At 42.2% G+C, this 142,335-nt stretch overlaps 6 protein-coding genes and 1 long non-coding RNA gene across 13 annotated transcripts in view; 3 read left to right on the top strand and 4 right to left on the bottom strand.

The window, feature by feature from the left end:
- Positions 1-19,682, top strand: part of LOC121332819 (C-type lectin domain family 2 member B-like) — a 27,171-nt gene extending 7,489 nt beyond the window's left edge. The window contains exon 6 of one of the 2 annotated variants that reach the window (XM_041398638.1): positions 19,578-19,682. The gene's annotated coding sequence lies outside the window, so the exon portion shown is untranslated. Of the gene's footprint in view, positions 1-2,920; positions 3,190-19,577 lie in introns of those variants that run through there. The other variant, XM_041398637.1, reaches the window with a different exon arrangement.
- Positions 172-8,200, bottom strand: LOC121332818 (killer cell lectin-like receptor subfamily F member 1). Its single transcript, XM_041398635.1, has 7 exons — positions 8,119-8,200; positions 4,319-4,396; positions 2,984-3,082; positions 2,233-2,373; positions 1,734-1,885; positions 1,192-1,304; positions 172-570 (listed from the first exon to the last, which is right to left on the bottom strand). Exons 1-7 carry the CDS (start codon positions 8,198-8,200, stop codon positions 438-440), a joined length of 798 nt encoding a protein of 265 aa, XP_041254569.1. The 3' UTR covers positions 172-437.
- A 14,096-nt stretch (positions 19,683-33,778) lies between the features above and the next one.
- Positions 33,779-60,716, top strand: ARFGAP3 (ADP ribosylation factor GTPase activating protein 3). Of its 2 annotated transcripts, none has more exons than XM_041398837.1 (16): positions 33,779-33,951; positions 39,536-39,654; positions 40,119-40,191; positions 42,672-42,803; positions 44,246-44,332; positions 45,074-45,155; positions 45,756-45,812; positions 46,974-47,017; positions 48,016-48,158; positions 50,223-50,348; positions 50,782-50,904; positions 53,395-53,532; positions 54,235-54,358; positions 55,313-55,403; positions 58,663-58,784; positions 59,440-60,716. In XM_041398837.1, the coding sequence occupies exons 1-16, from the start codon at positions 33,883-33,885 to the stop codon at positions 59,455-59,457; spliced, it is 1,548 nt and encodes a 515-aa protein (XP_041254771.1). In that variant the 5' UTR covers positions 33,779-33,882; the 3' UTR covers positions 59,458-60,716. The 2 variants fall into 2 exon arrangements, with proteins under 2 accessions (XP_041254771.1, XP_041254772.1); XM_041398838.1 differs by lacking the exon at positions 33,779-33,951 and adding an exon at positions 34,276-34,382.
- Positions 60,717-61,718: 1,002 nt separating this feature from the next.
- Positions 61,719-70,670, bottom strand: LOC121332810. Its single transcript, XR_005952199.1, has 3 exons — positions 70,630-70,670; positions 63,190-63,274; positions 61,719-62,331 (listed from the first exon to the last, which is right to left on the bottom strand). It is a non-coding gene; the product is annotated as an uncharacterized LOC121332810 (long non-coding RNA).
- A 5,655-nt stretch (positions 70,671-76,325) lies between these two features.
- DNAI7 (dynein axonemal intermediate chain 7) lies at positions 76,326-94,185 on the bottom strand. The gene is given in 17 exon segments (XM_041398621.1): positions 76,326-76,762; positions 77,346-77,405; positions 77,408-77,464; positions 77,645-77,812; positions 78,494-78,708; positions 78,793-78,937; positions 79,633-79,790; positions 82,124-82,229; positions 83,759-84,038; positions 85,134-85,237; positions 86,328-86,474; positions 87,138-87,275; positions 89,527-89,628; positions 90,569-90,660; positions 91,663-91,699; positions 93,636-93,656; positions 94,106-94,185. Coding segments are annotated over 17 exon segments (2,109 nt in total). The 5' UTR covers positions 94,109-94,185; the 3' UTR covers positions 76,326-76,486.
- A 52-nt stretch (positions 94,186-94,237) lies between these two features.
- On the top strand, positions 94,238-96,073 carry ETFRF1 (electron transfer flavoprotein regulatory factor 1). Of its 2 annotated transcripts, none has more exons than XM_041398543.1 (3): positions 94,238-94,297; positions 95,271-95,376; positions 95,480-96,073. In XM_041398543.1, the coding sequence occupies exons 2-3, from the start codon at positions 95,332-95,334 to the stop codon at positions 95,693-95,695; spliced, it is 261 nt and encodes an 86-aa protein (XP_041254477.1). In that variant the 5' UTR covers positions 94,238-94,297; positions 95,271-95,331; the 3' UTR covers positions 95,696-96,073. The 2 variants fall into 2 exon arrangements, with proteins under 2 accessions (XP_041254477.1, XP_041254478.1); XM_041398544.1 differs by having other exon boundaries at positions 94,281-94,416.
- A 2,383-nt stretch (positions 96,074-98,456) lies between these two features.
- On the bottom strand, positions 98,457-123,833 carry KRAS (KRAS proto-oncogene, GTPase). Of its 4 annotated transcripts, XM_041398540.1 has the most exons (6): positions 123,696-123,814; positions 122,803-122,820; positions 122,582-122,704; positions 116,962-117,140; positions 115,116-115,275; positions 98,457-102,608 (listed from the first exon to the last, which is right to left on the bottom strand). In XM_041398540.1, exons 3-6 carry the CDS (start codon positions 122,690-122,692, stop codon positions 102,492-102,494), a joined length of 567 nt encoding a protein of 188 aa, XP_041254474.1. In that variant the 5' UTR covers positions 122,693-122,704; positions 122,803-122,820; positions 123,696-123,814; the 3' UTR covers positions 98,457-102,491. The 4 variants fall into 4 exon arrangements, with proteins under 4 accessions (XP_041254474.1, XP_041254473.1, XP_041254475.1 ...); XM_041398539.1 differs by having other exon boundaries at positions 122,582-122,820; positions 123,754-123,833; XM_041398541.1 differs by lacking the exon at positions 122,803-122,820 and having other exon boundaries at positions 123,696-123,818.
- Between the last annotated feature and the right edge of the window lie 18,502 nt (positions 123,834-142,335).

The following is a 142,335-nucleotide window of genomic DNA, read 5'->3' as shown; positions in this document are numbered from 1 at the left end:
GAAAAAAATCACAAAACCCCAAGCCCACAAACTTCAGCAAACACTAAAATCCTGAAACCCAAATAAGAAGTCCTCAGCTCAGCAGCTGCCTGCAGGCAGGGGTGACAGCACACCTTCATCTCCCACAGGGGCCTTAATTCCTCTACATCACACTGTTTATGTGCACAGTGCTCCTCCTCACAAGTATCTCTTCTCCTCTGACCCTTCCTGAGGCAGCTGCTGCCAAAATCTGTCTGTGTGAAGGCTCAACACCCCAAAATCCCTGTGTGCCAGCTTGCAGGCCTGTTGCAGGACCTGTCTTCTGACTTTAGGGAGAACAGCCCAGCAAAGTGCAAGTTTCCCTGCCAGTCTGATGAAAATTATTTACATCACAAGTTGGTTTGTCTGTAAAATGGGTCTTCTGACAAGAAGCTCTGCCTGCTGTCTGGAAATTTCGCTCAGAGCAACAGCAAAGTTGCATTCTTCTTACAGATCCACTCCTTTAAGGTCTGGCAGTTATCTGCCTGGATCACGTTTTTTCTTCTGTAAACAGCACAGTTCTTGTCAGCCTCGATGCTTTTTAAAGCTGTCCTGCTGAGAGACCAAAAGGAATGCAATGAGTTGCTGAGTCTAAACTTAGCACTGCTTAAAAATCCTGATGGTTCTCTGGGTTAGGGAGGGTGGATGATGCCCACTTGACCACCCCCTTGAAGCACAGCAGCTGTACAGAGGTGGGTTGGGCACCCCCAGCAGGGACTGCTGGCTTCTGAGGAATGGATGCTTGGCATTATTAATGTTACAAGGATAAGGATCCTCCCCATGCAGCCACAATGCTGAAAAAAGCTGCACAGATCCCAGCCAATGCTATGTGGTGACAGGCATCACCTTCAACAGAGGCAGGCAACACATGGTTTGTAAAGTGAGAGAGTTTCTTGGCAGGGATTTCAGGAGAAGTGTGTAATAATATCTCTGCATTAATAAATATATGAGCTGTGGCTGTGGTTAGTCCTGGAGCCAGAAATCAGTTTCTAAAAGTGCCAAGCAGGAACCTGTTGGCCTGGGACTGGCATGAAATAGACTCTGAATAGGTACCTGAGGCTGCAGGCTTACATCTGTGCTTTGGGTAATTAGCTCAGATTCAGAATTGTATTTCCAAACAGGGATACCACACTTTGCTTTTCCCAAAGATATCCTCCCCGCAAAAATCGTCACCTCTTTTCTTTTACTCTGTGATCTTCCACTGAACTCCATGCTTTCTCCATGCCTTTGATGTCCAAGCCAATCCAGATATATTTGGTATCTTTGTCTTTGTTGTCTATAAATTCCTGTGGAATTATTAGAAGGATGTTATCTGACAGAACAGCTTTCCTGCTGTGCCCAGGTCATGCTCCTGCCTCATGCACAGCTTTTATTTCCTCTTGAAGAGCAAGGGCAGGGATGCAGCCATGGCACAGCAGCCCCTTACATCAGCCCACACACATGACCAGACTCCTCTCTTCTCAGAGCCAAGCAGTGGAAAGTCCCCAGCATTTCCTCTTCCCAGTCAAAACTACTCTGGCTTCCACACTTGGCACCTCTTGTGCTTCTCCTCTTCAGCTCTGTTCTGCTAACATTCCCAAACCCAGCTCCTGTGCAGGGAGACTCAGATCCTTTCCCTCAGGAGGTTCTTACTTGTCTATGTGTACTCTTAATATCCAGGCCATTTTCTCTTGGAGAAATGTTTGCCTGAGACCTGTCACTGCTGCGAGACTCACCATCTCAACATCATCCTCAATGACAAGCAGCTGGGACTTCCTGGCCAAGCAGTTTTTCCGGCTGTCCTCCCAGCTCCTGGCCTCCTCAGAGAAGAAGTAACATCTGCCCCTGTGCAGCTGCCAGCCGGGGGGACACAGCTCACATGTTGCCCCTGTGGGTGGACAGGGGGAATATTTAGCTCCTGCAATGCATGGAATTCCTCCCCCTGTTTATGAACCATTGTCTGGAAAGTGTTCTCCAGGACAAGAGGAGGATATATGGCATTTCTGGCAGCAGCTCCTGGCAGATAGAAATTTAATCAAAATACTGGAAACTTTATATTAACAGAGGAGCAACACTATCATGATTAAAATGTTAGTTTAGATTTTGTTATCACTGCTCTGCAGGAGCACCATGCTTTCTGAGTTCCCATAAACTGCAGGGTGTCAGAGAAATGGGAAGAGAGTCAACTGTGCACATCACACATCCTCTATGCTGGAAAGGAGTAACGTGCCTCACCCTGTCCATCTTCACACAGCTCCTCCATGAGCTGTTTCAGGAGCGCTGCTGAGACAGTCCTCTCTGAAGAAATGTCATTGCTGGTGCTGTTCAGACCATAGTGAGGCAAACTTTTTGATTTTCCTGCTCTGCCCTTCAAAACTTGAACAGCCCAAAGTAAAAAAAAAATAGTAAGAGAGAGAGGTCATTGTTAACAACAAGAATAAGGAAATGCAGTCTTTGTACCCAGAGCTGGACTGTGAATGTGAGGATGTCTCTGTGTACATTGCCTGGTATAGACACAGTTATGAGCAAACTAAGTAAAGCTCAGTGGGCAAAGCCCTCCTGAGATGTTCATGGAATAGCCTGGCTTGGAAAGACTTTAGAGATCATTTAATTCCAAAACCCTCCTGCCATGGTCAGGGACACCTCCCACTATCCCAGGTTACTCAGAGCCCTGTCCAGCCTGGCCTTGGACACTGCCAGGGATGGGGCAGCCACAGCTTCTCTGAGGATCCTGTGGCAGGGCCTCACCACCCTCACAGGGAAGAATTTCTTCCTGATATCCAATCTAAACCTCCTCTCTGTCAGTGTGAAGCCATTCCTTCCTGTCCTGTCACTCCAACCCCCTGTCAAGAGTCTCTCATTTCCTGTATTTGTGTACAAGTTGACACCTTTTAGTGCAACACTAAGGGAATTTTTCTCTCAGCTCTTTCAGAGGTTTAACCATGTCTGCAGTGAAGGGGTGAAGCAGGAGGCAGGATCTACTCACACTGCTTGGCTTGTATGGCCACAACTCCCAGCAGGATGAGCACGAGGACTGCCAGGACCAGCGCCACGTAGAACCAGGCTGAGAACCTGTGCTGGCAGCCTGCAGGGAGGCAGGAGGAAGAGCAGCTTAAGGTCCTGGCACTCTTAAACTTAACACTGGGGAAACAGAGAAATCATCTGCCTAAAATCACTCTACTGTCAGGAGGATACAGTGGCATTTTACTTATTAAAAATGTGCATCCATTTTGCACACATGGAAGTGAAATCAAAATGTTTGGTCTCATAGATTAAGTGATTGTCAACCATTAAAAATTTGCCTTTTCTCCTTTGACTTATTTTTCTCAAGTATTGCCTCCTCCCACCTACCCACACACACCCTGCAGGACCTTGCAGAGTAATTCCAGGAGAGTATCAAGAATGGGCTGTGGTGTCAGTCAGGGATGGTTGTGGTGTCAGGGATGGGCTGTGGTGTCTGTAAGGGATGGGCTGTGGTGTCAGGGGTGGTTGTGGTGTCTGTAAGGGATGGGCTGAGGTGTCAGGGATGGGCTGAGGTGTCAGGGATGGCTGTGGTGTCTGTAAGGGATGGACTGAGATGTCAGGGATGGGCTGTGGTATCAGGGATGGTTGCGGTGTCAGGGATGGGCTGTGGGGCGTTCCTCCTCTCTGCTCCCAAGTTACTTTTCCCATTCTGCAGTGCAAAGATAACTTCCCTAAATGCACAGGAAAAAAAGCCCCATACTGACACTCCCTGGCATGGCACAGGGAAGTGCATCAAACCAAGCATCTCTCCAGCTGCTTGGCATTCATCCTGTGACAGAGGGAAACACTCAGGAAGCTGCAGAACCCGAGGAAATTTGGCATTAAGGTACCAGTGCCACGAGACACAGATGTGCACTGTCATAACGTCTGTTTCCCTGACCTTGCCTGCATGAGATAAGAAACTGTTCCATCCTCTGGCTGCCTGACCTATCTGGTATAATGTTCCCACCAGGGCACTAATGGCACATAGAGACCTGGGCATTACCCTGCTTTCAAAGCCAAATGCATCTTCCTCCACAAGAATTCTAAAAAAACCATGGAATTTTATTTTGCTTTACTACATTTCCCATGTAGGGCACAAAGGCATTTTTAGAAATTATTTTGAAAACATCTCTCAGTATTATTTTTAAAAGGAAAATGTAAAATCTGAGAAGCCAGGAGAAAAACCAGCAGATGAAACGACAGATCAGCCCTTCATTGAGAGGGTGTACATAAAGGCTCTTGATAACAGGTTTCACTGGTGGGCAATAGGAAAAACTCCATCTATAATTAGTAACCAAACAAAATTGCACAGTACCAGGAGTGGAAGTCTCTGCTCTGCTGTTCCCTTGGCGTTGGGACTTCACATGCAGCTCAGCATATGTGATCGTGTTTCCTGTAAAGAGAGGGCAACACTGACATTTGTGGCTGTGCCAGTCACCAAGTGGAAGAACAATAAAGGCGGAGCCTGCATGAAAAGGGGTGTGTTTCCAGGGCTGCTTGTTCAGCATTTTCCTTTTCCTAGGCAATGGCAGGCAAGATGATTTACCACTTCCTCCTGCTGTCAGGCAGGAAAAGCCTCCTCCAAAAGCTTTGAACTGTTGGGTGCTGTGTGGCTGGAGCAGGAGCCAGATAAATAGGCTGAAGGATGGGAAGGACCTGGATCCCATCCATGGCAAGCATCCCATCTGTTGCTAAGCCATCTCAGAAGGTACCACAGGGGCTGGAGCGGTGCTAGACCCGCCACTGTTTTAAAGGGCAGAGAGGTGCCAAATGAAAACTAGCACTCAGAGAAATGCTGCTGCAGCAAGGTAATTCCTGGGGACTTTCCTGACTTGTGAGTGTTTATCCCAGGATATTTCAGGTGCTGCCTATAGCGGCAGAGGAACGGACCTGACGGTTGAATACATCCTTTTCCAAAAGCACGTTGCCAAAACAAAACCAAAAATGGCATTAAAATCTCACAGTGTGGGTTCAAGGCACATGGATCTTTCTGAAGATGTTTTCAATATCATTTACTTGGGTATTTTGAAGAGCTACTGATTAGTGTTATGGAAGGTGTTTGGACCTTTGGGACAATGCTTTTGGTTCCATAAATGGAGAGATTTTATCCATCTGTATCAAGAATAAGCTTCTGTGCTACCACCCTGGTTTGTAACCACTGGGGCTTTTAAAAAGAAGTGTTGCATTAAATTTCACTAATCAGGGAAAAGCTCAGCAGAAGAAGAGTCTCATTAGGTTAAAATGAGGCAGCATTTCATATGAGAATTGCTGAAGTATGGAGAGGTTTTACAGTTTAAAAAATCCACTGAGCACCTGATTGTCAAATAAAGGCATTCATATAGGGGAGACAGTCTATGCTTTAGAGAATATGACCTAATACGCTTGGTTGTTTGCTTTATTTCAATTTATTAGTTCAGTGAACTACAGAAAATTTGTAAATGAAATGTAATTGTTCTCAAATCAAATGCCCTAAAAGTTTTTCTTCTTATAATGTAAATAATTTTACAAAACCACTTGGGACTTTTAAACTTTAACATGCACTAGCCCTGTAAATAGAGGTACTTCTAAAATAAGTACATTAGACATTCTGCTATTATTAGTAAATAATGTGTCTCTCAAATGCACGTTTATTCCTTCAAAGAATATCTTTAAGCCTGTTAGAAAAAAAGTCATCCATGCAAGCTGAATAATTAACCAAAATCATTCCTTCCATTACAGTGTGTATGGGCTGGTAAGATTATTTGAATGCTGGAATGATTATTTGAATGTGAAGTCCTCGGAAGTCAGCAGGGGGTTTTAAAACACCACATAACTTTAATTGTGCTGAATGCTTCCACACCCTCACCTAATTCAATAACAAGGTGGAGATCTCTGTCAGCCACTGAAACTGAAATTTTCACTGCTCTTCCCTGTGCCTGTTGTCAGGGGCAGAAAAACATTTCTGTTTATTGGAAGCTTCTGTTTGGTGAATCTGCAGACAGGGAGTGCTCCTGGGGAGGTCCATTAGGAAATGTTGTGTCCAGATGTGGGCCAGCACATCCAGGGGGAAGCTCCAGAGGCTCCAGCTGGACCTGGTCAACACCTGGAGCAGCCCAGGAGGTTAGGGAGGAGAACAAGAAGTTAAGGGCATGACCAATGGCAGGCTACAACTGCTTGTGGGTTAGTTTGGTGGTAGACTTGAACTCTCCTAGGTTTGTCATTCTCCCAAGGAAAGTTCTGTGTAGCCACTCAGAATTCATAAACAGGCAACTCTCAAATTATCTGTGAGGGAACCGGGACAGAAAAACAGCGAGAGTCTTTTGCTGGAAAATGGATTCCCAGGTATGTTTGTCCTTGCTGGGATTTGGGAACATTCTCTACTTTTCAACACCTGGTTTGAAGCGCATGCACAGTGACATCACCTGCACCTAGCAAAGCCTGTGTATAGATAGAGCCATTGCAAAATCCTCCTCAACACACTCTGGCAGAACATCCAAGAATCCCCTCATCCCTGTTGTCCAGAGCACCTGAGTGACAGCTGAAGTCCAACAGTAAGTCCAAGCCCAATCAAACACAATGTATTTGAGTATAATCAGACATAAGAGTGGGGAAGGTGAGACTGGGAGCTATAAACAGTGAAGAAAAGATTAGTTAAGAGCTTTTGTCTCTGTATATTTGAGATAGAATAACTAAGACTTGTAGAAATGCTGGGTGGATCTCTGGTGCCTGTTTTTTAAAGGGGATGGAAGCACTGGAGTATGAACAGAAGAACATTCACAAAAATTATTAGCATTTTTGAGAAGTTAAGTATTTAAAGGGAAAAGGCCATTGAGAAATCACTTAATTACCATGGCCAGTAACTTTATGTGAGAAAATATCAAGAGTTAAAATTAGTTCAACAAAAGTTTACTAAGAGCCATCCACATGTTAATGATAAATTTCATTGGAACTGGCCTGTCCAAAACTGAGCTTTTCCTTTAGGCAGCATGATCAAGAAATATTTTTGGATGTCTTCTAATCAAGATTTGATGTCTGTCTCCCTTCACAAATAAGGTTTATCACTTTGGATACTGGGTAAAATTCCAGGCAAACCCTCTTTCTGTTGCACAGGTTACAGCAGTGCAAACAACATCCATAAGTGCATGAACACAGAGTCTAAGGTAGTATTTCGTGCCATATATATATAATAATGTGAACTAATTTTTATCTTTTGGATACTAGTCTTGTAAAAATATATAAAAGGTATTATTTTCTGTCATTTAAGTGCATGTGTTCAGAGGAGCGCCATCATCACTATTAATCTCCATTGTAGGTAGAACATCTAAAAATGCTCATTACACAATGTTATTTCCTTAAGGGATTAAATACAATAATTACTAATGAAAGCATGAAAATATCCTTATTCTGATGCCACAAGCATTTCCTATTTGCTCATAATAAGCTATCATTCGTGTTAGATGTGATCCAGAATTTTTTCCAAATGCTTTCATGAATGAATTACATTTTTTTCCCAAGTAGTAGAAATGTCACTTCTTCAGAAAATTTAGTTCAAATCATCTCCTTACCATGAATCCTGGCTTAATCCTTTGGGGTTTTTTTACAAAAATATGAAGTGATCACGAATTGATAATTTGGTTCTGGAAAATCACCACTGGAAAATTAAAGAGAAAGAGCAGGAAGGTTTCAGGGGACATTCAGTACTTCCTTCAGTGACAGTGGCTGCACTTTAGACTGCTACTAGTTTCCTGATTTACTGGTTAATTTGCTGCTCCTTTCCATGAATATAAACATTGATCTGATTTGTGGGCTAGGTAGTAATTCGGTGGAGCATTGTCTTGATCATGTTAGTCATTTAAAAAGAAATATTATGCTCATTACTCAACCAAGGAACACTTTTTCTTTCTCATTCTGTTACTTAAAGCCTGGGACCAGACCTGAGCTGCTGCTCCTTGGTGGTTCTGCTTTGGGAGCAGCTTGGCTGATTTGTACTGTGAGGATCTCATCCACTATTCCACCTCCTTGCACTTTCCATGCAGAAACTTATGGCATTCTTCTAGTTTTACCCAATTTAAAATGTGAGAGAGAAAGAGAGAGAGAGCTCAAGACAGCAGAAGGTGTGTGCCCAAGAGGTTTTACCTGGGTTTGATGTCTCTGAAGGAGCGTGTGGCCTTTCCCTCGGCAGCATTGCCACGGCCGCGTAGGTGACATCCCCTGCCATCCGTGAGCCCGTCCCTCAGAGCTATGGAAAGAGCAGCTTTAACTCAGTCATTTGCATCCTGTCTCAATTTGACTGCCTTCAAAACACTCACGTGCTGTGCTATGGCTCTGAGAAAGGCTGAGAAATACAAAAAAAGGAAGTGACTGAGTTACTTCCTTCAGTGCAGCTTCAAAGCCTGTTTTCAGCCCCCATTCTGTCTCTTCTTGCCCTTCAGAATACAGGAGCAAATGAAGATTAAAGCCCATCATTAATAATAATATATGAGAAAAAATCTTGTTGGTCAAAGCAGAGGGAATTCTCTAAGGAATTCCCAAAAATGGACTTACACAGGTATGAAAGGTTTGCTGGTTCTCAGGAGAATAGAGAGTACAATTTCTGTGCTGTGGCTGTTTTGTGCTCCTGTGCATGATCTGACATAGCGTATCCACCTGAAAGAAAGATAAACAAGAAGTACATGCAACAGTGTAAAATGTCTTGGGGTTAATGTACTGCAACCACACAGCTTCAAAAATGTAACTCAAATTCTAACCTGCTCCACCCACGAAGTACTTCAATGGTTTAACAGCCAAATTTAGGTGATATTGATCATGCATTAACATGAATTCAAAATAAAAATTTAAAAAACCATGATCAATGCTTTTTACAAGAATGTTTCCATACTTTACTGTAACAGTAGTTACAAGGAGCTGCTGTTCCTACATTGCTTGGACTCTTTCCTGCTTGAGCCAACAACTCCACAGATGGAAAACCTGAGTTTTCCTGCCTTTATTACCTTAAACTCCTTTTTCATTACCCCCATGTTTGCTGCAGGATATTTTAATTACATTGTTTTTGTCCTCCATTTCAGGTCAGGGGGAAGCCTCACAGATTTTAATTGAAACGTGAACACCTTCTAAAACCTAAAAATACATTTAAAACACTCAGACACTGAGTCCTGTGCATGACATTTCCTGCTCTGGGTTTTGTACCTTATTCCCACTTAGAAAATTCCCTCCAAGTTCAACACAGAAAAGGTCTCCAAACTTACATGGGTCTGTTGAAAATAAGGTTTATACAGGATGTTTGCAGGTTTTTGTTTACATTCAAAGGGACCTGAAAAAACCAAAGTTTGGGGCTGTAAGCTTCTATTACTGATTTTTCCCTTACGGTGTTAAATGCTGGTAACAGTGTTAACTGCACAAACAAAAAGGTGTTGGGGGGAGAAAAAAAAGAAGAACCTTTGATAGTCATGGAACAGATTAGTCAGAAGTGCTGCCTGAGTATGATTTATAAGTGATGTATCTAAATCATGATGGGTTCATTATCTGATAATAAACGATAAATCGATACTGTGAGCTGCGCCTGATAAGGTTTGTTTCACATACACCTACATAGCAGCCATACCAACAGGCCTCACATGGAACAGAACTTTGTCCTCTGAATCAGTTTTCCCCTGAACTTCTCAGCATCTTTTACAGCAGGACAGTTAGGCTCTGAAATGGAAAAAAAAAAAAAAAAACCAAAAAGATAACCAAACCCAGGCCTGAACGAAACACAATTTCCTTATTTGGGGTTTTTCTGAAAGCTTAGTCCATAAAGGAGAGTTAGAAGGTAAGTTGTTTGAATTCTCAGTCTCTTTCCATCACTGCACACACACTTCAGCAGTCTCTTCTTACATGATTTCCTCCTAAACCTGTCACAACCATCCAGAGGTAACCATGTACAGTCTTGAGGCCGTTCCCTCTTGTCCTGTCCATTGTTCCCTGGGAGCAGAGTCTGACATCCCCTGGCTGCCCCCTCCTGTCAGTGACCTGTGCAGACCCAGAAGGTCCCTCCTGAGCCCCTTTTCCTCCAGGCTGAGCCCCCCCAGCTCCCTCAGCTGCCTCTTCACAAGCTGTAATCTGGGTTGAGTTTAATTTATTGCATGATCCACCTTCACTGTGTGTCTTTTGGGTTCTCCAGGTAGAGCCTTGCCTCAGCCTCTTCTTTCCTCCCAGGAAATGAATCTGAATTAATATGCAGACCTTACAGAACCCTGTGAGGCCCCTAAAATACCAGGGGCTGTGTATGAAACATCCATGTGTCTGGGGAGGGGGGAGTGGTGTTTTAGCCTTGAATTTTCAGACTTTTTGGCAGAACATGGAAATATCTGAGGGTCTAGACTCTCTTGTAGCACCTGCAGGGAAAGATAGTGGGATTTTTGTGGGGGATTTCTCTGCACATCATGTGGAGCTTGACAGCCTGGAGCTTCAGAGGCTCTGTGGGGAGAGGCAAAGGGATGCAAGCTCATGTCATTCCCCATTCTGACGTGTTCCTGGGTGCACACAGACTCCCCCATGCCAACTGCCAACCCTGAGTGATGTCACTGAGTAATGTTCTGGTGGCAGCACAGTTACCAGCTCCATCTATGCACAGAACAAACATGGTGACAACTGCAGATGCCACCTCTTCTTGTGGGTGTGACAGCATCACCTTCACTGCACGTGGAGGCAAAGGCAGACTGAAAACAGTGACATGGGCTGCAAAGCAGAAGCCAGCAAAGCAGAATCCAGCCCCTCCTGCCACAGAACAGGCAGTTCAGCCCAGGACTCCAGCTGCCTCATAATGCACCTTTGAAAGAATTTGAACTGCCAGTCTGACAATAAAATGCAGTTCCCAAAGGCTGAGCTGCAACACAGAGGCTTCCAGGCTAAACGGAGGGAGTCCCATGAGTAAATGTCCAGTTTAGGTTTCAATTCTAAGCCTCTGCTGTGTGACAGCAGAGCCTGTTTGTATGGCAAGGTGCAAAAGCAGCACCCAGAAGGTATGATCAGAGCTAGGGCTGAAACCAGTTGCCATAAAGGAATGTCTGTACATGGTTATCCCACACTGCAGCAGGAAAAAAGATGTAATTTAAACTTTTAAACTCACAGGCTGAAATTTATTTATCTATTTTGTTAGTCCTTCCCTGCTGTGCTCTGTTCTGCCATATAGACATGGCCTGCCTTGCTTCAGGTCTAGCAGAGCTCCTGTCTCTTACCCTCATGGCTGAGAAATCTGGGTTTTCGGTATCACTTTAACCTGTGTGTTTCAGAGCACTTAGCAAAGGGCATCAATTCCAGGATGTAGTTGGAAGAGCAAAAATAGAAGGACTTGCCTGAGCCCATCAGCAGGCCAGGGGCAGGGGCCAGAAGGCTGCCCAGCACTTCTGTCCCTCAGCACAGCACCCTTTTCTGAAGGTGTGCTGGGTTGGGCTGGGACAGAGCTTGTTTCATTCATAGGAGCCACCATGGATTTGTGCTGGGAGCAGTGTGGGTAACAGCTTTCAGTAACACAGGGCTGTTTTAGCTATTGCTGAGCACTGATTGCACAGCATCGTCTCTGCTTCTCACCCCCCTCCCTCCCTCCATCAGCTAGGAGGCTGCACAGGAGTTGGGAGGGGACACAGCTAGGATAGCTGCCCCCAGCTGACCAAAGGGATTTCCCACATGGCATCAGGATCATTATTTAAAGCTGGGGGAAGAGGGCACAGGGGATTTTTTGAGTGCTGGTGTTCCCCAAGTCACAGTTATGTGTGCTAGAGCCCTGCTCTCCTTGAGGTGGCTGAGCACCTGCTGCCCATGGAAAGCTGTGAGTTAAATCCTTCTTTTGGCTTTTCCTTGTGTGGGAAGTTTTTGCTTTATCTATTAGAGTGTTATCTCAGCCCAAAAGCTTTCTGACTTTTACTCTTCTGGTTCTCCTCCCTATCCCCCAGGTGTGAGGGATAGAGTGTTTCTGTGGGGCTGAGCTGCTGATGGGGTTAACCATGGCAGCAGGCCAGGCTGATTGCTGATACCTCATGCATTTGTGGGTTGTTGCTTCAAAAACTGCAAAGCCTGAATCCAGATTCATCAGTTCCTTTCTTTCTATGTGTTCCAGAGCTCTTTCTGGAAATACATATCCATGTAGAGTTAGAAATTCCTTAGCCATTAATGCATTTATTTCATGTCAAAATGCTTTTGGGTAAAAAAATTCTGTCTGCTTGTGAAATTGGAGGCAAAGCTGCTGTAAAAGCAAGACTGTCTATAAATTCTGTAGATTGAATGGACAAATGGTGCTTGTAAGCACACACAGCTTACAATTCTTCCAGAAGTTATTGGAATTAATACCCAGTGGGAGGAATGAAGAACAAAGAGCACTCCCTTCCACAAAATTTCCAGTGCTCTCTAGCCTTATTTCTTTACAAGTATGTGACACCTTTAAATTTTTCCCCAGGAGGCAGAAATACAACTATGAATGAATTTTTCTTGATAATTTCAAGATTCAAAAACTCTTATCACACTGGCCTCAGAACAGATTAGTATAACAATGAAGATGATACAGCTTTAAATTATGATGTTTGCATTGGAGGCGGGGGTCAAACTTAAGGGAAGTTTGATGTATAAGAATCCATCTTGAACAACAAAGAGTGAGCAGTAAGATTATGTATTGCTTGGATGGACACATTAGAATTAGTCCAGCCTGTAATATTTGCTACCAGGGAACTGCAGCAGTGGAACTGGAGAAGGAGGCTAAGTGTGAAGCAGGGTGTTAACAGGAGTGCCCAGCATTGTGTGGATCTTGGATGTGGAAAAACAAGGAAGTAGAAAGAAGAGCAGTACAGAAGAACAGGAAATCCTTTTCACTACTAAGTTTATCACCACTGAGAGGTTTCAGTAAAGAATCCTGGGATGGGTCAGGCTGAAAGGGACCACAGTGGGTCAGCTGCTCCCACCTCCCTGCTCCAGCAGGGTCATTCTAGGGCACAGGATTGTGTCCAGACTGGAATATCTCCTGTGAGGGAGGCTCCACAATCTCTCTGGTCTCTGTTTCAGGGCTAAGGCACTGCCCAGGGAAGAAGTTCTGCCTCCTGTGTAAGTGGAACCTCCTGGGATCAGTCCCTGCCCGTTCCTCTGGTGCCATTGCTGGGCCCTTGGAGCAGAGCCTGGGCCCTGCTCAGAGCCCTCCCTGCACACAGGGACACCCAGGGCTGAGGGCCCCTCTCAGCTGGGGCTCCTCTGGAGGCTGGACAGCCCCAGCTCCCTCAACCTTTCCATGCCAGAGATGCTCCAGGCCCTAAATCATCTCTGCATCCTCCACTGGCCACAATCCAGGAGCTCTCAGTGCAGTTGTAATAATGGACAAACTGGAACAATTCACATCACTAACACTGCACACAATTTATCCTGCTATGCTGAGTAATTGATGCTGGCTCTTGATTTCTCTTCTGTTAAAAATTGTTCTTATATAAACGTTCAGTTAGTATTGCTCATGAACTGCACATCAGAGCTAATTAACTGTTTGGAAACTGGATGTCTAAGTTCTCTGAGGTCTGGGATTTTATGATTTGAGAGGATCTTCCCTGGGACATTTCAAAGAATACAGTTTAGCAAGAGAAGCTTGAAAGCCTTCCACCACAAATCTTTGTACTTTGTTCCTTGCTGCACCTGATGCTTTTGACAAAATCCCCAAAAGTTGTTGAAAAGAGCTTAGGAGACAGTAAGTTACTGTCTTACAGTGTTAATTTCAGTTATTCCTCAATATTCCTTAGATGTTGTTCCTGTAAACGAACCAAAGTGAAACAAACCAACCAAACAAAAAGCAAAACCAAACACACACACACACAGACAGACACAGAGAAAATCCCCCAAAACCTATAAAAACCACCAAAACCGAGATGACCTCTAAGTGTGATTCTACATGTGTGCTGAAGGAGAAGGGAGCAGCAGGTGCCCATTGTGCTTTGAACTGAAGCCAGGCAGTAGCAGGACTAGGAAAGAAACTGCGCAGTGTAAATTACACAGACACGTGAACTCTTTCTCTGTCTTTTTTCTCTTCCTCTGTCCTCTGACAAACTCCAGACCCTTCTAGCAGGTAGTTCTAAGACTGCACTTTCAACTTCACAGTCCTCAAAACCCCTCTTCCAATGCACACACACTCCTTCCTGCAGGGAGAACAGATTTGAGTCCCTCAGGCCCCTTTTACTGGGTTGATGGATTTAATTTCATTTACCTTACATTAAAATCAGCTGTCTTAACTTCTGGGTTTTTTTTCAAATGCTGGAAATTGCTTCTTACTTTACCAAAAGAAGATGGTGTGCATAGGTCTCATTAAATAGCTGGAAAGGACATTTAAATATATGTATTGGTCCTTAGTTCTGCTTTGTTCTGTCCACTTGAAGAACTTTAGGTACATTTGAACAGCTTAATGCCAATATTTAAATGGAGACTTGCGAGGCCTGGAGCTACAGAAGCAGCTCAGTTGAAACCTTACAGTTTGCAGCATTTCTGTTTCACTTCAAAAGGACAAGCCTGAGCTTTTTATAACAGCAAAGATTTGTTAACGTTGAAATTCACGGGCAAGGCCTTTTCCACAAAAGTGAAGTGGGCATTCTAACAAGCCCTTGGTGATGTTTTAAGTGCTTTGTCTGGAATATTTCTTTCTGGAAATTGAGGGTTCAGTGGCAAGTTTGGGGTTTTTTCCCTTCTGAAATAGTTATAATGATTTCTGTCTGCTGTCAGATTCAGCAAGGTTTAACCAGGTTTTTTTGGGGTCAGGATTACATCCTGGCTTTACCTTTAATGTGTCAACATAGTGTCTAATTGTGATAAATCATGGGAGTGCAGTCCAGGGAGGATCAGCCCGGGAGTGGGGGAACAGTGTGGGGTGAAGGAGAAGCAGAGAGGAGCTGTTGTGGACTGACCCCATTGCCCCATCCCCCTGTGCCTCTGGGGTGCTGGGTGAGGAGGGGAGTGAAGCCAGGAATCAAGCAGTGAAATTGAGGGGAGGAGGAGCAGGAACAAGGTGTTGCTTGAATTTTTTGTCTGCATTTCTCACTATCCAAATCTATTTTAATTTGTAAAAGTAATTCACTTTCCCTAAGTCAAGTCTGTTTTGTGCATGATGGTAATTGATAAGTGATTTATCTGCTTTTATCACGACCCATGACCTTTTTCCTCTTAATTTCTCCCCTGTCCTGTTGAAGAGCAAGAATGAGAGAGAGGTTGGACAGGTGTCTGGCTGCCAGCTAAGGTCAGTCTGTCACAACCATCTTACCAGCCTATACTACTTTACAATTTCCTTTTTTTCTTATATATATTTGCTAAGCTATGTAAAGTTCTAGTAAAACAAAGGCAGTGGATCCTGTGGTTATTTCAAGAAGCTCTTAAAAATATTAGCAAGAGATTACCCATTATTGGCAGAAATCAACTCCCAAGTGAATTATCCTCCTGAACAGTAACAAACCAGTTTTAAAAGTCAGGCACCTGCTAAATGAGCTGTTCAAATATTTTAGTCTTTTGTTTCACTTGCATTAAATCCCCTTTACATTCTCAAATTAGTTTTTGAAAGTTTGGAGTAGAAGTGAAAATATTTTCATGTAATGATACACAAAGATAGCAGAAAGTCCACCCAGGAAAGGAAAACCAGTCTCTTAGTCTGACAAGAGTAACACCCCTCTAATATCCACCCAAGTTAAACTCAAGGCTATTCACAGGTGGGCAGCAGAAATTGATACCAACATTGCAAAGATGAAGATCAGAGACAGTGCCAAGCCTCAAAAATCCAGAGCACTGTCTCAACAGAAGGATGAATGTCCCAAAGGGGAGCAATCCAGGACAGCACAGGCATGTTTACATTTAAACATAATGTTCTTCTGGAATTTTCTGAGTAGGTATGTACCTGCAGATGATGTGCAGTGTTTTTAGAGATTACAAACCTTGTTCCTCTGCTACACATTCAGAGAACTGTCTTTGTTTTTCATCTTGCTTCTTGTTACTCAAACACACTTCACGCTTCCGATTTTATTTCATCAGAAAGAAAACTTCAAAGCCACTCACACATACATATAAAATGCTTTATCACTTCCTTTTCTTTTGTGAAGTCCAGCACATGCTTTAACTGAATAAACAAAGAGCAATTCTGAGAAACGCAAATCCTTTCTTGGCAACATGGTGTTGTGAATGCAAGGCAAAAACATTGGGATTTTTCCTTTATTTCAGAAGGATATTCATACTCCTTTTACTGAGATGATAGAGCCAGGAGTAATGGCAGAGATAAGCAACCAGGCAAGGACAGCAAGAAGCCAGCCTACAAAAAGACAAATGCTGAAAGGAAGCAAAATGAGAGAACTCTAATTTCTATCAGGCTGGCAATGTGTGGGGGTTCCACAGGGCTCCATCCTTGGCCCTGCTCTCTTCCACATCTTTGTAAATTACCTGGACACAGGACTGGAAGGGGTACTAAATAAGTTTGCAGATGATCCTAAATTGGCAACAGTGAGCACAATGTGTAAATGCATTGTTCCTTTTGATATCCTATTTTGTTCTTCTAGCTAGGAAGCATCCAATCCCTAAATGCTGTAATACTGTTGTGTTTGTGATGTTGTCCATAAAATATAAAAATGCTATGAAAATCCTGAACCACAAGAACTCAGAGTTTCTGGTCACACAACTGGTGGAGACTTTTTGTAGTGTTTGGGCTCTATGTCTGAGAAATCTCTTTACATGCCTGAAAGCAACCATAGTTTTAGCAGGTCTCAGTGGTTCATTATCACTCAGATATGTTGATAAAATCAACCTATTTAAGCCTGACATGTACTAACATTTACTTTCAGGAATATCCTTACAGTGCAACATGTAATAAAACCCCACTTCTCAAAATTCCAATTCAAAACATGTTTCATGTAAATGAAGACCAAAATTCCTGTAAGTGGCTTTGGCACCATCCAAAGAAGCAGGAAACTGCCTAGGGGTTTTATGATACAGATCAAAGGACACTAAAGGTGCTTTAATAGAATGTAGATGCTCTCATACAGTCAGAACAAAAATAAGAGGAACTAAATTTTGCAAGGTTTTCACTTTACTAGTGCCCATGGAAGCTCTTATCAGGCTACGGATGTTCACAAATTCAAAACCATTCTTGTCTGGTAGCACTGTGGTCACAAAGCTGGCACCCTCTTTTTCCATTCTGTATTCTGCCTTTGGATTTCTTCTTCAACTTCCATTTTAATTTTGCCTTCTGCAGAGCAGCCTGGAGCAATGTGTTGTGTTGTAGAATCATGGAATACTTTGTCTTGGAAAGGCCCTTCAAGATCATCCAGTTCCAACCCCCTGCCATGGGCAGGGACACCTGCCACTATCCCAGGTTTCTCAGAGCCCCATCCAACCTGGCCTCGGGATCCAGGGGCAGCCACAGCTTCTCTGGGCACCAGGGCCTCCCCACCCTCATAAGGAACAATTTCTTCCCAATATCCAATCTAAATCAATTCCCTTTCAGTTTAAAGCCATTCTCCCTTGTCCTGTCACTAACTTTCCCTCTCCAGCTTTCTTACAGAACTTCTTCAGGCACTGGAAGGTATCCAGCTCTGAGGTCTCCACACCTTCTGTTCTCCAGGCTGAGCAGCCCCAGTTGTCTCAGCCTGTACTTGTAGGAGAGATGCTTCAGTCTTCAGAGCATCTCTGTGACCTCCTCCAGACCCATCTCAACAACTCCTTGTCCTGTACAGACCCCCAGAGCTGCACACAGGCTCATTTCCTAACCACCTCCTTCTAAAGCTTTCTTACTGGGAAATAGGTTCCCATTCTGCAGCCACCTCTTATTTGTGGATGATTTTTAGAAAAAAAAATGCAAATAGAGTGTAAGGAAGCTCTTGGGCAACCTGATTTGAGCCACCAGAAAATAGTACTGTAGTTTCAGCAACCTTTAAGCCTCTAAGTAGTATGAAAATGGTTGCTGCAGGAAGTGGAGGTAACTTCTACACATGGGCAGCTTCTCTTCTCTCCTTGCCAGGGCTGAGGTGAGCCCTGCCTTTCTCATCCATAGCCTTCCAGCTGTATCAAGGCTGGATGGATCCATTGGTAACAAGTCAGAGGTGAAGTCTTGAGAGCGGAGCTGAAAGTGTCTCTAGTCTTGACAAATACCCACCTCTTCTCTGTACTCAGACTTTCCATTTGCAGCACCTTCTGTGCCAGTCAACACAAGTTCTTTAACTTGCCATTTATGTCCAGTTGGTGCTCTGTTTTTTGCAGGAGGAACCCTTACAAATGGGATAGGAAGTTGGAATGTGAGGCCTCAGGCACAGTTCTCACATGTATTTGATCCTGCACTAAATGTTACAGGACCCCCCCCCCACCCCCGCCACCCTGGAGGATTGTCAGAGCAGGCATCCTCCAGGAATCCTCAGGGGTGTTGGGGTTAACAAGGGAAGGAAGGAAGGAAGGAAGGGAGGAAGGAAGTAAGGAAGGAAGTGCAACTAGCCCTGACACAGGGGAAAAAAGCTGCTGCTGCTTTTGTCACAGCCCTGCCCCAGCAGCCACATCAGTGTGTCCTGCCATGGGGCTGCCTGGCTGCTGTCATGATATCCATGAGACAGTTTCTATTTCACCACCTCCCCTTCCTTCCCCTTTGTGAATGAAAGAACAGCCCTGCCCCAGCAGCCACATCAGTGTGTCCTGCCATGGGGCTGCCTGGCTGCTGTCATGATATCCATGAGACAGTTTCTATTTCACCACCTCGCCTTCCTTCCTCTCTGTGAATGAAAGGGGCTGGGAGTCCTAGAGACCTGCCTGGTCAGGAGCGCTGTGAGAGTCACCCTTTTGGGTCTGAGAACATCAAACCTCAGAGGCTGTGGGCAGCATTGATGGACACTACAGTCACTGCAGTTTCTGCACCCTAAAACCTCTGGCCACAGTAGATTCCTATAACCAAGTTTTTAGAGAGTTTTGTGCCAGCAGGAACAGGATTATGTCCACTGACCTCTGAATAGAAATAATTGGCAACTAAAGACTTAATTTGAAAGGCTGTGGGCTTTGAGATTGATATCTTTGAGGAGTGTGTTCTATTTTTTAGGTTTACCTTGCATAGCTGAAATGGGGTGTTTGCTAGAAAGGGATCTATTTGATGAGTTCTTATGCAACTTATAAGAAAAATGACAACTGCTGGACTTCAAGGAATCATGCACGATCAGGCACTTAGACCTTCCCATCTCCCTTCAGAAACATTTCAATCAGTTATTGAAATGTTTGATATTCAATATGGGCTTGTATGAATGTGTTGCTGCTGCTGTATCAGTTCCTCTTGCATAATTCCCTCTCTTGTAGCTTTCTGTGCACACTATTCTGTGTCCTCAGCACCTGATCCTGAACAGCAATTTCAAGCAGAAGGACAGTGTGTGCAAATATCACTGATGGCCAAACAGCTGCTTGTGCTGCCTGAAAGCTGCTGAGCTCAAGTGAAACCTTTATTGTAACAATAACAATGATCACTGAAAAATGCCAGCATGGGGAATGTCTTTGGTAGCAGAAAACAGCTCAGTTTGGCCTAGACAAACACAAACCAAATCTGTAGTTGTACTTAAGTGCAGTTTATTCAAGACAGTTTTTGACAGTCTTTTTTTTCTCAGAATCCTAGAGGGAACATCCAAGGTGCAACAGCTAAAAGCCCCAAATTGCCTTACAACATCTCTCTCAAAGAGCCTCTTCCCAGGAACTCAAGGAGGGAGCTTTCCACACTGTAAGTCTGAGACTTACTGCATTCCTCTTAGAGTTCTCTTTGCATCAAAATGAATTATTTACATAAGTCATAAATCACCTGCACGGCTCCTGAAATGCAGAGCATGAGCTCTGATTTCAGCTGCACCAGAAGAAAGCAGGGATAACCTTAGGGCAGTTGACTGTGAAAATTCCTGGGTGTGAAGCTGGCATCAGTGGGACCTTCAGGACTTGGTCAGCAGGTCCACCTCCAGTGTTTCTTGTCACTAGTGGAACACCCACCACCCTCATCTGAGTGCGTTCCTGTGAGTTATAGGAGCCAGTAAGGCTTTAATCAATTGAAAGATAAAAACTCTGGAAAAAATATGGGACTTCATTCATTGTAGAATTACATTAAATTAGAATTTATATATCTTTTCATTCCTTACTATGCAAATAATACTAGCTCAAAATAATGCAATTATGCAATCAAGAATAAACTTATAAATGAAAGTTTAGGTCAGCTGTGCAAAGAATGGACCAGAATTCAGTAGTTTAGCTTTTAAGCCCATATTCAAACTAGGACACATAGAATAATAATAAAAACAAACTGCTATGATGTTTCCTGCAGTATTAGAACTTCTGGGTAATCTATCCAAAATTTCATTGACCTGTTTTTACAGGAAGTATGCCTGAAGTATCAGTGCTTCCAGTGGGATTTCACACCATTCAGAGTTTATCTTAATGCATCATAAAATCTTTAAGATCAAGGCTTTTTGAACATTGTGCATGAAGTACTGCATTACTGTGGGAAAGACATTCTGTGTTGTCCCTGTGAGCCAGCAGGCCTCCTGAAGATAAGGAGAAGCCCCGTATCTCTCCTAAAGGAATTCCAAGGTCACTACCATGGGGACCAGAAGAAGAAGAGAGAGTTGAGAGATATGGACTCTGGCTGGCTCAAGAGTGACATGGCTCCCAGGGTGTTGACTGAGAACTTTATTTCTCTTTTATGGCCAATGGGCAGGATATTTGTGTCAGATGGGTGTCAATATCTGGAAAGACTATAAAAGTTATGTTGGTTTAATAAAACGCCCCTTTTTTCACCCTTCTGTTGGAGTCGTCTCTTATTATACTGTGTCGCGCTCTATAGTGACATCTGGTGACCCCGACGTGATTACAACGGACTGTAAAGAGAGAAAAAAAAGTTGAAGGGTACCCTACAAAAATATGAGTGAAGGTAGCAGGGACGCTGCGAAGGTCCGGACCTAATTCAGACGTCTGATTAGAGGTGAGCGATTGGGAAAAATAATGGGAAATAATTTATCAAAGGAAGAAATGACTGTTTTGTCCATGTGGAAAACTTTATTGAAAAGACAAAATGTTCAAACTTCTGATTATGCACTTCGAAGTTTGCTGATATGGTGTAAATCACAGGATTTTGAAGCTGATGCCGACACTGCTTTCAGTGTCTGGGCATGGAAAAAAGTTGGGAAGAGACTATGGGAAGCGATATCTAAGGGGGATAAGACCATTGTTGATTTGGCTGCTACTTGGAGGCTGTTGTATGAGGCATTGAAGGAATGGAAAGTAGAGCAAGATAGAGAGGAGCAATTGGAGGAGCAGGAATTGGAGCAAGAAACTGGAGTAGAGGAACAGGAGGAAGATGAGGCTGAGCCTGTCGATGTATCTCCTCCCCCTGAGGAAGTTGCAGCTGCTGCTGCTGTGGAGCTTCCCCCAGGGTTTGCTATCGTGAGAATTAAACGGCAGGCTGGGACTGTTCCTCGGTATTCATCTCCTAAAGACTATGTTAAGCCTGTGTATATTTCGCCTGCTCAACAGTTAGCAGAATTTTGAGTGTTAGACCAAAATACCTTACGCCTGCACAGCAACTAGCAAAAATGAAGTTACAGAAGAAACGAAGTGAAAAACAGGCTGGGGCAACGGCCCTTCTGTCTCCCCCTGGGCTGGCTGCCGCCCCCACAACCTCCCCTGGGCCAGCTGCCCCCCCTTACCCTCCCCTGGGCCGGCTGCTCCCCCCGTATCTCCCCGCGGCTCAGCTGCCCCTCCCGTCCCCGTTCCCAGGTCGGCTGTTCCTCCCCCACTCTCCTGCGGTTCGGCTGCCCCCCCGCGTCCAGAGTCGTGGCACTGGAGGTTTTGGATCTACAGGTTTTAGAACCTGGACCACCTCAGGTTCTCTGGACTCAAAAGGTGACAGATGAGCACCTGGTAATACAATGTTTGGTCACCGCTAAGGGATATCATCCAGAAACTACAACAATATCAGGTCTACTTGACACAGGAGCAGATGTAACTATAGTTTCACAGTTTGCTTGGCCTCCAACATGGCCCCTTACTCAATCAACTTTCGGAGTTGTTGGGTTAGGTGGGTCAACTGCTAGTGCTTTATCTGCAATTGCAATCACTGTAACACATGCAGAAGGCCAACAAGCTAACATTAGACCATATGTTACTAATGCTCAGCCTAATTTATGGGGACGTGATTGTTTAACCCAATGGGGTGTTAAAATTACCACAGATTTTTAGTGGGGGCCACTGGGATGCAGGGCTTTAAACGTCTGGTCGTGACCTTGACATGGCTGACAGATAAGCCGGTCTGGATTGAGCAGTGGCCCCTGCCTACTGAAAAGCTTCTTGCCCTGCAAAGCTTAGTGAAAGAACAATTACTAGCTGGACATATTGAAAATTCATTTAGCCCATGGAATACACCTGTGTTTGTAATAAAGAAGAAATCTGGTAAATGGAGACTTTTGCACGATTTGCGGCGGATAAATGCTGTGATGGCCGCAATGGGTGCTTTACAATCCAGTCTCCCAACACCCACAATGATTCCACAAGGGTGGGAAATAATTATCATTGATTTGAAAGATTGCTTTTATACAATTCCATTGGCTGATCAGGATAAGGAAAAATTCGCCTTTACGGTGCCTTCTTTAAATCATGAGGAACCGGACCAAAGATATCAGTGGACTGTTTTGCTGCAATTTTGGGGAGGATTTTGAGAGTTTTGGGGGGATCTTTGGGATTTTGGGGGGATTTTCAGGGGAAACAACTTTGCTCTTCAGTACCAGTGGAAGGTACAACAGTTTTTACAGATGGATCTGGTAGAACTGGAAAGGCTGCTGTAGCCTGGAAGAAAGATGACCACTGGGAACATGAAGTAATGGTTCAACAAGGGTCTCCTCAGTTAATTGAACTTTGTGCCGTACTTTTGGCATTTACCTTATTTCCTAGCTCCATAAATATAGTTACTGACTCTGTTTATGTTGCTAATTTAGTAAAGCAGTTGGATCAAGCAGTGTTGTACAATGTAAAGGAGAAACCATTATTTGTCCCCTTTTTTCACCCTTCTGTTGGAGTCGTCTCTTATTATACTGTGTCGTGCTCTATAGTGACACATTACTTTTTGGCAGAAGGCAGATGATTATTCATTTCAACCCAGCATCACATCCTTGTTGTCAGTGCCCTTAAGATATACATTGTAGATTGATCTGCTCAGACTCAGGAAGATCTTCAATTATTTGAAATAAGGTTATCAGAGGAAATCTTGAAGGTACAGCATCCATTCTTGAATTTGAAATTTTTTTTCTATACCCATTCTAGGAAAACATATAAGGGAAAAGGTGGTTAATTATGAGATGGGAAATCTTCCCCCTCCTGAAAATACATTATTTATTATCCAGGAATACTAAGTTTGCATCTGCAACTCAAAAAGATTGCTTAAAAGGGGGAAAAAAAAGAGGGGGGGGGGTGGGAAGCAAATACTTTTTAATACTATTCTCAGTGGCTTTTATTCTGCTTGTTCAGCTTTAGTCAGCTCCTCAGTTTATACTCAAAAGCTGTAAACCTAAACAGTGGCCTATATCCATGGAGATTTATATCCATGAATGTGCTTGTTTTGGATATGAATAATATTAATATATTCTCCATAATGAAGAGTTCAAAACTATGAAGTAAAGAAAGGTTTTCCCTGTCCTACTCTGCCCAGTGCAGGAATAACAACCTGCTATTATTTATTTCAGGAAAGGAAAATGCTGGTTTTTTTCAGCCTAAGCCAGAGGATTCCCTTTAACTGGGAGCTATAGCAGAGATTTAGGTGCTGGGACAGAGCAGGTTTATCTGCAGAACTCCAGGAATCAAACAGGTCAGTGTTGTGTAACTCATACTTCTGAAAAAAAGGCTACATATGCACTTCAAATTTCCATCAGTTTAAATGGAATAGAAATTCTGATACATTTTATGGTGAAGTAGAGACATCTAGTGACTATTTTGTGTGATTCAAATGCAAAGGATTAATGTAGGAGGGGAAAAAAAAAACCCTTCCAAATTCTTGAGCATCCTTCGAACAATAGGCACATCTTTATATGTAAAATAAATTTAGTCTGGCTTTGCATTACTGGCACTGAGGACAATTTAGTGCCTAAGTACTAACACAGTTACTAACTCATGTTACTTTGTTAAAGAATCTTCCTCAGAACAACTTGGCTGCAACCTAAAGCAAAAAATGTCTTTTTCTACTGAACCATCACCTGCCTGCCAAGGGAAGGTGAAGATGCTGGAATTAGAAGGGGAAGGACGTTAGAACTGGAAGTGGGCTGGAATTAGATGGTTTTTAAGGACTCTTCCAACCCAAATCATCCTGGGATTGATTCCATGCTGCCTTGGACAGAAAAGCTTTAACCCTGTAGTCTTCTGCTCACCCACCTAGACACCTAAATCTCAGCTGTTTACAAACTTCTGCTTTCCAGCTGGTACCTCCACAGTCCTCCCACTTCCTCCTGAAAGGTCAGTCAGGTACTGCAGCGCTTTGGGACACTTCACATTTTCTCATTATATTTCAGCAGCCAAAGAGCACATTTTTCCAGAGTATGGGAGAGTATAATTTTCTCTCTTTGCTGTCCTCCTTTCCATGACAGAAAAGGACATTGTGGTTCTTCTCCACTCTGCTGAGACCCCCCTGCAGGGCTGCATCCAGCCCTGGGCCCAGCACAGGATGAACAGAGAGCTGCTGGAGCCAGACCAGAGCAGGGACACCAAAGGGATCAGAGGGATGGAGCAGCTCTGCTGGGAGGAAAGGCTGAGGGAATTGGGATTGGGCAACATGGAGAAGAGAAGGCTTCGGGGTGACCTCATTGTGCCCTTCCAGTGCCTGAAGGGGACCCACAGGAAAGCTGGAGAGAGACTCTTGACAAGGGCCTGGAGTGACAGGACAAGGGGGAAAGGCTTTACACCGACAGAGAGGAGGTTTAGATCAGATATGAGGAAGAAATTGTTCCCTGTGAGGGTGGTGATGCCTGGCACAGATTGCCCAGAGAAGCTGTGGCTGCCCCATCCCTCAAGGCCAGGTTGGACGGGATTTGGAGCAGCTTGGTCTGGTGGAAGGTGTCCTTGCCCATGGCAGAGGGGGTGGAATTACATCATCTTTAAAGTCTATTGTTAATAGAGAACTTTTTAGTTACCAGGATTGTGAAGGCCCATTCTCAAAACATCTCAGTGATATAAGCTTGGAAATGCAAAAGTGTTCATCCTTCTTTTTGGCTGGTCCCAAGAGGGTAAAATATTGCACTCCTTGACTTACCACCATGATAACTCCAAAGAACCCCATTTTCTGCCTTTATTGAGAAAATTTGAAAATCAACATGCAAAGAAAGCATAGGTCAGACTCATCCCTGGTTTAATTCTGAGCTCAACAATTCCCCAGAGATATGAGGATTAGCATGTGGTACAGAGCTGGTTGAAGAGCAAAAGTTCCTCTGTGAGAGGAATTAAAAGTTTTGGTATCATTCTAAGTCACCAAAAACCCCAAAAATTTAGAAAAAACCCCAAAATTTAGAAATTTCTATGGGGAGGAAAATCCAACTGAAAAAAGGAAGTGGGCCTTACAGAAACATATTTAAACCAAAATTTTAAATTTAATTTTATTCTTTATGAAATATTTTTTTTAAAAAAATCCAGAAAAACTTTATTTCAAAAATATTTAGGGTTTTTTTCAGCAATATCAGATATTCTTTCTGTTCCTCCCCATATAATTGCTTTCTGGTTTCATCCCTGAACTATGGAAGTTTAGGAGGAAGTGATCTGATAATCACAAACCAAAGCAATCTAATAATCACAAAATGAGCAATATAATAACCATGAACTGAGTTTTCTGTTGAAACAAATTTTAATGTCCAGTTGGTTTGAGGACAATTATGAACACACTCAGCATGTTGCCAGCTCAGGTTCTAAATGAAAATTATGTGTGGGCTGAAAGTCACAGTTTATGAGAAAATTGATCAAAATCTCTGTTTTAAATAGAACATACACCAAGAGAAGGGAGTAAGAATTAAGAATTGTTTATCAAAAGCTACAAGGTGAGAATTTATATTTGGAAAAAAAAAAAAGGTTCTGGTTTCCTTCCGTTTTGCAGACCTCTAAACACTTATTTTGACCTAATGTGGTGTGATGGGAGGAGATCAGAAATGGGGTTGTGTTTTTTTCAGCGAGTCCATTTTGATGGCAGACCTGAGAGCTGAAATCAACTTTTCAAAATGGCAAGTGAGGTGCTCTATGCTGTGGTGTCGCCCAAGGAAAGAGTGAATTTTATTTCAGAAGCTTCAGATACAGGTAAAAAAAAATGTTCATCTTAATGTTACTTATTTTTCTTTGCTCACTGATGCATTCTTAAAACTTTCACTCTTTCTTAAATCGTTCACAAGCAGCTGAAGTCATGTGGAAAGCCTTTTAAAACTATTAATACCCAACTCTGTTTATTATATATATCTGTTGGCATGGCAAATTCATGTTTATTGATAGAATGAATGATGAATTCTAGCAAAAGTGAAGACTGACCTTTAAAATCCCATTCTGGCTTTCAGTAAGATGGCTGAAATAGGATCTTGATCACATTAATGTTCAGACATTGAAGATCTTTAGACAGATTATTGGAAACTCATTGACAGTTGAAGTTCACCGGATGGACTTCTCTTTCCTGCAGTCCATTTTGTATTTTAATTTGATTCAGTTTCTTAGACACCAGAAATATCTTAAAATTCTAAAGTAATAGGTCTGTTTCTATTTTCTTGTTTCCTTCTTTCTTTTTTCTTTCTTTCTCTCTTTCTCTGTCTCTGTCCCTCTTTCTTTCTCTTCTAAAAGTTCTGTGTTGAAAAAAATACAAGTCAAGATTTAATAGAACTTTCTACAATTTTGAAAACTGTTAGTACTGCAATTTGTGCATAACCTACTGATGCCTTCAACTATAAAAATGCATTGCTTAAAAAATTTATTTTCAAAAAATAATGTGCAAAATATTGCCATTAATGGATTTAGGTAGGAAATAATTCATAGTTTCAAAACAAAAATATCAAGTTTTACTTTTTCAGTTCTGATAAAAAAATAGCTCTTTTCTTGTTGTAAGAAAATTGAGCATGGAAAATTTATTTTAAATTATAATATTCAGAGCTTCCAATAGGAAAGAAAAATATATCCTGAGTATACCATTAAAGCAATATTTATTCTTAAAAATTAAATATGTATATTCACTCATTGGAACAGAGTACAAAAAGCACCTGTACAGGTATGAAATCCTTGTCTTTCATTGTTAACTCAGCTTGCCCCTTAAATTACATGACCAGTTCTCTGCAGAACACGACCAGTTCTCTGCAGAAGAGCTACACTGCCAGGACAATCCTTGGAACTTCAGTGTAAAACTGTCCCCTAAGGATTTACTGGAGATGCACCCTCATGCCCAGCACAACTCACTGTGAAAGTGTCTCAAACTCGGAGAGTGTAAAAGTCTGTTCCCTCTCTTTTTATTTTTTCCTCACCTATCCCTTAAATTTCCAGTTATAGTTTTAAGTGCTTTCACACAGCTTTTAATTCACTTTAGTGAATCATGCTTAAAAATTGCTGTATAAACTCTGAGAGCCCCCTAAGCCAAGATCATACTTCTGAAATTTGCCAATATAAGGTGCTTGGAAATTCAGAATCTAAAAAATTCAAATGGCCAATTATGAGGCTAATTAAGTAACCAAAATTTCACACAAAAGGCTTTTATTATGTTTTAGAGTATGCTAGCATGGTGTTTAGCCTGTCGTGATATTTATTTTTAAATATTTTTAATTGCAATATCTATATTCTTGTCACTTCTGTTCAGCTTGCATCCCTGTTGGTGTCCCAATAAATGCTTTACTTAAATAGCATCCTAAAGCAAGGACTTCCACAGGCTGATTGCAATATCTTGCATGAAGAAATACTTTAAATCAATTTTGAACTTGGCATCTGTTAATAGCACCAGTGTGTCCTAGTGAGATATAGCAGGAAAAAAATCACCTATCTATATAATTAATATTTTTTCATGTTCTTATAGATATAAAATAATATCTATACATTCTTCCAATCTGCATCTTCAAATTCTTTGTGTGTTCTGTCACTTTTGTACTTGAGAGCAGAAGTGCAGGAAACTGAGCCCTCATCTTCTGCCAGATGCTGTTAAATTGTTCTGACCACTCTGCTGTTGCCTGTGAAAGATGCTCAGTTCCGCAAATGGGTTAGATTCAATATTTTCTGTAAATCTAAGGTTGATCTCAGCGGCTCTAGGAAGTTGCTTTTCTTCAAGCAAAAAAAATGTCATATTTCATACACTATCAGTGAGCAAATATTTTGAAAGTAGCTCCTGGGGAATGCAAACATGCAAAGCAGGCAGCTCTGGAGGTTGTGGTGTGTTGCAGTTGATATAAAAATACAGCTCCTTCCTTCCTTCCTTCTGCTGCCACACCGACCAAAAACAGCTGGGGTCAGTGACACATCCCACACCTTTGGGGAAGCCCACCCTGACAACTACTTATGCACTCTGTTGGTTGCAAAAGTCTTGTAACACAGGATGAAGTACTTTTTATAATGTTTGTGACCATGAATGTCACAGCCCATCTTGTGGTTTATTAAGAAGTAAATGGAAAAAAATAAATTTAGCCAAGGAAAGTTGCCAGTGATTAACTTCTGCTTAAAGACTGACAGATATATAAATGTGTGTGTAAGATATGGAATGACAAGGAAAAAAATAGAATTCATAATAGAGTAGCCCAGTGTATGGTAACTGAGAGTCACCTAGAAGGATCTGTAAAATTGTCTAAAATTTAATAAATTTATTTATTTATTTATTTGTTTGTTTGTTTATTTGGAATACTGCACTGAAGAACCATTGTTGCAGGAACTCTTCTAGTACCTTCAACACTTTTTGTCCCTCCAGGTGATTCAGTCACATATGCTGAGGTGAATATGAATTGGAGATCTGACAGACCTGACAGCACACCCAAAATTACACATTCAGGTATGGCAACACCGCAGGACACTTCACATTTTCTCATTATGTTTCAGCAGCCAAACATCATAATTTTCCAGAGTATGGGAGGGAGTTGTTTTTTCTCTTTGCTACAGGTGATGTCAATCAATTTTTCCCTGCTCTCCACTCCTGAAGGATGCTCAGAACATGCTTAAAATTAATTTTGCAATAGAGGCACTTGAAAGGTTTTCTGTTCATTTTAGCAACAATTTCCATGTACTTTTCACTTCTGAATGAATTTTGGGTAAACAATAGTATTTAAAGCAAAACTAAGCTACTTTTGAAAAGTAATAGCCAAAAAGCAAAAATTCTGAACAGCTTTTTGACAATTCCAGAAAAAATGTGTCTGTCTTTTCTTAAGTTAAAATTTTAAGATAGTTTAAACTATTTCAAACCATGTAACCAGCCTTGAAAGAAAATTTTGTTATGCAAAGTGAAATAATATATTGGATATGAGTTTTGACTCTTGTGTATGAGGTGAAAATGAAGAAGAGAATATTGCATTCATGTGATGCATACAAGCAATTAATATATGCAGGGAAAAAAATGTTAGCTGTGGGAAATGCTAGTGCAAACAAACATTTCCACTGGGGTTTAATTTGGTCTCACAACAAGCAAAAAGAAACTGAAAGCTTCAGATGTGTTTTCTGAATAAAAGTGACAGTCAGGCAGACAAGGCAGTGGGCCGGGTGGAGACCCTGCTACAAAGACAAAACTAATTTACTGGCTTCACTGAAATGCCCTATGATTTTATCTTAGTGGATCCAGGCTTGGAATACAGCATGGAAAGTGTTGTCAGAAATGCAATTTTGATATAGGGCCATTGACCTGTCTGCTTTTTGGCTCCTTTTTATATCCCAGTCCTCAATCCCTCCCTTCCTTTCTCTGCTTCTAGCTACACTGTCTAGGTTTTTAGAATTTTCTTCAAGGAGTATCAAAATCCATACATGCTCTACACATGGATAAATGCTACTAGGAGAGTTCTGTCCCTTCACATTCTTAACTGGATCCTCTTTAAAACCACAGGAGCTGAATGTTCTGATTCTTGTTTAGATTGGGGAGCAGTTTAAATGGAAAGTATTAAGGAATGGGGATCAAATGAACACAGTGATCCTAGCCGGGATTAAAGTTGGAGGAGAAAATGATGGAGGCAGGGATTTAAAGACTAATTAAACAAGTGCGTCTTTGTTGTGCTTAAAAATTATGGTAATCTGGGAAGAGTCTCTAGAATTTCAAATAACCTATAAAAATTTTTTTTAAAGCCTGAATGGGGCCTTCAAGCTTTCCTTGTGGATCTTCAGTTGTGCAACCTCAGACAATTAACACAGGATAGCACAACCAGTGCAAGCCATTTTCCAAGGAAAAGGCAGGGCATATTCCAGAGTGGGAAGCACTGGCAGTGCTGTGTGTGCACGTGGCAAAACTCTGGCACAGCAATGCTGGCAAAGCTGTGCTCTGCCACTGAAGGCAAGAGGTTGTAGTTTTAGGTTTCTTCTCAATGGCTGTGATGATAAAATTTAGGACTGGTCAAGAAAAGGTTTATTCTGACCCTGAGAGTGTGATTTTAATAGTTACATGTTGTATATATATATGTATGTATACAAGTGCTGGATGTATAGGAGGGACAATGATTTTTCATACTCCATAATTCAGAACAAAAGTGTCACCTTGCTTCTGCCCACTGTCCCTTGTCCCTTTGGCAGTGACCTGCTTGGAGAACTCCCCCTGGTGCTACCTTGTCTTTGCCCTCCTCTTCTGCGCAGTGATTCTGCTCCTCACGGTCATCCTGCTGGCGGTGAAATGTTACAGCCCCTGACCCTGCTGCCATACCGGGTAAGCCCTTCCCAGCCCTGCTGGATTTCCATAGATACCTTGACAATCAGCACAGGAGGTGCAAGGAAGCTCCCAAACCAAAGGCTGGTATTTTTAGGCAGCCATGGTGACACTCACAGCAGGTTGAGCTTCAGTGAGGTTCTCTAATTCTAGCAGCTTTTGTCTCTTTCATTTCCAGATGAGTCAGCACAGGAAGGTTCTGCTTTTTCAACGGAACTGGACGTAGTGTCTGTTTTATTTTACATTATTTTGGCTGAGGAGACAAAATGAAGATATGCCATCAGTCTGATCACTCTCCAGTTATGTCATCCCAGAGCTCTGTAAAACCTCTAACCTCTCCATATATGGACAATATATATATTAATTTTATTTGGAATTTTCTTAATCCTATAATACCAGCAACCATCCAACTATATCAGTGCATGTATCAAGACATGGGCTCAAGATCCTGCATCAAAAGGTGGATTCGGGCCTTGTTTAGACAACAAAAATGACCAGGTAGAGACATACTTTTAATTCATATCTGACTTGATTCTGCACTGATGTGCAACACAGATACACTTTTGGATTATATGCAAGGGCAAAAACTCACAGACAAACCAGGTCAGCATGAATCACACCTATTTATCACAGAATTATAAAAATCCTTTATATAAAGGCTGGGCTTGGTCTTGGTTTTTCTTCTTCTGACAGCCAACTAAAATTAGTTGGATTTGTAAGAAAGGGATATTGAAAGTTCAAGAAACTGAATGTTATTAGTAGAGAAGTCTCCATTTCATCTCCTCATTGGCTTGAATTGAATTGTTCTGTCCCACTTGTCCAGAAGAGCACCTCACAATATACTGTTTCTGTCTTGGGACAGTAATTGATTTTTGTATTTGTTTGTGTTTGTTTTTTTTCTCCCACATGCCATAGCTTCATTTAAAACTGAGTCCTCCACTGGAACTGAGGCACTGAAGTTCAAATACATTTGTTTGTAATTATGACCTTATTGTCTGTTTTTATATTATTTTTTGATCTTATCCTTTTTAATTTCTTTGTGGCAGGCTGCAGAGGATTTGCAGATTCTGAGTAGGAGTCTGTATAGCAAATATATCTAGAACTTATATATCTATATATATATTATATAGATATATAATATATATCTAAACTTCCTGTACTTTAGCTGTTGCTGTTGCTGCTGTTGGCAATGTACCCTATCTTTATAATACATATATGAACAGAAGTCAAAAAAGAGGTTCAGTAAAGCACTTTTGCTGTTATGTGGTTGGTTGGTTGGTTGGTTTGGTTTCCTCCAGTCCTCTGTTAGTCAGACTGGAGGAAAAATAACATTTGGTATTTGTATGAGTGTCAGTATATGTGGGGTAGCCCATTTATAGCACACCTGTTTTATAGATCTTGCTACTTACCCTCTTTTTTTTTTCAGACTTACCTTTGACCTCCCCTCTTCAAGATAAAAATGCAGCACATAAAACCCAAAAAGCCAGAAATTAGACCCAAGACACAGGCAAAATCATGAGACTGGACATTTGGTAATACCAGAATATTACCAGATGGGTGGTAGAAGACAGTGCAAGGTGAGGGTGACACAAGGCAATCAGTGAGGTATCAGAACCACACACACCAATATTTTAATAATCTTATTTTTTAAATAGTTGAATACAGCTGTCTCAGAGGAAGGCTACATATGTAGATCGGTATTTCCAGGGATGTCAATTTCTTTTACTCTTCTGCTTGCAAATGTTGTCAGCGAACAGCCTCAAAACCACCCTGGGTCATACACTCCTCAGATTTCTATGGGGTGAAAGAAGAGAGAAGGAAGACAATTTTTAATTGATTTTATTATAATTTCCTGAGTATTGGCTTTGTAGCCTATTCCTTTGTGAAGTACAAGAAGAGACAGGAAAAAAGATTTTTATTGTTTCTGGCCTTTTCATCATCCTAAAAATATTAAAATCTTCATGTCAGGCCTTCAAGTTTAGTAAAAAATAAATTCTTGGAGGTCTGAGAGGGGCTGATTCCCATTCCCACATCCTGTGATGTGGGATGTGGACAGGCTGGATAAATGGGCTGAGACCAAAGGAATGAGGTTCACCAAGGCCAAGTGCTGGGTCCTGCCCCTGTGTCACAGCAACCCCCAGTAGCTCCAGGCTGGGGAAGAGCGGCTGGGAAGAGCCCAGCAGGAAAGGGCCTGGGCCTGCTGCTCCACAGTGCATGCCCAGGTGGGCAAGAAGGCCAATGGCTGCTGGGCTGGGTCAGCAATGGTGAGGCCAGCAGGAGCAGGGCAGTGACTGTCCCCCTGTCGTGGGCACTGGGGAGGCCTCACCCCAAGTGCTGTGCCCAGTTCTGGGCCTGGCACTGCAAGATGGACATTGAGGGACTGGGTGTGTCTAGAGGAGGGAACAGAGCTGGGCAAGGGGCTGAAGCACAAGTCTCATGAGGAGTGGCTGAGGGAGCTGGGGGTGTTTAACCCGGAGGAAAAGGAGGCTCAGGGGAGCCCTATTGCTCTCCACACTTCCCAGACAGGAGGGTGCAGCCAGGTGGGGGTCAGGCTCTGCTCCCAGGGAACAAGGGACAAGACGAGAGGACACAGCTGTGCCAAGGAAGGTTTAGTTTGGACATAAGGTGGATTTATTTCATAGAAAGGGTGATTAGATATCGGACCGGGCTGCCCAGGGAGGCGGCGGAGTCCCAGTCCCTGTCGGAAAGATGCACGTGGCGCTCAATGCCGTGGCGCAGCTGACGCGGCGGCGAGCGTTCAAAGGTTGGGCTCGCTCATCTCCGAGGTCTCTTCCAGGCCGAATGCTCCCGTGACCCTGTGCAGGGCGCAGCCGGTGGGTGCGGGTTTCCCACCACCTGCACCCCCTCGCACCGCGCACCCCGGGGACGCCTTCCTTCGCTCCCATCTCCGCGGCAACCGGGCGGGGCCGCGCCGCCCCTCGGCGCCAGGCGCGGGGCCGGGCCGCGGCGGGCGGAGCGTCCCGGGAGTGGCGGCGCGGGCAGCCCCGGCAGCCCCGGCCCTTCTCCGTCGCGGCTCCGCCGGCGGCCCTGCCGGCTCTCCCGGCGCCATGTGCGAACCCAGCAAGCAGGACATCGTCGCCATCTTCAAGCGGCTCCGCTCCGTGCCCACCAACAAGGTGAGGGGCCGGGCCGGGCCGGCGGGCAACGCTCCGCCGCGGTGACACGTCGCACAGCCGGCGGGGCGGGGGAGGCGTGGGGCCCGCAGCCGGGCACGTCCGGCCCGGGACAGCAGGGAAAGGCCCGGTGAGTCCTCGGGTTGGCTGTCCCGGGAGCAGGGGAGCTCTTCCCTGCTTGCCCCTCGTCCCTCCGGCCGGCATGCCCGAAGGGATCCCTTGGGCAGGGAGGTGCGGCGCCCATCGGGTGCCTCAGGTCTGCTGCGAGTCAGCTCCTCTGAACATAAAAGCAAGTTCCCAGCCAACTGCAACGTAGTGTTGAGTGTGTTCATTTTTTTTTTCCTGTTTTTATTATCCAGCGAAGTGGCACAGCCATTTCTGTAGTGATAAAAGTTTGTTGTTTTGGGATCCCGTTGGGCTTGTCCCGTGCTCAGGTGGGTTTTTCCGTGGTGTGAAGGTGGTTCTGGTAGTGCCCATTGGGCTGGGAAAGGTGGCTGGCCAGGTGACGCGGCACAAGTCCCTTCAGCTGCTCTGTGCTGCTTGTTTATGTTGGCTTTGCGATGTACGCTGACAACATATGTGATTTATACACGCACCAGGAAACTTTGGATTAGAGTTACAAAGGAACAGGTAGGGTTTGTTTTCTGGGAGTAGGAATCCGGATGTCTGTCTCTGGTCCAAAATTGACTTCCACACTTTGAACACAATTCATTAAGACTGTACAGGTCTGGTTTCTCCAAGCAGAGCTCAGAGGTGAGCACTTAGTTTCTAAGAGCAGAATTCTTAAAACTTGCCTTTGCAATGGGGTAAAAAGTCTATCAAGGAAAGGTTCTAGTCCCAACAACGACGGTGAGAGATCTCTTACAAGCCCCTGAAATTCACTGTCACTCTGCCTGAAAATTGAGTAGTTTAGGGCTATTGTGGTACTTTATTTTCATTGGGATCACAGGAGAACTAGAAAGTACTGCCCCTGCCTGGCAAGCGTGGAATGCCTCAAGCAGTTCCCCTGTGCTGGACTCCTTGTTACTGTGTAATCAGGTGGATGTGGTACCTGTGGTTGCTCAGGTGTATCTGTCACCCCATGTCAGATGCCACACAGAAATTCAGTGTTGACATAGCAATAGTAGCACAATGTGTGCTGCCATTTACCGTGAGCCAGTGGCAAAGAAGTGGCTCAGGCACAGAGAACTCGATAACAATGCGGTGGTGCCCGGTCTGGGTGACCTAAGAAGGCAGAGAGGGAGAGTGGAAAACAGCTGCTTAGATCTCACAACTCTCCCACTCCTGCTTGTCTGACTGTTCTCCTGAAGTAAAAGTTGTTTCTTCCATCAGTTTCTCCTCACGTTTGTTTCCTTTCTGTTTCCTTTCTGTTGTGTTCTTCTTAAGCAGTCTATCTGTCCCTTTTATTTGCAAGTCTTTTTGGGGGGAGTGGGGGGGAGAGCAAGACATGGGAAAGTGCAAATATTGAAAAGGGTTCTGGATTAAAAGATTAGTAATTTGCTTTAGCTGTGCAGTTTATGGATAGAATTTGGTAAGAACTGCCTGGTCTAGGCAGGCAAGTGCATTTACACTGGTCTGGGTGCTCTGCAGTAGTTCTTAGTGTATGTCAGCTTAGGAAAATAATTCTCATTTAAATAAAGGTGCAGTTTAATATGTGGGTTAGAGTGTGTTGAAAGTGATGTTTTAATAATTGTGTTGAAATTAACATCTGTAATTTGATGTTAGTTCCCTTTATGATGAGGTTTTGAGTTCTTGGTGTCTTTGGGTGTTACATAATGTAGAGCTGCCTGATGACAGCAGACTGTTGATCAGCTGCCTGATGACTTAACAAACATGTTACAGTTACTAACTAGGATGTATTTTGTACCATAAATCTGTTCATGGTCCTTAAGCTGCTTGATACTGTTGAGTGTTTGAGTTCTGCAGCTCAACCCCTTTGAAGACTTGCACACTCAGGCTGTGCTGAAAGTCTTTGATTCTGTCAGGCCTTTTAGATCTGTCCCTCTGAAAATGGTTTTTCATTTCTTTCTTTCATCCTGTCTCTGCTTGGACTCCCAGTGTGCGTGTTGTGCTGGTGGTTTATCAGTAGTTGAGTTTTGTTATTACATTGTGTGTTTGGGTGTGGTTTGTGTTGGGTTTTGCCCCAGGATGGATGCTACTGTCTTGTGTCCCTTAAGTCATTTTGAGATGATGACACTTCTGAGATGGGCAGTCCTCTGGCCTTCCCGTGGCCAGTCCTGCAGTTCCCTCCCTTATGGTGGCATTCCTGAAAAGGTGGCTGTGCTGTGAGTTGGCCCTACCTTTGCCCTGAGTCCAAGTGCCTGTGCAGAGCTGCTTCCCAGCGGGATCAGTGCTGATGCAAGGAAAGAAGGAAAACATATCTGGGGACAGTGGCTGGTGACTAAGAGGAGCTGCTTGGGTTTAGATCCCCTTGGCTGAGTGTGGCACTGCCTCCTGAGTTCCATCTGGGTTAGTGTTCAGGCAGCTGGACGCACAGCCTCGGAATGGCGAGGTATGGATCTGCCCTGGGGCTGGAGCCCTGTTCTGGGGCAGGTTCAAAATGTAGAAAGTCTCCGTGTAACCCTGACCTCAGGGATAAGTGCTCTTCCTGAACCAACTCACCTCTTCTGCTTGTGCCAAAAATAGCATTTCTGTCAGCTATTTATTACTGCATTTCCATAGCCAATGTCAATATGTTATCTATTTATTTGTTAATGTAGGTGCTTTGCGCAAGGTGGATGTTTTATGATTTATTGACTGCTTTCTGTGGATTATACCCAAATCTCTGTGTTTGCTCTCAGTTAGGTCTTTGGCTGTTTTTTTCCAAAGTGACTTATACTGAATCTATACTGTGAAGTGTTTCAACACAAAGTAAACAAAATGCATGCAAGTGGGAGTATTTTGAAAGTATTTTGAAAGCACTAGATTATTTAAGCATATCCTTCAAATTTGTTTTTAATTAATACTTTAATTATTTAATTGAACCTAAATCAGTACAGAAAATACAATTTGTTTTTTAAGTGGAAACAATTTCTTAGGGTGGCTCTGAAATTGATTTTAATTTCTTCCTCCTGGTTCTTCTTAAAATTTATGTGGTGAGAAGCACTTTAAAAATTGAAAAAAATAAGAAAATTAGTCTAAATGTTAGTGAAACATGCATCAATTTCTGTTGCATAACATTAATGGAAATAGCAGTTCCTCCTTTGCTTTCAGAAGAAAATTGGATGTTTCTGCTTGCATCTCAGTCCTGAAAGGTACATTTTTATGCCTGGGAATAATTTCCACAGGTGTCCGATAGGGACTCCTGTGAGAGTGAAGACACTGAGCTGTGGCAGCCAACTCCAAGGTGGTGCAATTGACTTTAAGATGTTGAAATTACAAATTGGAAGAAAGGAAAGGGAAAAGAGGAGAATCTTCAGGTATAAGTGAACTTTTAAAAACATGGGTTTTTTTTTTTCACCTCCCACTCCAGATTCTCGTTTCCCATTTGTACTCCAGAGAATTTCCACAAGCCTTCCAGCTGTAAGTCAGCTTTGCTCTCCTGTATCAGAAGTGAGACCAGGGTTGCTCTCTTGGCTTTGGTTTCAAGCAGAATCTTCATTTTTTGTTGACCCATCCTCCTTTGACCTTGCAAGAAAAAGCCTGAAAGTAGTCAATGTAAAATGAAAATGAATCTCGTGTTTTTTTTAAGGAGCTGCTTCACAGAATTTGAGAAAAAAAAACAAGTTCTGGCTAGTTATGCTGTGTATTTTCTTAGAATGTGGCATACATGAAGTCTTACTCATTCTTCTTTATCCCCCACCCCTTCTGTGCCATTCTTCCACCTGAGCTTGTTTCAGGGACTCTCACTAACCCCTCTTGTTGTCACTCATTCTGTGTTGCTCTCATTTCTGCTGCATGCCAGTGAATGCCCCATTTCCATGTACAGGAGTGGGATATGTAAATAACATTAATAAGTCTTAGGTCCCTGTTGAGAGGGAAAGGCAGGACTTGCACCTGCAGGAGCTGTGATCTCCATGATTTATGTGTGTTTTACCAGTCATTACCTAACTAAAGCTTAGGCTTAAAGTGTTCAGTTGTTGGAAGAGTTAATGCTGGATCTGCTGGTGTGCTGTGCTTGTGCCTGATAAATTTGGACTGCCCAAGCTAAATATACTCACATTAAACTGAGTTTAGCCTCAAACTACTCCTGGGCATGTAGTTGAAATTAATTTGGATGGATGATAGGTGACATGACTTGAGCCCAGACTCAGGGCTTGTTTGACCGTGTATGTACAAAAAAATAGAGACAAAAATCTCTATCCAGGTCTACAGAGGGAGTTTCTGACAAGAAGACTTCTTAATTTTTATTTTTATTTTGTTGTTCAGCTTGGCAAGGAGGTGCTGGAAGCTCTGGGGCCTGTTTATGATGTTTCATATGTCCCCACCTGGCTTGGAATAAACTTTTCTTTTAATATCTGCATGTAGCCAGAACTTCCATTGCTATCTGAGGATGCATTAAGTTTATAGGAGGATTTTAAAGCATAAAGTTGCAAATTGGCATACTGTCAATTTGCGTGTAAAAGCTTGTCTCTCTGTGGAGTTATTTCTTATTAGGTGCCCCTGCTTATTAGGTGGATGCTTTTATTGTAAAAATACTTCTCTGCAGTCTTTGCAGATACCTCTGAAAAAGCATTGATCTGATAAAGTCCTGTCATACAAGAATAGATGTGTGCACATGGAATTAACTCAGAATAGCTGTTTCTGTTTAAAGTTATTGTGTTCCTTGCATTTGATAATTGGTTTGTGTCAGATAATTCTTTTCTGGTTCTTGCTTTCCTTGGTCAAAGAAGCACAAAGCTCAGAATAACTGAAAAAGGACTTGAAAGTTGTGGTCTGCTGACCTGTAAAGTGTATGAGACACACACACAGTTCTTGCTGTTTTGTCTGAATGTTAGAGGTCCATCATGGTGGCAGAGGGTAGGAAATTCCTGGGTTTGTCCATGCAGTAATTGTGGACCTGGTTGCTTTTTAACCAGCGTGGCACAGACAGCGGAAAGGCTGATGTGGCAATTGGTGTGTGATGAATCATGCGAATATCTGCAGAGGCTGTCTGGATAAGCTGTGCTCAGAGGCCTTCTTCACACAGCTGCATTGCCATGGCTTGCCCTGAAGGTCAAGGTTTCAATATAGCAAAGTAGATGATGGTGGCATTAGTCCTGCTGATAACCTTCTGGGGACTCAAAGGTACAACGGAGAGCCTGCCTTCGGGAAAATATTTCCTAACCACTTTCCTATTCCAGCAGTGCTGGAATTGCTGTGTTGAACGTGTGTTTGAACTAGGCTGATGTGGGTTCTCTAACCTGATTTCTCAGCCTGTGTACAGTGGTTATTTTTGGAAATGGGGAGGCTGTGTGAGCAGATTGTGTAACTCCTCATTAGATGTTTAAAATTAGGATACATGGAGTTGTCATGTCAACAAACGCTGTAAGAATGAGTTAACAAAGTTGGATCACTGCAGGGGTGTTACATTCACTTGTAATACAACTCTAAGGCCTAATTATGCTCAAGTCCTGTTACTGATGTATGCTTGTTTGCTTGCTTTAAGGTGTGTTTTGACTGTGGAGCAAAGAACCCCAGCTGGGCAAGCATTACCTATGGAGTGTTTCTGTGTATCGATTGCTCAGGGACCCACCGGTCCCTTGGCGTTCACTTGAGTTTCATTCGGTAAGTGTTGGTGTGTTTTGACAGCAAAATTAATCTTTTAATAGTCTTCTTTGTTCACAGACCTGCTCAGAGAGGAAAACCCATTCTTCCTTCAGCTTCTGATTGTGTTGGCTTTGCTGTATCTGATAGCTTCTTGGTAATTGTGTTCAATTTGCCACCTTTGCTTCCTGAAGCAGCTCATTGTGGTGGCACCTGAGTTTTACCCTTCCAAGTCAAACTATTCTGTGGTTCTGGTACTTGGGTAGTGCTCAGGCAGTCAGCTGGTGCAGTATGTCTGCACCCTGAGCTTGTCCTATTCCAGGTGAGTATCCCAGCTGCTGACTCAGGGCCTTTTGGGGTCTGATAAATAACTACCGATTACAAAAAAAGAGGTGGGGAGAGAAACACTTGGCAAAAAACCAAACAGAAACAAAGTGATTTTAAATGGCTTTGGTGTGACACTAAAAACATTGCTTTGTGTTTAGGTCAACAGAACTGGATTCCAATTGGTCCTGGTTCCAGCTGAGATGCATGCAGGTTGGAGGAAATGCAAATGCTGTATGTACACCCAAGTGTTTGCTTTGCACGTTGAGGTTTGGTAGGCTTGGAAAATGTTGTCTGTCCTTAGTGCCTCTCTTCCTGGGATTATTTTTATTTTTCCAGTCCTTTTTCTTTATTACAGCATAAAGACTGTCCCACCTCCCTATCTTTAAATAATCCCTCTTGATGCTGATTTCATCCTCCATTCTTGCACCTTCTCCATTTTGGTAGTCTGAAAATGTTTTATTCTTTTTCTTACAAGTCAGTGATGAAAATCACTGGAAAGGCCAGGTCAGGTTCCTCCTCAGTACACACCTAATCTAAGACAGCTGCTCAAAGATGGCTTGTAAAGCAAGCTTATTTGCCCCTTCCTGTGACCATCATTCCTTCCATGGCTCATGAAAAAAACATGCCAAAACCCACAGAACTGCCAAAAGTCACTCTGGAGTAAAGATCTGACTTCACCTGAGTTAGTACTGCAGATAAGACATGCTGCATTGTTTGGGGGGGGGACTGGCAGTGTCATGGTTTGGGCCAGTTCACACTGGCTGTTACTTTCAACTTGATTTTTTATGTACTTACACAGCGTGTTTGTAAATTGAAGTTCTGTTGACAGCTGTCTTGTTCTCTATCTCCCTTTTTGTTTTCTTTTGTAAGATCTTGGGCAATCTTTTCACAGCTTTTTCCACAAATAACTGAGAGTGTTTCCTTTAAGTTTGCCCACCCAGTGTGGGAGCATGCAACTTCCAAAAGCAATTTCTGCTGTTCTTCTAATTCCCTGAATGCTTTATCCCTTTTATCTTTTCATTTGTGCTTGGTCTGTAATGTTGTTTCTTTAAGAAGCTTCACCCAAGCTTGCTTTCCATACTGTTTTCCTTGACCGTTTTAACCATTTTAAGTCTTTTAGGGTTTTTCTATTTTTTTTCCTATTTACATACAAAAAATGCTGACTTCAGAGTCATTGTTACTTATCGTCCATTTCTGTATTTTCCAGTGAGATATTTTTCTTTGAATTTGGCATGCAGCAAGTCACTATCTCAGGCTTGCAGATCTGAGCAGTTACATGGTGTCTTCTCCCTCTTTTTCTTCTGGCTGTCCTTGCTAAGTTATTCCTTTCCGTGTTAGTACTGCTGTTATATAAATGTCCTCATCAAGTTTCTGTTATGCCACTTAGTACAAAAAAATATCACAATTTTGACTAAGGAGAAGATGAGATTTCATGTTAAGAATAATCATCATATTCTTAATCATGTTAAGAATAGTTTCTTTTTTAGCCAAATGCTTAAAAGCCTTGATTAAGTTATATCAGTTCTGCTATGTAAAAGGGTTTGAAGCAGTTGGAAAGAAGAGTTGGAAAGAAGAGATGGCAAAGTCTGAAAAAGTCTTCTGTTAGTCTTACAAAGCCTATTAGGAGAAGAATAACAATAAACCATAATTGTTTAATTTTGTGGGGTTTTGTCCTTCTGCTTGGATGTTACTGGTTCCTACCATACATGGTACCAAGAGGTGCATTATCCCCTCAGCAACTCCCCAAATACCTTAAATTCTCAATGGTCTGGTTTGGATTACTTCAGCAGGTTAATACTTGAAACTTGAAAAAACAGATTGCTAAATTGTCTGGACATTTGAAGTAAAATTAACACTTTTCTTCTAATGGCACTAAAAAACCATTCTCTTTTGGTTCCAGTTAAATACCAAATTCTAGTTTTACAAGCTATTGGCTAGAAGCCTTGCTAGATTAACATCAATCATTTGTGTTCTGTAATTGCCTGATGATGCTGAATCCTGGATAACAGTGGTCCTGAGCTTCCTGCTGTGTTTCAGAAATCTGGAAAATACAAAGTGTCCATAGTTCCTTGTGCTTTTGGATCAAATCTCTATGGTAATTTGGATTAGGGTTTCTAAGAAGCCCCTGAGTCCCAAGTTAATATGTGTATATATTTACATGCAGAAATACACAATCTTAATTTATTAATTTTATATAAATACACAAGCCTATAAACATATCTGGGCACATAGATGCGTGCATAGACACCTCTTTCATTTGAATGAAGGCCATTTTTGTACACTCATTTTGATACTATTGAACATACATTGATCTCCCCAGCCTGACAGAGATGAATCAAAGCAGTGCCTTTTAGAATATTATGAATGTTCTGTGGAGCACAGCTACTGGCAATTAATTTTACCTCTTCCTTCCTCTCAATCACTTAATTCCAGAACAAGGATTTTTTGTATGTAATGGAAGCTTGCATTTGTATTTGCTCTTAAAGCATCACACTGATGTATTGTGGTTTTTTCTGTTTTATTTATATGTATAGAAGTCACCAGAGTGGAGTTTCCTTTGTACTTTGCAGATTACTTAGACTCCATAATTTAAAAGATTAGATTTAGGCAGAGGAGTAGAGTAATTTGATGCATTGCAATATGTTTTTGTGTCAAATGTCATTAGCTTTTAAGCCTGTTCCTCACAGCATTTTCTGTGTTCTACTTCCCAGTCTGCTTTTTTCCACCAACATGGGTGCACAACCAGCGACACCAATGCCAAGTACAACAGTCGTGCTGCTCAGCTCTACAAGGAGAAGATCAAATCTCTTGCAACACAGGCCACGAGAAAGCATGGGACTGATGTGAGTAGTGTGTGTCCTGAGGCCTGGAGATTTCTGAAAAATTTCACCTTCTTTCCCTCTGAAGTCACTTTAAATTTCTCATCAGTAATACAAAAGATTATCAGTCTTCACATAATGTGGCCATTTCTCCATGAACCATGTAGTGGTTTTATTTTTGCTTATCTAAAATTGAATGTTTAGAGGCGTGCAGCATGAAAAATTGTAATGGAATTAACTACAGACTATGTGTGATTTAAGTGAGGTTTGTTTTGATCGGGTAAATAATGTATTTTTTGGTTTTTTTCCCTACAGAAATAATATGTGGGAAATAAGCAAGTTGTGTAGAACTTGCTGTTCTCCATCAGAATCACTGAGGCAGTTCATGCAAGCTGTCAAAACATTGTTAAGTTGCTGACAGGAGTTAAGCAAAGTATCCAGAATTGATTTCTGAAGTATTAGATAAGTTTGACAATAGTTCTCTTCTTCATACATAGAAAATATATTTTGATTGTTTAATTCAGATTGTTGAAGTTTGTGACTGGTTCATTTGAGTTGATCAGATGAGTGGAAATTAAAAGCAAGAAGGCTTGATTTTTTTTTCTCTTATCTGTGCATCAAACAGCATGAAATTTAATAGATAATTATAATCTTAATTGTTCATACTATGGACAATAGAATTCATATTACTAAGTCAAAAGGTATATTCTCTGAACTTTGTGAACAGTTTAAGCTGTAAAATGTGTTCGAGTAAGTGCAATATACTGTGTGTATCTAAGTTTATGTCAAGTTCCCCAAATGACTCTTCAAGGAACTGTGATTATCTTGCTTCAATTACAGGTTCCATCCAATAGTTTGATATTAAATATTTGAAAAATGCACAAAATATTTAGTAAATATTTCTAGCTGTGCACTGCAAACTAAGGTGATTAGGTGCAATTTAAATTACTGAAGTAAATTATTCAGATAATTGCGTTTAGTACCAACCATCTCCCCCCTGACATGTTAAAAAATTCCTTTTCTGACTTAGTGGTAGAGCTGATTTCTGAATGGTGAGGTGAGCTTGTTGTAGCTTCACTATCCTTTCTGACAGAGGTCATTATTCCTGCATGGATTAGGAAGAGCTGTGAGAAAAGATTTGCCTGTGAGTGATCTTGAAGTGCAAATCACAGGTTGGAGTCCTGTCCTGCAGTTCTGTGGCACTCTGGGGACCTCAGCCCTGAGATCTGGCTTTCCTCAAAGCTCTTGGCTGATCCAGCAGGAACACATGAAATGTGTATGAATACAATAAAAAAAGGAATGTCATCTATTGAACACTGGATAAATCTGTAATGAAAAAATATGGACAAGAAGAAAAATCAATACTTTTTTAACCTGAAAACAAAACAGAGTTGTTTTAAGATTAATGCATTGAAAAAGAGTACATTCATGCAATTAACCTGTAAAACTCTGGCCCTTAATTTCAGCTGTGGACAGATGGGTGTGCAATACCACCAGCATCACCTCAGAACAAAGAGGAGGAAGATTTTTTTGCATCCCATGTTTCTACCAAGGTACAAATTACCTGTCTAATTCTTGTTTGCTTTCTAAACACTTTGGTTGACTGTGAGCTCTATGGTGAAGATTAAACCCTGAAAGAAAACTTTATAGAGAAAAGGTAGGTTAGGGAGTTAATAAGTACCTGCTTTTCCTTCTCTGAGTCTCAGAATTCTTCCTGGATGTGAACCACTTCTTAAGATGATCATTTTAAATGACCCAAATCGTAGCTAAATATGGAATGAAAACGACAGTTCCACTTGGAGCCAGGATTTCTTGCTTGGAAGTGCTCTGATATAAATGTACTGTGTGGTACCTTGGGTTTTCAATCAGCAAAGTGTAACAGTTCTTGCAACATTTGTTGGGAGCTGGTCACAAACCTGCCTTTGAGGGGGGTGTATTTGAAGGGAGTGGGAGGACACACCAGGAATGTTGGGAGGACTGCTCACAATCAAAAATGTGTAAAAAACAGGAAGTGCAAGAGCTTCTAGTGGGGAGAAGGTGTGGTGATTATATGTAAGTAAATCATCCAGCATACAATAAATAAACCTAAAGCACAGTTAAAATGGATATTAAAAGGTAGGCATTTGTTTTAATTTTAATAGCTGCCCTTATGTGTACAGGTTTTAATCCTAAAAGCTGTAATCATAAGAACTCAATATTAATAAACCAGTGATGCTTAGGCAGTATTTAGCTAAGTGTTTATTGGGTGTATTCCATTTTCTGTGCACTTTTGATTCTGTCTGGTTTTTTCCAAGGCAAGAGATACAGAGTGGATGTTACCAGACTCAGTTTCTCTCCAGCAGAAAACTTCAGAAAACATTGCAGAATCCTGTGAAGGTATGACTGATTCTTTGTTAACAATAACTTGCATTTTTCTGGTATTCTATTAGTTTAGTCTCTTTTTACCCTGCTTTAATAGTTAAATAACCTAAGCATGCTTAATAACACAAGAATTTGGGGTGCCTGCTGCCCTTTTAAGTGCCTGCTTTCCCTTTAAGGGAAAGCTGTGATGAAAATACCACATTATGGTGTCTCTACCAGGCACTACCCTGTCACCCTGATTTTGTAAGACTTTGTTAAGCCTTCTGATGTTTACATTCTTTCAACAAACTTTCTCACACACAGTTCTGTAAATAACCTATGTTTTGCATTCTTTCATGGAGGTGGAGAGAATTGATGGACCCTTGGTCTGTCCAGTGGCATTGGAGAGGTGGCACTGTCACCCTCCAATCCACTGTCACCTTTGGAAAACTATAAATGTTGGAGTCAGAAAATAAAGTTTTTTCTTTTTTGTTCCCCTCGAGAGCAGCAGTGTCTGTGTCATCATTTTGTGCCTTATCACAACACTACCCTGAGTACAGTGAGATCTGTTTTGATACTTCATACATTCTGAAGAGCCTTCTGATATTCTTACCCTTGTTATTCCTTATCTTTTAGGATCAGAACATGGACCAAGTGTTGATGGCCTTAGCACATCCCCACAGCCTGCATTAGGTAATGAGTGCAAGCAGCAGAAGAGAACAGCAGGTGTAGGGATCCCAAATATCCCTTTAGACAGAGAATGTCTGCCTAGGAAGAGCTGTGGAAATAGATTTTGCTCCCTTTTCAGAAATCTGAACATAAAAACTTGGACTGGAAAAATCCCGTGTTTATAATGCAATACCGTCAGTGACCAGGCTCTTATACTTAACACTGAGCAGTTTATCATACCGTGAGTAAGGAAGAAAAGCTGATGGAGATAGAATAGAGTAAAATATGTCAGTGATTTGTCACTGTGAGGCTTGTCCTGCAGGACCAGGCTTCTGAGAATGAAGTGTTCATTCTCAGCAGCACAGAGGTAGTAAAGAAGTGCTGTCTGGGCCTATTTCAGTTCTTTAGGCAGATGTGGTCTGTATCACTGATTTTATTTGGGGTTGGTTATTTTAGAGCTGGAGACTACAAAAAACTTCACTGGATGCACCTCCTGCTTTTCTCATTTGTATCTTTAACATGTTCTCCTAAGACAAGTGCTTTTCTTGGTTGCTTTGGACATCACAAGTTCTGTCTAAAGGGAAGAATCTCTGTTCTGTGTATGCCCCTTTCTACACAAATTTCAGCTGAGAGTAGTTTTTCTGTGTGCACAGGTATCCAGTAGGATGCTCTAGGAGCAGTTGAAATTAGAACAGTAAGAGCTCTTTATAATGCTTGTGATGTTTTAGTGATGCAGGTATGTTCTATGTGTGTCACTGGTGGGTTTGAACACAGCCAATACCTTTCTAGACAGGAAAAAACTCATCTTGGAAGTGGTACGAAGTCATGTGGACGTCAAGTCTGATTCAGAAGAGCAAGTTCTGCTTTCCTGTTCTCTTAACTAGCAGGAGCTTGCAGCAGACAACTGAGCTGTAATTTTATTCCTATTGCATATTTTCAAGAGATGCCAATCAAAGGTAGCTCCCCAATATCTCAATGGAGATATCCCAATATCTCCATTATCTTGGAGATATCCACTTGTAGCTCTGTTACATAGCTCGGTTTAGTATCTCAGCCCCTCAGTGTAGAAAGATATGAAGATAAATGGCAAAAATTATTTTGAGGTTGATGTTACAGATATTTTCTTCTGCAGTTCTGGAATTAATAAAAATTGAATGTTAACTAATGTACATTTAATCCTTGCAGAGACCACCTTCATAAAAAAGAAGCCGAATCAAGCTAAGAAAGGGGTAAGTGTATGTAAACAATGAGTATTTTTAACTGTATTAAAGTATCATTTATTTCAAGATAGTTTAAAGATAGTTTATAGACTTGCTTCTGTATGGGGTCTTAGCACTTTCTTAGCATCTGGTCTCTGTAAAAAAGCCAGATGCCACTCTAATCATGCCACTCTAATCATAGGCTGTCAGGGTGACAGCTTGTTACAGGGACTCACTCCTTTTAAGTCTGTGCCACTGTAGGACAGAAGATTTTGAAGGTTTATTGGAGCAGATAATTTAGATTAAATCCCATGATTCTGTACTCCCACTAGAAGACCCTAATAGCCAAGAGGACTTTTTTTATTCTGAGTGGTTTGTGCAGATGTGTTCCCTTCCAGTGAGAACAACAGAACAGTGTTGACAAGTGCAGGTACAGTTTGTGATTGGTGTGTGCATGGCCTGGAGATTTTGCATGAAGGCTTTAAAGCAGTAAAAGGTGAAGATAAATGCATTGTGAATTTAACTGTTGCTGCAGTGTTGCAGGTGAGGAATTAGACACAGAAGAGACTAAGAGCAGCAGTTTGAGAGCTGTGCCACCATTTGAGTCAGCACCATTGTATCCATGTCTGCAGTATTAAGTGTTTTATAAATCTGATAATGGTTCCATTACAACAAAATTTATTATGTTATTCCTATACAACAAGAGAAACCAGAGTTCTGTGTGTTATATTTGTTTGAGTCTGCCAATCTCTGAACAAGTAAAACCTGAATACTTCAATTTTTCTGTGGGACTTCACTGCAAAGCTAACTAAATTTGTAGGAACAATTAGCAGAAGCAGAATTTTGAAGTCCACAATATGGAAAGAAGTATTTTCTCTGCTCAAAATAGTCCTTGCTGTTTGCAAGGACTGCTCCCAAACAGGATGTAGTGTTTGCTGTTGCTTTCACATCTGGCTGATGAGTCAGCTGAGGTGGTTGCTCAGTGATAATTTTGGGGCCTTTGGTTTTTTCTTTTTCAATAATTCCAGCTTGGTTCTAAAAGAGGTGGTTTGGGAGCCCAAAAAGTGAGCAGCCAAAGCTTTAATGAGATTGAAAAAAAAGCACAAGCTGTAGATAAAATGAAGGAACAAGATCTTCACAGTTGTAAGAAGACTGAGAAGGAAGAGCCACTGTAAGTATGAATTAATTACACAACGGTAAACCATGAAGCCTAATTTTATGAGCTAATTGACAGCATTTTAAATACTACCATAGATTAGCGTATGCAAATAAAATTTCAGTTCTTAACAAAAATTCCCAAACAGACATGGTTAAGATGAGCCAAGCAGTAATTCCCCCAGTACCTTTTTTTGGCTATTAAATATATGTTTATACAGTTGATGGGTTACTGTAGAAAATTAAGTATTAAGAAGACTCTTGGCTCCTGCATTTTTTTCATCTCATGCTAGTTACCTAGGTTATTTCAGTTTGGTGTAATGAGCTCAATACTATTGAAAGCAGTTTTTCTAAGAGCATAGGAAATTTTCAGCTTGTACTTACTGGGTAAGAGCAGAGGAAGTTTAAGTATGCCTGAAATAGCCTGATGAAGTTTTCAGCTGATTTATGCTGGAACTGCCTTCACTTTCACCAAAACCATTTGAATAATTCTGTCTGAGGTCTTGAATCTGTTGGTCCACCTTAATTAATAAATACTCAGCCCTAAAGCTCAGAGGGTGCTGTTCCTGATTCCTCTGTAATGTGCTTTTGGTTTTTGACATTTCATTAGTTGTCATCAAAATTACACTACTAAATAGTTGGTCAGTGTACACTTCTACTGCTCTAGAGCTTAACAACCTGTCAGGTGCTAGAGAATCCATCCTATAACCTTTAAAGAAGTTTTCTGAATTGTTACATAACTACAGGATCACTTTTTTGGTCATGATACCAAGGTCTTTGGTCTATAATCTCCTCCTCATTCCTTTTGCTCACTTTTCTGTTGTCCTTGCAGAAATAAATGTTTTGATTGCATTAAAAATGCCAATCACAAGGAGATAATTTGAAGTGTTTTAACCACAACATCATGGTTCTTGGTGTTTGCCAAAAATTACCAGTGGAGAGACTCTGAAGTAGCAACTAAATAATCAAAAAAGGATTGTTCATGTATTATTATTTTTTATAAATATTGTCTTTGACTATATAATTTAGTTTGGAAGGAAGTCCCAAGCAGTGTCTTGGGTTTTGTGTCAGAAATGTATAAATATAAAGATCCAAGCTAACTTTTAATAAAAGTTCTGCAACCTTTTTGCTGTAGCTAAAACCCTCTAAAAGTGCTTGTAAACATGAGGGATGCACATACACTGAGTTTATGGATCTAGTTCCAGTGCAGGCAAGAGAACTGTATTTCCCTGAGATTATCAATTAGGTGGCAGCAGATACCAAAATGAAAGGAAGGGTGAACTCTGCTAAAATTGCATTTGCTTCCAATTTGTGTGGTGGTTTTAATTTTAAAAGCTTAAGTAATAAGCTTTACTAAATTAATTCAATATGACTTTGTTCTGTGGCAAGGAGTAGAAGTAATTATTTTGTAGTTTAGTATTTGGAAGGAGGAAGGGTTCTGAGACTTAAATGTGATTTTAAATTCTTACACAATTTCCTTATCTTCTGCTGTGCACTGACAAGAATAGATAGCTAAAATTGCATCTAAAAACTTGATCAGTATTCCCATTTGTTTTAATCAACATCAAATAAGATTTTGATATTCATAAAATAGATTTCCTGAGAAGGGCTGCTAATCTTACTGCATAAAGTGCTGGGTAGATGTTACCAGTTATTCCTTTCTGCTTTGGATGCTGCTGGTAGATGTGCTGCAAAATCTCATTTGTCATTCTTCTGATAGTTCATTTGTACTTTGTGCTAGTTGAGACTTATGAATTAAAATATTGCTTATTAAAATCAATAAAAATTGTATCCCTTTTGACCCAACAAATTAAATTTAGGCAGTATTTCTGCAATTCTGCAGATTCTGCAATTCTTTTTCAATCAAGATGACAAACCTCGGTCTCTGCTGCACTGGTGTGACTGCAAAATATTAAGATGGTTTATAGGTAAGGGATGGAGACTTAGCTGGTCCCAGATGTGCCTTAAGGGAAGACCTTCGAAAATACAGTGCTAGAATAAATATTGTTAATGTTCTACTAATATTCCTGGGCTGATTCAGTATAGCATTGGACATTTCTCTGATAACTGTTTTTTCCAGTGTATCATCTTTAAGGTTGGCCTACAGAGATCTTGATATTAAAGCAAAAGAGGAAACCTTAAACCTCTCTGGTAAGAAGAAAACAGAACTGGAGAGGCTTGGCATGGGATTGGGCAGCAATAGGAGGTATGTGAATGTCTGGAAACTGTATTGGAAATACTCTGGTTTTACGCATTTAGCCCTCATTTTACTCAAGAAAATTAAGAAATGGACTAGAGCATATTATGGAAACTTGAGCAATATCAGAAAAAAAATCTTCTCTTTGTCAAGTGGAAACTTCTGATAGATTTAAGTTCTAACCTGCTAGACAGAGGTCAACCTAGATTGTATTTTCCAGCTGTCAGAATGGGCTTTGTGTTCAGAAGTCCTGTCCCTACTTGAGAGAATGATAGTTTTCCAAGGGTTTTCTTTATTTTAATTCCTCTTTCTTTAACTGTTTGTATAGCTTGGGCTTTCTCAGCAAGATTCAGAAACTAGATTTGGGCTTTGATTTCTTTTTTTTCTTTTAGGGTGTGAGTTTTGTCATCTCTTTACATGCTTGTTTTCTTCCTGTCCCCAGTGGCGTTTCTCACTCAGTCGCCTCAGAGATGCAAACAATCGAGCAGGAAACACCTACAATTGCAAAGCCAAAGAAGAAGTACATGGATGATGTGGAAGACTCTTACTTCTCTTCTAGCTCAAGGTATTCTGTAAGCTTTTGATTCTGGATGGGGCCAGAAGTATATGCAAGTTCCATAAAAATATGCATAGTGTTTTTGAAAGCTGAGATGGAGGCAGTTTGAACCTGTGTACACATCCAGCATGTTTTCAGGGGACATCTGAATCAGAAGAGTGGTGGAAAAGTTGGCTGTGCGTCAGTGACAGGTGGATTTGTGAAGTAGGGGCAGTAGCTTTGTTGGAAAAGTGGTCTGAACTATGTGTTTGTAGATTTTATCTTGTCCAGAGTCCAGTCTCTGCTTGCACAGACAGTTGCCATGTAAACTTTTATTTGCTTTATTCCAAATCCAAAGAATTCTTTATCAGAATGACTTGTGTTCATTCCTTTTTTCTGTCTTTCTTGTGCTGTTATCTTCAAATTAAATAAGCATTGAAGTCTGATACTAGATGTACGACAGTTGCATCATTCTCTGCATGCCAAGTGTACAAACTTCAGTCTTTTTGAAGTGTTGTGCTGGGTGTGTTGTGTGGATGTCTGCAGTCCTATTTCAGAGATTTTTATGTATCTGAACATAAAATGTGAGCGAAAAATAATTGAAACATTTGTTGTCAGAAGATGAATGCAATGCACACTATAAAATATTGCTCTTGGGAGAAGAAAAATAATTAAGTCTTACAGGCAATAATTGCAATGAGCCAGCTGTTTCTGGACTCAGATGTAAACAGGTGTTGCTTTCATAAACTGCCTTTATTGGATCCTTGCCACAGCAGCATGAGAAATTGTACCTAATTGCTTGTAGACAGGCAATAAAAGCACAAGGCTTTTGTGTCACTATTTTGTAGTGCAATCAGTGCAACAGAAATACAAATGTGGGTCCAAGGAAAGTGGCAACAGTCTTGTAAAATAAAACATAGCATTTCAGTGCTTGCCTTGTTTGTTCCCTGAAAAGAACTGTTACTGCTCTCAAATTATTCATCAGCTACAGCAGGCAAAGGATGAATTATGGAGGAGCCTTTTTAATGTGTTATGGTTCAGTGACTAGAGGATATATTGTAACCTGGCTGTTCCCTGCTCTTGTTCTGGTTAGAGCTGGGAGGATCTAATTGGAGTTGGTACACAAGTTCATTCTCTTTAAAGAAAGAACAGTCAGATTTGGACTTCTTAAGGGTATTGTTATCCTTTATTTCAAGCTGTGACTTTGAAATAGAGACAAAGTAGCTTTAGCATCATCTTAGTATATGCCCAAAAGCAAAATAGTCATACTGGATATTAGTGTGTTGATAAGTGAATTAAGCAAGCTAAAGGTCTCAAGGTTTAGACATAAAATTGAAGCCTCTGAAAATCCTGAATTGTGATGTTTTCTTTTGCTACTTTACTAATGTCACAATATAATTTTTTTTTTTTGTATTAAATGCAGTTTTTCTTTCTCTTCCCCCACCACAAATACTGAGAAAGTATTTTGCAAATCTGCAAAAATCTGAGAGGAAAGGTTAGAGAAAATAAACACTTTTACTCAAATCAGCTCATGCAGACCCTGCCCAATGCTGTGGTTTTGGAGGCCATGTGAAACTGGAAAGCTTCAAATCCATAAAAACACCTTAATTGTTTATTATTATGGAATTTATAAAATTGCTGTGGTTTCTTTTTGTCTGTCAGGAGAGAGGCTCCTGCTTTTTGTAGACGTTCATTCCCAATCTGTCCCTCATATTTTCCATGCTCAATGCTGAGACTTTGATGCTTCAGGGGTCACATTCCTCATGATCTGCAAAAATGAGTGGCCTGACCATTCATAGTGCAAACATGGAGAATGTTTTTTAAGAGTATTTTTCACAAGATACAGGTGCAGACTTTAGTATCTTACCTTGTTCTACTGAATGGTTCCATTCTCCTATGTCCCTGTGGTTTTGATCATCTTTCTCCCCATCCTAGTTATAGACAAACTTCAGGTAAATTTCTTCAAGCACAAAATCTTAATCTTTTGCATTTTAATAGGTTTTGGTTGTTTCTTTTTTCTTCAAAATACTTTCCACATATGCTGAGGTATGTGTAGGTAACCAAAAGGGGAAAAGATCAAATCAGATCAGAATAGCAGAATTTACAAACATGCTTAATTTTTTTTCTTTTCTTTGTGTTTTCCCCACGGTTTTGATGTGCAAGAGAATATTGCTTTATTGAATTCAGACTCACTTTCAATAAATATGTTTTTAGCATTTAATTTTAACAAAATGTGTGGCAAAACTCGCAAGTTGTTAATATTTGGACTAAAAATAAAACCAGAACCAGAAAGAAAGGTTTTCCTGCCTGTTTTGAGCCATGGGATTCAACTGTACAAAGCTTCTAAAGCAGTGTTGTGAAATCCAAATTGCTCACTGACAACTGTAGTTTTGGTGAAAACATACTTGCTAGTGAATACTTACAGCAGTCATTATCTTAAAACAAATAAATATATTCCCACTTTTCAGTAAATAACAAAGTTCTGACTTTTCAATAGGGTTTTTCTTTCTTTTATTCTAGGTACTTTGATTCTTCAGATCTGAGGAGCAGCACTTTCTCTAAATGGGATGACAATTCCGATGCTTTTTGGAAGAAAGAAAATAATAATAAAGACATTGATATATTGTTAACTTCAAAAAGCACAGGATTTTCAGACAGGTACATCAAGAAAACCAAATTTATTTTTGTCCAGAAAGCCCAAGTTTTAATGTGATTTGAGTCCTGGTCATAGCAGTGGGATTTTCTTCAGTCTATAGAAGGAGAATTAGGCCAGAATTTCCATCAGCAGTCAAGGGATCTCCTGACTGAATTTCTTTTGTAAGCTGAATTTCTTCCTTACATTTTAAGCACTGTCTGTTGTGCTCAGAGTTGTTCAGTCCATGTAGTGGAGGTAATTCCCTCCACTAAAAGACTTTCGACAAAAGAGGAAGTAGACAAAAGATGTGGGGAGAAACTCAGATATTTGCACTGTTCTGTGCACATACCTGCTTTGTTTATTGTGTGAAAGGAAACCTTGTTAACAAATGAGTGCAAATTTGGAGTGCTCAGTTCTGAGGATGAAGGTACTACAGACACAAACAACAGGTCTGATTGTGATGATAAAAAATATATTTTCTTTATGACAGCTGTATTTCTATCTTTGTCATCAAGTAGAAGATGTAAGAATTAGGAGGTTATGTGCTTGGTTGATGTTTACTGCCTCTCTTCTTTTTACTTTAAATCTTATTTTTCATTTACTTGTACAATGCAACTTGAGCACTTCACTGGCTCTTGTTTGATTCCTTTCATTCTGCCACGATGTGAATGTGGTTTCTCTCTGAATGTGGTTTCTCTCCCTGATGCAGTTTATTTTCCTTCCAGGCCTGCATCCCGGCGTAAGCCTGAATATGAACCTTCTGCAAACACAGATGAGGCACAGAAAAAATTTGGCAATGTCAAAGCCATTTCATCAGACATGTACTTTGGAAGGCAAGATCAGGCTGATGTAAGTAGGAAATAGTGATAAGTATTTTTAAATGTCAAAATATTCTTTGACTATAAAAATGGTATTCTTGTGAGTAAGAGAGAAGGCAATAAATAGTTAAAATTGGTAGAATTTGTGAGCTTATAGAATCATGTCCCCTTGATTATTTGTTTGATAGAAATGTACAAATTTCAGATAGTTTATAATTTAATTTTAAGGAATTGCAGTTGCATGTAGGACTGTACCTCCATCATTCTTTCTTCCTGATAGAAGTGGTAGACTATGATTTAGCACTCCTGATTTTTGACCAGGAATTTTAGGATTTTTAGAATCCGGCTTAATTTGTTCTAGATACCCAAAACAATACCCAAACTGATGCCAACAAACCACTGCTGAAACATCTTCCTGCTGTCGATTTGTTACATTAAAACATCATTAATGTTGTAAAGCTAACCAAGTAAAGAAAATGTTCAGTGAATTGCAGGAGTTGAATCAGCCTAGAAAAAAGATATTAGTATTGTGCTGGATTTTGGAGGCAAGATACGGATTTTGAATGAAAAACTAACAGTGTAAGTACTAATTAAAAATATAATTACTGTTTGCAGGGAACTTGAAAAAAGTTGAGTTAAAAGTGTCATGTCGTTGGAAGGGTCAGCAGGATGTTAACTGCAGTGCTTTCCCTTTGGTTTCACATTTTTTAGTTGTTGTTTTTAATGGCTGCACAGTTTTCCAGCAGTTGTAGGGTAACTAATAGCTAGTGGGACCTTTGGGGTTGCAATGATAAATGTCACTCTTGGATAACTCAGAAATGAGATGGTGGCAAACTCAGTGTAAGTGATGTGAAAACTGAAATGGGCACAATTTTCAGTATGGTCCACTTCAGTTCTAAGTCTGCAGTCTCTCAGATTATCTGACATGACCTCAAAAGGTGACCTCAAGGTGATAAAATCCTTTTTATTCTCAATTCTTTTCCAGTATGAAGCAAGGGCTCGGCTAGAAAGGCTTTCTGGAAGCACATCCATAAGTTCAGCTGACTTGTTTGAAGACCAGAGGAAACAATCAACAGGTACATATCAAAGAGAGTGAGAAACTGGAGCATGTGGGCAATGCAGGCCCTGACTCTGCTTCTAATCACAGTCATCACTGTGTTCTGCAAGCAAAATGCTAATAGCTCAAACAGACATGCCAGGTGTAGTCACTGTTTAAAATTTTAACCCCTTGAATTTTAAGTTTTCTGTTTTTGATTCTATAAGTTCAGTATTTTATACTGGGGGGCTGTGTTGCAAATAACAGACTATTTTGTAGATAAGATCTATCAAAGGAAAACTAATATTTTCCAATGAGCTAACACCTAAATGGACTCTCAGGTAATTTTTTTGATCAGTTACCGTAAGTATAATACTGGATCTGGAAAAATTATTAAATGAATGTTAGTGGACTTGAAATTCCCATGTAATCTGTTACATGGCATATCCATTCAGTGGGATAATTGCTTCTACCTCTGGCCTTGCAAAATTATTAAGGAAGATCTTCACTTGTCTGTTTCAAAGATTTGTTGGAGCACCTCATATGGGAGAGTGTAATTCATCAAGTCAGAAAGGGAGAAAGATTAGATTGAGTGAAAAGAAGCCCCTTAGATTATTGAAAATGTCTCATGTTTTCTTTCCAACACTTCTTGGATTGTGCAATAATGTGCAGTGGAAAAGGTGGCAAATGCTGGAACATTTTATAGGCTTAATCAGTTGAGTTTCATTCCTTAACTTTTGAAGAAATTGGAAAAAGAAGAGTTACTGAAGAAATCTGTGAGCAATTATTCAAATAGCCTGGAAAAACAAACAGTGTGCAGCATCTGATTTTACTTTGGAAAACTAGGAGGGAAAAACCTGTGACTGTGTAGTTTTGATCCCCTGAAAGCAAGTTTGAATGCACTGACTAGCAGAGAACACACACACATGGAGGAAACATAATTTTATAATAACTATATAGTTAATGTAATACATTTACATAATATATTGTATAAATATAACTGTAATTTTTATTATAGTTAATATAATATATTTGGTATAATACAATATATTATTTTAGGTATTATGTAACTATATAGTTATTTATAACTCCTGTTACTGGTTGCTTAAGTAAAACTGGGGTTTAGGAATTTGAAATGTGAAAAAAAAAGTTAAGGAGGGAAGAAGATACCAAGCAGAAATCGCAGTAAGTTGCTTTAGCCACTTGAAAGAGCATTTGCAACATGGTGTCATAAATTCACACCATATCAAGTACTGAAACTTCCTTTCCTGGATGTCTCTGCAACACCCCTCACCCCAAAAACTGAGAGTTGGCCCTTTTTGGAGGTAGTGACAGTTTTTCTGGTGTGGAATTAGTGCCCAGACTATCATTAGCTAAAATAGTCAGGACCCTGTCAATAAGAACACCAGTGTAGTTCTGGAGTCCTTGCCAGGATAAAACAGCTCTAAGGTTGTTTTTATGAGCACTGATGAGGTGTCAGGGTAGAACTGTGTGGGGCTCCTTGCTCTTGTACAGAATGCTGTAGGGAAGTTTTTAATCAAAGAGGAGGCCGCAAGAAAAAGCCTTTTTGCATTATTTCAGAGCTGATGCTTATGAAAATCAAGTGGCTGACTTGGAGGTGATTTGGAAGGAAACCACAAGAAAAGGAGGTGCTTTCCTGCCTTGTGTACATGAACTTTTTCAGACCAACCAAACTTAGCCAGTAAATGCTGAGGGAATTCTTCTGGCTGAGAAGTGGTTAGAGCTTCTCAGATTATTTATATCTGCAGATTTTATTTCTATTACTGATTTTGGTAACAAAAATGCCTTAATTTGATAAGTGGAACAGATCATAAGAAAGTCCAAATTGTAGCTCAGAAATAGGACTGTCTGAGGGAACACTTGAAGATAATCTGTAAAGAGTATCTATAAACCCATGCTGGGGTGAAGGATTGGAGTGGGAAGTTCTCTTAATGTGACAAGACGTCTGTGCTACAGACCGTCCTCCTATCTTAGGTAAAACAAAGGATCTCCAGGATTGTCTGTCACAGCCTGCTAAAGGGAGCAGGTGCCTTTAATGTCCCAGGACAGAGGAGCTACAGGTTCCCTCTTCCTTCTCTCTCTTCCTCCTCCACTCCTGTTCAAAAGATTAAAAGTCTCTATTTGGAAAATGGTGTGGTTTGGGATGGTTACTTCCTGGAGCCCCATTGATTCCCAAGATCTTTAGGGTGACCTCATTGTGGCCTTCCAGTGCCTGAATGGATCCCACAGGAGAGATGGAGAGAGACTGTTGACAAGGGCCTGGAGCGACAGGATAAGAGGGAATGGATTTAAACTGACAGAGAGGAGGTTTAAACTTGGATATTGGGAAAAAATTGTTCCCTGTGAGGGTGGGGAGGCCCTGGCACAGAGAAGCTGTGGCTGCCCCTGGATCCCTGGAAGTGTCCAAGGCCAGGTTGGATGGGGCTTGGAACAACCTGGGATGGTGGCAGGTGTCCCTGCCTGTGGCAGAGGGTTGGAATGAAATTATCTTTGAGGTTCTTTCCAGCCCAGGCCTTTCTGTGGCTGACTCTGTGATCACGGTTCTGTGATTCTGGTTTACTTGGATTTGTGCCTTTGACAGTATCCTATATTTAACACTAAGGCATGCCAGTAATTATTTTCACCAATGAGTGGCTGACAGTAATTTTTAGCATATTAATACTTTGCATGCAGTTAGAGTGCAGTTAGAGTAGTTAATTAATTATCTTTGATTTCTTTTACCTTTAGACCTGCACTTTCCATAATAACAGCCTAGCTAATTCTGTCCAAATTTTAAGGAAGGCTGGGTTGCCAGCATTGTTCTGGAGTTATAAAACCTAATTTATTTACATTTGCTATAATTTCTATGGATTTTTCCAAGCCTCAATTGTAGTAAGGCAAAATGTTTGTGTTTATACAGCATGGAAATCACCCCTCTGCATGCATACAAATAGGGTTCATCACTTCAGCCACCTCTGAAGTGCATATATCTTTAAATTGCAGGGGGATAACAGCTGTTGAGGATACAAAACAACATTGTCACAGACTGGGAGTACACAATAAGTAATCTACTATCCAAACATTAATTGCTTTGCTGGGAATGCAGTGTAGAGGATGGCACTCCTGGGTGGAATTAAGAAAACCTGAAAACAATCCAAAGGAAATGCATTTAAGACATTGAGATCTCTGTCTAGTGCTCCTAGTCATACATTGTACTTCAGGGAGGAAAAAAAAAAAGGTTGATTTTAATATTTAAAAATTCTGTTTCCTCTGTGTGTGTGTGTGTGTTCTCCTTTTAGGAAGCTACAATATTACCAATGTCTTATCTTCAGCTCCTGATATAGCTCAGTTTAAACAAGGAGTGAAATCTGTGGCGGGAAAACTTTCTGTCCTTGCTAATGGGGTCATGACATCTATACAGGTGAGTAAAAGTATCACAATCTATTAACCATCAGTTGAAGCCTTTCTATAGGGATTTAGTACCATGGATCCTGCCACTGAATTATCTTTAGGGAGAACAGAATGCAATTGGTTTTGAGCTCTGTAGACATCTCAAAGTAGACAGTAAATCTTTATAAATTAGAAAATAAATCTGGATCTGCTAGCTCACCTTCATAAGGATATCTTTTATCTTACAGTTAAAAAACCCCATCATGAAAGTTATTTGTTGTCACTCTGTTTTAAACTCATCACAGTTCCTAACTCAGAATGGAATAGTTTGGGTAGAAGGGATCTGCAGTGATCATCCTGCCCAACACTTGTGTTGGCTCTTTAGTTGACCTTTGATCCATGTTTTTGTATGAAATAAGCCATCCTAGGCTCAGTGTCCAGCATGTTTTGTGCTCCAGTCACTTGACAATTCCTGTATGAGGTCATTGGGAGGTCTCAGATGTTTGAAAATCAGGCTGATTATCCTGGAATTCAACCCTAAACTCCAGTTCTTGGAAGCACTGGTCAATTCTCTGAAAGTCTTGAAGAATTCAGCTGTTATTTATTGCACAAATGGAAGTAAAACTTATTTCTTTGCATGGAAAACCCACTCATACCTGGTTTGTTATTTGTTTTTACTTTTCTAGGACCGATATGGTTCCTAACTGAAGCTAAAGGAGGATTCCTCTTCAGGCACACAAGTAATCACTCTGCTGATTCAAATGAAGGTTGCCTTAAGACTGATGATGTTTCTTAGTGCAGATTTCTGACTCAGCCTCTTCTTAGTGCTGCTTCATCTTAACAGAGCAGACATCTTGCAGCAACTTGTTACATTGCATATACTTTTTCTTTTTTGTTCCTTTCCAGTCTTTATTTCTTAACAGCCTTATTGTTAGATAAGCTGGGAGCTTTATTTTATTATTGGCTCTGTGAGGCAGGAAGGAGAAAGGAGGTGGTGGTGTTTAGTAGACTGTAGCAAAATAAAACATTTAATTTAAACCTGTGTTGCCAGGAGGTAAAAGCTCTTGAAGTCATAAATTGATGTGCATTGAAATGGTGGGAAATTAGTGTTTAATACAGTATTCCAGCTAGAAGGTTCTGTGCTTAGATGTGAAATGTGGAGAAGTCAAAATGTGGTAATGCTGAATAGTGGATTTCACCTTGTGGTGCGAACAGTCTATTTATTCCTAGTTTTGAAAGTTACAAAAAATTTGCAATATAGAATCCTTAAGTGCTTTTAAAAATTCTGTATTGTTTAAAAATTGAAAAAAAAAATTTGAAATATACTAAGGGCCTAATAGAGTAGCTAATTAAATACTTATTAACATGTTTAGCACAGTCTTAGATTTTTGATAAATTATCAATTATTCAATAAGGAAATAGGGGGCTGTGTTTTAGACAGTCTGGAATTTATTGCTGATGACATCCTGCATAAAAATGATTATGACCTTAAAGAAAAAACTTTTCAACCAAGAATGAATTCATGTTAATTCTGTTCTGTAATTTTCTTAATTCAGATTTGTAAACTGCTGATATCTAATAAAAAACAATTGATATAAACTCAGATTTGAATTCAATTTCTATGTGTGGCCATCAGTATCCAGCTTTCTAAACACTGTCATCTGTATTTTGTCTCTACAGTGGTCTGGTAAAATCAGCCTTTGGTTTCAGGTAGTCAAACTTGCTTTCTTATTAAATTGCTGTAGTGATTTAAAAATCTAAACACTTAAGTTGGGGTAGAAAATAAACTACTGAACTGAGATTCTGTGTTAAATACAGTTAACAGTGTAGCTGTATTTAGGATTTAATTTCTACCTGCCTCTTGCTGCCACATTTCTCTTCACAGAGAAAAGCAAGGCACAATTCTTCCCAATAATATTTCTGGGTTTCACATTCTCTGAACATCAGAGAAAGAAAACACAATTCTTACCTCATTTGCTGTGCCTGTGTTGTGCTAAAGTAGAATGCAATATGGAGATTGTTTACCTGCAGTGATGGTATTTTGTTTCCTTGGCCTATCAGGGCCAAGTGTGTGTGTGTGTGTCGGGACTGTCGGCTGACAGTCACGAGATGAGTGCAGTGGAGATGCAATGTAATATAGTCCAATATAGTACAGAATAACATAGTATAATAAAGTAATTAATTAGCCTTCTGATATCCATGGAGTCCTCCTCATCATTCCTCTCCCTGCTATGGGGGTTACTTTGATTTGATACCTCTTATCTAATTCCCACTTCTGATAACCTGTTCTTGTGGTTGTTGGGTTTAGATTTAATGATTAAATTTATTCATCAAAAATTGCTTTTATTTTTTAAGAGAGTTCAAAGATGAACATTTGTTCTGCCTAATGGTACAGCTTTGCAATAAAAGATTTGCTTTCCTATGTCCTTTCCCACCCTATAGAGATGATTTTTGGTAATGTAACAAAAAAGTGTAGTGCTCAGGGCATCCTTTGGGTTTTCCCTAGTTACAGGTAACAGCTTTTGGCTTTCAAAGCATACTTCATTTGACTGTACACATAAATTTATTACAAATAACCAGTAATTAAGATCAACTTTTTGGGGGTTGTGATACACAAACAGCATCCAGACTTGCAGAAGAGATGCTCCTCCAGTGTCTAGGGTGCATATTCAGACCTCTGAGGATGGATGCACATACTTCAATTAGGGCAGGGGAGGGTAAGGAGGTGTTCTGTCCCCTTTTCCTGGTTCTTCATTTGTAAAAATTTCTGACATCAGCTGCACTGCAGTAGCTGTGTAACTGTGTCCTGGTTTTATGCATTGTTGCAAATCACTCCTAGATGGAAAAATACTATATACATACATATATATATATATATATATATATATATATATATGTATATATAAAAATGCTTTTGTGACAAGCTTCTAAGGGAGACTTGGCATTGGTCGCCAGTTGTGTTTTGTTGCGGTTCTTCTTCCCTTAATTCCCTCTTCCCACCATTCCATATCTTGCTTTTCCCAAAAACAGCAGCAGCAGGGAACCATGCAAGTTAAGCTTCCCTCTTAAAGTCCTGTAAAGACACTGCATATAAGGGAAGGGGAAGGAGGGTTATTTAATACTTCATATTTCAGGGAGTTTATTTTGGATGGTTAAATTGAAAGAGCTAAAAAAATGTTTAAACATCAGAATGAGGATTAATTCTGTGTCCTGTACTCTCCTTCCCCAAGTAAGCTGTGAACAGAATCTTGTTGTGCTCTTGCTTTAATGTGTCACTCTGGTCTGCTCCACATCAGTTTGTCCCACTGCTGGGAGAAATAATTTCAGAGCCATTCAAAATATTTTTAGAAGGATTTTGCAGTGCAAGAATGAGCTGAGTGGCTCCCCAGCATGGGAGTGTTGGTATAGCTGCCTGTGTTTTCATACTGCTGCTGTCCTGCTGGTCCAGCTGTTGTTGGGAATCGAGGCTGAAGCTGAAGGCCACCTGAAACAGGCTGTGCTTCTACAGAAGTCAGGACTTTTTGCATATCCATGCATATGAGACTGGATTCCTCTTGATGAGCAATGGTGAAGCAGACCTGGAAGGGGTACAGACAGAAAAGTGGAGGTCATTCTTTGTTCTGCTGCTCGAAGTTTCACAGACACTCAGTGGCACTGCCTTTGTCTCCCTGCAACATCAGCTGCAACTGTGGTCACCTTTACTCTCCAGAGCTGGGGAAGGGACTGGAGTGCTCAGAGGAGTGGCTGGGGAGGTTCAGCCTGGACAAAAGGAGGCTCAGAGAGACCTTCTGACTCTGCACAACTCCCTGACAGGAGGGTGCAGCTGCGGGGGGTTGGGCTCTGCTCCCAGGGAACAAGGGACAGGACAAGGGGAAATGGTTTCATGCTGTGCCAGGGGAGGCTCAGGTTGAACAGCAGGAAGAAATTCTTCACAGAAAGGCTGATTAGGCATCTGGTGGTGGAGGCCGCATCCCTGGAGGTGTTGAACGAAAGGCCGGTGGTATCAACTCAGTGCCTGGTTGATAAAGTGGTGCTTGGTCACAGGCTAGACTCAAGCATCTCAGAGGTCTTTCCAGCCTGAATGATTCTGTGACCCTGCAATGAAAGGCTTCGTGCTCTGACAGTCATTTGCAGCCTTTCTGGCACCTCCCCCAACCACGCCAGGTGCATGTGCCCCCACCCTCTGGCATTGGGTGTTCTGTCACAGCAGGAAGACAGACCATAAGTGGAAACCCCAGACAGGGCATCAGGGCAGGGAAGGACTGATGGCTCACCAGCCTGGCCTGGGAAACACAGACTGTAGGGGTTCAAGAGCCTCTGGACTTGAACTGGCTTCTGCCAGAAGTTGCTGGAGGGGTGACCAAGCAGAAACCTGCAAGGGGCATGGATGGACAGAATAAAGGGGTGAGAATGAGCCTGCTGAGCTGAACCCTCACCTCCAGGAGCAGAAACAGCATCATGGTCAGAAAACAGCCTCCACAAACTTGCCTGCTCATCCACTTCACAGGCTCTTGGTCGTTCCTAGCAGGACAATAATAACTAAGTCACTTCTCCCTCAGAAATTTGATTTCTCAATCCTGTTTGCTCACTTTGCCTTCTCCTTTGTCCTGGCCTAGGGCAAATTTGGGAGAAAACCTCCAAAGACGCCCCTCCAGAAGGCAAACCCACACAGTTCGGGAAGGATTCCTCGGAGAGAAGTGGAAAGAACCTGTTTATCTAACAGGCAAAGCACCCCCAGCACACAAAATGAACAATACCAGATGACAACACTCTTTCACCGTGCTGAAAAAGATGACAAATTCAGAAAGTCTCTCCTGGGAATGGTCGCTCTGTTATCAGTCCCTCCAGTGCTGGAGATAGCTGCAGGCCACAAGATGCAAACTCTTGGTGTTTCCCAGGTGCCAGTCCGGAGCAGGCTCAAGTGGTTCCAAAAAAGGGAAAGGAAAAACAGTCCAGGGAAAAATTCAGACTGCTTAGCTAAACTAACTAACTAACGAGCAGAAGCAAAAAGCAAGAGCAAAGCAGGAGCAAGAGCAAAGCAAAAAGACAAGCAAAAAGCAAAAGCTGCACTATGTACTGCCCCGTCTCTCTGTCCCGCCAGCTGTGGGGGAGCAGGCTGATAACAAAAACAAAACAAAACTTTGCTCTTCAGAGCCAGTCTTGAAGGCACAGAACATAATATCCAGCATAAAGAGAACACACAATTGGGGATACAAGCATCATAATGTCATTCTAGGACACCCTTATTTCCTGTCCTGGAGTCACCTGTGCTCATGTTTCAGCAATCCTTTTTCCGAGTTAGGACACACTGGTTTTTGTGGCTTCTGACCTCGTGCTCTCAGCACTTGTATCATCCACCCTTCTCTGCCTTGTTTCCTTCCCCTCAAGTGCCATTTGCCTTGCAGTTACTTTTAGCATGATGAAGCCAGCTTGGTGGGTTTTCTTCCCTTCCTTAATGACATTAATACCACTTATTAGTATCAGTTGCACTTCTGTGTTCAGTTTCTCTTCATTTTTCCAGGACCTGATAGACAAATGTAAGAAGTTTGGGATCAACCTCAGGTCAGAGTTTGAGGTTCCCAGTCTGCAGGCTTCAAGTAAGATGTGCTTCTTTGAAAGGAGGGGTGAGGCGCCAGGGAGGCAGGAGCACACACCCTCAAGGCTGGGGAAAATGGGGAGTAGGCAGAAATGTCAAGTAAGGCATTGCTGAAATGTATCATTCATATGTAGCTCCATAACTGAGTTTTAACTGCTGCTCTGATCAAATTTGGTTGATAGAGGAAGGAGCTGATGCAGCAAATCAATAGCAAGTGGCTTTTTGCCTTGTCTCAGGCATTGCCCTCTCTGGCTTGTTTTCCTAAGTTTTCTAAGCATCCATGGAAATACAGTTTAATACTTTTACCTCCCTCTTCTCTCAGTGGAAGCTGTGATTTTGCAGGATCTGAGAACCTCTCCTGGGGGTTCCTGTAGTCTGGGAGGTGGATGCCCAGCAGTAGCAAAGGCAGCAGGGGCTGCAGAACTGAGCCAGCAGGCTGGGGTTTAACACACTCAGCCTAAGAGGTGATTTTTTCTTTCAAATTAGAGACTTTTCAGGTGAAGGACATCTTAAATGCACTTAAGTGAAAATTAAATAGACTGATCAAAAACACCAGGAAGAAATTATCTCTTCTCTGACTCTTTCCTGTTATTTCCCCACATGTTTTTTTTGCATGAGTAGACATGTAGAATCCACAATATTTTTTGTCGACATCAAGTCCTCACTTTGTGTTGGAAGAAGCTTCTGGATTCTGTGGGGTTTGGTGTTGCGGTGTGTTGTCATGGTGTGCCTCAGTTTCCCCAGTTCTTCCCCTGAAGTTTCCTTCCCCAGGTGGTGTGTCAATCACCTCTCCTTTCCCCACCCTTGACCCCTGCTGGGCATTGTCTATCAACCCAAAAATTCCAAGGGGAGCATCGAGTGATTGGCGCAGGTTCAAAGGATGCTCTCCACCTCCTGGGGGGCCATTGGCCCACCCAGGTGTCCCTCTCATCTGAGACCCCCTCCTCCCCCTGTACCTGGTTGGCGGTCCCTGTGTTCCCTCCCCTGCCCCTCTCCGCAGCTAAAAAGGCAAGCACACCACGCAGTTGAGAGTGCTGTTGGAGTTGTTGCAGGATTCAGAGGCCATGCGGCCCGAAAGAAAAACCCTGGATTAAAAACTCTGCATCAGGACCCGCTCTTTTCTTCACCACACCACGCAGTTGAGAGTGCTGTTGGAGTTGTTGCAGGATTCAGAGGCCATGCGGCCCGAAAGAAAAACCCTGGATTAAAAACTCTGCATCAGAACCCGCTCTTTTCTTCACCATTGCCTTAAAGGTTTCTCCAGCTCAGGAAGGCCCGAGGAGTGACCCCCTCAACAGCAAGCTCCAGCCCACAAGCACTGGGGCTCGGGACATGCCCGGACTTGTCTCCACGTGCTCAGCTGCGAGCACAGGCACTGAACAGCATCTCTGGGGAGGAAGGACCACAGGTGCCGCTGTTTGGTCAGCAGCCGAGGCCAGACAGACCAAGGCGGTCCTGTTCGGTAATATTGGTAAAATCCAATAGTTTGGGGTTTTTTATTATTCTGTTTTTTCCTCATTATCTCCCTCACTGTGTGCACAAGATGAGTTACAGCCCATTTCCTAAATTGCTTCCAGTCTTCCTCCTCCACTGATACAGGAGAGGAGAGATCCCTTCCCTAGGGATGAAGTGGGACCAAAGTCATAGATAAAAGATGTCCAGAATGAGCTCAGATGTCCAGAATGATTCAGACTGGAGGAATGCAAGGAAGCTGCACCAAAAAAGCATCCAGTTAACTACCTTCAGGGAGATTCCTGCTCACACAAGACTATTCATGTTCTGCAAAATCCAAGTTTTCACTAAAAAAGAATTAAAAAAAAAATCTCATGGTCATAGTTGAGGAAATAACTTAAATTGAATGTAACTAGGAATTACTTCTGCGTGAGTCTCTACAAAACCTGCAGCAGCAAGGTGCATGTCCTGATTCACCACAGACATTCCCGCTGCTCCAGTGGTGCATTGATCACTCCTCTGTGATGGCCACAACCAGGAGACCTGCACAGAGGGGTCCCAGAAGAAAAGCGAGGCGAGATGTGGTGACCAAGCACTCACACAGCAGGTACCTCGTTGGGTTTCCTCCCTTTTGTCTTAATTTCCCTCAGCAGGATGGCCAGATGGAGGGTGATCTAAAGCTTCTTCCTCAGCTCTCTGGCACAAGGCCCTCCACAAAAAATGAAACAAGCTTTTGCCCTCTGGCCCCCACACAGGAACACAGCCACTATGATTTGTCCTGACAGCAGAAGGGTGTCCTGGAAAGAAGGTCCATCAGAGGCTCCTGGTGTGATTTTTGGCAGGACCCACTTGCTCTTTCCATGGAGTCATGGAGTACAACTGTGTCCCCAGGTGGGTGACAGCTCCACTAAGGAAGCAATTCCAGGCAAAAGGAAGATGCGCTCGAGTCTGGGTGCCTGCTGGGAAAGGATCCCTGGATCCAGGGGTCAGACTCCACCACAACCACAGAGACACCCACCCTGGGGACCAAGTCCTGTGGCTTGGGCTGCTGGGAGGGGCAGGAGGCTCTGGGGGCCTGTCCTGCTCCAAAACCCAGTGGTCAGCCACAGGCAGGGGCTGCTGAGGTAGAACATGCTTGGGAAAATTTGTGGGCTTGCAAGTCTGCTGAGATGAGTAAACAGCATTGGCTCACTATTTTATTTGGGGTTGGGAGTGGCTTTGAGGCTTTAAAATACTTCTGCAAAGCTTTTTGTCACAGCTACAGCATTCTGCTTCCTTCCCTCAATGTGTGAAGCTGCTGGGACTTTGTATAGGAAGCACATGGGATACACAGCTAAAGAGAGGAGCAAAACTCAGCAGGACTCATTTCATAAAGCAGCAGCTTCCCTCAAACCTGGCAGAAGGAAACCCCTGTCCCTTGAATGGATGGAACAGTGGAATGCTGAAACGGTTTGGGTTGGAAGGGACCTTAAAAGCTCATCCTGCTCCACTCCCTGCCACAAGCAGGGACACCTTCCACTATCCCAGGTTGCTCAGAACCCCATCCAACGTGGCCTTGGACAGTGCCAGGGCTGGGACAGCCACAGCTGCCCTGGGCAGCCTGTGCCAGGGCCTCAGCATCTTCACAGGGAAGTAGTCCTTCCTAATATCCAACCTTAAGTTTTCCCTTCAAAACAAGGTGAATCTGAAAACTTCTTTGCTAAGTTCTTACCTGTGTTCTTGTCAAAAAAAAACCCAAAACAATCAAAAAATACTAACAGGTGTCCTTTTTCTCCCCTCCCTCCCAGCAATGTGGCATAAATGCCGGTGATGGGAAAAGGTTGGAAGAAGCTGGATTTCAGACAGTGGAGGCTGTGGCTTATGCACCAGAGAAGGTGCTGCTGAACATTAAAGGCATCAGTGAAACCTAAGCTGACAAAATACCGGTAAGGATTTTCTGGAACTTTAACCCATCCTGACCTTTTTCCTTCCATCTCCCATCAGGCAGTACCTGCGGCAAGGCCGAGGTGAGACCGGGATCTGTAAAACCTCTGACCCTCTGTGTCTTGCCAAGGCTGAAGCCGTGTTTGCTGTCAGTACTGACAGAAGGGGAGATGCTAAAGACTGAAAACTCCTTTTCTCCCCCTGAATTCCCATCCATGTCCCTGAGAGGCTCCTTTCCTGCTGGCACCTCAGGGACACTCCCTAAGGCAGCGGGCGAAGGGAGCTGTGGGTGTCAGCGTGGGAAGCGTCGGGACACACCGAGCTCAGCTGCAGCTGTGGGAAAAGATCTCCCTCTGGGCTGCAGGTACAGGGCAGGGCCAGGAGCTTCCTGGGCACCGTTCCCATGGGAATTCCCTGCGTGTCTCGCTGGATCCTGCCATGGACACAGTGCAGAGAATTTCGGTGGCCACAGTTGGGAACTCGGTGAATTGGAAGCAAAGCTGAAGGGTTTGTCCTCTGAGAGAAGTGGTGATTTACAGAGCAAAGCAGAGTGGTATCCCACATGGGGAATTGGGGATTTGGGATGGTCCCAGTCCATAATCTTTCTGTTCATTTTCTTTTGGATGCTGCAGCCTGCTGTCCTGAGGGAGCTTCTCCTTTCTGTTTCCATTTAATTTTCTGTATTTCATTAATTCTCTGTGGAAATCTGCTTTGAATGAAAAGGTCCAAGAGGATATTGATGACATCCCACAGGTGTGTGCTCAGACCAAGGATTGTTCTGGCTGGCAGAAGCTGCACCAATCTCCCAGGAATGTCAGTCTGGATTTTCTTTTCTCCCAGTTCTCCCAATTTGGGGGTGCAGTACAGCCCTGCTCTGCATACCTCCTAGAAGAGTTTTGGTGTTAAAAGTGTTCTTTTCTATTCTGCACTATTTATAATTTGATTAAAGAGAATAAAACCATATCAATGTGATTTGGATTGGCTCACTTGCATTGGTTAATTAAAGCAAATCATTGAGAAGGGGTTTGAGCAGCCCTTGGTTGGAGCTGGCAGCTCTTCCTTATTGTCTCTTCATTCTCTGAATTTCCTTGAATTATTTCATAAGTAGTTACTACAATCAAGATACACAGTGAGGAGAAACAGCATTGCTGCCCTGCTGGATTGGGAAATTCAAGTCCAGTTCCTCAGAGGGATCGAGGGGACAAGGAGCTGAGCCTCAGGCTGGGATTTGGCAGTGGAATTCAGTGAGGAGGGGAGAGGGGAGATCCCCCAAAACTGGTTAAAGCCAATTCTGCTGGGTTTGGGTGCCCCCACCCCAAAAAATGACCCTGGTTAAAGGGAACTTGAGGAAGCAGCGGGATGTGCTGGGGGGTGGGGCTGTGCTGGAACCTCCAAACCCTGGGCAGGGATGGTGAGTAGTGCCAGAGGCACAGGAACACTATGGAAGTGGGGGCTGTCACCTCCAAATTCCAGCCAGGAATGCTGGGCAGTACCAGGTCCACAGGAACACTATGGAAAGGCTCTGCTGGGATCCCCAAATTCCAGATAGAAATGCTGGAGACTGCCAGCTCTTTGGGACACTGCTTGATCCCAAGTGTTTTCCCATTATTTTCTGCCATGCTCATCACCTCACACTTCATTAAAATCCCATGGGAGCAGCTGGAATCACAGCCGATCACACAGAAGCCAGTCCAGAATTGGAAACGAGCTGTTCCACAGATTTATTTTTTCCGAATGGGTTTTTAATTTAAAGCAGAACACTGCCAGTGCCCCAACCCCATATCCTCTATTTTTGGGTTTTCTCCATGATAATTATCTGCCTAGGCTGGATAAAAAATTCAAAACAATTTCCCCCGGCTCTGCGGGGCTGGGGTGTCCCGGAGCTCCGGCGGGGCCGGAGCAGAAGCGGCAGCACAGGGCTCGGCCCCAGCGCCCATCCCGGGGCGGCTCCTCCTGCGGCGGCGAGCCCGGTCCCGTCCCACCGCCAATCCCGCCCCGGCCCTGCGGCCCCGGGACCCCCAGCGGACACGGGCGGGACCCGGACCCGAAGCCCCGGTTCGGCCCAGGTGTGAGGGGCGGGCCCGAGGTCATTTAATCCCCAGAAATCATCTCGGCCGCCATTTGCTCACTCAGAGCACAGTGCGTGCTCGGCCGGTGAGGCGCAGGGGCTTCGGCCTCCCCTCCGGTCCCCCCACCTGTACCTCTCCTTCCTTCCCCCCGTATTGTCTTTCTTTCTTCCCCTTACCTCTTGCCCCGAAACCCTTCCCTTCTCGCCCCCAAACCCGACCCCCTCACTCCTACCTCTCTTGTACCTACCCCTGTATCCCCTTCTGTTCCACTCTCCCCCTCCTCTGTCCACCCTCCCTCTTCCCCCCCACACCCCTCCTCTTCCCGTCCTTCCCTCTCCCTCTTTCCCGCAGCCGCGGGGCTCGGAATGCCGGAGAATAAAGCCCAGAGAGCCGGAATCCGGCGCCCCCTGTTCTCGCTGAAATCCGAGCCGGTCCAGCCCCGTGGGGGGGACTGCGGCCCTATTGGCTTTATTCTCTGATGCCCCGAGCCCCGTGGTTGCGGAAAAAGAAGGAGAGCGGGGAATGGAGTACGAGAACAGGGGGGCAGAGGAGGTGGTCAGAAGGCGACAAGGAGAGAGAGGGGAGAAGGAAGAATGGAGGAAGGAGGGGAAGGATTGAAGGCAGGTGGGGCGAGACTAGGGTGGGAGGGAGAGCAGGGACAAGGGGGAGCTGGGGTTAGGGGGAAGAAAGGGTGGAAGGAGAGGATGGAGGAACAGAGTTGGGGTGTGTAGGGTGATGGGGGGAGGAAAGAGAGGTATAGAGAAAAAGAAGCACAAAAGAAATAATCAGACGAAATAAAGAGAGAGAGCCCAAAAGCCAGCAGCACAGAGGCCTACCAAGAGCCGAAGGGGAAATAGCTGCATCCGCCCCTCCCCGCGGTTTACATACACTCGACTCCGCCCCGCGCAGGCGCTCTGGGGCCCCGCCCCGCCCATAAATGCCCGCGGATCCGGGCCTGCCGCGTTTAGTGTGGTGGGTGCTCGGCGCTGCGTCCGGCGGGGCTGCTGCTCGGAGTGCTGCGCGGGGCTCAAGGCGCTGAAGTGGAGCCAGCACTGGGATCTGCGCCTGGAGATCTGGGTACGGGTCCTGCCGGTGTCTGCTGGGGGTCCCGGGTGGAGCCGCTTCTCGCTCGGCGGGTGGAGTGCAGGATTTGGGCTGGGGTGAGAACCGGGATCTCCGCGGGCGGGAGGAGCCGCTCAGGGGCGGGCACTGCGCCCGGTGTGGGACCGGAGCCCCGCTATGGCTCGGTCCTGCTCCAGCCGCTCATCCAACACCTGCTGGGTGAGACTTGATGCTCTCCCTCAATTCCCCCACTTTCTCTGTGGCTCGTACTCCACAAAATGGGAAATCCCGTGGGTTTAAAAAGCCAGTGAAAACGGTTTGCTCTTTATTTCTGGAGCACAGGCGATTCTGAGTTGGAAGGAGCCACGAGGATCGACAAGTCAAACAGTGATAAGTGATTGATCCATGTGGAGATTGAATTCAGAATCTTGGCCTTGTCAGCACCCTGCTCCAAGCACCTGAGTCAGTCTCAGGCTCATGGGGAAGGTCCTGCCTGGGATGGGAATGGCTGCTGCCAGCAAGGGAAATCCTATGCAAACATAGCTCCTTCTTTCCTGCTAATGCTGCTTTACACACCAGCCCCTAGACTGGCTCTAGAGCAGAACTGGCTGGTACCTGACATGACAGCACAAAACTCTTCCAGTAACGCTAGTTTCCTGCCCTTCTCAGGATTTACCCAACCGCTGTAAATGATGCTCATTCCATGTCCCTTTCCCAGGATTTGGGCTGGGGTGAGAACCGGGATCTCCGCGGGCGGGAGGAGCCGCTCAGGGGCGGGCACTGCGCCCGGTGTGGGACCGGAGCCCCGCTATGGCTCGGTCCTGCTCCAGCCGCTCATCCAACACCTGCTGGGTGAGACTTGATGCTCTCCCTCAATTCCCCCACTTTCTCTGTGGCTCGTACTCCACAAAATGGGAAATCCCGTGGGTTTAAAAAGCCAGTGAAAACGGTTTGCTCTTTATTTCTGGAGCACAGGCGATTCTGAGTTGGAAGGAGCCACGAGGATCGACAAGTCAAACAGTGATAAGTGATTGATCCATGTGGAGATTGAATTCAGAATCTTGGCCTTGTCAGCACCCTGCTCCAAGCACCTGAGTCAGTCTCAGGCTCATGGGGAAGGTCCTGCCTGGGATGGGAATGGCTGCTGCCAGCAAGGGAAATCCTATGCAAACATAGCTCCTTCTTTCCTGCTAATGCTGCTTTACACACCAGCCCCTAGACTGGCTCTAGAGCAGAACTGGCTGGTACCTGACATGACAGCACAAAACTCTTCCAGTAACGCTAGTTTCCTGCCCTTCTCAGGATTTACCCAACCGCTGTAAATGATGCTCATTCCATGTCCCTTTCCAGGGAGAAATGAGCAGGAAAAGTCCTGAGGGATCACTCGGTCCATGGCCAAAGTTGTTCTGGAGAGTGTCAGGGCTGGTCCCACCTGCAGAGGGGTGTTTCCTGCAGGTGAGTGTTCACAGCCCAAAATCACTGCAGGTGCTGAGGCTGGGGCCACTTTCCTGGCCCAGAGCTGCATGGAGACCTTGGTGACTCCCACTCCCTGCCAGGAATGTTCCTTGGTGTTTCCTCAGTGTGTCCCAGCTGGCTGGGAATGCAGGGCAGGAGGAGTCTGGGAGCCCCAGGAAGGGAAGCAGCACCTTTTGTCCTCGGTATTTGCAGGGGAGAAGCTGTACTTCAGTGCTCTGCCTGTGGCAGGCTGCATGCCACACACACATCCTGGGAATGGTCACTGGGATGCCTGGGCAGCACTGGGATGGATGTGGATGAAGAGCTGCCCATGGCTCCTCAGCCAGGGACTGCTCTGAACAGGCACCCAGAGATGCTTCAGCCCGGACAGACCCCACTGACACCCCAAAATGACCCCGAGGAACAGCTGGCATAACGTGGGAATGTCAGCACGGTGTGTTTGTGGAGGGGCTCAGACAGCAATTCCTGGTAACGACCTCTCGGAGCTCCCACACACCCCCAGGTGTCCCAAACCCCTTCCCTTCTAGCCTGGGGACATCATCCATCAGCAGCATTAAAGTCAAGGGACTCTTCCCTCACAGAAATTAAACCCCAAGCAATGCTCTTGGAGATGCCTTAAAATAAAAGGTTAGAGTCAGATGAAGTTTTGTTTGCATTAAGTTTGGAGTTTTTCAGGGAGCCAGCTGGAACCACAGAACCGATGGAAAGCTTTCCCACTGAAGATGTGCTGAAAGCAGGGGTGTACATCCCTTTCCTGAGGGAAAAGAACTTGCAGAGGCACTGCTGAGGCTCTGAAATGGACTCAGCTTCTGCAGGGAGATAGGTCCTGTCCTGGGCACAGGAGCTGCCTCAGTATGGGCTGGGAGCGCATCTGGCAACTGCCTTCTCCTACCTTAAAATATCAACTGGACCCAGGCTCAGGGGGATGAAATCAGCCAAATTCCAGGGAACTCTGCCCCTCACCTCCCTGTTGTCCCCAGAGTGTCCCTTCTGTTCCCCACAGGCGCCCTGGTGACACCAGGGAGGTCCCTTCGCCCACAGTGCTTTTTTCCTGCTCCAGGCTGCTCACTCTCTCTGCCTTTGTCCCCCACGGTGGGAGAAAGGGGAAAGGTTTGAGAACATATCAGCATATTTCTATGTTTCAACAAATCTCTCATCAAATCATCTTTGAAACACTTTCCATGTGAGTTTTTTTGGTAAAAAAAAAAAAAACCTGTTTTCCTTTTCAGACTAATTTTGAAGTTTTTAAGAAAATCATGATCTCACAGGGACTCATAGAAGTTCTCCCAACACCTTTTGCTGCTTCTCTGTCTGCCAGGGCACCAACATGAAGTTCTGGGTCAGTTCTTGTTCCATGCTTGCCAATGACCTTGAGATAAAAAAGTACAGTCATTGCTATTAATTACTGCCACAGGCTTTAGGCTTACAGCTGGGTTACATTTCTATTATATTCTGTAACTGTAAGGAGACAGACATCAGCCTACTGGAGCTGACTTGCCCATTCCCTGCTCTGCTCTCACGAACCCTTCAAGCGCTCTGCCAAACCCAGCACTACTGCAGATCTATGGCAGAACAGCAATTTGTTCACAGGGGCTTCTCCTAAAATACATTTCCCATACATGTCCAGAGTAATCCAAGTGCTTATTTTACATCTCCACAAGTGTGGCCAAAGCTCCAGGTACACTGGAACACCAAATTTTGAGTGTATCAATAGAAGCACCAACAGATTTAAGTATTACTCTTCACACAACAACTAATCTAATTAACTACTGTGCACTTGGACTGCTTGGTGTGGGAGGGTCAACAGAGCTTCTGTGTATCCTGAAGTACAAAGCATGAAATTTTTTCCACAAAACAAAATGGAAAAAAAAAAAAGCCATACATTAGGAAATGCCTTTTTAATTTTAAGCTTAGTGTCCTAGAACTCAATCATCCATTAAAAATAAAAAACCACATGTGAAATGCACAAAAGCATCAAATATTGGACAAACCTTCAAACAAGCATCATTCTGGAAAATGGGCTCAAGTCTCTTTGCCTCATCCAAAGCCTCTCTCCATCCTTGGGGGTCACTGCACTCACTCCAGGGTACTTGGTAGGGAAAAGAAGCAAGTAGAGATGCTGTGGCTTTCCTGGGATCTTTTCTCCTTTGACCATTGCAGGCAGTGACCATGGCTGGGAAATGCTCTCTGGGAACCCAGTGTGAGAAACAGGGAGCATGGGTGGACGGGTGAGCTGGGCCAGCTTATCAAGAATTTGCTTCCTTGATTGTATTTTAAACTCTGAACAGAAGCTCCCCTGCACAGCTCCCAAAACAGTAACAACTTGTCACTATTGATGGTTGTGGGATTTGTGGGATCTAGTTTGCTCCAAGACTTTTTGGGGTGGGGTGGGAAAAATTGCATGTTTTGGGGAAACACTAAAGGGCTCTGTGCTTTCCTGCCCTGCCCAGGTACAATTTGATGTCAGCATGGGTGTCCCACTTCAAGGCTTCTTTTTGCAACGCCAACAAAACCCTCTGGGTATCCGTGTCCATGCTGGTCCTGCTGGCTGCTCTCACGAGCCTCCTGACGGGGCTGTCCCTGCAGAGGCCAGCAGATGCAGCCCCTGTGGGCACTGGGGACTCCTGGAGGTCGCTGCAGCAGCTGCTGTGGCCCTACACAGGACTGCACCACCACGGCCCTCCCCCGGTATAACCCCGGCTCTGCTGCCGGGGCTGCGCTGCCATGCCCTGCGGGACGGGAGCTGAAGCTGCCGTTATTTCAGGTTACATGTCTGGATTTGTTTTGTTGGGTTGTGGGTATTTTTAGGGGGAAATGAAGTTTTTTTCTTTAAAGCATGACTTGAAATGAAAGAAAAAAAATCTTTTTCCCATCCTGCCCAAAGTCATCTTTAAAAGTAGCTAAAAGGATCTTAGTTCTACTGAGGTTTACAAAAGAACACCAATTTTGTTCTATAAAACATGTCTAAGTGATCTAGCCACAAGTGAATGAAGAATTTATTTTGTTTGAACCAAAGATAAAATGTTTGCATTTTGGAACCTGTTTCAATTATTTGAATAGAAAAGGATTTAAGACTTGAAATGTAACTTTATTGAAAGCTTTTGATAATAAAGTTTTGAAGGAAAGCATGCAGTAACTAAGAGTATGCTAAGACTCTGGTAACAAGAAGAAAAATTGCATGTTTTGGGGAAACACTAAAGGGCTCTGTGCTTTCCTGCCCTGCCCAGGTACAATTTGATGTCAGCATGGGTGTCCCACTTCAAGGCTTCTTTTTGCAACGCCAACAAAACCCTCTGGGTATCCGTGTCCATGCTGGTCCTGCTGGCTGCTCTCACGAGCCTCCTGACGGGGCTGTCCCTGCAGAGGCCAGCAGATGCAGCCCCTGTGGGCACTGGGGACTCCTGGAGGTCGCTGCAGCAGCTGCTGTGGCCCTACACAGGACTGCACCACCACGGCCCTCCCCCGGTATAACCCCGGCTCTGCTGCCGGGGCTGCGCTGCCATGCCCTGCGGGACGGGAGCTGAAGCTGCCGTTATTTCAGGTTACATGTCTGGATTTGTTTTGTTGGGTTGTGGGTATTTTTAGGGGGAAATGAAGTTTTTTTCTTTAAAGCATGACTTGAAATGAAAGAAAAAAAAATCCCATTCTGACAAAAGTCATCTTTAAAAGTAGCTAAAAGGGTCTCAGTTCTGTTCAGGTTTACAATAGGATAGCAATTTTGAATGTCGGTAACAATAAACATGTCTAGGTGGTCTAGGCACAATTGAATAAAGAATTTATTTTGCTTGAATAAAGATAAAATGTTTGCATTTTAGAACCTGTGTCAATGATTTGAATAGAAAAGGGTTTAAGACTTGAAATGTAACTTTATTGAAAGCTTTTGATAATAAAGTTTTGAAGGAAAGCATGCAGTAACTAAGAGTATGCTAAGACTCTGGTAACAAGAAGCAGCTGATACATGAATGTCGGTAACAATAAACATGTCTAGGTGGTCTAGGCACAATTGAATAAAGAATTTATTTTGCTTGAATAAAGATAAAATGTTTGCATTTTAGAACCTGTGTCAATGATTTGAATAGAAAAGGGTTTAAGACTTGAAATGTAACTTTATTGAAAGCTTTTGATAATAAAGTTTTGAAGGAAAGCATGCAGTAACTAAGAGTATGCTAAGACTCTGGTAACAAGAAGCAGCTGATACACAGAATCAATAAACAGGAAGCCAGCTCTTTCCACTTTATCCATGGCTTCATTGCTGGCAGAATCCTTGAGCATATGGTAAAGTGTGGAGTGAAATTCAGACTCTTCTTCCAGCTCTTCTGAAAAAGGCTCACTGGTTTCAGTGAGCTTGAGGTTTTGTACTTTCTCACCACTGAACATAAAAAGGGCCCAGTCGTTGTCTTTGGCAGAACCTGCTGTGAGATGTTCGCTTACCTGTTGCAGGAAAAAATGCACTGTGAGGTGAAGCCTGTGCCATTGTCAGAGTACAAATTCTAATATTTGTGTGTCACATGCATTTAACCTGAGAGTGAGAAAGCCACTGCAGCTTTCAGCAGTGGGGTGTGCTACCTTTCTCTAGCCACATGTGTTTGTTTGTGGGAATGTCTGTCTGTCTGGGAGAAGTTTTAACCATATTTTAGTTCACAGGTGGAGACAAGCCAACAGAGGTTGCTTATTCCCTCCTTTGCAGTAGGGAGCAAAAGAAACCCTACAGGCAGGAAGAAGCTGTTCTTTAAAAAGCTGGCAGAGAGATAGCTGATTTTCAAGGGGCCTCTGAAGAGAGCATGAAGCTCTGTCACCCCAGCTCTGGCTAAGCCTCCCTTGGTGACTTACCAGTTCCATTTTCCTTAGCAAGTGTCTTTGTTGCTGAGACTTGTGTCCCCTGAGAGCTCTCAGGTGCAGTCTGTGACACTGAACTGAGGCAGGGGCTGAAGCCACCACGGGTGAGTTAATTGTCTCTAACTGGGGAAGGGATCAGTGCTGGTCTGCTCTGGAAATTTTGTGGGACTCCACAAACCTTGAACACGACTTTCTCTGGCCCTGCTTCTTTATTCCACTTGCTGTGAGCAAAAGCATAGCAAAAGCAGCTGCAAGCAGAGCCATCTGTTCATAGGCCTTCACTTCTGCCCGGGCAGCCTGCAGTGCACAAGTACAAATCAAACAAACAGATCTCTCTATTTCCCTGAGTTACAGCAGTGCCAGAGCCTGCTTTACTCAGTCCCTGGCTCAGCTGGCAGCACAGCAGCTCCCAGTGCAGGAAAGGGTGACCTGAGGGAAAAATGGGGAAAAACCACCAGGAACCTCTCTGGCACTCACCTTTCTGGGCACAGGGACATACTTGGGAGAGTACTCTGCTGGGAAAATGTTCACTCCAGCTCTTTTCAAAGCTTCTCTGAGGGCAAAAGGACTCATCCATTTTCCTGTGATGTGGGAAAGCACCTCCTCCTCCTCCACCACTACTGAAGACAACATACACTGATTATCCTGTTGTACAAACCAGTGAAAGCAACTTACTGGTCATGGAAGCTCCTTTCTGGTGTAGGTTTCAAATATTGGTATTTTTGCTATGCTGGGTATTACCCACATAATCTGTTACTCTGGGCTGTGACCTTTCATTTACAGGTCCTGAAGAAAGCCAGCTTTGTGTAGGAATTCAGAAATGACACTGGTGACATTTATACACAATGAACAGATGGATAATCATGAGTAGCTTGAACTTTGAGAACAAGGAGCATTAGTGGTAGGCTGCTAGAACTCCCTGTATTTCTCTTGGTAGAGCTGGGAGGAGAGGGGAACACTTTTGAGCTCTCTAACAGGTGGAATAGGCTTGAATGCAGCAAGGCAAAACCAGCAGCAAAGCACTGACTGAAACTTTCCAGAGCAAATGCACACTTTTGAGCTCTCTAACAGGTGGAATAGGCTTGAATGCAGCAAGGCAAAACCAGCAGCAAAGCACTGACTGAAACTTTCCAGAGCAAATGCACATTTCTATGTGAAATGTACTATTTCTCATAGTAAATAACAGAAATTAAATAACCAGTGCAGTGCTTGGAAAGGAAGAGATTCAAATTGCTCTTGTGGAAGCATCCCAAATTCTTAATCAGGGACAATAATTATGGGGCTTTTTTATCTGAAAATGTTTGATTAAAAAATTATTGACAGTACCTTAATTTGTATCTGAATGGTTGCAAAGACTGCAGTAACTGTGAAGAGTCCTTCATCCACACCAGTAGGATGCAATTCCCAGGCCTGATAGGGCAGGTTCAGATGAGCATCCTGGAGAAGGGCTACTGTATAAAAGGCACCCATACTAAAGGTGATGCTCTTTTCTTCTGCTTCATAGGTTATCTTGCTGATGCCATCAGTTCTCCACTGCTGGCCTGGACAAAGAGAATGGAAAGACATATATGGAAGGCTTCTGGCAGTAATGCTGAAGTAAAACAAACAAAGTAGTAACAAAAAACCTGCAGGATCCCATCGGGCTAGTACAGGCACTTTAAAATAAATCACATTATCAGGGAGCCTCAGGGTTATCTGTACTGCTTCCTGTGTGCCATCTTCAGCCTCTCCTGAGGAATATGGATACACCTCCAATCCAACATCCAGCAGCTTTGGCAAGAGAGGAAAAGGACAGATAAGGGGTTTATCAGGGTGATTTTTTTCTTTGAGTTCATCTAATCAGTGTAAAGCCTTTTAACACACCATTTAAAATGGTTTGCTAATACTGCACATTTCCAAGTACAGCTTTGAAGGCAGTAGAAGAGCAGCTACCTGGAGGCCTTGGACCCCTTCCTGTGCTGCTGAAGGCACCCTCAAGGCAGGGCCACAGCATGGGCACAGCCATTTCTCACAGATCCCCAGCCTCAGACAGGGGCACAGGAGGCAAAAGCAGGTGTAATTTCACTCTGTCCCCACAGTGCCAGAGGGAAGGAGAGGTCACAGGGGCTGGGAATGAACATCCTGGGCCTCTTCTCCTAACACAGTCCTGCCCTCTGAGTTTGGCTTTTTGGGAATTTTGCTTATTAGAGGTTTCCACAGTGCCATCTGTGGGGTAGGTCAGTGCTAGAGGAAACCAGAACCCAGTGACCACAGCCCTCAACCAGCCTGAAGAGCCTGGAGGTGAACCAGTAGTGATTTCTTGTACCACTGTGCTTTTACCTTTCAACATGAAAAACTGATGATTTGCAAACCTTGCCTGGTTAGTTTGCTGCTCAGGAACTCGTGTGCAGTGCATGTGACAGCAGTGACAAACCTCAGGAGCAGCTCCTCAGGGGCACCAGGGGCTGATCCCTGTCCTCCCTCACCTCCACCATGGTCCAGTCCCTGACGTCCTGGGCCTGGGGTGGCAGCTGCAGGGCAGAGATGTGGTACACACCCCCCACGGGCACCAGCTGCTCCAAATCCACAATTTGTGGTGCCTCTTCTTTGCCTCCTGGCTCCTCCTGCAGCAGGGAATCCTCTTCTGGAAAATTCAGCAGACAGCAGGAGTTAACTGGGTGCTCAAACTCACCGACATTCCCCCTCTCCTGATGTTCACTCTGTGCTGGAAGTGTTTCACTCTGCAGCATTTCAGCCCCATCTGCTGGTGCTCCTCAACACTCACTGAAACATGAGGACAGGCAGAGACCTGGGCAATGAAAAGCACTTCTGGACTGGGGCTGAGCTTTTGGATTTGTAGCCAGTTCCAAATGCTTTCTATGGGAATAAGGTTTTACTGACAGACAAAATGAGCCCATAGAAGAATTTCACAAGCACAATAATACAGTAGATTCTGGACAGGTTTAGTAAGATTGTATTGATATGCAAAGAAATGAAGCAAATAAAGAGATATATAAAAATAAGACACTAAGAAGTCATGTGCTGAAGGTGAAAGAAATGGTAATTAGGAAGAGCAAGAGGATTTAACACGAAACACAATTTTCAGATAACAAAGATAATTCCTTTTTTTCCTATGCATAATTACGTATATATCACAAATATATGAACTTATGGCTTAATTAGTTGGAAAATGTTAGTAAAAGGCAGAAACACTGTGGAAAATATGCCCATAAATATTTTCTTTAAAAAAGCCAAACCAGCCCACATAAAACATCACATGGGATGGTACAGGAGGAGAGAAGTTATTGTTGACAGGAATCAAGAAAAAAGTGTTCAATACTGTAAAAACAACTACTGTAATTGTTATGAAATTTGCTCTGAGAAAATAAGACTGTATCAAAAAATGAGAACGCTCTCTATAAATTGTCTTCAAGCTTTAAAAAAAATGAAAGTGAAAATGGTGTTAATTTAATATCAGATTTAGTTACATTCTGTAGAGGTCTTACTCTACTGTATCACACACCACCATAATGTCCTTTTACAGTTGTTCTGAACAACAAACTTACCAAGCAGCAAAAAAACATTTTAGTGCATTTTACAGTGGTAGCTTACACTTTAACTTGTTTTTTTAAACAATAATACAAAAATATGTAAGTGTCTTCTAAAGAAACTATTTACTGTCGCAAGGTAATTCATCTCCTTAACAGTGGCACAATAAGGGTAAATCCAGAGAAACTGCCACTCTTCTCTGTTGTTGCATTTCTGGTTTTTAACCCTCATTTACCTGGCTCCTTGTTTTGAACTTAAGATAACTGAGCATCCTCTCACTGCTATTCTCAAAAGTGATTGAAAGAGTATGCAAATCATGAGCATGCCAGAAAAAGCAGTTTTTCCCTTCTTTCCTTATTAAAACAGATGAACAAGCTGGAAAACACTCAGGTATAATTGTGCACATCTGTGCACATCCACTGCACCTAATACTGTGGTAGGGGTTTTCAAAGCCTGACAGAAATAAAATACAAATTCCTCCACATGAGGCCCAAGTCTTCAAGTTCTTTATGTTCTTTTGAAAACCTTGCTTTTAGGGTCTAGTCTGACAACTGGTTCTCTGGATTGTGCTCAGTCCAAAGTGTTGTGAGGTGGGGTTTGTTGTTTTTTTACCAGAATAAAAAGGCTGTAAAGTGGAGCTAAACTATGCTAATAGTTGTTTGCAGTTGTTTTATTTAAGCTAGTACCACAAGAAAACTCACTCTTATTAAACCAAAGGACAACACCACCATACTGGAGAAATTTGTAACTTACGTGGGACAGACAAACAGTTTTATTTCCTACAATCAGGCCCTCTCACTTTAAGCACCCATTCAGGTAATACTCAGCAACACCCCACACTACACCAATGCCTACCATGATATGCATTGGAATTATAATTTTCTGAGGAAGTAGATCTCCCCAGAGCCTGGCAGATTCATAAAGACTGTATGTCTCACATAAACATATGTATAATAATACACCTATCTATATAAACATGATAAACATGTTTAAGCATAAATAATAAATAAATAAAAATAAGTGTGGGGACAAACTCCATTTTCCTATCTGTCCTGTTATCTCTCCACATGATTTAGGAATCATTAACAGAAATGTCAACAAAACCCAAATGTTATCAAAACATCCCTATATTTATAAACTTTGCTCCATTCACATGGAGATATTGCAGTGTTTCCATAGCTCATGGGATGGCCGGGGTTGGAAAGGACCTTTAAGTCAGGTTCCAGCCCCCTGGGCACCTTCCACTATCCCAGGTTGCTCACAGCCCCAGCCATCCTGGTCTTGGACACTTCCAGGGATGGGGCAGCCACAGCTTCTCTGGGCAACCTCTGTGAGGGCCTCCCCACACTCACAGGGAACAATTTTTAACACATAAAATACTTAGCCTAAGTACTTTTGTAATGCTGCACTTAAAAAATAACCAAATACCTTGCGACGGCACATCCAAAATGTCTGAATTCTTCCCAGTCTCCTCCTCTGTCTCTTTTATATCATCTGTGTTATTGCTGGTCTCTTTCAGTGAGGTGAAACTCTCCTAGACAAAAACAAGAGACATTTTTCCATTAGTCAGAGACAAACACAATGAAGAAGGTATCACCTCCTTCAAGAAGGCCCAAGGAGAAGGGATACAGAAACATTTGTACCAATCTTGCTGCAGGGTCAAGGTTTTAAGAGAAATAATTTCTACCTAGCTATCAAAAATATTTTGAGTAAAAGTACTTTCTGATTTGGAACTGGATTTAGAGATAACCACAAAGTAATTACTTCATTTCCACAGCAAATTCCATCTTGAGCTCCCTGAGTACCAAACAAGCACCCAACACTTTTTCAGCAGAGTATGCACTCAAAACTTGTGGTTTTTGATGATTTTACAGCCAGCAGAGTGGCACAAAGTAAAATGTAAGTCAAGGCTGAATCCAAACCAACACTGAAACTGTGCCAGAACCCCATCTGCAGCTTTGGCCTGTGCCTGGCCCACGATATCTATTCCCTTTCACACTGTATTTCACAGTAATTACACACAGGAATGTGGGGAGCCAGACAGGGGACGCTGAGAAACATTCCCCTGGATTTCCAGACAAATATCCAGCGCAGACAGGGATACATCCTTGCCACAGCAGACTCCTCTGGAGGCACAGCACCTTCTGTGCCCTGGCTGTACCTGCCAGCATGTGGAAAGAACACACATCTCCTCAAACAGGACAGGAGGTGAGAGGACAGAAGCTGAGAGAAGTGGAGCTGGAGAGGGAAGAGGAAAATTCACAAAATGGACTGAGAGAAAGAGTGCCAAGACCTGGGAAAGAAAAAGAGAGGTAATAAAATGAAGCAGCTTAGAGAAAGTCTAGGAAATGTAGGTGAAAAGTGCCAAAATCTGTCATATAAAAAAAAGAAAAAAAGGAACCAAAAGAAGCAGGGTTTCAAGCACTGATTCATTACAAAGGTGTTGGGGACTGAACAGGAGAAAAGCCATGATCATGAACAGAGGTTTGATCCCCATTTGATCCCTGTATGGATCTCAGAATTTGTTCATTTAAGAGTTGCACTCAAGGATCCTTGTGGGTCCCTTTCCACTCATATTATCCCATGAAATTGCTCCAAATATAGTAAAAATGCCTATAACTTGATGTTTTGTCAGTTATTTCTGCATAATTTTAGCTAGAGAAGAGAGGGCATTTGTCTGCAAGTCACAGGTGATACACAGGGTGAAAACTCCAAATGCAGTATGGACAACACAAAACCAAGCAACCTCCATCACACCTAAAGCCAACATATTCCATGGAAGAGAACTGAGGAAGAGGACAGGCAGCCAGAAATCATATTTGAAAAGGCTCTAACAGCAAAGGTCAGCACACAGCCGTGGAACAGCCAGACACCTGCACAGCCAACACCTGCTGAACTCTGAATCTTAGCCTGAATGCTGCAAATTTCCCTAAAATGGGATTCCTGCAGGGATTTTGTGGGGCTGTCAGTTTTGCAGAAGCAGAATTCATTAATCTATATATGCCAGAAATTTACAGAAATATCTTGCAGTGTAGGGTATCTTCTGAGGAGGTTTTTACTTACCTTTCTCCCCTTAGAACCCGTTTCTTCTGCAGCAGGCACATTGGGTTCTTCCCTGCCTTTCTCCTCCTCCTCTCCTGGTCCTTGCCCAGTGTCTTCTGGATGCTCAGCTAACTCCATGCTGTCTGAGGCCTCCTGCCTCGGCAGCCCTTGGCACTGCACCCACAGGGGAGACAAGTGGTCGTAGTGGGTGTGCAGCACACGAACGGCCACGCTGCTCAGAGCCAAGGATTTGGGCAGCTCAAAGCCATGCCCTGCCTCCTGGAACACATGGTCCTTGAACCTGGCAAGGGCAGTGACAACAGCAACAGGGCCTGGTAAGATTGGCAGCACTTCATTTGGTGTTTCCTCACAAATGGTCAAATCTCTTCCAGGATTTGTTGCAGCATCTGAGAAATGCTGTGGGATGTCACGGTGCTTGTGCTGGCAGCTGTCTGTAAGACCCTCCAGCAAAGCCACAACTGCATCAAGGGGATCAGAAGTTTCAAAAATAAATCTTGACGGGATGACAATAAGGCAGGATCAGATGGCAGTTCTTCTAGAAACTACATTCCTGGGAAAACTGACTAATTTATTGGGAAAATTCCTGCACAGCTGTCTGTGTTAGATCACTCTCAGCACCTTTCAAAATAATTCAAGTAATACTTGCTTTTGAATAAGATAAGCTAGTCACAAGTTCTAAAAATCTTCCAGTAAAGCAACACTTAGCTTTTAATTGTTGGTTGAATATTTTTAAGTGAATCTCTCTGCTGGGCTGAAGGCTTTAACACTTAATCCATATGGGTTCTTCCTGCAGGTCAGTCTGACACTGCTCAGCACCCACCCTTCTACTTATCTGAACAAAACTCACAGCAACAGGTCTTTAGTCAAGCTAAAGTCCTTTTAATAACTTATTCCTTACATTTATGGAGTGGGAGTAGGAAGTCTGCTCAAAAATCTCATTTTGAAAATGTACCATCTATATGGTAATCCAATAAAAACACAAAACTTAGATTCAGAAATGACAGTGCATCCCAGGCTTTAAAGTATTTTCTCTTAACTGAGTACAAAGTATCGTTCACTGCTTTGCAAGAAACTGGAATAACTTAGAAAATATTAAATGCATCAGCAAGAAACACTGCTTCCAGAGGAATTTCAATTCTCTGCATGAGCTTTACTGTTTTTCTTCCAAATTTGTTCTGGCAGTGACAGGGTTCTGCTGCTGCATTTTAATAAAGAAATTTATATATCTCTAAACCACTCTTACCAGCAGCCAGCACTGAGAATCTGCAGAATGGATGCTATTCAACAACAACAACAAATTATGAGAAACTGATTCTTAGTGTTTACTCAACAAAGCCAGGTCTCATTTCAAATCAATAATTTCAGTGTGCTGTACCTTGCTTTCTTCTTCAGATTGACCCAAATACAGAAAGTAATGTTTTTATCCTTTAGGACTGTGTGCATATTCCCAGTTTCAGAATCTTCATACATACTAGCTATCTACAAAGAAAAAAGCCAATTAAATCATATGTTATTTATTTCACTTTGATTCACCTATGTTTACTTGAATAAATAAATAAAGAAATACATGTAAAAATGAAAAGACCATGTCCAGCTGTGTTGTATTTATATATTAAAGCACAACAGTAATAAACTCAAATCTGTTGCTTAAAGTTTGAACTACATTGTTTTTTTTTCTCTGACTTCATAAATTCTGTGAGCCAAGTACGGCCAAATATGGGTTCTTGCATTATTTCCCTAATTCTCAGGGTAAATTATAAAAAACAAACAAAAAAAGGACTTACTGAGTAATAATGGACTCCTACTCCAGATACACTGTACAGATTATTTTATCATTTAGGCAGCACCAAACTTGTGAAATATTAATTCTATTGGGAGCTTAATCCTAAATTCCGTAAACAAAAATTCAACATTTCTTAATTTGCAGGGGGTTTTGACTGTGCATATACAACTGGTTCACTATTTCACTAATATTCCCTTGCTCAACATACTTTATATATTATATATTTATTTATTATTTATATTATATATATAATTTACATATTTATATATTTATAATTAATGAAATTAATTAATGAATTAGTGAATTAGCAAGGTCACTACCTACACATGCAGCTCAGAAAACTGACTCTCCAGCACAATTTCATTTCCTTGTCTGACTACTCTTCACCCTTCCCAAGATCTTAGTTTCGAAAATATTTTAATTACATGAACTTGTATTAAAAAAAAAGTGTACAAGGAAACCTTAAGAGTTGCTTTTCACATCTACATTTTCTGATACAGTCAACAAATTTCATACAGCACCTCTTGGTTTCATCATCCCCAAGTGTCACAAAATTTCCCAGTAGTTTATTCTTGTCTGACTTAATGGTGAGATTTTCCACTGTAAAGTTCAGATTTTCAGGAGTTTTGAGTAATTACAAAGTCTGGTGAGTGCTATAAACATGGTTTGGAAACTCACAGACTCATCTCTGTGACAGCTTAGGACCAAACAGAGCCAACCATCATTAAAGGACACTTGGAGCTAACTTATGTGCACATATCACAGCTTTGAAGCAGCACATCTCACTTTGAGCAGGTTCTGGGTAGCATCATTGTACTTCTGATGAAGCAGATCCTGCAATTGCAGAATAACTTCCTGGTACTGGTCTCTTTGTTTGTCTGTGACCTCTTCTGGTGATGCCTCCAACAGAAGAAACTCCAACTTCTCAATCAACTAAAAAACATTTACATGGGAAAAGTATCTGTTTTGACACCATCCTTAAAATAACTTTTTTTTTTTTTCCCAGACAGGTAAGAAATCTAACTCAGAATCAAACCAAACCAATGAAACCTGTATTACACATGCAACTTTACCCCCAGTTTCCAGAAGACCCCATTTAACTTTCTGAAAAACACCATAAAGTCAGCATAAATGAAAATAAAATCCTAAATTTACAGAGCAGGCACAGATTGCTTAAAATTGCTTCACAAGCGATCAATGGCTTCTGTTAGTAAAAATAAATTCTGGGAACTTTTGCTCTTACATGACATTTTACTGGTTCAAGTGTTACAAAATGAGGCTGTTGTCCACCAAAGCATTTATATCTGACATGAGCGTGTATGCTCTGGTTTAAAATGGAAGGGAATATGGATGTTGGAATGCTAGACCTCAGTGTAGAAACACAGCACACAAATCCCTTGAATGCGTATTGAAAGTCAATACACAACTTCTTCAGGATTAACAACAGCTCTGTAATTTAAGAAAAATAGAAAAATTGAAGAAAAGCTTCTAGGTGTTGAAGGTCTTTCAGTTATTTGGCCACAAAAAAGGGAAAACAGAGTTAGAGCGGGCTGTTAAGGATATGCTAAGCTTAAACTGAAATACACCATTATTTACATTTAACACTACTTCCTCCTTCGTCATCACAAGCTGAATGTCCTCATCTTGGTCATCACGCCACAAGCTCATGAAAGTGTTGATTTCCTGAGGTACAGTGGGGTCAGGAGTCCCATCACAGCTGAGGTAGTGCTCCCACTGCAGAAGAGTCCAGAGAAAAGTGGATACAGGTGTGCTGCACACTGCTATTACAAGGAAAAGGAGGATTCTGAAAGACAGCTATATTATAGTGACAAATTCACACCTGCATCTAAACAGGATTCTAACACCACCTGGTTTATTATCCCTATGCCAGGAAAAAAAGGTTTACTTTGACATTAATGTGTTAAGATGCTTCTGCCCAACTCACACTTGGTGTTTATACCTGTTTATCAGTGCGTTGTGCTCTGTTCCACAAAAGCAATGAATTCAGTACCTGCCACAAGGGAGGGACTGGAAGAATAAAATGACTGAGAACAGAAACGAGGAAGGTGCAGGTGGAAGAGGCAGGTCTCAGATCAGATTCTGCCAAGAAAACTGAAAATTCCTACACTGGCAATGAAGTTGATTAAGAGCTTCTACTGCAATATTTACTCCTCCTTTCTCTGCCTCTGAAGGAGATTTCCTCTCTCTTACCAGCATCAATTCTCCTGTTGCAGAAACCTCTAGTAGAAATGTGAAATCCTAGATGAGGGCTTTTTAAAAATAATTTTATTTTCAAATCAATTCTTGGTCATTCCTATAAGAGGTGAAAAGAAAAAAACAGTGGCAGACTAAACCCACTTAATGCCAAACATAAGCCTAACATTGGCTCATGGGATCAATTTATCACCCGTAATGGATTTTTTTTCATCCATAGAATAGGATATTAAGAAAAGATTGCCCCCCTGTTTGCTGAAGATTAATAATCCCATGTTACTGAAAACTGCATTGCAAAGGAAAATGGATCTTTTAAAGGAAAAGCACTTAAAGGATTGCATTCCTAACCACTTCCACCAGCATTCCCACTGACTTCAAACAAAGCAACAATAGGGAAGTGCTGAGTACACTGGAAACTCCTGTATAGAAGACTGATCAATTTTCAGTAGTAAGACAACTGATTTCTTTTTTTTTTTCATCTTTACACTTAAAAGAGACCTTCACTTTTATCATCACAGTCTTAGAACTAACAGCACTTTTTTTTGAGAAAAAGGATAGATTTCTTGGTAAGGTGTAAATGCATGTCTTCATCTAAACTGAAATTGTTCAGAAATAGATGTGGAAACTCAGTATTTGGTATTATGTATTTATTTTATCCTAAATAATCTTAACAACAGACTAAAAGAAACTCTGGTATTTCCCACAATCTATCAGTGCTTTATCAGACTTATTTTAAAATCAATAGTTCTAGTTTGTCACAAAACACCCACAAACAACAGCTGGCAATGATCACAAGCTGTAACAGGGAAATGCCAATTGCATTCAGAGAGAAATGGTTATAGTGGGAGTGGTAAAGCTGTCAAAGATGTTGGGGTACCTCCAACTTTTAAATATTTCAAACCCAACTGGGCATCTTGATTTTACTTCACACTTTGCCCTGCTTGGTGCAGGAGGCTGAACTGTCAGAATTTCGGAAGTCCTCTCTAACATGGGCTATCCTATGATTGTGGAGTTGTTCTACAGAAACTTTAACAGGATTAAGCAATAATACAAGACAAAGACAAAATCCTTGTGTCCACAAGCCTATAGGATATTAAACCTTTGGTTCCTTACCTGACCAAATGCCATTATCAGACTGTTACTGAGTGATGTGTCTGCAAGATTCTCAAGAGTGAAATCTACTTACTTCCACACCTTACCACCTCAAATTGAACTTGACAGGTACATAATGCCATTGGGTGATGATACAACCACCACGGATGTCACCCTAAACTGCAGACATCAACTTTGAGCTGCATTTTCAGACCTTTCCAGCCCTGACCTGGGTTTGTGCCATACCCTTCAAAAATCTGGCAAACCTCTCTCTCTGAATCATGACCTTTCATATCTAGGAGCCACTGAAACAAATGTTCTACAGAATTTCTTTTTAAGCCCTGGCAGAACTTTTTTGGTGAAATGCTTAAAAGCAGAATGAATTAAAGAAATAAAAGAGGAAGAACAGGTACCAGTACATCTGGAATTACAATTCCTTTTGACTGTTGGGATATGGTGTGGGACATTGGTACTTTGATCACGAAACAGGCTCCTCTTTGCCCACATTTCTTTTCTGTGTGCTCCAAAGTAAAGAAAATAAGAGAGTGAGCATGGCCTGTCACTGCTTTGAGATGGAATTCAAAATGTTGTCATAGCACACACCTACATTCAAGAACTGGAAGCTCCTGAAGTCTCTTCATTGCCAAACCTCTGGGCAGATTTTGGCAAGAAAGATTACCTTGGCTTGTTCTCTATAATCCATTTTCCACTGCTGTGCAGAAAGAAACTTCTGTTCCAGTGAATTAAGTTCTGCTAGTTCAGTCTCCCTCTCTCCTTGATACTGTTAAAAAAATACATCTATCAAACAGCATTTAAATACATATATCAAACAGCAGTCAAAGATTTGACTTATTTCTTACAATTATTTTACAGAGAAGAAACAAACTGGGGACATTTAAACGAGTTATTATTTAAATAATAAATAAATCCAAACACTGAAAACTTGCTTCATTAATGAAACATCCAATTGAGAAGATTGCAGTAGTTTGTAATATGTTATTGTCATCACAGTAGCTGCTGAGCCATATGATAAACATAATGTGACATATGATTGCAACCTCTCACTTCAACAGTTTCCATATCAGCATCCTGGAGCCAGCTGTAATGGGAGCTGCTAAAAATGTAAGCATAACTTGGAAAAAACATGAAAGAGAGTTTTATTTTTTCCCTTTTAGTTTCTATAATTTTAAGGTCATCTTCTCCCTAGGGGGGAAAAAATATTCTGTGAAGTACAACAGGAGTAGACAAGAGTGACTCTTAAAAAAATTAGTTTGCTGTAAATGTCTTTTTTCTTTTTAGACATAGAAATAGTTATCTATCATCAATCAGTTTTTGTTCTGAATGACAGACTGTTCAGAAAAATAAATATACATAGTCTAATACACACACATATATATACAAATAGAAATCACTGTATCTGTTTGAACAGGGAACCAATTAAGGAATTTGTACCAAACATCCTCATAGGGAATCTGAAAAACACATTCAATTGAAAGCAGAGTGGAAATGGGGGAAAAAAAAAATGGCATTTAACCAAACTTAAGAAACACATACGACAAAAAGTAATATATTTAAATTTATCAAAACTGGAAATTTTCCTCAATATTGTTCCCAACAATAAGTGCATAAGAAAATGAATTCCTATAAATTACTGGAGTTTTACAGGCCTTGTCTCTAGTTTAGGAACAGGATTAGATTTTTTCATTGAGTAAAAAACTAACCTTTGCCTCAAGCTTTTCCAAGTGCTCTCGATACAGTCTTTCCCTTTCAAGTCTCTCTTCTTCTTCTTGTTGAGCTCGTAATAGGGCTTCAGCTGAGGATTGGGAAAGAGATCAAGGGAATAACCATGCTTTCCTAAATGAAATCTAAGAAATTATTTGGTTACCAGCTGTAATGATAAAACCACTATAAAATGAGCAACATAAATGTTTATCTTTCACTGCACAGAAATCTCCCATATGAAGATTGCTCCAAATTAATTTGAGTACTACTAAAACACACAGTCTCTGGCACTGCCCCTATCAGTCTGTGAGGATAAAAGTGGAATCAAGAACCAGTAAGTGCAGCAGCAGGAGTGCTCTCTCCATCTACAGCTTCAATGGACACAGATTCTCAATCCAAAATCTTGAGTGGAACTCAGTGTTTTAATCCCAAATTCCTTTTCTTCTTTCCTACAACCACCGGTTTCCTACAATTTCAATTTTACAGCTGTTTTCATTGAAATCCACATCAGGATCTGCTACTCCACAGATCCGGCTTCTCTTTGCTGCCATAGGGACTAGAAAATTAGAGAGGACGTGAAAACTAAAACTGATTCAAGCACTAAGCCTTCAGCCTCAGACTGCACAGCCTGTGCCTCAACCCAGATGTTCCCAAACGGCGACTTGATGTCATCACCTCCAAGTACATCATGTCAACTGTGTGCTGCACTGAGGCAAGAGCAGCAGCAGATCCCAAATCTGCCTGTGGCCACCTGAGCTTCTATTACCATCACAAAAGTTTACCAGTAATTAGCACTCACTCACTGGCAGTCACAGGCATGCCCAAGCCCCCACCAGGATGGATTAATGGCAAGTTCTTCCCAACTTCCTAACTGCAGTAGGAGTAACTAGAGAAGAGTATTGCTCTGATAGAGAAGTGAGATGCAGCATCAAGGAACAGGGAGTTTGGCCCACACCAGGAAAGAGGGAAGAACATTTCCATTTGGGAAACAGAGATAGCAATTCACATCTAGTTCAGGGTGTTACCTTCTGCCCATTTATTTAAAATTAATGATTTTGTCCATCACATTCCCTCTAAATGAAGTGCACAGTACCTTTCAGCTTTGCTTCTTTTTCTTTCTTAGATTTTCCCTTTTTGCCATTGGATTTCACATTTGCAATAAGGGAGAGGAAAACAAATGTCAGTATTATTTTAATACTGTTTGGCAGTTCTATAACTCTGTAACTTTTCCCTTCCAATGTCATCCCTCAATTAAAATTTTAGACTCCCTAGACAGCCAATGAAGGCCCCAGAATAGTAATGCATATTCTGGACTAAATTTTTTTCTTCTCTTTTTAATGATAATTTCTTAAAATTAATGTATTTTTCTATGCTAGACATCCCCAAACACAGGCACAACACGAGAGTATTTAAATCTTTTGGCTTAATGTAGAAATTGACTAGCAGGCAGATTTGATAAGAAAGTAGATGCTACAACTTCAAATATTTTAGAAAATACTGGAAAACGTATTTTGGGACAAGCCTGGCATATAGAAGCATCTAATTCACAAGACAAAATAGCAAAGAGTTCTCTTTTCTATTGTAAAATCTCACTCTAGGCAATTCACTGTTCACCTCCAGCATAATCCTAGAGTAACTATATTTTAAATTTGAGGTTCTCAGAAATTATCTGACCACTGTTCCTTCTTCACACACACTTATTTCACACTTTGGTTTTGACTATCACACATTCAGATATAAATAACTACTTGTTCAGTCCACACTACTTGGCATGGCAATAAATATACTGGCAAAAATATAAGTGCAACATTGAGTACAGAGATTGCCATGAAGCTGGGACAAATACAATGGTGACAATTAAGTGTTACCAGAGTCTGAGTGCATGTTATTGCATTTGGTACCAAAGCATTCATTTGCAAAATTATTCCAAAATAGAGTCAGTAAAACTCACACTTCTACCCATTAGGATTTCAGGGAAGAATTTGTTCTTTTCACTTAAATAAATAAATAAACAAACTGAAAATGGAAAACCTGCTTGTTTCAATTACGTGAAATCATGTTTTAGTCAACTTCTATTCACATTCCTATGACTTAACAGAGCACTGAGAAGAGTGAGATGCACAGCTGGGGAGGGGTAGACAAATTCATTATCACTGAATTAAGAATAACCCACAGGTTATTTATGCAACTCAGTTTCCCATGGACTTCTGCCTGTTGTCCCTTCATCCCCCTTATTCTGTGTCTAGCCTATCACTCAAATAACAGAATCCCAGAAGCATTCAGGTTGGAAAAGACATCCAAGATCATCAAGTCCAAGCTGTGCCCAATCCCCACCTTGTCCCCCAGCCCAGAGCACTGAGTGCCATGTCCAGGCCTTCCTTGGACACCTCCAGGGATAGCAACTCCAAACTTCCCTGGGCAGCCCCTTCCAATGCTTGACAAACCTTTCCACGATGAAATTCCTGCTGATGTCCAACCTGACCCTCCCCTGGCACAGCCTGAGGCCGTTCCTCGCATCCTGTCCCTTGTTCCCTGGGAGCAGACCCCAATTTCCCCCGGCTGCCCCCTCCTGTCAGGGAGTTGTGCAGAGCCATAAGATCCCTCCTGAGCCTCCTTTTCTCCAGGCTCACCCCCACCCCCAGCTGCACCTGGAGCTCCAGCCCCTTGCCCAGCTCCCTTCCCTTCTCTAGACACTCTGTCCATCTGGCAGTGAGAGGCCCAGAACTGGACACCGGACTCGAAGTGTAGCCCCACCAGTGCCCAGCACAGGGGACAGTCACTGCCCTGGTCTGGCTGCCACCTCATGGCTGGGACGGAGCCAGGACACTGCCTCTCTGCCTGGACACCCGTTGCCAAGCCAAACAAGCACTGGCTGCACTGGCCATGCTCCCTCCAGCAGCACTGCAGGCTTCCCTGCTAAAGGCACAAAAGCTTGGTGTCCTGAAGACGCCTCTTACTCCTTCAGATTCATTAACCCTGGCCAGCTGTCTCAGGGAAAAAAACTAAAAAATCAGATTAAAAAAAATAAACACAACAGTGAACTACAGCAAGTTTCTGCCTACCTACCTTTTTTTTTGCTTTTGGACCCTAGAAGATCAGAAGGGGGAAAAAAGGGAAAGAGAACATCAGAAAACAATGTATCAGGTAGAAAGGAGTAATTACAAAACTACTATTATTCCGTTACAATTGGATGTGATCATCTATTGAAAAACTACAATGACAAGAATTTCAATATTGCAGAAAATTAGCCTAACACATGATTCTTGCAATTTAGTTTCTACCACGGAGCCATTCTGGCAACAAAGTGTGAACCACCTCCCGGCTGGTTCCACACGGAGCAACCACAGCAGCAAACCACGGCACAAGGACTCATATCGGGGCTCTCACAAAAGACAATGCGTCCTTCAAGTGCTTCTTTCAGCCTCAAAGCCTTTTCCTCCCTCCTGGGACTTTGGTAGCTAACAGGGAATACCCCGCTTTACTCCACCACCTCATCCTTCCCCATCCCACCATGTAACCCGTACCCCAGGCCCCACCATGTCCCGCCGAGGGTGGCGGTGCCCGCGTCCCTCAGGATGCCAATCCCTGCGGCGGTGCCCGCGCCCCTCACGCTCCCGCGGCTCCTCACAAGCCCCGCCCGAAGCCCCGGCGGCCGCGCAAGCGCAGCTCGGGCCCGGCGCTCCCGGCATTGCCGTAAAGCGGCACCGCGGCGGTTCCGGGAGGAGCGGGTGAGATCCCGGTCCGGCCTCGCCGGGAGCCGCGGGAAACCGGGCATGGCTCCGGGGAGAGCGGGGCGGCAGGCAGAGCCAGGAGGAGGCGGCGGCCCGGGGAGGCCTCGCAGCGGGAGGTGGATTGGATTCCAGTCGCTTGTGATTTGGTTTTGGTTGCCCCGTCCCTGGCAGCGTCCAAGGCCAGGCTGGACGGGGCTCAGAGCAAGCTGGGATAGTGAAAGGTGTCCCTGCCTACGGCCGGGGGTTGGGACGAGATGATCTTGAAGGTCCTTTCCAACCCAGGCTATTCTGTGATTTTGTGTTTACAGAAAGAAAAATCAGCTACTTTGTCACTTATCCTTATATTTTACCGGTGCACACTGGACTCAATTTGTAATGCACTTGAAGAGTCCTTAAAAAAGCAAAATTTATGAATGTGACAGTTGCAGGAATAGAAATGTATATGTATAAAATGCATATACCTATATATACAATGTAGGAATATGTAATACATAAATACATATGGACATAAAAATAAACACATCAAAATGTTATTATAAACACTGTTCTATTAATATATACATATTATATATATATATATATACGTTATATATATATTATAAATACATAAATATGTATTCTATTTATATATCTTTACCACTTTATATGTGTATATATATGTAGTTTTTTAGCACACCGTAGAAGCAGCCAGGCCAGCAGGTGCAGAATTTTAAGGGTGTGAGAAAGCAACCAAGGAACAGCATGAAGTGTCCCAGTTGTTGAAAGTTATTAGAAGTTTATTTTCTGTTTGAGGAGAGAGGGGAGAAGACAATGAGAAACTAAATAGAATAAAAAGTAGGAAAGAAAGAAGAGACAGAGTACAACCAGAATTAGAGCAAACGGGGCTTGGTAGGATATGGAAGTTTTAGGAAGGCTGAGGTGGTTTACTGACTCCCAGAGAAGGCTAATTTTTAAACTGATTATCCTTCAGGTAACAAAACCCAAACAAACCAAAACAATCACACAAGGACAGAGTTCACTGAAATGTGAGAATGGCCAATTCTTTAAGAGGTGAAGTGATAAAACTGTACAAAAATGTAAGTGTCTTAAATGCCACCAGCACTTTCCTTAACCTGAAAATAAATCCCCTTTCACTGTGCACTCAGTTAATTAAAAACACATTATTCTTTTCTCTCCAAGCTGCTGTACCTTGGAAGGGAGTATCCCAAAGGAGCCGACTACTTCAGAAGCCGTTTGAAAGCAGCTTTTCTAAAAAACAAAGATGAGACAGATCCTGAAAAAATTAAGCAGCTGATTGCCCGGGGAGAATTTGTTATGAAGGAGCTGGAGGCTTTGTACTTCCTGAGGAAATACCGAGCCATGAAGCAGCGCTACTACAGCGACGACAAGCCCTGACTATGCCTGTAACCACACACACCCAGGAAAAGTAACAATAAAAGAGCTCTAACTGCAAAGAAGTGACATATAAATCCTTCCAAACCCTCTACAGCACAAATGAAGGAGCTGCTTCCCCACCAGAGGTCACTTGAAGGGTTTGCGGTGTGCAGGTTATGGGTAATAGGTTTTCCTGTGCTGATTTTGACTTCCTCAAACTAAAACTTCAGGTATGAAAGGATTTTGCAGGAAGGAGTGATTGCACAGCCCTGTTTTGTTTCACTTCATTGTATGTATTGAACAGAAACTCTTACCCCATAGCTGTGTGTTTGGGTCAGTTCAAAGCGCTGTGCTTGTAACCTGAAAGATGAACCCGATTTAAAATCCTCCACGTTGAACAATCTGTTTCTGCTGGAAATGAGCACCCTCTCCGAAGTGAGGTTCCCAGCCCTGGAGAGGGAGTGGTCAGTTCTCGTCTCCACAGTGCAGGAAAGACAAGGAGCTACTGGAGAGCATCAAGCAGAGGCCATAAACATGAGGGCTCTGGATCATCTCTTATGAGGGACTGCAGGATCTGGGCCTGTTTAGCCCAGAGAAGAGAAGAGTGAGAGAGGATCTTATCAATGCATATAAATATCTCAAGGGTGGGTGCCAAGAAGACAGTGCCAGGCTCTTTTCAGTGGTGCCCAGCAACAGGACAAGGAGCAATGGCCATAAAAGCAAGAAGTTCCACCTCATGAGGAAGAATTTCTGTACACTGAGGGTTGCAGAGCCCTGAACAGTTGCCCAGGCAGGGTGTGGAGTCTTCTTCTCTGTGGACATCCCAAACTCACTTGGACTTGTTCCTGTGTCACCTGCTCCAGGTGACCCTGCCTGGGCAGGAGGGTTGGAGTAAATGGTCTGCAGAGGTCCCTTCCAACCCAGACTATTCTGTGATTCTGTGAAGGTAAATTCTTAGTTTTTAACCTCATCTGCTCAACTTGCAGAGGCACCACCTTGCTGCGTCAGGGAGACAGCTGTGGGGTCAGGAAAGGGGTGAGTTTGAACAATAGTGCTTTAAGCACTTGGGCCCTGAAGACAACTCCTGCTACTGCTGATTTCTGCTGTTGTGTAACTGCTGCAGCAGAAATAGAAAACTTGGCCTTTGCCCCTGGAAGAGAAGTTTGGCCGTGGCTGTTTGCTCCAGGCTGTCTCTGTAGGCCTTGGCTCAACTCACACTCGTGTCAGAGCTGATGCTCTGTTGGGTTGGTTGGTGTTTCCACCAACTAAATGAGACTAGAGAGAGAAATAGTCTTTGAAATACAAGTAAGGAATCACTGCAGTAGAGCTGTTGGCAGTAGCAAGTCTTCATACTGGCACTAAGGAGTGTTTTAAGGTCACTCAAAGAATTGCCAGCAAAGGCATCAGCAAAACCGGGTTTAATATAAAAATAAAAAGTGTGACCAAGTCCATTCAACAAGGTTCACTCCACTATTTACTAGCTGGTTAAAGCACACAGAGAAAACACAAACTAAAATCAATCAGTTAAAACTAAAATCAACCAAAATTTATCTCTGAGGATTCTGGAGATGCAAAAAGGGTAAGGATGGAAAAGGGTAAGGATAAAATGAATAAGGGAGATGCTCCCATTGAGTCACTAAGTTCAGACTGGACCCCCCGCTGCTGAACTGAGCCCCAGATCTGACTAGTGATTTATGCCTGAAGTTTTAACAGCACTTAAACTTAACAGTACTTAGTCCATGGTTTAATTTAAAACAATTTAACTAAAGATGCATACAGAATTTCCTATAAGCACAACAGCAACTCACTCATAGCCCTGAGTTACTTGCCAATCTACAGTACTTAGAATCTCTGAGAACACTATCCACAGTAGATTTTCTATAGCATATCCACACTCACTAACAGTCCTGAAGGAGTATGTACAAGGTATGAAATTTCCCTGGAATTCACTGAAGCACTTACCTTGGACACCTCTGCATCTTGTCAGTGGCTGAAGGGTTGAGCCTCAGGGAAGGAGGGCATCATTCCATGCTCTGTTGTCACTGCTGGTTCTCCAAATAGCAAACAGGAGTTCACTGGCTCTGAGGGGCTGCACACAGAGGGAAACTTCTGGTCACTGCCCACTGCAGTCCAGGAGAGCTCCAAGGGCCTCACTCAGGCCACTCTTTATAGGATCACAAGTGAGGTGGGTTTAGTCACAGCAATTTTCCCTCCTGACTACAGTCCAGGTTGGTAACTTCCTTTGAAATTTCAAAAGCAAAAATGCTGTTCCACTGGGGGTGTCCTTCAGGCAGGCAAAATAAGCTTCCAGGGCTGTTGGTTACAAAGCAGGAGCTCTTCAGACAGCACAGATTCCTGGGAACTGTTTCTAAAGAGCTCCAGATGCTCACAAGGTGCTGAACGAGCATTTCTGACATTACAGCTGGCCTGAGGAGGGGGTGGGGTATGCAGCACCATCCTCGCAGAATTCTAGGACAGAATTTAAACAGCGATGGCAGAGTATAGTACTTTGTGATGAAATGCACGTGCTCCAGTTTCTGCCACCACACTGACATGAAAAACTCCTTCCACATCAACTGAGCTCCTCTGCACTTCCACCTGCTCTGAGCAGCTGCCCCTCTCAAAGACAGAGACACCAAGGGGGGCAAGGACACCAGCTGTGGGACAGGCAGCACCAGCAGAAGTGCAAGAAAGACTAGAGAAAACTGCCAAACACATGGAACTCGTGGGATGCTCTGTTACCTGAAATTCTTGCAGAGGAAAAGGAAACTGAGACAGACACTCACAATAACTATTTTTTATTACATTACAATAAATAGGAGCAGTACAGTTTGACAAAAAAATGACAAATTCCAGATCACCTCACAGCACATACTCCTAAAAACATTAAAAATTTTAAAACAAACAGTGGTCTTTTTTTTTTTTCCTTTTTTTTAACTTAATGTCTGGCATGACCAACATTCCTAGGTCACACAACCAAATTATGGAAAAACTGGATCACACTGCATATGTTCCACATCCAATAAAGCACAATGTACAAAATGTGCATGTTTCAGTTTACACTATACAAAAATAGTTAAAATACATTCCAGGTAAACATATTACATTAAGAAGTCATTCTAGTAAGAAGTTGGCACTCAAGAGGAAAAAGCAGAAGTATTTTCAACATGAAAACACAAGACAGTGGAATAAAGAAATGTTAGGAAAGATTTACCATCTATGTAGCTTTATGTAAACTTGAGACACAATGATTTGTTTTACAGTTTGATGGTCTTTGAAGGTAATAATTGTATTGCTTTATAGTCTAGACAAGAGCAGAAGATTGTGTGTGTCAGTATTTACCCACTATCCTGTTACTGCAACAAAGCCCACACAGCAGAAGAGTAGCAAAAAATTTCAGGGCACTGAAACTGGTCAGAATAATTCCTTTTGGAGCAAACCAAGGATCCAGGTATTTAGCAGAGTTACATATAGCTGCTGTAAAAAGGTGTTACTCCCTGACACAAGGCAGTTTGACATCGTGACATAGGCAGTGACTCCTAGGTTTGCTCAGGAGTTGCTCTCAGGACACAGCACCCAGGGATGTTCTGTGGAAGCATCTCAAACAGGGCAGGACATGGCAGTGATGATGGAGCAACTTGTGCAAGCTGCAATCCAACATGCTTCACCAAATCTCAACAAGCAGGAAGACAAAACTGCACAACAGTGGCAAGGATGGGGCAGGTTTTTTTCCAAGTAAATAAGGGCTAATTTAAATGGATTTTGTACTAATTTAATTAGACTGGCAGCTACAGCTCACTTTTGCTGAAAAACCCCAGCATTGGTTCATATAGAGCTTCAGAGCAGAGCTATATAAACCCACTTTTGATGAATAAGATATTTCAGCTACAAAGTCTCCTAACAGCTTTAAGTTAAATTAAAATCAGAATTTTAGACCAGCCCTAATTTGACATGCAGTGTGACTCAGTTACCAAAATTAAAATAACCTTAAGATTACTTCCATTTGCTCAAGGCTTACACCCCACTTTTGCTATGTTCTTTGTCTATTATCAAGAGTGTTTAAAATGCGCAAGTAACTGTCTCCAACACATTTTAACCTTGGAAGCTCGGAAATATTTTGTGACATTAAGAATCTGTTCTTACTCCTTATTTGTCCTTACAGTATAAAGTTAAGTTCTCCTGTTACTGTTTTTCAGACTATTTCATAACTTAGATTTCACACTGAAGCTGAGAGGAGTGGTGTCAGAACCCAGGACATCCCTCTGGGTGCCCTGGATGGCTCCAGCCCCTGGCAGGGGGCTGGGGAATCTTGGAAGGAAGCCAAAGACACTTGGGATTTTGATTCTAACCCATGGAGCAAATTACCAACCTTGTATGAAGAATTACAAGTCACAAAGTTTAAGTAGCATGATAATGAATTTATCACAGGATGAAAAGTGGAATTTTGGGGATTTTACTATAGGGGTCTAGGAGGCAAGATGGAGGGATTTGGGTGTTGTCCTGTCCTTCTTCCTTCTTATTCCTAGCCTCCATCTTCTGTGTGATGCTAGCACTTTTGGATTGGTTTAGAGTAAAAGTAGACAGTCTAACATAGGTGACAGGTATTGGAAAATAATGGTAAATAAAGTACACATAGTTCATAGTATAAGATGTTGACACCAGCCCAAGGGCAGGCAGTGTGCCTCGGACGGACCTGTTGAACAGACCTCTGCAGGTCAGAAAAAGAATGTTTTAGATAAGAGACAATCAACAACCTTGAAAACCAGAGCCAAGGAATTCCGACTCCTTCAACCATTGAGCTGGGAAAAAAGGACTCTCGGGGTCATCCTGACCACAGGAAACCCAAGAGAGTGGAGGAGTCTGGATTTTGGTGAAGGGTGGGAACAGGGGGCACAGGCAAGGAAATGCCCGATTTCTCCCAGACACAATGGAATTAAAGAATACGGAGCAATTCAGACACTCAGTGCTCCCTGCCAGCTTTGCGGGTCCCCACCTACAACAGTCACTCTTGAGATTTTTTTGTAGAAGCAAAATAATACTTTTCACAGAAATAGTCCAAGTTACACAGTCCAACTTTTACATACACGTGTAAAATTTCCATGGAATACCTCAAGCTATGGCAATGCTGCTATTCCCTGTTCCAAATTTTCCAGTGTCCTGAACTATACTACTTCAATATCTTGTGTTTTATTTTTTGGCTACACCAGAGTCACACCTTCCAGTGTCACTCTGCAGCTGAGTTAGCTCCTGTGGAGAAGTGCACCTTCAGGAACCATAGCTCTCCTGAAACAACTCTACATTTACAGGGAGACACCAGGAACCAGAAATGCTGCAACTACTGGCTCATACTTCAGTGGATAACTAGGCTACTGCAGTACCAAAAAGTAAAAGCTCCTGCAAAAATCCTGCATTAATTCTAATCAGAAAAAAAAAAAAAAAGTGGGGGAAGAGAAGAACAAAAATCACAAGAGAACTTAATCACAGAGAAAGACAACATTAAACTCTTGGTATAGCTTCATGACAGTCTAGACACTGGAATGTCACTCACCAACCATTGAATCAGTACTTCACAGACATCACACAAACAACACTGACTCTGGAAATCATGTTCTATGCAAGATTGTGCAAATTCCACACCATTTCCATGGCATTGTGGATTTCCAAATTATTTGTATGAAGCAGCTAAATTCAACTCTTTCATTCACTCATCTGATGTTGCTGGAATTTAGAATTTCTCCCCTATTTTGCATAAAATGGGCATCTGGAAACATTTAATGCCACTCTTGGCGGGGGGAGGGGGCAGGGAAAGAATGGTTTTACTCCACTACATAATTCAGGACTGATTTTGATTTAATTCTTATGTAAATTCTGAGTCCATGTATGAATTAACCTAAGAATTTGAATCAACTTCTCTGTTAAGGCATTCTAGTATTTCCTAGGGACACCCAGGGTGAACTCCTGACCCTACTCAACAAAGCTACTCAAAGCTTTGACACAGGGGGATTTCACCTTGCTCTTCAGACACAAAAAGTCAGTGAAGCTCTTAAAGCAATGCATTTAACAACAGCAAATCAACCTAATCAGAACTTTTACTTTTTCCATTGCCAGGTGTGCATTATTGTATTTTTAGATTTTTTTCTTTTTTTTTTTTAATTTTTATAGAAAAAATAGAGTATTTAAGGAGTGACCGTGACAAATTGCAGTGAAATTTTTTTTGAAAGTTTTCTCTTTACATTCATTAAAGTTGATCTGAAATGCTACAAGACTAGATGCCTAGAAGCAAAATCTACAGGAAGACTATAAAGGCTTCTGGTCTTTCTCTATTGCAATCAATCTAAAATAAAGGAAAGGCTGAAATTAAAAGTTTCTTTTGCTAACTAGTCCGTTTTCCCAACCAAATTTATAAACCCAAAAATTCAGAGGAGATGTTAAAATGTGTAGAGCATCATTTGTTTGCTTTGAACACAGAACAGAAGTTCACAATCAGTAAGAAAAATAGGAAGTTAGCAACTGTACATGCACCAAATAGTCCTAAGAGTTCTCAGGTTTTTTGTGGGTATTTTTTTGTTTGTTTTGGGTTTTTGTTATTTTAATTTTTTTTTATTTTCACAGGCATTGCTAGTTCAAGAACCAACAGTCAAAGAATACTGGCACTTTAAGAGGAATGAAGTTTCCACTGTCATTTAAAAACAAGCATTCAGGTAAAGCTAACAGGATCATGAAGCAGAAAGTAAAGTAATGCTAAAACAAACGCTAATAATTTAGTGTAATGTACAAAATTACTTCAGTACTTCTTAAGAATAAGGATAAATTGTATTTACATAATTATACACTTTGTCTTTGTCTTCTTTTTCTTCTTTTTACCATCTTTGCTCATCTTCTCTTTGTGTTTTCTGATTTCTCGAACTAATGTGTAGAAAGCATCATCAACACCCTGAAAAGACACAGAAGATACAAATTAGGATGAGGTTCAGACTCACAGGCCTGCTGAGGTACAGCCTGTGTCCCTCCCTGGCCATGTGAGGGGGGGGTTCCATCAGCACATTTTGCTGCCTACCTGCCATCCTTTGAACCATGAATCCTGGCTGCAGGACTAATCCTGTTCCTTTCTGGAATTCTGAGCATCACTGACACAACCACCTGAAGGAATTGCTTTGGTGCCAGCAGGAGCTGACACCTGCTGCCCTATTGCTCAGCTGCTTCTAAACTGGCCTTAGGGCATCCTGCAGGTTACTCACAGGTGCCCACAGATGAAATTCCATTGTTGGTGTTGGTAATGAAGTATGTGCTGCCCTTGTCTCCATCTCCAAGAGCACACCTTGCCCCACTTCAGGCTAGAAAAGTATCATATACAGAGTGTTTATTTATATACTAACACCTCACAATCTGGTTTTAAGTACATATTATCACAGAATCATAGAATGGTCTGGATTGAAGATCCTCCAGTTCCAACCCCAACACCTTCCACTGTCCCAGGCTGCTCCAAACCCCATCCAACCTGGCCTAGGACACTTCCAGGGATGGAGCAGCCACAGCTTCTCTGGGCAACCTGTGCCCCAGCCTCAGCATCTTCACAGGGAAGTTGTGAGGCATTAACAATCTTTATTTATGCTTTAATAATCTATATACAGCTCTGGAATATGAATTCTAATAGTTGTACCAATTATTCAATACCAAATACATTGTTATAGTTTATCCACATATTCTCATCATTTCTCAGGCACTTTGGTATAGTAATCACACCACAGTTTTATAAATCTTTACACATGCAAATTGATCAAATCCCACGTCCTCATGATCAGTTATTTGATTCATCATTCTATTCAACTCTGAAAGTAAAGGACACTTGAAACACATTCTCTCTGGTGCTGGATAGCCACTTAAGATCTCTACGGCTCCAAGATTTGAGCTATAGACACAAAAGCTGAAGTTTGTTCACACTGAGTAGTTTCTCATTATTTTCAGAGGTAATTACAGCTGACCAAAGTTAACTTGATCTAAAGAGACCATCATATCCAAAAGGCTGATGTGGACCACTATCAAGTACAATGTTATACAATGTACTTTGTTACAACTTAAGGGAAACAATTTATGGCCTTGCTCTAAGGTTGCTTAAAGTACTCATGCTGTCAGTCTTGCCTTTACATTTAATAATTTGAGTACAGGTGGTTATAAAATCCTTAAGATAAACATTTTCTTGATTCTTTGCTGCCTTACTCCTTATATCTTTGAGAAATGATAGTGTATCACAGCAGCCAAATGCATCACTATAGAACTGGGTCTAGAAATTCAGTCTCACAAGTTTGCCTTCAAGCTGCCAAAAAAAACCCACAACACTCTGCATTTCCTCCTCTATGCCTACTTCAGTAAAGAACTGAAAGTGAACTCTGAAAAAACAAAAAGCCAAAAATCACCTAACACGTTACTGTTTCAGCCAAACTCCAAGTGGTGATGAAACCTACCAAGAAAAGTCCAAACAACAAGGAGGTGTGAAATAGCTTCACTTAAAAGGCAGCACTAAGCACAGTCTAAATTTATTTAAAATCTTCAGGTTCATAAAACATTTACACACAACTGATGTTCAAAGTCCTTGGCAGTTATCTCCCAATATTAATAGCACACTTTTGCACATTACAAGACCTTGCAAACAACCTGTTCTACATTTTGAGGCATTATTGACCAATATAAAATTGATTTCCCTAGTGGGAAAACAGCCTTATTTCTGCAAAAGGTCATGTCACTCATTAGTTTTTGTAAAATTAAAGATACTTGGTATTACTTTAGAGAGAAGTAGTGTATTTCGCTTACAGCTTCAGCACAAGGAGAATATTTAGCAATGTTCTAGCAGGAAAATGCTACAGAAGTAGCAACAGTTCATGATTCCACTGCAGGTCTCAGTATTAAGGAGGAACACAGAACTAAGAATGAATCACAACAGATAAAACAAGCGTTTCGTTCTTATAACATAAGAACCATATAAGAACAACCTCTGCTCAAGACTCCACATGGCCTTAGAGAACCACCTTTCAGAACTGGCTTTCAGTTGGTGCCTTCAAATGAGTCACACTTAAAATTGCAATTTAAGTATTCAAACCCGCAATCCTACCTCATTAAACTTATTTTAAAATAAATGCAGAGAAAATAACTTCTACAAAGTAATACCCAGTCTTCCCAATCAAGACTGACATTTCTTTTCTACCTAGTAAGAGGATGATCTGTTAAATACAGCACATGTTGCAACACAGAATCATAGAACAGTTTGTGTTAGAAGGGGTCTTAAAGATCATCTCATTCCAATCCCCTGCTGCAGGCAGGGACACTTTTCACTAGAGCAGGCTACAGAACTGACTTGGCCTTCATCCTTGCATTTACACCTCTGTAGACCAAGCCTCACTAATTATTGATCATGTTTGGTCCTAACACAATTCATCTTCAATTCAGGTCATTAATAGAACATGACAAACAAAACTAGGCTTAGATCACTTGTGAGTTAGAAGTGGAGAGCACAAGGTAAAGGGAGGTCTTTTCAGCCTGCCCAGAAATACAAGTAGTGGATACTGTCTCCAGAAGGTCCCTGAGGCATCAATGCTGTGAGATCAAAGGCTGCCAACCTTTCCAGTCAGCTTTTTCAGTAGGAAGGGACTGCAGGCAGCTGACCTTCCTCCCTCTGACAATGCACTTATTGTGTGCAAGCCTTTGGGGAAGCTAAGATGTACTGAATGAGAGCACTAAATACAGGCTCAGATTAGAAAATCACAGGCTGTGCAGGCTCAGAACTAAACCACAGAGCCTCAATAAAGGAGCACTGACAGGCCTTGCTCCCGGCCCTTGTTCTTCCAAAGGGCAGAGGGAACAGAAACAGCAGAACTGATCCCACAGGAACAGCCTGCTCCTGGCTACAAGTTTGCTTTTGGAGCCCCACATAGTCCCAATGGCTGCAGAGAAGCCTGGAGATGTGGCAGCAGGACCACAAGCATGCATGAGACTGGGCAACGAACCTGGCTGGCAATAACAAACACCAAAATCAAAAGGAATTTGGAATTCCTTAAAATACCAGTGCTAAAAATAACCCTTAAACAAGTTCTATATTGTAGGAGTTCTTTCTCATATTTTTATATATATATATTATATATATATTTTATATATATGATTATATTATATATATAATATATACTATATCTGTTATATTATATATAATATGTATTTTTACATATAATTTTTATATATATAATTTATTTTTTTTAATATATAATGCCTATATATATACACACATGTATCAGTCACAAGGAATAGAAGCTATTTGTACACCTCTGTAGTACTATGGAGAGAAACCATTAAATTGCAGTTTGAATCAAGAATTTAGACATTTTTAAATTCAGATCTAGAACTTTTGTAATTCAAACTTTTCACTACTAACCCAGCTCAACCCAAATTGCATTACCTAGATGTCTGCTTGTAGCGCGCTTTTTGTTTTAAAAATCGGACACTTTCACGGAACAAGTCCTTTTGAGGATTTCACATGGAGATTTAGAAGTTTCTCCCTGCTAGCTGGAAATTACAAATAGAGCAAAAGATGTGATGTCCTTTCTGCTTTACTGTGGAACAGCCAAAGGAATGAAACTCTCAGAAAGCATCAGCAGTTCATAGCAGTCTGGGCAGTCAAAGTTTTCAGTCTCCTTGTGCACGACTAACAGAACTTAAAAAGGCACCCCACAGGCAGCAAGAAGATAAACAATATTCCAAGAGGGAGAAAAACACTCTGAACCATCCAACTAGATTATTCACAGAATACTGTCATTGCAGTCTGTGTTACAATTAATATTTCTGAAGTCTAAAATTCCAGGTGTAAGTCTCACACCATCAGGTGCTGCTCTCCTTACCCACCTAATACACATCAGACTGAAATAATACATTTTTTTTACTGACTGGAAAGTAATACAAGTCAGGCTGGTTTAAATACCAGACTTCTCATTCCACTCAAATCACTACTGAACTACAGCTGTGCCCTAATAATTTTGGAATATGCTTCCTCCAGCTCAACTCCCTAAACACGAAGTTGCTGCAAATGCCCATCAATACCATGCAGAATTCACTCGGGAATAAAGGCAAACAATTCCTTCCCTAAGCAGACTCCTGAAGTTCTAGAGCCTTAGATCCAAGACTATTTTCTACACAGGGTGCAGGGAAAAAAGAAAACACAACAACAAACATCCAAAACTCAACAATATCCACTGCTGACAGAAGACTCCCCTCATGGGAGGGGAGAAAAAAAAGGTGCAAAACCCCCCCAAACACTTCTCTTGGACATCACTAGAAAGAAAGCAGGAAGCTGGCAGAAGGAAAGGATGTTCTGAGACATAAATAAGAACCTTACAATCTGCAAAAATCCTTCCACTGAAAAACACAATTCCCACCATCCTATTCTCATTCTCCCAACAGAAAGGGAAAGCAGACAAGAGTCAGCATCTTTCAAGTCCCAGTATAAAAAAAAATTCTACTTAGTGTATGGTTTCACCAGTAACACACCAAGTAACATTAGAAAATTAGTTTCCAGAAGGCTACAGGGTTTAAGCAACTTAATTTCTCTTGTTCTCATCAAAAGTCATCTTGCCCAGCTTCTCTGTTGTTTTTTGATAGCAGAGAAGGACAAAAAAGGTGTTCTGATGGCACCAATTTTAGTAATATTTGGATGCAGTACTAGGGAGCTTAATGACTGAAGTTTCCAGCTTCCTGCAATGAAAACCTATGATGCAAAGAGTGTCACAAAGTGACTGAATCGTATCATTAAGGTTGGAAATGATCTCCAAGCACATCAAGTCTAACCTCTGACTGATCAACACCTTGTAAACTATGTCATGGCATTAAGTGCCACATCCAGTCATTTCCTGAACATCTCCAGGAAAGCGGACTTCACAGTTTTCTTTAGAAAAAAAAAATCTAAATAATTACCTCTGAGCAGACATTCATCACTTAAAAGATGAGACTAACAAGCCTGAGCAGATCTAGTAAAAATTGATATGAATCACAATTTTTTCCCCAGAAAGAGAAACAAAACTCCCTGAGGAGAACATTCCCACACTGTGACAGTCTCTGGAAGATACAACCCAAATTCTACTACTTCTCTGCCACATAGGAAGTACAAACACACACCTTGAAAAATGAACAGCTTTTCTTTTACAGAATGGGAAATTCCAGGTCATCCTCCACTTGGACAAGTATATAAGGAGTAACAACTCTCTGCACTGGTGCAGAAGGAGGTAAAGAATTAATGGGATAGGAATATCTGCAAGGAGCTGCTGCAATGGTTTGCTCAAAAAGCACTGAAGTGATTTAGATAAGCACTTCTTCCATTCCAGTTTCTTCTGTCATCACCTCCTCCATTTTTTCTTACAGCAGAATACATAGATTAAAAAAAAAAAGATTTTGTGAGAATTTGGGTTTTGGGGTTTTTTGGTACTCATCACCTCCTCCATTTTTTCTTACAGCAGAATACATAGATTTAAAAAAAAAAATAGATTTTGTGAGAATTTGGGTATTGGGGTTTTTTGGTACTTTCTTGTTGGTTTTTAGTTTAGTTCCCTCTCCTTCTCCAGTGTTCCTTCACCCCTACCTCTTGTAAAGGCTCTCAAAAAAAGATGAAACCTTATTTTGTCCAAATCTGGATCACTCATGGCATTACAGTTGACAAAAAAAACCCCTAGAAACGGTAACGGTAAATTTTTTAAGCTGGAGAAGAACAAGGAAAAAATAGCATGGCATAAAGAGGGGCCTGAGAATTAAAAAATCCTGTACACCAGTTAAACACTGTTTTGCTGGATTAGGAACCTCCTATTTCTGCATGTGAGGAGGACTTGTGTTATGATCTTCTCCCCTCAGTTCATCAGCCTGAAGCTTCAACCAATATTCACCTCAACAGTATCGGCAATATATTCCTAATAAAACTATTGGCAATACATTCCTAATAAAACTCCTTCCTCTTCTTCTCACTCAGAACTGTGACTCCATTTCCCAGCTGGAAAATTCAATATGCAGTAAAGACTTTTTGTTAATCCATTTATCAAAACCCCACAAAACAAAGCAAATCCATATTGAGGACACTGAAATGTGATCAGTTTTATATCTGAAATTATGTCATTGATTAGCCACAAAAAGTCTGATTGGCAAGACACTCTCAATCAGTTTTATTTGGCAAGTGATTTGCAACACTTACCCTGGTACATTACAAACTTACCCTGTTACATTACAAGGCATTTTTTAATTTTCACACACCCTGGAGTCTTTTCTTCTTTGCTGATTTTTTTCACTCTGTACTGTCGGATCTCTCGCACCAATGTATAAAAAGCATCCTCCACTCTCTGCATTGTAAAACACAACTCCTTAAAGACTGCTTTGTTAATGACTGAGACAAACTGGACACCCATGGAAGGGGAAAAAACCACAAAACCACTGAAATTATGAGCTTTACTTGAGAAAAGTATATGGAGCTCCATTTATGTATTTAAAATGCTGGGCTTGCTCATTTACTGCTTGATAAAAACTTTCTAGATTACCAATCATTGCAAATATCTATGCTTCAAGCCCTGCTTTTCTTCTGTGCATGGTAACACTGGGCCTAAAAAAGAGCAAGACTTCTTTTCTTCCATTGCTGAAAATGATACTGCTTGTGTACTGAATATTCCCACATTTCTGTGGGCATGGATGTATGCAGGAGCCACAAAACCTCACTGGATTGTGAAGTAGGGGGTACTTATGAATACACATAGTTAAACCACCCACTTGCAGTTTTGAGCCAAAGTGAGAACATGTTACTGTTTGGGCAAAGAAAAGCAAGCTCCTTCATGTTCTGTTCTTTAGGTCAGAAGAGGAACTTTGCAAAAATCCATGGATCAAGCTAACGAAGTAATAAAAAAGTCCCTCCAGGTGATTTCCAAAGTGGTTATAAAGAAATAAAATTTTCTAAGAATACTAAATATGTGGCAGTGTTGGTTTTTAAAACTACTAACTTCACAAAGCAAGCACTGTGCTATTAAATTTAGGAAAAGTGGTATCAGAGCCATGGCAGCAAACATTCATTATCGTAGTCTTTAAGAGTGTTGCTACATCAACAAGACACACCTGATCTGTTCCTCTGGGCCAGACTCAGCAACCAAGAGGGTGCCTTAACAACACCTAAATGCAAACAATCTGTGAAGTTCTGCTGCTCAGATCTTAATCTGCTGCAGAAATGCTCCTCAGGTGTTCCAGGGATGACACAGAGCTACATGTTTTAGTTCTCTGGTCTCACACCTTACTTTTCTGCAGCTCTGCATTTAGGCCACTTGGATATAAACTACAAGCTTTAAAAAAAATAAATGTACACAGACTGAAGACATTTTTAACCAAACACAATATAAAGAGATACAGCACCAGCTCTAAGTTAAAATATTTCAAAATTAGTGTATCTGCGCATGAATTTAAGACTTTAGATCAATCTGTGATGATGTTCCTATTAGAACAACATGAAAAATGTTCCACTACCGTTTTTTAAGGGGAGAGCAAATCTCTCCTCCACCTTACTATCAATCTCAGTACTTGTCTCCTCAATCAGATTAACAGGGTTATTAATTTAATACAAACTCATCATTTGAAAATAAAACCACAACACACTGATGATCATGGTAAGCAGCACAACCACTTAAGCCCCAAAGCTTTATTACTACCAATGGGCAGTCTGGGCTTTTATTTGGCAGATTTTTCATAAATTCTCTCTCCATTTCATCTTCATATTACGGACTGAACAACAAAAGCCAGCCAGCATTTACAACCACAATTACTGGGTCATTCTGCATGACCTGTGCCACAGGTTATCACACTTAACATTTATTTTTAACACACTGTTGCTTAATCCTTACAGTTTAAGGGTTCTTTGAGGGTTCTGAACTACAGCCTCTTCAATTTGAAGATTAAATGAATTAGATTTATTTCTTGGATTGTATTTCCCTGTACATGCATAATGTGTCTTCTCAGGATGTACTGAAGTATAGACAAGTCTTACGTTCCAGGTATGTCAGGTTGCAAAATATAAAGAAAACCACTAAAACAGGCAAAATCCAAGTAAAGCTCATACTTCCATGTTTTGCTGGAAGGAATGGAAGTTTCTTTCTGAAGTGCAAACAGCAAACATTGATCAGCTGCTATGTGCCAAAGCACAGGCTGTACAAAAATCAACATTTTCACAAATCTACTGTTTTGCAGTAGAAAGACGTAATTTGATTATGGAGCTTTCACATTAAAAATTAGGTAACAATTGTTGAGAAACATTTATTGCCAACTTTCCCATCACCAGTAGGAGCTGTAATTTGCTTTAGCAATGCAGAGATATTGACAGACACAGAGTGAGAAAAGAAATTACTATTACTGCCACCACCAAGAACAGACTTATGAACCCTGCTGAAAGAGATTATTCTGAAAGAAAATCTGTACATGCACATATTTGCTTATAGCATTAGCCCAAGGTGACATTTTAAAGAGCCAGATGCCAATCCTACAAACTTAAGTCATTTTAATACCAATTTAAGACTCTCTAGTATTTTTTTTCCTTCAATAAGCAATGACCATATAAATAAAATCGAACTAATCAGTTCTTTTAGCTGTCAGAGCAGGAAGCAAAAATACCCTTTGGCAGTTATTATAAACTTCAAAATCCAAACAGCCCAAGGAACCCAGGACCTTGAGGCAATGTTTTTGAGGTCCTTTTGCCTCCTGAATGACAGCCAAACACTCCATTTAAAATATGACCATGTGCAAAGAAAGGCTGTTTCAATCCCAGACCAAAGTATCCCAAACAGGAATCTTCCCAAGTTCCACTTCTGTAGCGCTTAAAGGAAATGAAAGTTAGCCCTGACAACTCAAAACTGTTCTGTGCCCATCCTTAAGCACTTTATCACAGCTTATTTTCTAAAAGCAACCAAAACTTTCTACCCTTGGAGCTTTGTCCCTGGGAGAGGACTAAGCTCTTCCAGAAAAGTTCTACCTTACAACAGGCAAGTGACAAGAAAAAACTCAACCCCCAGTGTAAAAAGTCTGACCAAGTTAAAGATCATTGAAAACAAAGCTTTAAGATGAAACCTGTACACAAGAACTGGATTAAAAATGGCTTGGAGTGATACAGTATCATTAAACAGACATAACAAACCCCTAAAAAAATGGTTCAAGCAAACTATGTTATCAGTTAGCCATGAATTTTAACTGTAGGATATGTAGGAATGAAATACTGCCCCAGTTACTTCACCACCTTCACCAGACCAGGCATAGGTTCTCAACTTAGTTTGATCACAAGGCTGGGGTCTAACCCACTGTACATCAGACAGCTGAAATAACCAAAATGCTTTTTTAGCAGCATTCTGGTGATTTAGCTCAACTTCTTCATTACACACTTCAAAAGTACGTTTAAGCATGTATTCTAAATAATGACACCTCAATCTTTGGGAAACCCTTTACTACGCTTGCAATAATGCTCAATCATCTGCTTTCCCTGTGAATCTAATACCAGCAGGAAAGCTGAAATATTCCAAGGGAAACAAAGCCCTACAGTCAAACCACATTGAGGTGGTTTGGCCTCACAGCTTTGCCCTGTGTAACTCCCAGGCATGGAGAAGCCCAATAAAGAATGGCAGGTGTAGCTTTGGTGGGGATAAATCAAGTTTGTCCCTCATCTCTCATTGATATTATTGATAATATTTGGAGCTATATGTTCACATAGACAGGGAAGAACCTGAATACAAAGCTTATGTCAAACAGAGAAAAGCAAAATCAGCAATCAAAATAAACCTAAGCCATTCATCCCCTTTTCCATAAGGATTGTGAAAGGATGAGTAAATGCTCATGGCCTTACAAAACCACCAGTAATGCCACTTGCTTACTTTCAGAAACAGGACTATCACTAATTTTCATAAATTACATTACTGATTTCAGTCAGTGGTACATTTGAAAATATTAATAATCTGTAGCCTTATACCCAAGTTGTAGGGCCCACTAAGGCAAGGTTTCACTGATGAATTCAATGATTTGTTTGAAAATTCACAGAGGGATTTGGCTTAAAACACTATCTTCTTGCTGTGAATTGAAGTTCACATCTTTATTCTCAGTCACAACCCAAACACACTAACTTCTAGAACAACTTATTTCTGTACTTCATTTCGGTATTCTTCTATTTTCTTTCCTTGCTTATGAATTTTTTTAAATCTTAAAAACTTAGTTGAAGTGAGACATCATCCTGCATGAGCATGCAATACCATCCTTTTGAAAGTGTCTTGGCAATCAAAAAAGTCTACTCTGACAACTCCCTCCCATTTCCACCTTCCCAGCCTCCTTCTGCAGAAACATTTCTGATTCCCTCTGAGCTCCAGCAGAACTGGGCATAGGAAAGGGCAGAGGCATGAAAATGGTGCCTTTCAGCAGGGCATTAGTGATGTTGTTTCCATGTGGTGGAAGGTAAGGACAGGAATAGAAAAGAAGGCTCCTACTTTGAAAGATTCATGGCAGTTTCCACAGACTCCAGAAGACCACCAGCTGCATCTGTTCATACTTGGAAGGTCTCCATGAGGACAGAGAGTATCAGAATTTTATTTATGTACTGACTTTTAGACAAAGAGTGAATAAAACTATAGCACACAGGCCTATGCAGCTCCCAAAATGGTTTGACTCCCCTAATTTAAAATTACTTTTGAAGAAGGTGTGTGTATGTCTGTATATATTTATATATTTACACATACACATATTTATATATATGACAGTGTGACCGAAAAATCATTCTATGCATATACACACACTCATGTATATACAATCACATACAGTAACATTTAGATCCTCTTTTTGTAACTAAATTCTAGTTCTTTCTCCAATGCCTTTTTTTCTTCCCAATAATATTTTATTTACATGGCATCCTATGAAGGAATTTCATAGCACAAACTCTGAACAGCACTGGAAAAGAATCAGCAGCCATCCCTAGTGGTGCCACCTTTTCAAATCCAACAGGTTCTACTGGGCATCTTTGTTTTCAAATATCCTTTTTAATAGAAGTGGCTATGCAAAAGGAGTATTTCCCCAACAAAGCCTGATGCTGTATAAAACAGAATGAACAAAGAAAAACCTAGATATTGGTGTAGCACTTCTATTGTTTCAAACCTAAAATGTAATTTCAGAGTTATTTTTTCACCCTCCTATCTCCATGACAGCCACTAATACAGCACCTTCCAAACAAAGCCACTGTCATTATTCAGTCCACTTGTATGCCCCCATCTTCAGGACAATTGTGTGGCCTAATTTATTCTCAGTCATTCAAGGTTGGTAATTCTGTTTTTGTTTTTTTAATCCTACCCAACAGAGACTTCCTTTGTTGCCAGAAGTTAGCATTGCTTTGTGAAGTTTCACTAATTAGCCCAGGTTTCAACTTGTCAAAAACTTGGGTGGGTGGAGCAAATTTGCACTAGTAAAATACTCATTTCTCAGATCCAAACGTGCCTTGCAAGCTATGAGGAAATTTTGCCAGGTGATTTAACTGGATCTCTTCAGAAATTCTGAGCAGTTACTCCAACTGCAGCATTCTGCCCTTACTTACCTCCTGAATTTGATTCACAACCTGCACATAACACTGCTGATTACGCAGAGTAGGAGCCACTCTTAACACTCTAGGCCTGTTCTAATTTGTACTAAAGAGAAACTACCAACCAGCATTTTTCAAGATTGCTTTCTTCCAGAAGGACTGAACCGGTTCCACCTCTATCCATAGTTTCTCTTCTCCTGAAAGCTCACATATGCCACTCTTGTCACCTGTGCCCTCACACAGCCCAAGAGAGGCACTGAAAGGACCAGTGAGCTACAATAAATCAAGAGTGAGCTCTAAAGTCTTAGGAAAAGTATCATTTTACACAAACAACTAATTCAGGAACTTCAGAAATAGCCTGAAGGTCAATTGCTTAGGTGTATCAAGCATGTCCCCCTAATTAGAGAATCGATGCCTCAAGGAAAAATTATTTTCTTATTAATGAAAACACTTAAATCAGAATAAACTAATTAGTTGCTTGTCTGTTTAATCCTCTTGCTGAGGGAAAAAAAAGCATTTCACCTCTAAGGAGAAGTGCTTTTCTATTAAAATAAAAGAATTGCTATTCTATTAAAGCTTCTCACAAAGTCAAGGATGCTGCAAACACCTGACAGAAGAGAGTAACAGCAGGCCAGGTCTCACTCAGAGTCTGCCCACTTGAAGCAAATCAATCACTCATCCATAAGCAATTATCAATTATAAGCAAGTTGACAGAAAGAAGAAACACCCCAAGGAGTTCCAATCTGCAGAAATGCATCCATTTATATGACTAAGCAAATGTCAATGCCTGGAATAATTAACATTATGGTAATTCAGGTGAAAGCTCTGCTTTTGCATCTGGGAAGTTTTGAGCTTTACCTGTCTTGTCTTTGCTGATGTTTCAATGAAAGGAATTCCATAACTTCTTGCTAAATCCTGAGCTTGTTTTGTGTCTACTGTTCTGGAAGGCAAATCGCATTTGTTACCTACTAGCACCATTGGGACATCTTCTGAGTCTTTAACTCTCTTTATTTGTTCCCTAAAAACAAAGAAAAAGAGAAGATTGCATTTAACAAGTATTAATAGTTTATATAGTAGATTTTAAAACAGTTAAAACATTAAATTAACAGAGCTGAACATCATTCTTTATGTTAATCTACTGCACATGCGCTGTTGGAAGCCACTAAACAATAAACTGATCAATCCTGTCACCATCAAGTTTAGCATCTTACTAAATAAAAACAAACCAACCAACAGCCTGACGTTTTACAAACTACTATAGAGGTTAATGTCATTACACTGGTTTTTTAAAATATTTCTTTTAGCTTTGTAGCAGCTAGTATCAGAATAAGCTTAACAAGCTCTGGTATTAATCTTATACTTACCTCTCATAATTGTAATACTCCATTCATTTGCCAAAACACTGCCAAAAGCTCTGTGTCTGCTGTCTTGACTTTGGTTTGGTTTTGGGGGGAGGTTGTGATTTTCTTTTGTTCTTTAAGTAAAGACAGCATTAAAAAATCTGCACTTAGGGGGTTTACAATTCTGAAGACCACTGGTCTGGCTCTCTACAGAGAGATATTTAGTAAGAGTCCTTTCAAGCACTAGTTAGAAAGCATCTTCAAAGATGTTAGATGTACTTGTGAGGAATCTTGAAGAAAAATCATTAATTTCATTACTTCTGCCTTCCCAAATAATCTAGCAGTGTGTTCCCTCATTAAAACAGACACTGTTTCCAGCTCTTTATGATCAATAAGCTTCACGCCTAGAAGGTCACCCACAGGTCTGTCACTGCACAGAAGAATTTCCAGCACTCAATTCCAAACACTCTTTGAAATAAACTGTGAAGGTCTTCTTATGCAAATCTGCAACTCTCTTTAAAAACAAAAATTCCTCATGAAAACCTCTATGCTCCTTCTTCCCCTTACACCAACATCTTTCTTGCCTTTTTCCCTTCCTCCTCTAAACCTACAGGAAACCCATTTGTGGTATTACTATTATTATTACTACTACCTAACTGTGGATAGACTAACATGTTTGGGACTAACCTTAGGCTGATGCTGATGAACTCAGTGATCTTTGGTGGGAATTGCATTGGCTTCTAATAGGGAGAATTCAGGGATAACAGTAAGGTATTAAGTTAAAAATTATCTGCTATGGAATCACCAGAGACTCCTTCCATTTCTAAATCAGTGTAGTTGACAAAGAAAGCATGAGTTGGAATTCTTAACTAATTCTTTCAAAGAAGATAATATGAAGAAATTAGTAACAAGTTAAGTTTTTACTGTCATTTTGGAGCTTTGGTTTTGTGTGTTTGTCCTCCTCAGGCATCAGGGTTCACAAAAGTTATTCTTCTCACAACATTCCCCAGATTTCCCCCTCCAGCCCCAAACAAAATCAGCAATTGCCATTACCACCTGTACAATTACAATAGCTTCAGTTTTTCCATCTTAGCAAACAATTCCATCAATGGAACGGACAGAATTTTCTTTGGGTAAGTCTTGACTCAGAATACTAAGTCACAATAATTTACACCTCATTTATGAGCAAGGCAGGTTTTCAGACTACCCAAAATTCCAGATAACAGATGCACAAATAAACTGCAATATTGTTAATTTTCAGATTTTCCCTATTTGATGAGAGATCACTGTATTATCCAGAGGAAGAACAAGCCCCCTTCCCAGCTAATAACAAGAGCTGGTGGATTATCTCTTCATATACACACCTATAATGGTGAATATCTTCGAAAGACTTTGTATTGTTTATGGCAAACACACACAGGAAGCCTTCCCCTGTTCTCATATATTGGTCCCTCATTGCACTGTATTCTTCTTGACCTGCTGTATCAAGAATATCCAAGAGACAGGTTTCTCCATCAATTACTACTTGCTTCCTGTAGGAATCCTAGGGAAAAAATACACCTTGGTTAACCACAAACAGGTAAGGTTTTGAACATCAGTAAATCTGGAGATAATCAAATTATTTACCAGGAATAAGAGTGACTGAAAAGGTTTGACTGTGCTAAAGCTTGCTAATTTATATAAAACTTTATTTTATTTTAATTTAAATAAAATCTACTAATTCTGTTATTTCAACCACAATTTGTCCCTCATTCTATGCTACAAGAATGCACAAAATAATAAACCAAAAAAAATACACAAGTAAGACAATGCCAAAAATCTTTGTCACTGAAAAGGAAGAGAAGAATAAAAAGCCTTTAGTGTTTGGGACAGAAATCTGTTTTGTATGCCTGAGCAGGTGTGTATAATGGTATCTGTTGTTAAGTTAGCAAAGTTGAGCACATGTATTTGAAATTGAAGCTTTTCAGCCAGGACAGACCAAGAGAGCCATATTAGAACCCTGACAGGCTGGTTCACAGAGATGTCAGAACAAATTATTTCAATGCTATCAAATCAAAGCTTTCAGGTCACTGACTGAAGTGGCTACAAAGTCCCACCAGCTATTAGATTTTATTACATCCCTGTTTAGGTGCCAGGCCTCTAAGAGTACACAGTCTTAGAAGTAAGAAGGTGAGCATTACATGCCCAATAATTTCTATAAACACCTCTGTGCTTGAAATAAAGCCAAGGCAATGAGCTTGGAAAAGGTGTCATCAACCAGCACCATGAATTATTCCCAGTAAACAGCTCTTGTAACAAATACCAGGCATGAACACCAGCTCCTGCTGTCACCTTTCAGCTTCCTTGGCTCGAGATCAACGCAACATTGCTGCTGTTCTGACACTGTACAGGAGTGAACCTAAGCTACTGGGAAGGGAATTAAAGAATTAAAATTGCAGTTCTAGCCAGCTGCAAGGACAACCTACCTTCCTTTCTACTCATTTGAATGCACAGCACACCTACTCTTAGGCAATTTCTATCCATTTGTAATGTTAAAAGACTCTGTTCCTTCCTGTTGCTCATGTTAAGAAACAAGCAGGAGATAATTGTAAATAACCAGTATTTTAAACCAAACCAACTCTGTAACCTCACATTTACTGTTAAACGTCATCCAGGCTCACGATATCAGATAAAACAATACTTACTGTTTACCTTAAAGATAGAATCTTGCCTCCAACATGATTTTGGGACTATTTATTTCACAGAAGTGCAAATTCAGTGTTCAGGTAATAAGTGGGGAAGTTACTTCAGAAACTTTAAAGCCATGTTTAAATATTGATACAGCTGAGAAACACACAAGCTCCAATGTGTTTTAAAATATAACTAATATTCTGTCTTGCTGTTTAAAGGGAAAAAATTACAAAAAACCCCCAAACCTAAGGATGCATCTTCATTCCAACACTTCCATTCAAGAGCAGATCCCCCATGTCCTAGGATACCTTTACCACAGTACTAGCTGAAATTCTATCATTATACCAGACATTTTTACAAAGCTTGCGTTTTCTCTTCTTGCAATTTGACTGCTAGTTCAAAAAGATGAAAAGCAGTTCTTGAAAAGCCTGTACTATTGCTTTCCATCTTAAGGACTTCAAAGGGAAAGAAATTCCCCTCAAATGAGCACTAAACAAAAGCTTTAAGTAATTTTCATCAAAGAAAATAATTTTTAAGAGAAAAGAAAATTGCTTTTAAGAACTGCCTACCATGTTGGCAGTAGCAGCAAAGATACACCAGCAAAAAGCAGAGCACAAATACAAAAATTACTATTTTGAGGTGCTATGTTGCTTTGCCACTTCTGGGGAGAAAATCTTAGCTACTACCTAGTGATGGGACTTGAAGCAGAAGGAAAATAAAGATGTGGGAGAGAAAATTGAAGCTTATGATTTCCAGATGAGTGAAATAATAAATATTTTTATTTTTGGCCTTTTTCCCCTCTCCCTTGCAAAACATCAAACCTGAAATTCACATTTGACACTACTAAGTAAAAACAAAATGCAAACTAGAAATGATGCAAACTAGAAGATTAATTCCTACCCAGCTTCAAATGTGAAATTCCAGTTGTCCCAAGTATACAGCAAATAACTTTAAAAAATTTCATTGATCACATAACCTGCTTTTATTGGTCTTTCACAAGCCATAAAAAACAGCAGCAATTATGTTAAAGGAGTAATAATTCCATATGCTCATGAGCACTGATAAGAAAATATTATATGAAATCTCAGCTTTACATTACATAAGGAATTTAGCTATTTAGCTAAAAAAAACCCCAGTGCTTAATAAATCCCATCTAGGCAAGTAATTGTTACTCCACAAACCTCCATTATACTACAGATTTAATGCTAAAAAAATCACAGCTCCTGAGACTAAGCTATTACTAAATATTGGTGCTTGTTTCACAAGGCACAGGCCATTTAAGAACACAGACTTAAATATCAGTATTCCTAAATCAGCCGAGGGATTTGGCTAATCCAATTTCAAAATCTCTGACAAGCAGCTAGGAAAGCTGCTCTTACTCTGGAACGTTTTAAAGACGACACATATTTAGGGCTGAAATGTCCTGAAAATGAAAAAAAAGCTAAAAAATGAAAGAAAGTCCAGTGAGCACAAGTAAGATTTACTCAGCCTCCGCCAGTAGAGGGCACTGCCCCAACTGCTCAGACCAGATTTACAACGGTTGCTGCCCATTTAATTTAAAATAAAACACTTAAAATTACTTGGCTATATATCCTTGCTCGGACATCTCCTTCAAATAAAGCACTGGACTGCGAAACACACATAAAGCATCGATATCTGAACAATTGCAGTCACCCAAACACCCATTTTCAGTCCTCCCCCTGCCCTGCCATCTGCTGTGCTCAGATTTAAGTAATAAAACACTCAAGCAGGCCCTGAAACTTGACGTTTTCCAATCAGGTTATTTGTTGAATCATTAGGTTTATTCCACCAAAAAGCAGCAGCAAAATTAACATTGTAAAGGCACCTGTGATTAAGTAATTAGTGTGTTTTTTCCCTCTGCTCCACCATGTTATGTCTTCACAACATGAGAATTTTAGAAGTGTGGAGTTTCATTCTGTTAATCACAGCAAATATTTAGAATTATTCACTAACTGTGTAGTTATGAAATATACCATGGACAACAAACACTGAACTATCTCCTCTATCTTACCCAAAATTATTTAGCATGATTATCTGCAGGAAAAAGAAGTATTCTGCTGTATGGCAATGAAAGAAACAGTACTAAGTGGCAAACAACAGTAGTGACACCACTGAACTATCCTAATTATTTACCAGTCAAGGCAATTTTAGCCTTATCTCCTCATACTGCCTAAAATCCACTCCACAGCCACTGTTCTTTGATCAGCATCACAACTACACCTACACAGGAAACACCATCACCAACCCTTCTCGACCAAGTGGATTCTGCCCAAGCATGAACTGGAGCATTTAAACCAAATTTTTATTTTTGTTCCCACTCCAAATCACAGCCTGCCCTTGCTGGCACTGAATTACTGCTTACTCAGGTGTGAGCACACACAAGGCCAGTTACCAGGGGGAGGAAGATACAGTTTCCATCCCCGAGGCCTCAGAATTTACAAGATAAGAACAGCATCTAGTAGACAACAGCGTGTAAAAGGAGCAGAAATTAATGCTGCTGCATGTGACAAGATGTGAATGCTGGCAAAACCTATTAGGTTGCTTAATTACCAGTTAATTTGGTGTCATTCTTAAAGAACACATGGATTCTGGACCACAGCACTGAATTTGTGTCTGCCCCATCCCTGGAAATGGCCACGGCCAGGTTGGACAGGGCTTCGAGCACCCTGGTCTTGCAGAAGGTGTCCCTGCCCATGGGAACAAGATGATCTTTAAGGTCCCCTCCAACCCAAACCAGCCTATGATTCCATGAATGAAATACACAGTTCGGGGATTTTCAGTTCATTCTATAAAGGAACTGTATTTCCATTTTATTATTTTACATTAAAAATGTGTTTAATGTCCTTCAAATCACTCAACTGGAGGGACAGCAAAATCCCTCAAGTGCTCCAGGAATACAGGTATTTCAGTTTCTGTGTTCCTAAACTGTTTACACAGTGACAACTTATAAGATGGAACCTGCATCCACTTTCTGCAGTGCTTAAACACATCTCTAACCTAAGACAAACCCAGGTAATTATGAAAAAGCATCAAAGACCAACAGCCTCCAAAGGTATTTTTGCAGGAAAAAGTAAAATCCCATTTGGCTGGTTCCTCTCAGCAAGTTTGGTGTGATTTTAGAGAGTGTTTGGGGTTGTTGTTTTACGACTTTCTTTAAGAAAGAGCTGCTCTGCTGGTGTAAGTCAAACAGAGTTTTCTGCACAGGTCTAGTCACAAAACCACCTGCAAGCAAGGTGTTACTTGGCCATGCAAGAGACAGACAAGAAGACACATGGAAAGAACCTCAAGTCAACACATCTCTGTTTGGGCTTAGGCCCTCACTAAATCTGTGCTACCTCAGGGCACTGGCTCCTCCTGCTTATCCCTGAAAATCACTACCTACACACTTCCCAAGTCTCCATTTTAAGCCCAGATTTAAACCCTTGTGATTCCTTCAAGTGAGCGTGCAAGTGCCTTGCTGGATGAACGTATAAATGAAGTGATGAGATGCAGAGCTTCAGTCTGGGAACACAAAAACCAGGTAAGTTATGGTGTCATTTCTCCTTTTATAGAGTCTGAGGTTGTTAAATGCAGCGATCCACAGGAGATTTCAGACAACACCAGTATTTTTCTTGTATTTAAAAGGCAGAGCTTGCCTGCTTATTATAAACCTTTAAAACAGCACAACTTTTATATACAGTTTCAAACTCTGAGGTACTGAGCGATGTATTTCAAACAATCCATTTCAGAAGCTATCTTAAAACATCTTCTCTAGATAGGGAAACTCGTACTGGTGTGTTTAAAGAAAGAAAAAAAACAAAACAAAACAGGCTCCAATTTTTGCTTCATTCACTGCAACATCCTAGGACTCATTTCTCCCTGTGTGAAACAGATCCCCGACAGGAGCTGAGAAAGAGTGGCACACACATTTCACAACCACTAATTTTCCTTCTTATATAAAGAAAAACGTCCCATTTAAGAGGTTGCACAAAGCTATAAAGGGCTTCACCAAGCGTTTTCAAGTGAGTTTGCAAATACTCTGTCATGGAGATCCTAAACACCCGCATTCACACTGCCCAAGGATACACGACAGTTAACGCCATGCTTTTAATGTATCAAAACTGGTAATTTGTTACTGCAGCTGTTGTTCCACAGCCAGATCAAGAAGCACAGCAATTCTGTCTCCAATGCAGATTATCTCTGAGCTCTTTTTACTATAAAGCCCTGTCCTTGTGTTAAGTATGCAAAAAGAAAGAAGCACCAATATTCACTGATAATCTCCCCTCACAAAAAGCATGAAATGGAAGTGTTTACCTCTATTGTGGGGTCATATTCATCCACAAAGTGATTCTGGATTAGCTGTATTGTCAAGGCGCTCTTGCCTACACCACCAGCTCCAACCACCACAAGTTTATACTCTGTCATTTTTTAGCAGACCTGATGACAAAGAAACCAACATTAAGCAGAGCTGGGCTCCCACTAACGAGGATGCTGCCGGTGCCTTCTCATTCAGCGTCAGGATCCTCTACTATTACCGGGAAGCAGCTCCCTTCCTGCAAGACAAGACAAAAAGGGATGAGGGAATGCTGTTCCTCAAATATTACACGCACAGGGAATATTAGAATGGGCACTCGGCAGGCAGCGGTCATACCGAGATTAAAAGAAATAAGTAAAAAAAAAAAACCCAAAAAACAATACACCAAAAAAAAACCCAACAACAAACCCCACAGTAAATAAATTTAAAAGGCACTGAATTCCGGGAAAAGCGAAATGAGTATTTCGTGCAGGGAATTAATCCACTTAGGGATTTAGTTCCCCGCTGCTTCCTCCCAGTGCCTGGCGGAGCCCGCCCGGAGCGTCCCAGCTCCCCTCGGGATGAAGCTCACAGCCAGAACGCGTCTCTCGTGCCCGGACAGGAGACACGGCGAGCACGGCTTCTCCCGCCGGCTTTCCCTGCACAGTTTATGGTGGGTTTTATTAATTTTTAATTGCCGGGCGAGCCGCGCCTGCGGGACCCCCGCGGCTCCGGGGCATCGCCCGCCCCGCCCCGGCTCCCTCTGCCCCCGCCAGCGCCGCGCCCGCGTCGCCCCAACTTTCCGGGTTTAAGGATTTGCGAGGAGGAGTGAAGGAAAAAAAAAAAAATCCATGAGGGCTCAGGAAGGGGTGGGGGATGCCTCGGGCGAGCGCCGAGTCCCGCAGGGCGTTGGCCACCTGTCCCCTCCCGCCGGGAAGGGAAGAGAATGCGGCTCCGGGGGATGCCGGCGGGAGCTGCAGGACAGGAGAGGGAAAAGGGGACGGAAGGAGCAACGGCGATGGGGGAGAAAGGGGGCGCCGGCTGCGCTTCCCACCTCGGAGGGAAAGCGGGCAAGGAAGGAAGGAAGGAAGGAAAAGGGTCGCCCCGGCTCGGCGGGATGAGAATAGGCAGTACCTGGCTGACCGTGCCGCGTGAGCTCCCGGCACCCGCCGTGCCCGCGTCGCGTCCCTACCTCTCCTCTCGTTTCCCTTCCCGCTCCAGGTCCCTTTCCTTCCCGTCCCGGTGCGAAATGGCGGGGGACGAGCAGGGCTGGGCGGGCGCTGCCCAGGGAGCCGAGCACCGATGCACGGATGGACGGCCGCGATCGATGCGCTCGGCGCTCCAGCGCCCCTTGCGGCAGCGCCGGCACCGCCCTCCCGCTGCCGAGAGGTAAGCCACGAGTTCGAGACCGCATCTGGCCACTCCCGTGTCCAGTCCTGGGCTCCTCAGGATAAGGGACACAGAGAGCTCCTGGAGCGGAGGCTGCGGAGATGATTTAGGGACTGGAAAGGCTGAGGGAGCTGGGGCTGTCCAGCCTCGAGAGGGGCCCTCAGCCCTGAGTGTCCCTGTCTGTAGGGAGGGCCCTGAGCAGGACCCAGGCTCTGCTCTGAGGGCCCAGCCAGCAGTGGCACCAGAGGAACGGGCAGGGACTGATCCCAGGAGGTTCCACCTGGGCAGGAGGAGAAACGACTTCCACAGATTGCCCAGAGAGGCTGGGAATTTCCTTCACTGGGGGTATACCAGAGCCATCTGGACACAATCCTGTGCCCTGTGCTCTGGGATGGCCCTGCTGGAGCAGGGAGGTGGCACCAGATGCCCCACTGAGGTCCCGTCCATCATGGGATTCCATGGGGCCAGAGGATGCGGGTTTGGGGCCAGGGAGAGGCTTGGAGAAGACATTTGGGAAGAGTTTGTCCGGGAAGCCCATGCTCGATGGCGGTGAAGGGGAATGTGCACAATTCCAGCATTTCTGCACCGTTACCCCCTTCCCACACTGCCCATGGGGACCTGGGGGGGAAGAGGCACAAGAGCCACCATAAGGCTCAGGACAGGCTCATCCTGAGGGGACATGTGGACTGCCCAGACAGGCAGTGCCTGGTTACACATAAAGAGCATATTTATTTATTTATTTATTTATTTATTTTTATTTTATCCATCATGGAAATGTCAGCAGAGGCTTTGTGGAACTGGTGCAACACTTACCAACCAAATAAAGTTGGTCAGCTTTCAAAATAAAATGCAAAGTTTGATTTTTAGCTCTGAATAAAAGTTAATAAACAGAGTTTGAAACAAGTTAACAGACGCATAGTAAACCATAATTTCTTATTAAAAGGCTAAAACCATAACTCTCTGTAACTGAAATACAGAATCATAGAATGGCCTGAGTTGGAAGGGACCTTAAAGATCATCCAGTCCCACCCCCTGCCATGAGCAGGGACACCTTTCACTATCCCAGCCCTATCCAACCTGGCCTTGGACACTTCAAGGGACAGGAGACTTTTTATGATCCCCATTTCACCTCTCCCACAAATTTAGGTGTCACTAACCTAGTAATTTTTGCGTTAATGGTTATTGGGTTGTTTCCCAACAGCCACAAAAAAAAAAAAAAAAAAAAAAAAGAAATCCATGTGACAGAGTACCATGAGATCATCTCGCAAATCAAGGTTGTTAATTAGGCTGCCTCACATGAGCAGATGTAAAACCCAAAAGTCAGACTTGCTTTCAAAGAACAAGTAGCCTGGTGGTAAAACCACAAGCTTGGGATGTGGGAAACCCTGAACCCACACAGCTACAGCTGGAATCAGAAGAGTATCCGGAGTGCAGCTGCTGTTGGCAGAACCTTCTCCGTGAAAACTTCAGGTCCTGATGACAGCTAGTGCTGTCCTATCTCCATAGGATCTCAGCGAAATGTGCAAACAATCCTTTTGCATGTCATGTGGAGGGAAAATTAATTGCTAGAATTCTGGAAAAAGCAGAATGCAAAGCTGCTTTTCTTTTGCACAGAATTTGTTTATAAATATCTATTATGAAACTGCTTTTTGCTGTATTTGCATTTAATTTAGAAATATCTTCTTGTGCTCATGTGTGGAGTGGTTTGAAAACAAGATCAAATAAATGAGCTGATCGAGAACATTAAGTGCCAGCCCATTCACTGATGGTGATAGTCAGCACAAGTGATGGAAAACCTCTTTGATTCTGTGGAAGTTTTTTTCTCTGACTCACCATCTTAATTTTAGTGATCTTTGGTGTAATTTGCACAGAGAATTCTGAACATGTGCAAAGATGATGTGCACTCTCAGATCCCAGAACCCTTCAGTGTGCTGCAGCTACATACTTTTGCTAAGTTAAAGCATATTTTCAATTCAAAGATTTCTTCATAATGGCAATAAAATATTCCAGTCCCTGTCTTCTGGATCCTCCATGGATATGGAACATTGAGGGCAACACCAGTCACAGCTCCTTACTCCAACAAGATGCCTCCCTTATGACATCGAGCACTAGGCCAAGTACAATCTCACATTTACAGTACTCAGATTTGCCTGTTCCTAAACATGACACAATGAATTCAGTGACATTTGCACTTTGAGAATATAGGAGTATTCCTCACCTCTCACCCCTCAGTTGTGGGCTGGGGGGGCAGAACACGTAAAATTCAGCTCCAGCCTGGGGATGAATAGTAAGCTTTCCCTGTTAACAGAGAGCATCAGACAAGCTGGGACAAGAGTTAATTTTCCTGTGGCTTTTCCTGGCATTGAACTCTATGTAAAGCAGATGCAAAACCAGTGTAGTGTTAGCACGGAAAGGTAAGTGGGTTTTGTGCAACTTCAGGTTTGCCTGCTGTGAATTAGGAATATTAGCGAAGGGAATTTATTTTTAGATAGGCCAAGGGTGGTAGTGATACCTCCATTTGGGATCTACTAGCCTTCAGGTTTTACCTTTGCCTCTTCTCCCCCCAGGAAAATTAAGACTTTTAAGGATGTCCTGCCAACTTCCTTCTGCTGCTCTCTTGTTGAGATCACCTACAGAAGATTTTTCATTTTAAATTCACATTTAAAATGTGCTTGCAATGTTTTGTCTGCTGACACAGCAGGATACAATTATATTCCCCAAGACTTTTAACTCTCTAACTCTACTCAAGACAGTATCTACAAGACATTTATACAGTGAACTTAAAATAAATAAATCTTTGCATCTATAGATAAATATCTCTACATATGCAATTTGGAATATATGAGTTTATATTAAAATAAAGGCTATAGTTCTCATGAAATGGTGACTTTAATGCTCTGTCAAATTTCCTGGAGTGGTCTGGGGAGCTCCAGTAATTTTACATGTATAGTTTGATGTCTGAAGAAGCTGAACTCACCCAGAATATGAATACAGCATGTATGGGCTCACATTGAACGTGAACATGTATTGCTCCATCATTGCAAATCTTTTTCAAATTATTGGATGGACCCCCAAGAAATCCATGAACACTAAACCAAAAATTACATTTCAAACCCTTAGCTATGTAAAGCACAAGTCTAGGTCCTGCTCCATTGTCTTCAGTGGCAACTTGGTTGGCCACTACCCACTTCAAGCACAAGAATAGCACGAGGTCCTGCAAACCTTCCTTCTTTTTTAAAACACGTAGGCACTAAAGGAAATATCGCTAATGTATTTTTCTTCAATAACATTAGATTTGGCTTGAAAATAACATGCTAAGATACATGGTATTTGTGAATGGTTTGGCTTTTGGTTTAATTCAGCTGTCTCTGACTTTTTGAATATAGTTCTCTACTAAAAATGGGGTGGAGAGAAATGAACAGTTCAACTGTGAACTATTCTTTACAAAACTCGATGCTTTTGCCATCCCACTAATGTCATCTGGCATTAATTAACATAGCATCTCTCTAATTATATTGTCAGCATACAGCCACCAAATTAAAATACAAAGAGAATCATTAAAATTTCCCAATTTGACTTCAGCATTTCTTTTAAAGCACGATTTTTCAACTTTTGTGTATGTAGGAAATCATCCAAAGCCCACTGAAATTAACGGGTTTCATTCCAATGGGGCCCAGAAATGTTTGGAAAATATCAGTGGGGTGTCCAAATTGCCTCTCTAAACCAAGTGATTTGATGCCTCTTTCTGTTGTTGGCACCAGCAACTCAGCACCCAAAACTGGGTGTGCATGGCTGGTGGGTCCGTCAGGGGAGTGAGGACCATCCTGTGGGGAAGAAAACAGGGCATTAGGCACAGTGGAAGTCCACCATCCCTCTGCTCCCTAAAAGGAACACAAGGAAGAAGGACTTAAGTGGATCTGTGCTACCTGAGACAGTGTGGAAGAGCAGGGGGGCTGCAGCATAACCTGTCTCCATCCCAGGTTTCTGTGTCACGTGAGGATCAGATGCCCCCTGATGCTCTCTTCGTGAGTTTTGTGGCTCTTTCTTCCAGTGGGGAGGGCTGTAGAAGAGAACTGGTGCCTTGGCAGAGTGTGTGCTCTCAGGCAGGGAGGGCTCAGAGGCCGTGAACAAACCCTTGGTTTCCAGCTAAGTCTGTCCTGCCTCAAAACATCCTGTCCATGGGTGAGAAGAATCTGTGTGTGGGGCTGATCCAGGCTGAGGGGAAGCCGAAAGTAAAACACTGGCTTGGTTTTGCCTAGAGCTCAGTCCTGCTCTCAGTGAATGTCATTGCTGCCATTTGTTTGTGCCTGGCCTTCCACATTAGCACTGTCTGCCCTTCAGCATCACTGGCCTCTGTGGGCATCCCTTGGTGTTATTAAAGTCTTTGGGATCAAGCTGACTTCTACCTCACCAAGAGCTTCACCTCTTGGGAGTTTGGAAAAACTATACATCGTCCTGAGATGATCAGAAACACATGGGAAAATATTAAAAGGGTTCATAAAGAGGAAAAAAAAAAAAACCAACTTTCTTTCCAAGACTTTTACTGCTGAATTTTTACTTCAGGGGAAAAAAAGAAGATGCTTGTCAGCACTTTAGAAACGACATTCCTTTTTCCACCTCAACAGGCCTTTGCCTATTTTGCCTAGACCTGTTAAGCTGAGTATGTTGCTACAGCTCAGGACAAGGCATAGAGAGCTAATATTTTTCAAAGAAATAAAAAATGTTCCAGCAGCAGTAGCAGCTTACATTTTTCTTGGACAGGATGTATTTCTCCAGCTCCCCTGGGAAACTTGAAGCAGAATCCCAGGGTAGCCCTCTTCACTGACTGCTGTGCTTGGGTGCCAGCTGTTTGGGGAGTATGAGCCAGACTGGGAAAATTATTCTCTGGAGATGCTGGACAATTTGAAGACTTAGGGAAGGCTGGAAGCTTTTGACCTCAGTAATACACAGACCTCTGAAAGCTTAGAGCCTAAAAAGCCAAGGCATGCAGGCTTGCAGTTCAGGGAACTGCCTGGTGGCTTTGGAGCAAACAGGTAGTTTAAATTGAAATCACCAGTTCCACACAGAAAATTCTAGGTGGCAAATGCATGTTTTTCTCCATCAGGGCCATCATCTGGATGCCCTTATTTGCCATCAGAAGCCTGGTTAGCACAGGGATGTTTGGAAAGACAGGTGTCTGCTAAGGAAGGCAGGAGCCTCCCCTGAAAAATGAAAAATGTAACCCCCCTCCCTCCAAATTGCTATAAATTTTAAATTAAGGGGGCTCTCAGGCAAAAAATATGGGAGCAGGAATAACAGTTCTTTAATAGGGAGAAAAATAAAAAGATAAAATAAACAATGCAGTAAACTAAAACAACACCGACAGAGTCAGAACACAACCTGACACCCTGTTGGTCAGGGTGTTGGTAGCAGGCCAATTGGAATTGTGGGTGCAGTCCTCCTGGAGTGTCACGTGTGGTTCTGTTGGATCAGGGATCCTGTAGAAAAGGGTTTAGTCTTCCTCTGAAGATCCAGTGGAAGGGGCAGCTGTTCCTCTGGGAAATCCAGTGGAGAAGCCGTGTTGGTGTTCCAGAATCTCCAGATTATATCTCGGGTAGCAATGCTTGGCTCTTCCCTCTGGGCAGAGCATCTCACAATGGGATGCTATAGTTCTTATCAGTCATGCAGTGACATTCTGTTATCAGCAGATGTCTCCCCGGTGGGAGGAGTGGTTGTGGGAGAGATAAGGAAAACTGCCCACTTAACAGAAGACAACTGCCATACAGACGGCAAATAAAATACAATTTACTTGATAATCCAGAACAGATGTGTTAATTCCTGCTGGGAGCCCTGAATGCAGAGGACAAGGAGCACGCTGGGTTTATCTTACACGGCCTTTTCCATGGAAAATAGGGTGCTGCCTCTTCCATGAAGATGCACATATCTCTTGCTGTGGTAACTTCATGACCTGTCAATCATTCTCATTCACTGCTCCCAAAAACTAACATATGGAGCAGCATTTTTGGCCTGTCACAATAATGCAAGACTGGATTCCCTGTGCCCTATAACTTCTGTGTTCATGCATACAAGTGGCAGAATCTGTGTGGGCAGGGCACTTATGCAAGGCCACTAAATGGAAGTGGTGGAATATTACACAGGGAGAGGGGCAAGCACATGCCCCCATTGCCAGTCATGAGGAGCTTAAAACACATGTGGTCTCTGAGCAAATCATGCTGTGAACTGAAACTAAGCTTGAATATACAAATTTTGTACTCATTCCTCTTGATCATGTAACACTTTCTGGTAGGTGGTAAATGGTCAGGGACTACCCCCGTAGCCAGACCCTCCACCAGCATAAAGGAGTGAAGTGTGAGTATAATGATACAAAAGAACCCTCTTACAGTCAGCTTTGGGCTTCACAATGTTAATTTGGAACTAAGCTTTGGAACTCAAATGTGTGGCCAGAGGCAGAGAGAACCTTCCATCCCTGCAGTGGGAGACAGAGATGTGCAATGAGGACAGAACCTCTGGTGAGCTGAACTGTTCATTCCTGCTGCTGTCCAGGCACAAGGAGGCATTGGACAGCAGCTGCTTCCAGGTATGGCCAGTGCCAACCAGATTAATCATCTGTATCCCAAATAACCAAGCTCTTCTTGACACAGCAGCTTCTGCATGCTGCCAGAGCTGTGGGCAAAAAAAAAAAAGAGGGGCCACACTACTCCTGCCTCTTCCCATCCTGGTCTGCTATCCTCACTCTAGATCTGGGACCAGCCCAATAAATTATATGTGTTAATAAGTATTTTATATCAAACTAAATTTTTTTAAATCCTTTGTTTATGCCTTTGGTTGTTACTACCATGATAACTAAACAAACACAGGAAGAAACAATGTCTGCAGCAGCAGCAGTTTGGTTACCTGCTTGCTAACACACACACATAAACACACACACACACACACACTCCAGGGCTAGAATTTCATGTTGTTATGAATAAGGTGGCAATTCGTGCTGGAAATGTAAGATTATTAATGTAATATAAAATAAAGCTTTAAGATCATGCCAGCCGAGGGGAGAGGGTGATTGCCACACAGGACAGCTCACAGCCGAGGAGGAGGTGCATCATTAACATAGGAAGAAAACCTAGCACGCACAGGAGATGGGCACACCCTGATGGCATGAACAAGAAAAGGCCCAGTGATGATGGCCTATGTAGACTCCAGGAGGGGACAAAGAGACTCCGTGGAGGGCAAGAAAACGAGTATAAAAATCGAACTCTGCCAGGCCTTGGTGGTGAACAGGGGGATGTGGTGCAATAGAGGCTGGATCATGGTTCACCTGCTCCAATCCCGGGGTCGGCGCTACTTTTTGATTGTTAGTGATTGGGAATGTATATCGGTCATGAATAAATTTAATTTTTATTTTTTACCTAATTGTCTGGATCAATTTTTACCTATAACAATGTCAAGAAAAGCTCACCGTACCCAAAGGTGCAGGTCCTGCTTTGCTGTGCAGTAATTCAGTTTTCATTCAGCTTCATTTCAGGAGACTCCACTGTCTATTCAGCAGCTTACACATGCAGAATTTTCTGGGAGTGGCTGCCTTTACTCCAGACTTGAAAAAGAATAAATTACAGCAAAATGTGTCTCATGGGGGTTAATAAGTCCACAACAGCGTGCAGCCTGTTGTAGGCAAGAAATCTGGAAGCAATGTAAGAATCATCCTAGAATCTTAAAATCACAGAATGATTTGGGTTAGAAGGGACTTTAAGGCTCATCCAGTTCTACCCCCTGCCATGGGCAGAGACAGCTTCCAGCAGACCAGGTTGCTCAGGGCCCCATCCAACCTGGCCTGGAACACTGCCAGGGATGGGGCATATGAACACAGGAGGAAGTCTTGTTGAGGTGTAACACCTTTAGATGGTTCTAAAAATAAAATAAACTTCTGTTTAATACCAGCAGTGGGATTTTTAGGATTTCTCTCCTCCTGCAGAGGCAGCTAAATAGATCCTGACATAGAGTACCAGGGAAGGAAATATATGTGTTTATTTTGGAGTATTTGGATCATTGGGTAGAAAATCTATAGGAAAATGGAAAACATGCAGCAATAATTTATTTCTAAAGGGAAGGGGGAGAAAAGTCAAAGAAAATTCCCTTACAGCCTCCTTGGAGCCAGGTTTTCAGCTGGTGTAAATCTGAGGCTAGGTTAAAATTATTGGAAGCAGCTCACGTCCCATACCAATAGAAAGCAATAGGGCAGTTGTGACTTGAGGCCCTGAGGAGGTGGCAGTACCAGAATCTTGCATCAGCGTCTGCCCAGGGTTCTGTGCTAGGATCAGCTCCAGCTCCCATCCAGAGTGGAGCTGTGCAGACAGGTAGGGGTCCCTGTCCCTTGTTACGTGCCAATAAATGTGTCCCTTTTTATGTGCCAGCATTTTCCTCCTCCCACCAATCTCTCAAGGCCCTCCCTGACCACATTAAAACACCACATGAGCTTTGCAGCAATGATTCTTATTCTCTTGTCTTTAGGTCCCAGCTCTCACCAGCTCTGCAGACTGAGAGCATGTTCTTTGTGACCTCCTCAATACATTTGCGTTATCAGCTATTACATCTTTTATCACACATCATTGAATTTGATGCATCAGGGCTTCTACACAGCTTGCCCCTGCTCTCTAGGAATTCCACAAATAAATCACTGCCATGTACTGCAAACTGTCAAAGAGTTGCTGACATGCTCTGCAGCGGAAAACTGGATAACCTTTGGCACCAGAATGCTATTTTTAAGTGCTTTAATAAAGAGCTCCATTGTATTTGGAAATGTACAGCTATGGTGAGAGGAGTTAATGGTTTGCACATGATGCATCACACCCATTATAAAATTCTTCATAGAAAAGTTAAAAGTCCCAAGCAGTAACCACACACACAAAATCATTAAGGATACTCTGTGGCTTGAAGCTCTTGCCTCTGTATGAGCTTTCTGAGCAGCCGTTGTGAAACTGATCCCAGATTTATAAAAGCCAAGCTTAATGATCCAGATGCTTTTCCACACCATGGGGTCAGAGCCTTGGGCAAAGGTTCCCCCCATTCACAGTCAGGGGTGGGAGAGGAAAAGGGGGGCTGGATTTGTCCAAACAGCTGCCTCTTAGTTTTGTGAGTAGCCCAAAGAAAAAGGACACCAAAGCATCTGTTCCTTGGGACAAGGCTGTGGTGTTGCTACAAAGGGGAATTGGCTGTGTGCTGTTTATAACCACCCTTGTGGTGATCAGCAAGTGTCAGTATGTTCTTTAAATAGACACATTACCCTGAGGAAACACCCAAGTCAGCACCTCTGTATCCTGCTGGGAGAGAGGAAATCTGACCTACAAGGCACCAAAATTTGCTGTCTCTTGGCTAAGGGACAGAAATATTCTAGCTAAGACCTGACTGCCACTTGCTTTTCTTGGAGAAGGTGCTTCCTTCAGCTTTCACAGAAGTCAGTTTTACTCTGGGGTGACTGCAGTTAGAATTGCTCAATAATTACACAATTGGCAGTGAGAAAAGAACCAAGCCTCAAGGAACTGCTTCCTAAGTAAAGCAAGGATATGATTGAGTAATTGATCAGTTTATAGATTCCTCATTTATTCTCACTAATTGCTGTTTAATATGGAAATATTTCCAAAATTTTGTCTCAGGAAATTGCTGCTCTTTTATCTGATGCTGAAGTCTGGCTATATGAATAATTCAAAACCAGACAAGACAAGCCACCAGAGAGTGTGTTAAGCAAAGTGAGGATAGAGTTGCAGCTGATCAGAAGAACAGAGAAGATGGTCTTCCTTCTTCCTCAGTGCCTGCAGAGGAAAGTTCTGTACCACAGTTTGCTAAACTGATGTGCTTCAAAGAGAGAAGACTGAGAGGGGATCTTATCAATGCATATAAATATCTCAAAGGGTGCCAAGGGGATGGTGCCAGGCTCTTTTCAGTGGTGCCCAGGGACAGGATGAGGAGCAATGGACACAAGAAGTTCCACCTCAAAATGAGGATGAACTTCTGTACAGTGAGGATGGCAGAGCCCTGGAACGGCTGCCCAGGGAGGGCCTGGAGTCTCTCTGTCTGGAGACATTCCAAACCCACCTGGGTATGCTCCTGTGTCACCTATCCCAAGTGCCTGGGCAGGAGGTTGGACTGGGTGATCTCCAGAGGTCCCTTCCAACCCCAACTATTCTGTGATTGTGTGACAAGGAATGTCACCTACACACTTTTGAGGAATGTCTCTGAAATTCCCATCAAGCAGCACTGCTGGTAAAGCTTAGAAATCTGTTTGGGAAGATGACAGAGATGTCATCACCATTTGTACAAGATGTCATTGTACAGATGGTGTAGCTCACCAAAAATAAGACCCTGAAGATTAACCCCTGTCCTCGCCCTAAAATTATGGGGAAGAAGTGACCATGGAACACAGCTTTTAGGACACCATGGAATATATTTGACCTCCAAGCAGTTCTTAGAGTACCTTGTCATACGTAATTAGTGAGGATGCTGGTGTTTATGTAGGGCTTATTGTTGTGAAAATAGAGCAAAGCGATTTAGGGGCTGGGGGGTGGTGATGGGCAATAATCAAGGCACTAAAGTAATTTCTCTGCTTTCTATGTTTTTTTCTCTCAGATTTTGTATCACAAAATCAAATCAAACCTCACCTTATCCAGTTAGCTCACTTAACTCACTCTTTTTTGACAGTACATGCTGTGCAAGACTTTTTCTCTACATTCCCTTCTGCCTACCATCCTTCCATTTGATTCTTACTGTATCATAAAGCTGGAAGAACTTACCATTTCAAACTGGTTTTGAGAGCCCGTTGTCAGACTGACAAAAGGCAGCAGGGAATAAGCTTACCTTGCTATTTTGCTCAATAGTTCACTTTGAGATGAAAATTCCTCCTTGTCACATACAGTCCTAAATTAAAGAGCAATTTATGACTTGCTTGCCTTTTGATTTTCTTCTTTAGTCTGTACGTATCTCACAGACATTTCTATAGCCTGTGCTCCTTACGGGCCAGTTTCATCTTACCTCACTCTTCCATTTTTATCAAAGCTTTCCTTTTAACAAAGAGATGCTCTGGAGAAAAAGTTCAAATCAAAGTTCCCTTGAGCTTTGTGAGAGGAATCACCCTGAAATTTCTTTTTTTTTTTTTTCATGATGTTCAAGTCAGTGTTCTGGGATTTATTTATTTATTTATTTATTTTAATTTAAAAGAAAACTTGGTTGGGGCTAAAATTAATGCTACTTTTTAAAAACATAAACTCGTATTAGCGCCTGAACTTTGCAGCTTGTGTTCAACCATTCCTATAAGTGTTCATTAATAAAATACTTAGTGAAGGCAGAGAAATAATTAGTCTCGACTGACATCACAGGCAGAAGTGGAGGTTGTGTGTGGCCAAAGAGTACAATTAGAGAGCATTACAGAAATCAACTCAACTGACTCTCTTTAAGCCTGCTCTGCAGTTTCTTTGTTTCAAGGCAAAATGAGATAAAGGCTGGCTAGGTGAGTAATATATGTATATCACGGACATTAATATACAGTAATCAGATAGTAAAATCTTGTTCAAAAGGCCTGTTGTGCAAGACAGTACAAAGACAGAGTTCCTGCCTGGCTGCTCCATAAAGGCGAAAGGGAGAATGAATCAATTTAACAGAAGATTAACATGAAGCATAGTAAAGTCAGTGCTGGTCTTTCCATGGACTTCCCTTGACTGCAGATGCCATATGCACATGTGTGTACATGTCTGTCCTGCCTGTGTTTCTAGATGCACACATTTAACTGGGATGCAAGTCTTGCAGTGGCACTGCATAGGTGCAACAGTGCACGAGGTCGTAGACTCAGACAATGATTTGTGTTGGGAGGGACCTTAGAGATCATCCAATCCCAACCCCCTCTGCCATGGGCAGGGACACCTTCCACTAAACCGAGGGTGCCCCAAGCTCCATCCATCCTGGCCTTGGACACTTCCAGGGATGCAGAGACAGTCACAGCTTCTCTGGGCAACCTGTGCCAGGGCCTCACCACCCTCACAGGGAATAATTTATTCCATATACCCAATCTAAACCTCTTCTCTGTCAGGGTGAAGCCATTCCTCCTTGCCTGTCACTCCAGGCCCTTGTCAACAGTCTCCCTCCATCTTTCTTGTGGGTTCCCTTCAGGCACTGCAAGGCCACAATGAGGTCACCCCAAAGCCTTCTCTTCTCCAGGCAGAGCACTTCCAGTTCCCTCAGGCTTTTCTCACAGCTCCATCCCTCTGACCCGCTTGGTGTCCCTGCTCTGGCCTGGCTCCAGCAGCTCTCTGTTCATCCTGTGCTGGGCCCAGGGCTGGATGCAGCCCTGCAGGGGGGGCTGAGCAGAGCGGGGCAGAATCCCCCCTGCCCTGCTACCCTGGGGCTCTGGGTGCAGCCCAGCACAGTTCTGGGTTGGGGCAGGGCCAGCTCTCACCCACAGTACCCCCAAGTCCTCCCAGGGCTGCTCTGGATCTGTTCATCCCAAGCCTGGACTGATCCTGGGCATCACTTGGTCTTGCTGAACCTCATGAAATGTCCAGGGGCCACTGCTTGAACTTGTCCAAGTCCCTCTGGATGCCATCCCATCCTTCAGGTGTGGTAACAAACTACTCAGCTTGGTGTCATCTGCAATTTGCTGAGGGTGCACTTCATCCCTTACTGTACTGAAAAATGAACCCATGTTTCTCCTGGCAATGAAATCAGTGTCTCCTGTGTTTAATTGCTGCCACTCTCCTGGAATGGGTTGGTGTCCTAACAGTTGTACTGTGACAGAAACAGGAAGTGAGGGAGGATCTATCTTGAGAAGAAAAAGAGGATTACATTTCAGAAAAAAGGTATTTTTATGGAGAAGAACAATGTGTATTTTCATCCAAACAAGCTGTTCTATGAGGAGGAGAAGGAATTTCACTATTTGAATTTTCTGGGGTTTAGTGTAAGCTAAGGTACTCAAATCCTACACTGAAGGCATGAGCTACAAAGGTTAAACCTAGCAAAGTACAGTTTTAGCAATGTGGGGGCAGGGTAAGAATGCATCTTTTCTCTTGCAGTATTTCAAGAACTAGTTCTCACCAATTTTTGAAATATTCTGTGTGGCATTTAGTGAAGCCACATCAAGACTCCCTCCTCAGCCCTTAAGAGATGCTATTGTCTTTTTCAAACACTCTTTTTCAAAGCATACTCCTTCACTGCTAAACTCATGATAAAAACCAGCGTGAAAGACACAGAATTTTCAATACATGAAACATGCAATTTCTGTAGCAAACAAGTAGCTCTGGAACTCGAGGAAAGAAGCCAGAGTCACAAAGTCTCACGAGGAGGGGACAAGTTTTAAATTATGTTGAAGGAAGGTGGGTGCTCTGCCTCAAAAAGATTGACTGAACCCAGTGTGAAGTGCTCCTGTCCATGAGAACTTCCAGACACAGGGTTTTTAGCTTGGATTTAACTTTTATTTGTGAATGCCTACTCCCTAATTGCCCTTTGGTCCCTTATGGAGGAGGCTGGCTCCTACAGAAAGATCGCTGTACCTTTTACCCAAATCCTACTTCTCAGCCTGTTCCTAGCTTTCCCTAGCCTAGCAGGAGTAATCTCAGCCTCAAAACCCTACCCAAACTTCATCAAATAAATGTGCTCTACCTATCCAGCTCTCCTACTTAGTTTCAGTAAGAAAAAATCATGCTGCAGGTTCGATATTGCTGTGTTTTATACAGTTTTTACAACGTAAATGTACCAAGCCTTTGCCAAAATGTGCCCTACTTCTGACACAGCCACAAAAGTCAGGGGGGGAAATTGCTCAGTGCACGGCACACACTGATGGCTCTGAAATGTCTTTGTGAGAAGGAATTTCTATAAATTATGTATAAACCTGGTTTTGTTCATTTAAAAGCATTTCTTCTGGTGGCTTATTGTCTCAGGCTAATGTAAGCAGTTATGCCACCATTGTGCATTTACAAATCGGACTATTAATAAATACAATTAAACTGTTTATACTTTCATTTTCAAGTTTCACATCCTACTGGCGCTGAGAATGTATAACCTGAAGGTTGAACTGTACAGGAATACTATAAAGGAAGGATGTGCATGGCTAAGCCTTGGCTTTATAACATCTTGCTTGCACATATTTCCTTTTGCATCTAATGGGAAACAAGGGAAGATCCATGTTTCAGTTTATCTGAACCACCAAAGTTTACAGAGAAGGAAAAGAGTGGGTGGGAAAAGAGGAAAAGGGAGGGGAGGCTGGGGAAAAAAAAAATCAGCTGTTGTCTATCTATCAATTCTAAGCTCAGAATCCTCTGATCTACTGATATGTCATTCATACCAGCAATTTGATACCTTGAAAATATTTTGCAAGGGGCTGATGATGTTACTGAGAGTTTTCCTCCACCTCCTTTAACAAACAGGGCCATGGGATGATTTTCCTCTCTTAGACTGAGTCATTTCCTCTTCCGTTGCCTCGAGCTGTTTCAGCTACAACTGACAGCAGCCATCTCTCCATCAGGGGAACCCTCCGAGTGCCCCTGCCTGGCCGCTACTTGCAGGAATTCCGCATTACTCTATGGGGAAGCTGTTGTGACACTTGCCAGGGTGTCAGTGGAGTTATTGTGCTTGAACTGCCCATCTGGACACTCTTCTTCTGCCTTTTTTTTTTTTTTTTTTGTGATTTGAATTGATCCGCTTCCAAATGAGCCTTGCTAAAGCCACATGGACATATCTACATGGAAATGTAGCTTGAAATAGCTTGTAAGAGCTTGTATTCCTCCAATGTAGGGATAGTTGTTCCCACCCTAATTACCTTCTGGAATTGCCTACTGAAACCTTGGGTAGTTTTACAACACAAAATTTTTCTGTTACATTTTTTATGCTACCAACTGCAAGCAACTCTACCCAGCTATATAAAATGAGAACTTCCCTGATTTCCCTTTTTCACAAGCATTCTGAAATGCCTTCAGTGAGTGATGTTTTATAGATTTTACTGGAATACCACAGATAAAACACAGCTCTTTTTAAGAAAAGATCATGTTGATGAGATGTTGCTATAGAAATACTTAAAATATGAACAGCTTTAAACTTCAGCCATTGCGATGGAGAAAATGAAAAGACAAAAACTTACAGGTTTTTTGGCACTTCAGGCTAAGCCTGGTAGCAGTGGAGTGACAGGAGCAGGTAGCAGGCAAGGAGACCCAAGGTTTGAGGCATGAGCATTTCATCAGGCAGAGCTGGAGGAACCAGGACAGGGGCAGTGCATGGTCAGTGAGAGCCTGGAGCTGCTGGGGCATGGTCAGAGGAAGGGGTTTGGGCTTAGGAAGGAGTGGAGTGTGCTGCAGGGAAAAGGGCTTTGGAGGAAAGACAATCTCAGCAGATGGGAGCAGAAGGGAAGTGGGGAGCTGGAGGGCTGAAAGGCTCTGGAAGTGCAGAGCAGGGACAAACCTTGTGGCAGGCAACCAAAACAGAAGTATTGGTGGTTGGGAGGTACAGGAGGGCTCTGAAATGAGGTAGCTGGGATGTCTGGGGCTCTGAGGGAGTTGGATTCACCATGCATGTACTCCTTCCCAGGCATTCCCAGTTACACTTGGGGTCTAACAGGCATGACCCTATCAATTACCTTCATCTTCCTCATCCTCACATTTACTGTGAGGGAGGCAGGAGCTCAGCTCAAAGCTCTGTGCTTGCTGCTGGTGGAGCCTCTTTGCACTCAGAGGGTTTTGGTAGCAGAGCTGACAACCCCGGCTACTGCAGCCCCTGGGGAGCCTTGAGGGGCTCAGGGCCTCCCTCAGAGCTGTGTGAGCCATAAACCTGCTTGTGAACAACTTTTAAATTCAGAATTGAATTTGAGTTAGGCTGGGACACTCTGAGGAGAGCTTTTTATGCTGGGAAACCACTGCAATCCAAGGGGATTCAGGCTGTGAGACCCCCAGGACACCCCCTCCAAGGAGAATGTCAAAAGATGCAGGTGCTTCCATCCACAGAGCAAAAGAGTGAATTCTCTGTCCAAGAGGACTGGAATTGTATTTTCAGAAACGATAGGGACTCCTGAGCAACAAGTTAAATGATGCTGCTGCTGCTGTGACTGCTTATGAGTCCACTTACTCACTGCATTTGGCAACATCTTAAATTACTTCTCATAATTTCATTTAGAGCATGGAAACCCCTTAGAGAAAGAACTGAGTGAGAAGTCCTTCGAGTTGGTTTTATGTTGAGAGCTTTATCTTTTACGAACATAAGTTATGACATATTTTAAAAAGCATTTGTCCATATATCAAGCCTTTACAAGAGTGGGAGGGAAAAGGAAGAACAACAGACATTTCATCCTGAAATATAAAGGAATCATATGGATCTTGGCTTAGTTCAAGTTAATTTCTACTTAGATGATAAATCTATTTTTCATAGATTTGTAACTTGGCTATAAAAGCATATTTGAATCCTTGAATATTGGCAGTCAAAACTTTCAGGTCAAGATAATATTTTCAGCAACATTTTATTTTTAAAAAAGAAAACCATAAAAAGTTGTTTTTAAGTCTAGAAAGTTAAAGGGAGATTTTTAAAAAGCATGGGTTGGGTCATATTTGTTTGTTTTATTTTCCCTTAAAGAAAAGAAACAAAAACCCCATCCAACATGCTTCCAGCCTGACAGATAATAAAAGACATTTCAGATTGATCCTTTTAAAAACTGCCCACAGGCTTTTTTCATATCCCAGAGTAAACAGTCCATCTCAATTAATAACCCATAAAAAAGCTGAAATCAAGGGACTACTGTGAATTTTAATGGCTAGGTTTAATGAGCAGATCTTCAGCTTGTGCAGATCATTGTAACTCCAGGAATGGCAACAGCACTACATCAACCAGCACCCACTGAAGATGTGGATAGTAAATATACACTACACTCCCTCCCTCAAGACACGTGACTAATTTAGCAATACTGAGGCAGTTATTAAGGTAATTAATGCACTGGAAGGAATGAAGGCCCAATGAGAGCAGACAGTCAGCTCAGCATGCCACGTACAAAAAGCATCAGGACAAGTTTGGCCACATGTTCTGGGGCAAACACCTTGCCACAGAATCTTTCATTTCACAGTTTCCTTCAGCCTCAAAATTACAGAGGGTCTGAGTCAATCCTGCCAGGATTTCAGTTAGTGGTTCCAGGCTGAGCCACTGGCACAGCTAAGCTGGGAGGCAGAGAAGGTGTGGAGCACACAGGGCAAACAGGAAGGTTCATTTCTGGCCTTTCACTCACACCCTCTGGTGTGTTTTTTGCTGTACAGTCTCCCTTCTGTGATTTAGGCTGCCTTTAACACTGTGGGCCAAACACAGCTCTGGCTGCCAGGGTTCACCTCTTTGTGCTGACCCTGCGTGGCAAAGGGGTGTCCCAAAAGAACAGCTGCTGTGTTGTTGACACTGGATCAAGCTTAAGGCACCCCCTGCAATAGAACAACCCCTATGAGACCATTTTAGAGAAGTTATAGCTTTAAATACTCTGGAGTCAAATTGTTTCCAGACCTGTAAAGTTTAGAGGGATCAGAAAGATCACTTTGACAGATTTTACTCTCACCAGAGGTTCTGTATTCAGTTCTGCCCATTTGGGCCTGAAGACCTAGTTCTTCTAAGGTGACCAAATCAACATTTAAAAGCAATTCTCAGCCCAAAGGAGGTCTTCAAGTTTATCTTCAGATGTTTTTCATCCAGCAGTGACTTTCGTAGTCCCAATTACTACCTTAGTCTCTGTCCCTCCAGCCCTGCTCCTTCCACCCTCATCCTCCCTTGCTCTCCCTTCCCTGCCTCCTTCCTCCAGTGGCTGGGTCCCCCCATCTGGGCTGCACACACCCTCCTGATGGTTTCTGCACATCTTCCAAGCACACATCCTTCCTCCAGCCCTGTGTCACCGGGCACACCTCCCCTGCCGAACAACAGGCCTTTTCTTCCACCGCCTGGGTCCCAGCACCTCACCACAGCCCAAAATAGAATAGAGCAAGGAGGGGGGTGGCTGGGCAAGGCTTGGGCTATGCTAGGCTCAGTTTCATGCCCCACAAAGCCGTGAGGCAGCAGCTGGGATGTTTGCAGCCTGTTTGCAATTAGCATGGTAGCTGTGCTGGAAGAGGTAAATGTGTGCTTTCACTTAAAGGTAGGGCTCTGCTAACATCATTTAGGGGGAGACTCTCACCATTCAGCTATTTCAGCCAGGCTTTGAGCTGCTGCTGGAGCTCTTTCAGCTCCAGCCTAGGTATTATATAGTCCCCCTCGCTGCAGAATTGGAGCACCTCCCAAGTATTTGGAAACAGAAGCCGCAGTAACAATCTCCCTTTCTTACTTGGCAGCGGGAGGGAGAAATACTTGGCGTAACTTATGCATTTGTTTGCATATTCGTGGGTGGGATCAAATTATTTGTTGATGTGTA

The sequence above is a fragment of the Onychostruthus taczanowskii genome, unplaced genomic scaffold (assembly GCF_017590055.1).
Source record: "Onychostruthus taczanowskii isolate IOZ18803 unplaced genomic scaffold, ASM1759005v1 scaffold15, whole genome shotgun sequence".
Taxonomy (NCBI): domain Eukaryota; kingdom Metazoa; phylum Chordata; class Aves; order Passeriformes; family Passeridae; genus Onychostruthus; species Onychostruthus taczanowskii.
The sequence above is the reverse complement of the archived record's forward strand: the minus strand, read 5'-3'. Positions and strand labels throughout refer to the sequence as shown.

What these genes read in the sequence shown, in the direction of transcription:
- LOC121332818 (XM_041398635.1), bottom strand. Translation starts at nt 8,200, where the DNA reads ATGGCAGGGGATGTCACCTACGCGGCCGTGGCAATGCTGCCGAGGGAA. An exon ending in AGCAGAGACTTCCACTCCTG is followed by an intron (nt 3,083 to 4,318) that starts GTACTGTGCAAT and finishes GCCTCCCTGCAG; the next exon opens with GCTGCCAGCACAGGTTCTCA. An exon ending in CACAGAGTAAAAGAAAAGAG is followed by an intron (nt 571 to 1,191) that starts GTGACGATTTTT and finishes GTCTCTCAGCAG; the next exon opens with GACAGCTTTAAAAAGCATCG.
- ARFGAP3 (XM_041398837.1), top strand. Translation starts at nt 33,883, where the DNA reads ATGTGCGAACCCAGCAAGCAGGACATCGTCGCCATCTTCAAGCGGCTC. An exon ending in CGAATCAAGCTAAGAAAGGG is followed by an intron (nt 47,018 to 48,015) that starts GTAAGTGTATGT and finishes CAATAATTCCAG; the next exon opens with CTTGGTTCTAAAAGAGGTGG. An exon ending in ACTGAGAAGGAAGAGCCACT is followed by an intron (nt 48,159 to 50,222) that starts GTAAGTATGAAT and finishes TGTTTTTTCCAG; the next exon opens with TGTATCATCTTTAAGGTTGG.
- ETFRF1 (XM_041398543.1), top strand. Translation starts at nt 95,332, where the DNA reads ATGGCCAATTCTTTAAGAGGTGAAGTGATAAAACTGTACAAAAAT. An exon ending in TGATAAAACTGTACAAAAAT is followed by an intron (nt 95,377 to 95,479) that starts GTAAGTGTCTTA and finishes TTTCTCTCCAAG; the next exon opens with CTGCTGTACCTTGGAAGGGA.
- KRAS (XM_041398539.1), bottom strand. Translation starts at nt 122,692, where the DNA reads ATGACAGAGTATAAACTTGTGGTGGTTGGAGCTGGTGGTGTAGGCAAG. An exon ending in AATATGACCCCACAATAGAG is followed by an intron (nt 117,141 to 122,581) that starts GTAAACACTTCC and finishes TTTTTTCCCTAG; the next exon opens with GATTCCTACAGGAAGCAAGT. An exon ending in GAAGATATTCACCATTATAG is followed by an intron (nt 115,276 to 116,961) that starts GTGTGTATATGA and finishes CTTTGTTTTTAG; the next exon opens with GGAACAAATAAAGAGAGTTA.